General features: G+C 36.1%; 1 protein-coding gene across 1 annotated transcript; it reads right to left on the bottom strand.

Annotated features, from left to right (window-relative positions):
• Positions 1-290: 290 nt before the first annotated feature.
• PLEKHA5 (pleckstrin homology domain containing A5) lies at positions 291-65,842 on the bottom strand. Its single transcript, XM_084290808.1, has 26 exons — positions 65,722-65,842; positions 59,507-59,611; positions 55,959-56,031; positions 52,198-52,298; positions 51,186-51,301; positions 43,443-43,910; positions 38,922-39,390; positions 37,221-37,304; positions 34,318-34,437; positions 33,560-33,613; positions 27,833-27,913; positions 22,207-22,269; positions 20,973-21,053; positions 20,689-20,838; positions 19,235-19,336; positions 18,033-18,144; positions 17,734-17,780; positions 16,672-16,860; positions 15,961-16,078; positions 11,980-12,095; positions 10,553-10,762; positions 7,864-8,025; positions 6,409-6,536; positions 5,417-5,562; positions 4,082-4,186; positions 291-1,071 (listed from the first exon to the last, which is right to left on the bottom strand). The coding sequence occupies exons 1-25, from the start codon at positions 65,827-65,829 to the stop codon at positions 4,092-4,094; spliced, it is 3,498 nt and encodes a 1,165-aa protein (XP_084146934.1). The 5' UTR covers positions 65,830-65,842; the 3' UTR covers positions 291-1,071; positions 4,082-4,091.
• Between the last annotated feature and the right edge of the window lie 78,337 nt (positions 65,843-144,179).

Raw genomic sequence — 144,179 nt, forward strand, 5'->3', positions numbered from 1 at the left:
CAGTCTCATGTTGTCTTTTTGTTGTGTGTTGCAGCCTTTTTCTTTCCCATAGAGGAAGACTGGAATCTCTTAAGAGTCTGTCACTGCTACTCTGGTTGACAGGTGATGTCGCCAATGAGATAAGAATCGTTGCATTCCCCACATCAAAAGGTGGAACACACTGTATGACATCTGTTTGCTGGAAGAAATACTAACCATAGAAGTCCTTAAGAACATCAACATTTATTTAATATGATATAAAAGAAATGAGATATGAACAATCGTATCTGAACAGTAAGTGGTTTCTTATACTTACATCGTATGTGCTCATTGTATAGTATATACACAATGAACATAATTACATTTTTACACAAACTAAGCACTGGATTGAAAACCTGCTTATTGCTGTACACACCCTAACCCAAAGGAAAAGCCCAGTACCTCAAACTACCTACACTCCATTTTATTTAAGAAAAAGTAAGCACTAACATTAATGTATTTGTTGACAGAAGTGTGGCAGTAACTGCTGACTTTGCAACCTGACCAAGAAGTAATTACAGCAGAAACAGGACATATTTTACTAAGCAATAATAAAAATGGCACATTTTAAATATATCTATATGCATATATATATATAAAAATTTTACAAATAAAATGTTAAAACAATAAATTGTAGTGTTTAAAAAGTGTAAAACAGGTTTAGTGGTGATATGTAAAATTAACTTATGCATCTAAAAGAAGCAAAAAAGTAAACTTATATGATCCGTAATTAAAAGAATGTTAATTCTGGAAAACAAAGTTCTGACTGTAGGCTGCACATTAAAAAGAGCCTTTATTTTATGTGCACAGAAATCATAGCAGCAAGCTGGTATCAGGAGAACAATCTGAAGGTTGTTGAGTGTACATGTGGGCCATTAAAGCTCTCTTGGAATAAACATTTTCCAGGAAGTGATAAAATGATGCTCTGTGGCCAAAAGCATCAGTACTATGAATTTCATAGATTTAAAATATACTGTACAATATCTTCTCACATTTCCGTCGGTCAGGTCCATACATCTCAGGCATGAATTGTTTCAACAGAAGCCATTAGTGCTGGAAGACAGACATAGATCGAGTTACTCTATTTCAGCAACAACAGAATATTGTATAAAATAACTCCTGGGATTAAACACAGCATGGAATTTCTGACCTCATCCTAGCAGGAGTTATCAGTGATGTAGAACATCATGAAGTATTTTAGGTATAAGTTGTTTCCAACATCAGTTTTCCTGATCATTCTCTGACATCAAGAAGCAGAAGTAAGCTTTTTTTAAAATTTATGCAACTTTGTATGAAAACCCAGTCTGAGAGTTTTATCTTGTTTTACATAACTATCTCCCAACATTTTTAATATAAAAACAGTAATAGTATCCATGACCCTAACTGTTTTGACAAATGACAGGTACAATTTGAAAAGGGAAGCAACTTTATTTGAGTGCTAAACTGTGATGTTAGTGTAGCTGTGAAGTGCTCTGAAGTTCAAGTGCTCCACCCAGAGATTGCTGCATTTTGGCTATTGCTGAAATGACTTCTAAAAATAGCTTTTAACAGTTTGTTAGTAGAAGTGTTTGAGCTTTAGATACAGGTGCTGCTTAAAATTTCATTATCCCTCCATTACTCAGTGTAAATGTAATGCTTAAAAAACAACAGTGGAATGCACCCAGATTCTCTTCTGCAAAGTAAGAGCCGTAACAAAGAAAGTAGCTTTGTGTTAATGGGTTTTTCCTGAATCTTAGGATATCCTATGCCACCAATTTCCTATGCCAAATTCTCCTGGCATTGTGCCAAGAGTATCATTTTACTAATTGACCGTACAAGCTAAATATAGGTATTATTTCATTATTTTCTGAAATCTACCATACATTTTCCAGATGCTGTGTATGAACAGGACTGATCCCACAGCTCTGAATTTCCCTCCAGTGCATAGTGTTTCTTGCATTTGAGAGACACCAAATTCTTGTACATTAAAAGACCTATCTTTCAGCACTGCACAATACTGGAATGGCAGCCACAGAAGGCAAGGGGCAGTAAATGCTGCAGGCAAGCAGACTATGCCCCTTACATCTTCTGTGTATACTAGGCCCTGCTCGTGGATTGAATTTGTTTTGGAGCTCCAAGGAAACAACCAACAGAAGCATCAAGCGCACCAAAGAAATGGGGAATGCACATGCACATTGTTGAATAGTTTTTCTAACTCAATTCAAACACTGAACAGCCAAAAGGGATATATTTTAATTTCTGAAATCCTTGCTTCATTATAGCTGTGCATATATAAGCAGAGCATTAGTTTTACAACTACCATCCCAGATGCTCTGTTTTGCCATAAGCATAACAATACAATTATATTGTTGCAAAAAGTAATGTAGAATCATACTTAACATGGAAATGTTATACCTACAGCACTACCTGTGAGGCTACATCACACTGTGGGACGTCAAGGCTAAGGCATTTAATTACAAAGCAGATCACAATAGAAGTGATTCATTTTTGCTAATCTCACATTTAGCATAAATACTTTAAAATAAATTTGCTAATCTGATCACTGGAGCTGATGACAAAAGGTGAAAGCTACTTAATGCAACTGGTAAAAAAAAAAAAAAAGTTCTGGTGAAGGTACAGGTTGCTTTCCCTTTCAAGGCAGGTGTGCTGTAACTACAGAAAGAATTCAGCAGTGCAGTTTCAGTCACACTACTGACCTGAAACTAAGTTGACAGGGGAATATTTGTCCTAGTTAAAAATAATATGCATAAAAATGCATAAGCATATACAGTAGAATTAAAAAACTATTAACACAAATCAGTGTTTCCAGAAAAACTGAACAGTCCCACTTTTTTTTTTTAAATAGTTCCACAACAATGCTTTTGAATAAAAGTACAATAATACAAACTAAATTTAATTATGGCAGACTGCATCCAGTAGGAAGAAAGGAACATTGGTGTCAGTATTGAATGTAGTCTTTTCATGCAAAACAAGAAAAAAATGAAAATATCTCCCCCCCCCTTTTTTTTTTTTTTTTTTAAAGAATATTAATAGTTTCCCGCATGTAGTTCATGTAAATAAGACGTTTAAGATGACTAATAAGTCTAATTTTGCTAAGATGAAAACTTGGCAATGCAGGCTGGGCAGTAAATAAGAAAATGTATTTTCAGATCTCCCAATGGTAAGTGACTGGAAACATCTCAAATTTAAAGTTTTCTTAAGTTGCATTAGCTATGGCATTTAATGTTATCATTGAAACAAAGCTCATTCTTTTAGTAGAAAGCTTACCTAAACAGTTACTTCCTGACAACAAAATGTTGATTTAAATGCTGGCAAAGTGCTGAAGTGTCTCCATTGATATCATATTAATTCGTTTAAACACTTGTATAAACAAATATGCTTCCTTATATTACCACTTCCATTTATTGAGTAGGTAACACTACAGGTAGGAACATGTAAATCTAGCCAAACTCATGCTTTGTAACTTCCTAGAAAACACCTAAGATGAAGGGAGAGAAGCTGTGTAGAGCTATCTATACAGAAAGAAAAAAAATACAGTTTTGTAATTGTTACATTTTCATCCACCCTTAATTTTTTCCCCTTCCTGTTTGCTACACTTCATTCATCCATGCACTAAGCCATAAACTCTCTGGACTATTAGACCACTCCCTCTTATGCATCACTAAGAGATCCAGCTCTAGTTGCCCATTACCCAGACTGAAGTATCAAGATTCATTTGTATCTGAGCAATGATGTTCACAGCATAATTGGGTATCTGTTTTTTAGTAGCTTAGGTCTCTCATGTAATACAAATTCTCTTACCTTGCCAGTTGTGGAGAATGTGCTTGATAAGCCAATTAGTCCTTTCTTTTTGTATTTTAATATAGTATACATTACTTGCAAGCAAGTCAGTACATTTCTTTGTTTTGTTTTCTGGTTAATTTATATTCAACATTGTAGACACCTTTGTGTGTCTCTTGCCAAATACTGTCTACAGACATTTCTCAGAAGGATAACAACAATATAAACACTCAGAAAAAAAATATTAGAGAAATGGCAGGAGGGGTGGGGAAAAAAGACGTACTTCTCTGTAACTATACACACATGAAATGTGATCCTTCTGTGAGCTGTGGTTGTGTAGATGGAGCTGGTGACAATAACGATTCTGGTGAAGAAGGCAAACTTTTCACTGCGAGTCATACAGCAAGATAAATAAGAAAACAAGTTACAGAAGGCAAAAGCTAGCTGGCCTGAAATCATGATTTCAAGCCATAATAAATATAAGATTGACAATCATAATTTAAAACCATAATACGTATAAACAGAAATAAATGGAAGTTACACAAGTTAAGACTTCAGATCTGATCAACACAATGAGTACAACTTCAGGGGAGAAGACAGCTGTTCTCAACAAAGATAATTTCTTTCAAGAAAGAAAACATCCCAGGAAAGACTCAGGCCTTTACAAGACTAAAAGAACCTCTCAGGAACAAACAACAGACACATGAATGCTGATGTGTTATGTTACAAAGAGGAAAAAATATGTATAATTTAACTACCTGGGACACTTCCAGACCCACTTTTATATCCCAGCACAGATTAACTAAGCATTTGTTATTCTGCCTGGCACTATACAGTGCATTGTTAAATGGTTCTGGTTTTGATTATCAAGTCACAGAAAGGATTGCTGACTGCACTGCAAAGGTCCAGGTCACCTTTTATGCCCATATATTGAACCATTTGCTTTACTTAACCATTCCCATCACCAAATACCTTAATAACGTCTTAAATTCTATTATCTTCCTCCTCTCCTACCTGCTCCCCACTCATTTTTCTCTTTGCAAACAATTTTGCTTTACTCCAGCTTTTCATTCTAGCAAAATACACCACCAAATGTTTTACCAGTCAGATAGTATCTCCTGTTTCCTCATCTGTTCCTTCTTCTGAAAAGATGACCAACCTGATCTTTTACTTGCTAGTTGAAAATCTACAGAGTATATTGGAAACTTTCAGATTCCTCAATCTGTGCAAACCTGACGCCATCCCTGGCTAGGATGTAAAGGTAAATAGTCTACACATATCCAAGACTGAGGTGGTGTTCTACAAGATGAACAGGGAGGGATTTGCTCCAACCAAATCCAATAATAATATGACTCAATTTCTGGCAATAGTCAATTAATTCCCTGAATTAAATGCAACCACAAAATCTACATTAAAACCTCAGAAAAATGGAATTTCTGTAGTTATCTCGTGGGAATCTACTTTTCCCTGTGTTATAAAAACATATGCACAGCACCTAGACTAGCTCAGAACTTTCAATTCAGAACGGTTTCAGAGCATCAAAAGACATGTAAAACTTGATATCATTGTGATGATATGTAATGTATAATTTGTGCTTTAGTCAAATGTTTTTCCATACCTGCTGTTGCCTGATTTCCTTTTGAAGACTGTGCTGCTAATTCAAACGGAGAGATAATCCCTCCTTGCTCTTGAACACTAACTACTTCACTTTCTTCTGAACTGGTTTTGGGTTTGTGGTTTGTAACTGTGGTTACGCTCTGCAAGCTGATTGAAAAAAAGCACAGCATTTAGAACTCGCTCGAACTTAACTTCAGGTGTTAACCACTGATGAGTTAAAATTCAATTTTCTTCTGTTAACAGAAAAAAAGTTGCAGTAGGCAAATTTGTGTAAAATAAATTAAATATGTATTTTCAAACACATCTACCCTATAAGGTTAGACTTAAAAAAAAACACCCTAGAAACCAAATTCCCTTCTTTTACATAGCCATACTGTTTCCCACTGCATGATACCTATTTTGATGAAGCATGCTATGAGATAGTTATGATCTGATGTAAGAACCCACTTAGGGTCTGCAGTGTAACTGTAGAATCTGTACAGCTTAAAATAATGTTATGAAACATTAAAGAGTAACATTCAAAACACAAGATTTGTCTAGTTCTGTAATATTCCGAAACTGTGATGTAAAGGTTAAAGCAGGAGGTATAAACTAAACTGTTTAACCTGTTCATAAATGTGATGTTTTCCTAAATGTCAGTAATGAAAAGCTTATTATAGAAGCTCTGGATGAAGCTTTTATAATAAACTGATAAAGCTTGAACTGATGTTACCGAACACATTTTTTAAGGTAAAGCAAGATTATGAACATATTCTATAACTGAGACAATACCTGAAAATAAGCATCTCCCCTCCCACCAACTCATCACCTCTTACTGAATCTTGGCAGGGAGTTAGGTTTCTCACTAGATTTCTCTATAGGTGAACCACTCAAAAACATAAATATACCTTATAAGTATTTACAACAGTATTTCATTAGTTGCTTGGTATGTTCAACTAATAAATGCAATATGTAAGTTTAAAATAGCCTCTGAACATCTTGTTTTGTTTTTACCTTATATCACCATCATGTGTTTTATCCAATTTATTATTATTTTCCTTTTCTGCTTTCTCTTCATTATTCACGTCTTTTGAGTCAGATACAACATGTGTATCTGATAAAATATCACCAGTTTTTGTCAGCTATAAAAAAAAATTGAAATCATGAAACAGAAAGCTGTAACACACAGTGGTAGATAAGAAATACAGTATCAGGAAACAGTTTTATTAACAGACAAATTTTGCCATCATGTATACTTAGTAACTCAGAATTACATACCTTAAGAATTTTTTTTTTAATCAATACCATTCAGGTTAATAGAGTTATCCTGAAACTTATACCAGAGGCAATGGGCAGGGCTTGCCTTAATAACTTTCAGAACTTATCTGAACTCTTCAGATTGTAGCCTGCCTAAATTTTGTATGCTATATGCTATCCTGCTCTTCAGAATGCCAGAGATTCCAGCAACTGGAGTACATTGCAGAGGAGCTTGAATTGGATACCTGAGGTCTGATTAGATATAATTGGTATTAGTGTATTACATAATACTCCTTTAAGGGATTTGCATACTTAACATAAAACAGTAGACTCTCAAAAGAGAGTATTCTTGAAGAATAATAACGAATGCTAGGTATTTGATTTTTATCTGTAAGAAATGTTTTAAAATAGCTAAATATAAAATCGGAAAGCAAAAGGAAAAATAAGGGAAGAAAAATACAGATTGAAAAAGAAAAACTTACACACAAAGAGATTAAAAAAACATGACACTGCAAGTAGGATATAACTATGTGGAAATACTTTCTGTAATCTGTTCTTCACAGTCAGTTTGCTTTTGCTTAGTGTTCAGGGCACTTCACTACCAGAAACACCAACGTAACTCACTGTCAATTGAATCTGAGACTATTTCAAGACAGAAATAAATCTGATGACCAAACAGCATGAACTACAGTTACTGCCTAGTTCCATGTATAAATTGCTGTGTCAGCTTTATTCTGCTTCCTGTAAAGTATTTGGTGCACTAAAGCCGAGCAAACAAAAAAGTCATATGTATTAAATGATCATAAAAAAATACACACACAATGATTATTAAAGATGTATCAGTAGTGGGTTTGTTTCCGAAGATGTAAAGACCATAATTTTGTCATTTTCCAGTCAATCAAGATAGTAACAGATAATTTGAAATTAATTGAAGTTAATTTAAAATTCAATAAAATTAATTTGAAATTAAAGTTAATTTGATATTAAGATGAAATTTAGGAAGGCTATATATAAAATAGTTCAATTTCTAGGCTACAGACAGATATGAAACTGTTTTGCACTGCTCTATAGAACATTTGTTTATATAAAAGATATCTTAATCTTCCATGCAAAGGAATTTTGCTTGATCTCCCACACTGAGGTCTGTGTTTAAAAATATTTTTCTATTGAAAGACAGGCTGATGAACAGTTCAATTAAGGACAGTTTAGTACCTCTTTAGAAAAACCCAAATTATGTTCTTGTTCTCCATCATGCTTTAGTTGTGCTGCTTCTTCTCCAGGACTTCCATTATTTTTTTTCAAATTATTATCTTTACTGGTGCTCTCCAGTTCCTTTAGCATGTTACTAGATACATTATCATCCTTTTTCCGATTCTGTGGAACAAAATTGATATGCAAATGTGTACTCTTAAAAAGTTATTACCGTTTCAGTTCTGAGTCTTGTGCTGTGCTAAAAAAAACTACTTAAACATCTGATCTCAAAACAATCTTTTACATGACATTCCACTACAAAAGACACCACAATACAATATATTTTTTTTTAAACTTAGAATTTTCTAATTTTTATACTTCCTAAAGCAATCAACCTAACCATTTTTTTCTCTTCAACACTATTGCACTTTTTTCCCACCCATAAAAATCCCCAGCATTTCTATCTTCTGAAACTACGTTCATATTTAGCTTAGTAACACACAGGTTTAGCAGTATTCTTATTTGCGTTCATAGGCACTGATATTTTTTAAAAATACTTTTTCCTGGTTAAAAAAAAAAAAAAACAGATGGATAAAAATATGCTCCTAGTGCAAAATTCACAGTGCGCTCGTATGCTCATTCACCAACTGTCTTGGGTATCTTCCAAGCCTATGCTGTTAACTGATTTAACAGAGGACAATATAACATCTGATAACGGCAGAGTATGATCAAAAAAAATATTCTAACCAAGATATTATTCCTAAAAAAAACCAAAACAACACACAACAAAAAAAACCACCAACACACGCAAACACTACACATAGAATACAGAATACATGTGAACATTATGTACGTGTATATATATTACACTGTGTATAACTAAAGTTCATACAAGTCAAATCAAACTAAGTACTAGGATGAATACCAATAACAATTTCTTAGCAACTTGCTTTAGTATTTTGGTAATAATTAAAAAATTACATAATAGACCGTTTATAAAATGTGTTTTTCCTTTTATTCTTCAAAAAAAATCAGCTGAAAAAACTTCCAGCAGTTAAACGCCACTGCATTAATTTCCTGTATAAAAATGAATAGTCACAAAAATTATACTTTTAAAAATAAGAACTATTGCTACAGTATAATACCTCCTTTTGGGGCCTTCTGACAAATTCCCTTCTGGACGGACAGAAGTTGTCATAGGAAAATGGTTTTGTATCATGGACAAATAGCCAAATACTCAATTCAGACATGCTCCCATTTATTCTCTAAATTTTTCTTCTCAGCTCATCCACACAGCACTGATTTTGCACAGAAGATTGAAGAACATGCTGAGATGAACAACATCCTTTTGAATTCTGCATAGCACGTAGTGCTGCCACTAAGGATTTGACCACTTTCTCACTGTGCTTCCAATGTGCTGGCAAACCAGGTATGACACATACGACTAGTTTGCTCATATGGAGGTATGAAATAACTGAGGAAGGTGTTGAGGCTAGTGACACATGTGAAAACTACTAAAAGAAACATCTGCAAAGTTTTGTACTTCCTCTTCTTGAGAAAGGTAATGTTAATTACAAAAAAAATAAAATAATGGAGGAGCCACCCCCTTCCTATGTGGCATTCCTGATGTCATCCCAAATGCAGATGTTCTAATGTAAAAGGAAAACTTGAATTTTCAGTGTCTTCTGGGCATCCAGTATTATTGAATGAACTTTTGTATAGCTCTAATAGCAATTTAGCATGCTCAGAGGAAAAAATAAAACGCTAAGATTTATTTTATTGACCTCTAAATCGTGCATTACATTTAATGTCTAGGTGAAACAGATGTTAAAATATGTACAAAACATAAAAGATGGTATTCACATGTAACTGTAAAAAAAAGACAGCGTGATCTGAAGGAAAAAAAAAAGTATATCAGAGGATGAAAGAGGTAACTCCTTGAAGCTATTCAAAATGAGAACTAACTTCCTAACTCGACAGTTAAAAAGTAGCAGTAAAACCTACTACGCTGAACCTATTTTATTTTTGTTTTTGTCATGAGGTTTGTTGGTTGGTTTTTTTTTTTTTTGGTAACCTCTCCCTCTCTCCCCACCCTTATGCATTTAATGAACTCAATGCTTTGCCTTAAATGTTTAAGAATGAGTGAAAAACAAAAGTGAAAGTTTTATTTTTATGTATTTAAGGGTTCAAAAACCACAGCTAGAGTGCACCATTATAAATATGGTAATGCATAATAGCATAGTAAAGAGCTACCATTATAAATAAACATGCCTATCTAGAAATGTTTTATAAATCATTTTACTGATGTTTGAATATATTACATGACAGAAAATCTTCATAATTTACACATCAAATGAATCATAATCATCCCTGATATTACTTTTAGTCACAGAGATTGCAATTTGATGTTTTTTGCAAAATTTGACAACAAACATAACTTGTTAACAAACAGCACAATGCACAATCAAACGTGTAGATTTGAACTACTTATTTTCCAAAAAGAAAGGTGATTTCTATTATCATTAGGTATTAACATGAAGATTGTCATCTCCCTCTGTTGTGTCTGACAGAGAGTCGTGACTGTCATTTTATATGAACAATCGCGAATAGACAGGTACGTATCGTATCACGTGACTTTGGAACCAGAATTACTCCTTTTTTTTATTTTATTATTGAGCCTATTAAACGTTTTGAAGAACTTGGGACCAACCTGTGCTGATTTGAATGGATTATCTCTTACAAAAGACAGACTCTGTGAAGGTGACTGGTCTGAAACACCAATAATATTTAGTCCTTTTCTCTTTTCTCTCAGGCAAGCTTGTTGGTGTCTTTTTATTCTTTCCATCTGTTCCTCCACAGTCATTCGAGGACGTGTGCTTTCTGCAAGACACAACTGCTCCACTGCACTTCTTGGTCTTTCCTTAAATGGAAGGATATATAGATTTTTTTAAGAGCAAGCTTCTAAACTGTTTAGCGTATCAGAAAAGGTCACCTAATAATAATTAAAAAACAGAAGAATAGTGGGCAAGTAAAGATTTCCTATGTATGCAAAGAAAGCACAAGAACCAATGATTAATAAACACAAACATTCGAATGCACTTTTTTAAACAGTGACATTGTAACCAATGATAAACATCAAGAGAATAGGCAGATGCTTTCTCCAAGTCTTCCTTTGAAGCTGAAATAACTTACCAGACATTATACCAAAGCAACACAAGTTACTTGATTGAGACAGAAATGTAGCTGAAATTTAATGATCAAGGACATTTATCTAATATTTATCTAATATTCACTTCTACCTTTTAATTCCAAGAAAAAGTACAGCTGGACAATATTTAATGGCAAGTGCAGGCTGAAACAAACTAAATTTAGCACCACTTAGAATACATAGTTCTAAGAACTGCATTACTCTTGAAATAACAATGATTTTAGTTGTATTCCTGAAATTCACTGTTTTTCAAACGGCTGCATTCAGTACATTCATAACAACTGATTTCACTTCTGAAGTGAATTGTTTCTCCAGTTGACACCCTCTCTCCTCCACCATTTTTCCTACTTCTCCTCTTCTGTTCATGTTACAAAAGTTTTTCCCCCTTTTGCCTGAACTACATACGTCTGCCTTCTGCCCAGAGACAACAGAACTCTCTAACCTGAAATTCCATGCTTATTACTCACTTACCACTTCATTTTCTGTCTGCTTTAGTTTTAGCCCAGATCATTCTAGTAATAACAAACAAAAGGGCATTTATTATACAGAGGTTGATAAGTTTCTCCAGACCCCAAATTTGTCTTTCAAAAGTTTTAGTCTAAGACGCTTCTTGTCCTTTCAGCTCAAGGGTGAACTTCAGTTTTCAGTTGCTTAGTAGATTTATCACTACCATTTAGTTCTTTGCCAGCTTCAGTGTAACGAAATCTCTGTGCAGTTTAACATACATGACCTTTACAATTTTGTCATTCTTTCTACAGCTGTCTCCATTAACCTAGTATAACCTAGTATATTATATCTTACTTTACAACGCAGTGATTTTTATCTAAAGGAAATTAAAAAGGTAACTACAACTTTTAAAGTAACTACAGAAATTAAACTTAGAAATTAGCACATCACTATCCATCAACACTTAATTCATTTTAAAGTACCGTTCTTAGATCTATCTTCTTATTCTTCCTTAAAGTGACATAGGATGCTATTGTTGAAGACTCTGGAGTTGGTGATTTGGTTCTGGGTGGTACAACTCCCACAGGAAAATGTGAGCCTGTGAAATAGTAAAGCAATATGCTAAGCACTACACAAAACATCACCAAAACAGAACACTTTTCTAGAACACTGTTTGTCAGCCTTGGAAACTAAAACTTACGCCTAACTCTGATGCCATTTGAGGTACACAGGCAGATGACTAGCTCTAGGCATGAGGTTAGGCTGAGAAATCCATAGTTAACTACTGTGCATGGCATGAGAAATTGCTGGACACGAAAATAGCAGTGAAAAACTGACAAAAATTGGACAGCACTGTGTGTAGTGGCTGGATTTCACAGATGGTTAAGAGAGAATTGCGTGAAAGATGGCCAGACTTCAGAGATAACTGGAAGGCAGTATTTGGGACTATATGTGGAATACAATTTGCAAGGTCAGCAGTATCTAGGTAACCATGTCAGTACAACCATTTAAGGTGTTGAAATAGCATTGAAAATTTTAAAAGTATCAAAGTGGGACTAATGAAAAACAACCCACCCATAATAACTTTTTTTCATGTGGGAACAAACTAATGCTGAGAAAAGGAGAGTGCAAGGCAGATGGGAAAGAATAGGCACAGAATAATACAGAAGAGGGGCATATAGAAAGGGTTAGCATCACACAAGCAAGCTGTTTGTCAGTATGCTTATCTGACCAAGCCCTGTGCCTGATTATTACATCTGTCCTATCTCATATTAAACTTTATTCCTATGTATTTTCCATGTGAGTAGGCTTTCCCTTCTGTGTATGAGTGCCAAGAGATGCTAGTCACCTTCGAGCCAGGCTAGCTTTCCAGTAGGGTAAGAGGAGTGGGAGACAGCTATAGAGAGATCATAGGTCTGGGGCCAGAGATGGCAAAGACTGAAGGTCTGCAGGCTGGCTTCCAGAGAGGCCATAGGTCTGGACCTGCTATCCAGGAGGACTCTGTTGTCTATGTGAGATCCTGACAAACTTAAGGCAGTAAGCAGGATACAAGATGTGGGAGTCAGCTGTCAAGAGATTTTAGGTCTGAGATGTGGATACTGGAGAAACTCAGAGTCGACTGCTGGAGGGACTACAGGTCTGGCCACGTCCTGGAGAGGGACCCACTGTTGTGTGCACATGTGCTTATATCTATATGGGTATAAGGTCAGCTAACAAGCTTCGTGTCTCATCCGGGGGCAAGTGAGAACAGGGTCATGCTATATGTGGTGTTCCACTTTTTTTGAGTGCTGTTTTTGTTTATGCAGTGCTTGCAATGGCCCTGATCTCAAATCTGTTGTTCGGTTGTGGTTAGCTGTGTCTGTTCAGTTTGTGTGCTTTTGCATGGAGGGAGCATGTACTCTGCCTCGCAGCTCATTGTACGTAGGGACAGGGAGCTGTAGTACCCAGGCTGTGTCTGGCTGGGAGCTGAGAATATTTTGTTTCCTGATGTCCACCACACATTCAGCCTCTCCTAGTAATAACCTACTACTGGAGTTTTTCTACTTAGAGAACCCTTGCCAAAATGTAATTAAGCTAGTAGAAAACTGAAGTTAAGACCTACCAAAATATATATATACATATAATTAGATAACGCATGCTTCATTTTTCCTGCTTGATACATAAAGGAAATCAAATTAAAAAAAAATGTTTTCTTGCTGTTTTTGCCTAAAATAATAAATGTGTCTTCTCTGATAGCCAAATTATTTTTCCCAATTTTTCCTGAAGTCACAGAGATTTCAGGGGATTGACTGACTCAGTGAAGGCTCAACTGTGTCTCCAAACTGTTCAATAGGCTGACAAAGTAGTCTGCAGTTATTTGAATGCCAAACACATTATTCAAAACACAAACAACAGTACATTAAACAACAGTTTGTGTCTCCTTTACACATGAAAAGGATAAAACACAGCTTAAGTCCATTTTCCATTTGTGTCACCTTTATGTGCCACTCAGGTCATAAATATTCCTTTGCTTGCAGAGAGCTGCAAGGGTTACTTTACATAGCCCCATTAAAACTTTTCTCTTTGATTGTTGACACTTGAAAAGAGAGGGAAATGGCTGACAGAAGAAACATGAGGAGTGTCTAGTACAGTAACACGCACAACAAACTAGAAAAACATTTTAGAAGTTTCCTCTGAAATTTACTTAGTTTCCTATTTTGGATGCTTAGTTGTGTACTTTGGATACGCCATTTAAGCATGACTTCTTAACACAACAAGAACAGAAAATTTCAGATATGAACTCTGAGTTTGCTTCCTTTTCAGCTTACAAACTGTTAAAATAGAACGGCATAAAAATGTTTGTTGAAACAGCACATGGTTATAATGGCATATGCACTACAAAACACCACCACCACAGGAATGGTTTAATTTTTTCTACTGCATCATGTTGTTATAAGTGAATAAACAGAACGTGAAAATATCCACCAGAAAATTCACATGTTCAGAAGTGTGAACCAGATGATAAAATACTGCTATGATTAACCCACTTCACTCTGTTTTTTATGAAGATAAATAGCCTCCACTTACTTGCTACCAACTGCAGCTATTCTCTCCCCCAACCCCAGATATTATTTATATTAGAAGAATTTCTATTTTTGGTTCCCTTACTGACGGCTGTTTTACTGAAAAATAGAAAGCAGACTAGGTTGCTCAAGAATTGTCAGTTAGCTTTATATAGTCACCATAGGTTTTCTTGCAGTGTCTTTAAAATTAACTTCCCTTTTCTTGTAAATATCTATAAATAGATACACTGTAGGTCAATAAAACCTACACACATTGTCAGAAAGGCAACTACCTCAATTTAGGTGGCTGATGACTAGTAAATCTCAGACTAAACCTCGCATTTTTCACTACCAAGTTAAAAGAGATTTAATAACTGCTCCAAGTGAACATTGTACCTCAGCAAATACCATACTCAAACTAAATTGAGTAATAGTCTGGTAAACACAAGCTTAATTGTATCATCTGTCATAGGGTCATTCACATTGTTTTGCACCCAAAATGTACACTATCTTTAGTTTTAAAAGCCTGTGTAACTGATCTGATGAAAGTAATATCCTTAAATGATCATTGTTCTTGGGTCAAATTCTCAAACTGTTACACCAACCTGCTACAGATGCACTTTGCTCAACTAAGAGAAGCCATTGATCTTGCTGGCACTGGCAACATTGATCATTATGGAAAAAAAGGAGCAAGCTTAGGTATTCTGAAAGCTCTTAGTATGGTTTTTGGATAGTGCTCAAACTGCTTTTCCTGGAGTCACCTTTAACAAACTATTCTGTGTGTTTTAACAAACAGAATTGAGGAGCACTTCCTGGTAAAAGACTCTACCAAGCAATTAGTAGCTTTTATAGAAGCTAGATGAAGAGAAGAATCTAAAGTATTTAGCAACTGCAAAGACCTTTATTGTCTGTACACTCCAGGGTCATGATCATTATTCCTATTATATCAGAGGACAGAAGGCAATTCAACAATTACAAGATTAAAAAAAGAAAAAGACATTGTTTCCCTGCGTTATAAGAGTCTGAAAATTCTCTGGTGCTGCCTTTTTGGACGTTCCAGTGACATAACATTGGGAGCTTGATTCAAAAACTGAATAATTGTTCAAGGGCATGAACATAAAATGGGTAATTGTTCAGGGGAACGGTGTGTGGGGAATGTGAGTGATGTGATTAGACATGGTGTCAATAAGGATTTCAGGGTTGTTGGTGAGTATAATGTTTGATTTTTCTGTGGTGTAATTGACTGAAATCTTTCTCGTCATACAATTAAATGATTATTTTATTGTGGGAGTTGTTTCATCATATTAAGAAATGGACAGGCTACAAAAATAAAAAGGATGAAATAGCTTCTGTAGCAGTTAAAGCTTTGTATTCCTTGTGAAAAAGACAGAAAGGTCACAAACAACACTCCTGGGGACAAACCTTTAGCTGTAGATTCTGATTCTGACATTTGTTCTGTTTTTTCTTCACCATTAGATTCATCCACTTCAGCTACAGTAGTTAACTCTGGTTCACTCTTATAAAGCCTATAATCAGGACCCTGAAGAATGACAAGTTATGAGGTAAATAAACTGGTGTTTTTGTACAAGCATTTATGTCTTAAGACTCAAAACAGTTATTTTGCGATGAGACTGCTCACTTCAGGACAATAGCTCATTGTTCAACTACTATTGCAGTATTTCTTTGTAATTAATTTGAGTAACATTTGCAGACTTTCAGAAATTGCAGAAAAACTGCCATAAAAATATGAAGGGCCTTTTTTTTTTATTGAAATGATCTGGAAAAAACTGTACAAGACTTCAGCAAAACCTGATTCTGAGGCTAGAGTTTTCATAAAAGCTCATGAGTCGAAAAGTGTGATTTTCTGAAATTTACTCAGACACACAATGCACATATTTAAGTCTTAAGACTTTTTAAAAAATATACACAGAATATATGACAGGAAATGACAGGAAAATATGAAATGTAAATGACGGAGCTATAAGTAAAACCAAGTAGCAAAAAGTAAAAATGCAAAAAAAAAAAAAAAAAAGAAAAAAAAAAAAAAAGTAGCCAGATGGCAAAATGAAATTTGTGACTGTGCAAAGGAAGGGGAAATGCTTCAAGAACAACGTGGCAGTTTAAGCCACTTACACAGTGAGATCCATTTCTCTGATATCCTTGAACTTGGTGAATCTTCTTTTCTTCTGGCAGATGTACTGGGCCCCTGCTATAACAGAGCAAGGAGCTGCTATCACTGGGCAGAGGGGGGATTATGGGAGGATGCTCTGTAAAGTCATAGGACCGAGGGAGTGGAGGACGAGGTGGGACTACTTCCTCTTCCTAAAGATTGTAGAATAGTCACCTTATTTAGATGTGCACACCTGTTACAGTTATTTATAACTTAAAAATAAAAAAAAATTATATTACCATAGCTACACCAGCTATAGATTTTAGAATTAAAGGGACAATGTCACACTAAAATAGAAGCCAAGACAGGATTTTTTTATTTATTAATTACTACCATGTAGATTGAAATACATCAACAGCTTCAGTATTCAGCTTATGAAGGTATTCATTTCTGTTACCTACACTTTCTGTTGGACATGTATGAATGCTGAATCATCATTTGAAAAATTAAATTCTGTATCTTTTCAAGGATTTGTATATATATGAGTCTTTCAAAAAGTTCTAAAAACCATACATATATTTTCACATACTTTTAACAACCATGACAATGTCCCTTTAGAACTGTTACTTCTAGCCAGACTTTCAGAGGAACTAAACATTTGGGAGCTCCCACAGTTTCAGCTGCTCTTGTGGGTGCTCTGGCCATCTGAAAACCAGGTTCAATAGGTGAATAAACAAATAAAGCAATGTATTTATTCCCATGAAAAGTGTGGTGGGGACAAAAAGCAAGTCCGAAAATCAGGGTTTATATTTCTAGGATAAGAGCCTATGAGGCTCTTATGAGGAGAGGAAAAGGTGAAAAATGGAAAAGAGAAATACTGGCGAGAATATAAAGACAAATAACAAATGAAAGTGTTAGAATTACTAGCTATCATTCTTCAAAATTAATTCAAATTGCAATATTTTCAAAGAAACATACTGAATACATACTTCATACCTTATAAACAGTTCAAATAATGTTCATTTTTATCATATGTACATTAGAAATACAGTGATGCTGAAATTCTAAATATGATAAAACCATACCTCATTTTTATATTTAATAGCTGAAAATGTCCTTGATCCCATGATGCCTGTTTGGGGGGCAGAGAGTAGGAGGAAAGAGAAAAATTGTTTTCACTAAATAGATTATAAAACAGTATAAAAAGGTATAATCTGTTGCTATCAAATACACAAATCATCAACTTAAGACGTCTGATTACTTCATCATTCTCAGCAATTCTGCCATTATTCAAACATACAAAAGCAAATATGTTTATCTTACAAAAATGCATATAGAATACGATCCAATCTCACTTCCTAAGAGTTAAAAACAACTAGTTTACCTCCATCTGAAGAGCTTCTTTGCTGTTTATGTTTACTTAAACCTTCCATGACATCCTGAATTCTCCATAGCTCCTTCTGAATCTGAGCACGCTGTATCCCTGCTGACTCAGTCTGCCAGTAAAGAAAGAGCATATTTAAGTGACAAACCAGAATACACTGCAAGAGAAAAGAGGGAAAGGAAAGCTTTTATTTCTTTTGACTATACCGCATATCCTTTCCCAATGAACAAAAATAAAATGCAATAATGACACCCTCCCATTAAAACGTAATATTCAAATGTTGTCAGAAAAAAGCTGAATGATGAAATCATTTATATAACATGAGTCTTATTTTGATAGTAATTTGCCAGTTGAAACTCCATTTAACAGAATGGCATCTACTCTTTACAAAGAAAATCAAAGCCAACTTTGCATAGGAGACCTGCACACAAAAGAAGAGGAATCATCAGTTCCAATTCTGAAATAGTTGGAGATGAACATGGTGCTTGCAGGCTAGCATATAAAATGTAGGCCTATTTGCATTTGTGGTTACACGTGCATTGGGTTGCATAACCAAATTTCTCAGCTCTTTGAGTTTCCTTGTAATCTCTCTTTCATTACTGCATACAAAATCAATCCCTAAAGCAAATAGCCTTTAATACCTCACAGCATAAACCACACCCATCTGCCCATTTCTATACATACACACACACACGTTTGTGTCACAGAACAATTCCCTTAGAAATTCAGAACTTATACAAATTGGCCAATCCTCCAGCGTATAGCACAAGCAACAAATAAGATGCATATGAAGGGTTCTGATGTTTAACAACTGAATACCTAAAATATATTTATTTATTTATTTGGATAGAATGATTTAATTACATTTTAAAATATTCACTTAAAAGAAGGGATTTGTATAAACATTTAATATGACTGTCATAGCAATTAAGGTCTGAGAAAAATTCCCTGCTTGGGACACGATCACTCAAACAGAAAGAGGAAACATGGGAAAACTAACACCATAGCTTCAAAATATAGGAAAAGCTGAAGACGCCTGCAGAACTTATGAACTTCTAATTTCTCTTTATACTTTGCTAATGTACCACACATCCTCCTTCCTCCCCTCCCCCCCATTTGTGCACAGTTTTTAAACAAAACCACAGAAAATGAAAACTACTTAAATGCATCTTTTAAGACCTGAATTTCTTCAAATGCCACACCTGAATTTCTCCAAGACGATCAAGTTGCTCCTGCATATGGTTCCGTGTTACTGTTACATCATACTCCAGTTTATCATATTCTCTCCAAGCTCTTTCCAGTTCCTAAGTATGTAACAAAAGAAAAGTATTGGATATGTACTTTGAAGTTAACAAAAAAAAAAAAAAAAGACTTTTTTTTTTATTCATTCAATGTCATGAAACTTCAGGAATTAGCTCATAGATATTGGCAATAAGTATCGTGTAATTTTAGAGAATGTCATGTTTAAACAGCTTTTGCATTTTCTGATGATACTGAACAAAATACAAACTAACAGCGTTTTGTCTATTCACAAATTAAAAAATAGGCCAGGGTGAAATCTTCAGAATATGCTGTTACAGTTAGCAGGCATGCATGTCTCAAGTTGTCCTTCCACAGGGTCAGAAAACCCACAACAATGGATGCAAATTTCTCTATTTTATCACAAAGAATAATAAAAAGATAGTAGCGCAAGGCACGTGCATGTATATGCAATTTATTATGCAAGACTACTGTAAGTCATCCAACCCTGCCTGTAGGGTTACCAGTGAATACCCCAGGCTTGCTAATACGTCACTATATCTGTGAAACTGGTGTGAAACTGGTGTGAAACACCAGAAGGAAGAAAATGCAAAAAGAATCCTAGAGGCCAGGTTTACCACCCCCCTTACTAAGCCTGGATCAAGCAATTTACTCTATTTAGCATAAATTAAAAAGGTGATGAGGGGAGTATATTTTGAATATTTCCTTTAGAACGAAGATTTTCCCTCCTCTGCTTCCATTTTCCTCATCCAACCAATCCCTTTTACAACATAGTTCAGACAAAAAACAGTATTTCAGGGCCTACATCATATCAAGTTCACCACAACAAACCAATGTAACTTGATGCTGAAATGCTTTTTTGGATACACACAAGTAAGCAAACATGTTTCTTTGCCTCGTCTCAGTGTAGAAAGTATCATGAAGTAGAAAAGGACAGTAAATAGAAACTCCTTTCCTTTCTTGTAAGGTTTTCAAAAGTGCATGACTTGAATATCTTTGAAATACAATGGACCACTATAAAGACAGACCACAACATTATTATCTTTTCATTATGTAGTTATTTTTCACTTAAAATAAATTACGTATCTGATGGAATATCTGATAAAAATCTATGTTTTCCTTTACTTACTATCGCATGAAATAGCTTATTTGTTTTATTTACTTCTTTCGTAATCACATACACATTATAAAAATACTGCACCAACTGGAGTCAGTATGCACTCAATTCCTGGCAAAAGCAAAATTCAAGAAAGACTACTCGGTGAATAGAGTGAAAGTTCCAGCTTTGAGGTTTGTTGGAATGTAATGAAAAATAACTAGAGACAAACCAATTAAGAATACAAAGATAATTGTTTAATGGTCATTGAGTTTTAACTGGCAAGAATGTATTACTTACTGCAGTAGCTCGTGATACTTCTCGACAAGTGCCCAGTAGTCCATTCTGCAAGTCATCTCTCTGTAAGACTACATTTTGTATGGCTGCTGGATTATCTGCATTCATTTCTATTTCCTGACTTGCTGATAGCAAAGCTTGCTCAAGCGTGTACTATTATAATAAAAAGAATTATTTTTAATGTTCTGCATCATTGCGCTGATTTTCATTTTATTTCAGTTATCATTGTTCTGATAATAAGCATGTAAAATAACATCCACTTTAGGTAATAAATACAATTGTCCTACTTTCTCCTTGTGTAGCTGTTGAAGCTTCTCTTCCAGTGCTTGTACAACTTTATCTTGTTCACATAGACGGCTAAGTTTAGCCTAGTATATAACAGAAAACAATCACAGTTAGGATTGTTTTTAACATCTTTAGTAACCAATACGTAACTTCATCAAATCATTACGAGAAGCTATTTAAAATTTTATTACCACAAAACATGAATTCTCAAGTTCTGAAGGCATCAGTGTTGCATGTTCGAATTAACTTCAAGAAACCTTCTTAAGATAGTACAAAAGTGATATTGTAACTTGAAATAACACTGCTAAAAACATGACTTACGATTCTACAACTGGACCTTTACAATATAATAATACTGTTTTAATCAACATATTCTTCATTATTATAAAGAATATTGTATCATTCTTAATCCTTCCCATGGCTTACTTCAGGTGTTAGTTTTTGATAGTTACTTACTAATACCAGACATACTCTGCTCTGTGTTGGCTCCACTCTAGGCTTAGCTATGACTAAAACTGTTCCACTCCAGCTCCCGTTTGGAGTAACTGTTCAGTGGACTCTAATCAATCTGAAACTGTTTACTTTTCTATTTGAACAAATTTTTGGTTCAGTTTGTGCCACTCTGACTTTTTAAACTGTACGTTAACACTGAAAGCCTGCTTTCTTTTGTAGCCTTAAAATAACTTGCTTAAATGTGCTTAAATGTGCTTAAATCAGTAAGTCTACTCTTAGTTGCATTATGCAAATATGACTAGACATTCATATCTACGCATACACAGTATGACTATACATGTGCATTTTTCACAAGCAATCTCCAAACTGACCTTAATTACCAAGCCCCTTTTCTTCAGTAACTAGCAACTCAATACTTTGAAAGGTAACTTCCCATGCCAAATTTCAGTTTTGGAGCATCAGTCATATTTCCTGAGAAATTAGTTTTCTCATGCTTATAACTGAACTACATAGTTTTTTCTTTCTAAATAAATTCCTTTCTACAAGCATTTCTTCTCTGAACAGATAGAATGCTTAAAGTTTCGGTCTAAATTGTAACCATTCCTGCATGTTACAAACTTATTAAAAAAGTCCTACATCTTCCCTCAAGTTCATGGACCAATTTCTGATGGCAGTCACCTATAGGAAGTGCATTCCAAACCCCAAAATCAAGGGAGAGATTATCATCAAAATAAAAAGGCAAATAGCAATATTTCCAAGGAAGAAGAAATACAAAGTACTTACATCAATATCCAGCTCTTCAGCTCTATATTTGTATAGTGCACCCCTACATTCTTCTTGAGTTAACTATAAGGAAGAATAATATTGCCATAAAACAACTTAATTTGACTATGAAAATTAAACTAATGTTTAGCTTAGAAGTTCTAATACAGCAAAACATCTTTTGCTTGAATGCCAATGTCGCATTAAACAACACATATTTAGCCAGTATATATTACTTAAGGTAACTAAACGGAATGACAAGCAGGCTGTTGGTAGAAAGTTATATAAACAGAATATGCTATGTTTCTAATGCAAACTGGATATTTAGGAAGATACAACTCAATCAAACATGGATCACGTAGAAAGAGTAAACTGCCAGAGTACACCCAAACACAGTTACACATCATAACGTATGTTTCCATATCTGCATTCTAAATACAGGGACTCATTCTACTTGGAATGAGTCATTCTATAGATCCATTAAGATCAAGTACATTCACAAGGAGGATATTCTGATGCAAATCTGAAATCTGAATGATCTAAGTGTACAAAGTATCTGTAAAATATATCACATCACATACGTACACCCAGTAAGTGTTGCCAAATACTTTTCTGCCTACTTTTTCCTACGGATGTCCCCCAGGACGGAATTCATAGTATGAACACAAATGGCAGAAACAAAAATCCTTCTGTTTTTAATTTGGACCTATGCAAACTTGTCTTCTCACGCTAGTCAGCATGTAAGTTATCCTCCCCAACTACTTTTATACAGCCCCTCACATTAAGTTCTTACCTCTTTAAGTCTGTAAATTAACCAGTAACAAGATTTAAAAATATTCTACATGAAAAGAGGCATCTTTCCATTTTAGATAGACTGTCATATACTGTATCTATTTACTGTTCTATATAGTAAATACTTACATAACACTATCAGCCTTCATATTCTATTTAATTAAAAACGTGCACACTGAGTCTCAACATATATGTTTTCTTTTCATGTGTATAGCATAATTAGGTCATCATGGCTTAGTAGTGCAAGAAAGACTATAAAAACACAAGTCCATATTAAAGGACATTTACAAATAAAAGGACTAGGGAAGGGTTAATCAGACAAGCATTCCAAACACAATAAATCTTCAACACACTTAAGTGTTTCATTTCAAGACGTTATGTCCACATACCTCATGCAAATGCACCTGGTGACAATTTAGAAGTATGTATAGTGTATTAAAACCACAGAGTAACTTTCTTTGAAATGGACATTTTATGAAAATGAGAGTTGGAATATGAAAAAAGCCACAGCACTTTTGCACCTCATGAACGTCATAAACATTAGCATTTTAAGATATCTATTCAAGCCCACACCGTTGTAGAGTTGTGTTTTTTAACTGTTGATTTTATCTTAATGAGAGAAAAATGAGGAATGGAAATATTTAAAAAAAACTCATAAACATGGTCAATATAAATTTAAGGCCAAATGTCTTTAACTTACAGTGAAAACCTAGGTACATTTCACAACAGATTTTACATGAGAAAAATAAATACATCTTTGCAAGACACTGCTCAACATTCCATATGCCTTGCCTAGCATTTTCTTTTTCCAAGTCAGTATACGTATGTGTATTTCTTTTATTAAAGAGTCATTTCTTTTGCAACAGTTCAACCTTAGTTAGAGCAGAGTTGAAAAAAGCTTGCTGATTTAGAATCCCTGTCCCTGCCTTCCTCCTAGAAGGAATATGTTTTACATATTCAGAAAGTGAAACATTTTCAAAGAATACTATGCATGTGCTAATTCCTCTTATTAAAATTCCACCACACTTTCAAAATTGCTGCCAACTTCTTGCTTTTGTCTGTATTTCTTAGTTTGCCACAACAGACACTGCTGGAGAGCTACTTCCACTTTCTACACTTCTACTGCAACATTTTACATAGACTTAACACAAAAGACTCTGAAAATGGTATGAAACACTTAATCCATCTCTGACAAAACGGCGGCTTCTCTTTGCGCAGCACATCTATAAATCAGCTTAAGGCAAAATGCATAGAATGCTATCACACTCTACTGGAATTGTAAGAGGAACTGCAGTAGACAAAATGCAATTACACATTACAAGCAAGGCTAACAACGTCATAACCCTGGAAAATGCATTATAAGAGCTCCAACGATCAAGTTATTGAAATGTATTATATGTCACGTTCAACAAAAGCCTCCTTCACCAAATCGTCCATACAAACGCTTCACCAGAACAGTAATTACAGCGAAAGAGTGCCACCTACTGAACCACTGACACAGCTTGCTGCAAGCTTCTACAATTTTCCTCGACAATTTCCTACTCAAATACAAAAAAAGTCCATCTGTTAACGTGCTGAAGTACACTACACTGTGTGTTACCATTAAGTAGCAGCACCTTGAATTCTGAAATGCAAACTGCACAGCGTTCAGCCAAATGTGTAAATGCGAAAAAGTAAAGTGACCTTAATTGAATCTTGTATTCATGCTGGAAATAATTTCTGTTAATATGCCAGTCCCACTGGTTAAAATGGCCACATTCATATTCAACTGATCTTCATTGTGAACATGCATATACAACAGAATTTAATGATTTTATATTGTTAAATTAAACTTTCTAGAGAACGAGCTGTCATATACCATGTAGTCCCACCATTAGATACATCATCATGTATGTCAAAAGCCAATACCAGATGAATAATGAAAGTGGATAAACCCACCACGATGGACACTATACAAGACGTCTTCATTGGGAAATTTCTTCTCAAATAAATGTAAATTAGGCAAATCTCCCTCTTGAGACACGAGCAGTTAAACCTATCTAACCTGCCAATATAAAATACATTTATGTGAAGGTATGACTTCATTATCTTATAAGCTATTTTCAGATTCCAATAGCCATTTTGTCTCAATAGCTACATGGCAGCAAGTTTCACATCCTGAGAGGACACTAAGCATCTCTGCAAAATTACGTCACTCAGGAGATTAAAACAGGAGAAAATATAGGACATTTTGTGGGAAGCATAATACTGAAGTCAACCATGATTTATTTATTTTTTTTAATAATTCTAATAATAACAAAAGGGGTAGCATTTTAAAGTACTGAGAACAGATATCCAAGTTAAGAAATGGATGTCATCTTGCTGAACTCAGATTTTCATTTTCCCCCCTTTAGTAAACACATACACACGTAAAAGGAACTGAGGTTAATTCTCTCTCCCCCTTTCCCACTTTAGAGAATGAGATTAACACTCCTCACCCCTAGGAGTGTTAAAAAAAAAATATGTAGAAATGGGCCCAGGCTGCAAAAAGCCTGTATTTTTCTCATCTGTACATATGGAATCAATGCCCTGGCTTACACCTGCATACTTACAGTACAGTGTGTAGAACAGAGTGATGCAAGTCAAAGAACCACTGATTGTTGTAAACAAACAGGTCGCAAGACATTAATTTCTAATTAAATACAACTTTTTTGCTTTCTTTTACTTAATTCTGAATGAACTAAGTCATAAAACTGAACTGAATAGACTTAAGCAAAGGAAGGTCCTTTCTGTACCTGCAGGAATGCTTCTAGTCAACAAAAACTAGTTCAACTTGACAAGAAAATAGATTTATATCACTTAAACAGAGGGTTCTCCCAATTGTTGATACTTCTTTTAAATTTCAATGGCAGAGACAACTGGTGAAAACAATTTATGTTATTCGAATAAAAACTTATGTTACTTAATCTTTAAAATAGGCTACCAGAATTTTAATGTGTTAACTTTGCATTACAAAAATTTAGAAGACTATTTAAGCAGTGAAGTTTTAAGTATATTTTTATCCTTTCCAGGAAGTCAGTTTATGCAATATTTTGTAAAGGAAACTGTCTGCTTTGTCTGTAAAAGCAGGTCTTGGTGTTCTCCAACACATGGGTTCTTCTGCACAAGCCTGCCAACATATCGCTCGAACTCTTACCTGAAGAGACCACATCTCTAGTGACAAAAGGTTACTTAATCTTCGTGACCCATTAGATTCACAGTTTCTCTGATAAGAATCTCAAAAAAGATGCTTACTCAGTGTCAAATACGAAAGAGTGGCTAAGTCTTCAAGGTGAAGGCAGTACTTTGCGGTAATACTTTAGCAGCACAGCTTCATCAAGACAGCATTTTGAATTTTAGTGGTATGAATTTTAGCTGGGCAGACCAGACCAGACACAGCTGTACCTCCAATGCATCTTGAATAACATTTCAAGTTTTACCCTGACACATTCAAAGCACCTCTGATCATTTTAAGTATGCTGACTTATTTCTCTGACATACTCTAAAACAGAAACTTGATTTTCTTTTTTTTTTTTTTTAAAAAAAAAATTTTAAAATTTAAAAAAAAAAAAAAAAGTTTACAACAGTGAGGCTTCTTTAAAAAAAATAACAAAACTGCCTTCATTTAGGACTTGAGGGCACCTTACTTCACCTATTCCTCTCCAAATGGTTCCTTCAGGTTATGTATTAAAGCTTCTGTTTTGCACATGGGAGCACACGCTGGATGATTCTGAAATCAAAAGCACTCAAAGCATATTCCTTTACTCCTTTGGAAAGCTGAGAAGTCTCTAGCTTTTTTTTTTTTTTTTTAATCTCAAGCAAATCTACAATGGCGAGTGGACTTCCAAAAAAAGACCATCCATGAAATTAAACTCCAGCTGTTTTTTGTACCTTTATTTACCTTTTTTTTTTTTTTTTTTTTTTTTTTTAATTTTGGCTCATAAGGACAGAAATGTGAGCTTAAGAGAGCTGCTCAGGTGCTCCCTTCTGACTGGCAGCCAGAATTGCATACTTCATCTGCTGCAAAAGAGCACCAGCATTTAAGTAAGAACAATATCTTCATTGCAGTTGTGGCTAGAAACTTCTAAAACATTCTCTAATATGACAGGATCCATTGAGCTAAGCCCCAGTAAACCTAAGACACTGCAGTGCCAATGGATATGTATTGGCCATGCTCATAAGTTAATGCAGGTCTCAATTCTTGTACAATATTTCCATTCACATTTCTGATTCTTCTTCCATCTTACCATTTACAAACATCACTAGAAACTCTGTAAAAGTGCACTGTTAAGTCTGCTGTGACTTTATTAACAGACACTGCCTTTTGGATTTACAGTCCCCAGATCAAAGTAATTTTGATCCATCCTTTCTTTGGTAGCTAAAGGCTTGTAAGGTGCAAACAAAAACCTGTAAATCCACTTCCTAGAATGAAACAAAATTGCCAGAAATGACCAGGTAAACACCACTCACATGCTTTTGTAGTGGTCAAAATAAAGAAGCACCTTTGAACACTAATAGCATAGGATCATGCTAAGACAGATGTTGGAAGCTTATTGGAAGTTTTATGAACTTACTGGACACCTGCATAAGACACCAACTAATTAAATAGTCCAGACAGTTATTCAGAGGGGTACATTTAATACTTAACAACAAAAACGCAGCAAAAGCCATGCTAACGATATTGCAGCATTTTATAAAGCATGGATGACTTGTGGTTTTCCAAAGCAAATAAGAGAAACACCGATGTTATGAATAAATCTGAGGAACAACCAAAACTGTCACTAAGAAAAATTTTCGCAGATGATAAAGCAATTTCATTCACTATCCAAGACCTTACTTGCTGGTACAGTTGCGGTCTTAGCGCCGAGTTCTCAATCATAGTGTGAACCATGGTGATTAAAGGTTCATTCTCTTTCATCTATTTCAAATCAGGAGGAGCATACAGCAAACATCAGTTTACAGCATGGCTAGATTTGAAAGACGACACTGTAAAATATAGCCTCTACTTTAATTTTTTCTAATAATGCAATAGATTACATTTTACCCCATGCTTTTTATATATATTCCATCATTCAGTAATATCAAACATCTGACAAGTTCAATGACAGCAAACAAATGCAGCAAAACCACATAAAAATACTCAAACCAACGAAATGTTAATTGACCAAACCTCTCCTTTTTAAAAAATAAGTGCTTAAAATAAGCCTGGCTTTGCAAGATATAGAAATGAAAAGTATTATTGGATTATTCAATAAGAACATTCAAACCTTTATTAAAAATCCTTTAAATTATAGTTTTAATAACTCAATGTACATTAAAAAGATGTAAGCATCCTCTTGGAATACTGAAGAAAGGTTTAGCCTTACGTTCACGTATCACAAAATGCCTTTATATACTGCACTGTTTCATATACTTAGGAACTTTGAATCATTAGTCTTTGCATTTATCCACCCTCATATATAGTGTGCAACTACTTTGGGGCTTACATTTCTGAGCTGGTCAGACATAATTTCATATAATTTGTATTTATTTCCACGTGTGCAAATGAAAAAAACAGGTCCACTGGTTACTACAGTAAAAATTGCTTACATCTAGGATTTCAAAAGAGTATGCAAAATATACTAACACTGGATTTTTCATTTTAAAAATAGACCTTCCTAATACTAAGTGAAAAATTAAGAAAACTTAGCTTTCATCTCCAAAACTGCAAAGTAACTTAAAAAACACTATCCCCCTACTATTTTTGTTAGGCACTTTAGGACCTATTTAACAATAACTGCTTCATGTATGGTTATGCGGAAAGAAGAGTGTTGTATGTGTGTGTACGGATATTTATGACTGTTCACTCTGCTTTTGTGTGTGTATACACACACCATAAATTTGCTTTGCAATGTTTAGTTTCTCAGATTGAAAATGCTACAGAAAGCCAGAGTTTTTGATGCCTTTCAGAATTTCTTGCCTCTATCTAATGATTTTAATTATTAAAAAAAAACAACAAAACACCTAGGTTGTACATCTGGAGAAATATTTTTTTCTCCTTATAGGAAACATTTTTGTTGTGTCAGATACAGGACTTTTTGTTGTTGTTGTTGTTTTGCTTTGCCTTTTTTTTTTTTTTTTTTTTTTTTAACATAGTATGATCAGGTGGTAAGTTAATTGTTCAAAAAGGACAATTTTCTTAGGAAGGCAAGTTCACAATGCTCTGTTTGTGTAAGGCAGGGAAAAAAAAAAAGCAAACAACTGCTTCCATTTGCTTCATCTTCTACAGCACTACATAAACAAAACTAGAACTGATACAAGAAGTTGTTCTCCTTTACATTAAAATTTTGCCCAGAAAGTGGGTGCATTTGGTGATACCAAAAGATATATCAATAGTAAGGTCCAAAGCCAAGCTATCAAACTACAGACAACTGAAATATTTGTAAACATTAAAATTACTGGCTGAAATGGTTTATTAGCAGTATGCTGGTTTGCAAGGATTTTTATTAGGAGGATTTCAAGAGCTTAAGCCTATTCAACTTTTTTTTTTTTTTAAATATTTTTCTTTTGACTGATAACACAGTGCCAAAAATAATTTCTATGGAACTGTTAAGAGTTTTTTCATCCACCTGAGAAAAAAAAAGAAAAGCGTTTGCTCTAAAATTGTTCCGAAATAATGTTCTGTCCTCCAGCCAGCTCCAGCTTCATCTTATATGACCTTCTCCGGTATTTTTACTACCACTGGCTCTTAACCATGCTTACTTAACACTGTCTGAAAACACCAGTTACTTCCAGAAAAGTTCCAGTTACTTAAGAAAAGAGATCAAAAAGCAGATTGATATAGTAAAGCCGAAGTATCTTCATAGCAGTCAAAAATATCCAACCTTTTTTCCCCTTTAGGAAATCAATGCTTCAAAAAAAAAAGTCAGACATTTAACTATTGAGACATTCGTGAGAGAGTATGTACCTATCACATATTTGTTAACTAAAGCTAGCACACACAAGGCGATGTGCACTGCACAAAATTCAGTGCAGCTGGATACGGTGGCAATGCTCTCAGGTAAAGAGAACACCTCTTTAGTGCTCTTAAAGCATTACCAACAGGCTATTCTCAAACAGAAGCTGGACACTACTCACATTGAATAAACTTCTACGTAGGTCAAGGAAAAATGCTTGTTCATAACAGAAATCAGCCAATTTCCTCTCACTTAAAAAAAAATCGATTTTGTTTCTCAAACTTCTGTATAATAAAGGGGACCTCTTAAATCCTGTAATACGTTTGTTGTCTATAGATGTCACAAAAATCTCTACAAATTGGAATTAAGATTTTCTTTACACATAAGCAAACCGAAGCGTAAACTGCCTGATGCCACACAGCAACAAAACCAAATATAATCCAGCAGTCTTAGTTTTCTCAGTCAGCCATTCTAGTAAATACCTGTTTCTCCCCAGTCACTATCTTTGCTTTTCTCTTCACTGATGTAGGATAGAAAAGCCTCTCCCAGTTGGAAATACTGTAACACACCTCTTTGACATGTGATATACCTGAACAGCTCCATTACTGATGAGATAGGATCTGACTAGGTACTTTGTGTTTTAAACTGTAAACCCAAGCTATTGACAACTTTTTCTTCCTGCCTCTCCCTAAACTCTCTGCTGCACCTGATAATGCCCTAGGACTGACAACACTTCAGTCTGTACTGTTCTGGTGGCATCCATCAGCTGAAACAGCGGCTCCCTACCAGGGCAGCTGACCTCACTGACGAGATAACACTGTATGCTATAGGTGACAGACTGCACTCAGCTTGGCAGTTTTATCTGTTTCTTCTCAAGCTTCCTGAAGGTTAAAGTAGCTGTAACAGGACCAGCCCAAGCTTTTCTTCCTGCCTTGCCTCTGCTCTTTACTTCTCTGTGCAAAACAAAGAAAGAAAAAGCAGTCTTCCTTCCTGCCTTCTTTTCCAGCAATGCTGCTTCTGTGCAGTCTTTTTTCCACCCAGCACAGCCCCTGTCCTTGGGTCTGTCTTGTTCCTCTAGAAAAGAAAAAGGAAAAAAAAAGAAGCAACAGAAAGAACAAGAGTGGCAGCTGGGTCACCTCGCTACCCTTTCCAGGTAACTTGAAAAACACAATTAAGAGTAGTAGTAACACAAAGTGCTGCTAATATAGGACACAGAACTTGAGACTGAAACAAGAAACAGGTACAATACAAGATATGTGGCAACCCTATCCAAACATCTATTGCTCTGTTCTGTCCTTCTCTAATTTATGACCTTTTTCCAGAACCACCTTCATCATCCCACAAAGAGGGCAGTGAAGAGGAGGAAACAGGAGCAAAACATTGAGACAGTAGGGATGCTGGCTATTGGACCATCACTCCTTTATTTGACAACTTCTTGTTCAAGTTCTGTTTATTTTTTACACACCCCTTGGAAACCAAAAGAAAACAAAAAGTGAAGGTACCAGAAAAAGTGAAAGAAATATACAAACAATTTAACACCTAAACAATACACATAAATAGCCATTTCAACAAAGACTAAAAAAAAAATAATATGTAGCAGTGCTTGTTCATGAGACAAACCAGCCTGGGATAGGCTGAGGTCACTACAACAACATGCACAGAGAATTTGAGATAGCCTGAGTTCATTAGAAGAGGATTTTTTCAAAGAGCACCAAATGCTCTGAAAAAAGTATTTGGAAAAAAGAAAAGGAGTTTTTGATACTATTTATTTTCAGAGATTAAATAAGACTCAAGTGGAAATACCTCATTTAAATACATTGTGCATTTAAAAGTCAGAGGGTAAGTGATTATGCAATTTGGTTACAAATGTGGATAACTAGGAGGAAAGGCCTCAGACTAAGAGAAATTTAAGTCTTTTCTTTACAACATAAAGAAAAAATGATAAAGGACAAACTAGTAAAAAGATGTAAGTGAGACACTACCCCTAGAAGCAAGGGTACTCAAAAAGTCTCAGGAGACTTATTTAATACAAGTTGATGGCAGTATTATACTACAATAAGGGAAAGAAGAAAAACTGAGGAGAAACTAGGACAAATATTCCAACCTGCTCTTCCATGATTTTATGATTAATATATTTTAGACTTGATAATGATTTCTTACTGTAAGAAGTGCAGTAACTTCTTGCATCTTTTGTAGCGGCAATTATGATACGTTCATAAGATTTAGGCACTTCCCTAAATTAATTAAACTTATTAATTCAATTAATAAGTTTATCACATTACATTTAATCTGATGCAAGTTAAAAGGAAATCCTTTGCACCACTTTGCACATTATACAAAGGCCATTCTCCCCTCTTTATCCTGTCTATTACACTGACAAGCCTTGCTAATCAAGTAGCAGCATGGAAGAGTTTCACATTTCACATGGAGTCGTTGTTCCTTGGCAATTAATTACATTTTTGCATATGGAATTATTCCCTTATTCGAAAAAATCATGAACTGGAAATATTTGAGTTGAATTAAATATATCAGTCTAATTTAGCAATTAGGAAGGGCAGTTTTCCCTACTTTTAGGCTTCCTGCAGTCCTTTAAAGAAGATAAAATCCTTAGAAATGCATAGCTATCTAAGTGGATTGGTCACTGTTTATGCCTTGTTTCCAAGAGATCATAGGAAGATAAAGTCACTGGCAAATATGCACTTGCACGTACATGTGTGTTGAAATCCTACCACTGGAATATAGAGGACATAAAGCTAACTATTCTTAGAGCTTCTAAGTGCAATGCTGTGAATTATGCAATGCCGTTCTAAGTATTCTTAGAACTGTTAAGTGCAATTTCATTAGTAGAAAGAATATGAGAAAAAGCACTCAAGATTTCCATATTTTTTAACTAACAGACACATATATGCTTATATTTCCTTTAAGCTCTTATGATTGTCTTTTATACGTGCTGTTGAAAATTCACCATTTAAAAACTTCTCAAAGACAACTTGCAAACAAGTCCCATTTGATCATGCAATAAAGACGTAAAAAATGTGGTAACTGTTCCCTTGACAATAAAGTAAGTTGGCAAAGACAGACTTATATCCTCAGACCAAAAGTTAGCAGAATTTATAAAGAAGATCTTATATAAATCTTTAAGAAATAGCTGAGTAAAAGGAGAAAAAGCCATTAACCACACTAAGATTTATTTAAAAATTTTCTACATGTTTGACTTCCCTTTCATTTTATGTCCTGTGGAAACAGTTAATTATTCTCAATTTAGAAACTAAAATAATCAGAAGCACTTATTTTCTGCAAAATGTATGAGTATCATATGAGCTTGGAAATATAGTACCACTTTGGTTCACAGTTGTAAAATGCTACAATTAGTGTAATTAAAGGAAGGCTATGAAGAACAGAAAAATTAAGTGGAGTACTTGGAAAAGTTTAGTTTGAATTTATTTTTTCCATCACATGCCAAGTCTATAATAAATTAAGATACTTTGTGCTACCTAAAATCATCATGTATTAAATATCCAACTTCATAAAAAGCACTAAAAATCATTCTCCCCAAATATTTCCAGCTTGACAAGAGCAGGCAAAAAGCATTAAGAAAGGTAAACACACAAGAAAACTGCAAATCCCACCTGATGATCCAAATATATGGCATTCCTTTGAAGGTGATGCGAAAGAATCTCACTCTAGCAGGCAGCAGTCAGAGGGAAAAAGGAAGGGAAGGGACAGAAGGTGCAGAATGCATGAAAAGAGTTTTAAAAGATGTAAACTAGACAGTGATCTGTTTTATATAGAAATACAATGCCTTTTTTTTAAATGATCTATTAACAAGTTTTGACCCCAAAACAGAAGCAATGAAAGTTCACCATGAATCAGACTATGAACTAAATACTACGTCAGATTTTGGTTTTACACATAAAATATAGTATGCTCACATGAAATGCCTACTTAGACAACTATAGACAAATGCCTACACAGACAACTATAAACCCCTTTGATAAATCTGTTTTAAACATATCCTGATTTTTGTACAGAATTCATTAGGATTATATCTGATACAAGGCAATATAAACAATGAAATTAATATCACAATCTTTCACTGCTATTTTTGCTTATAACAGCAATCAGTTAGAAGCCCGTAACTTTAAACTAAACTACAATACATTTAAAATATTCCTATGTCATTTTAACTCAGCTAATATCAAAAAGCTATGAGCTAAAACCTCCAAGGGTTAATAGCAGAACATCACATACACAAAGAGACAACCGTAATCTATTCTACACCCACAGTAGTCTGAGAGTTTTGCACTCAGGGTACAGTGCAAACTGATTAATGAATAACTAACAGTTAGTGAGAATGGTACATGACACACATTGCTTTATAGCTGACCTTTGGGCTGCTGGCCTCAAGTTTTAGTTGCATGAGCTGTGCTAGTGTGTGTTCCCGGATACTACTCAGTTCAGCTTGCTGCCGTCTCAGCTTTATTAGCAGCAGCGTGAGCTCCTCTGGCTGAAGGAGTGCAGTGTGAGAAGCCAAAGAGTAGAAAAAAGGTTAATTGGTATCCTAAACAATACTTAACTAAAATAAGGGTTCTTAGAATCTTTCTCACAAAACTTTTTTATAGCGATACAACAAAAGATAACATTTTCCCAAATTGACCGCTTTCAAATATATAACAAAGAGTTAACTTTTAACTACTCAAAGCAATGAACACTGCAAATGCCATAAAAATCAGAGCATTCTGAATAAAGGACAAAATAAGTGGGGATTTTGCAGGAGAAAGTCTGTGTAGCCCTCAAACTTTTTCTGACATGCGTATCAAATTGAAGATACTGACTTAAATGAAGGGAATTAATTCCAACCCTTAGGATATCATTAACTGTACACAGACAACCATTTGAGCTTGGGGAAAGAATCAGAAAGTGCCCTCAGAAAATTTAGGTTTCTAAAACAGTTCTTCAAATTTCTGCATCAAGATTAAGAGTAAAAACAAAACAAAACAAAACAAACAAAAACAAAGATAACTGAATTATGTCAGAAACAAGCATCTTTAACAAAAAAAAATGAACTATCAGGGCAAAAAAAAAAAAATCAGTCCCTCCTTCCACAGGTCTGAGGCATTAACTTTTATGACTAAGAGGTACAATACAGCCTTAGGAAGGGATAAAGAACAGTATTTTAAACCCAAGATTATATGAATACACATATTCATATAATATGAATATGAATATAAATATATATAAATATATTCATATTCATATTATTTATTATATATTATTTACATATCACATGAATATATGAATATGAATATGAACACACATATTCATATTCATATAAAAGTTTGTGTTACACACACAAACTTTTCTTTTTTTTTTCCTAGGTAATTCTACAAAGCTTAGGTCAATTTGGAAAAATCTACCCGAATCATTCCTGGGAACCACTTCTATTAGCAACACTTCAAAGAAGATGAAACATTATTAACATCACAAGTATTTTTGTTATGTTCTTGTTTACTTCTGTTTCTTACACTTCTTCAGATCTAAATCTTAGGTTAAATATTAATCCAACATTTTGATTTACTTACAAGTTCTGTGAGCTTAAAACAAAAAACAAAAAACAGCTGCTTGTTCTCTGCCACAGTCACAGAATTTCCCTGAAGCAGAGAATAAAATGGCTCTAGAGAACAAGGTGTTAAATTACTGAAAACCAAATGCCAGGTTTTTAGAATAAAGAAGAAAAATGTCTTAGAATAATGCATGGCACTGTTGTGAGCGTGTACCTAAGTAGCCCACAAGAGGGAGCAAGGGATTTCCACGTAGCTTCAGTTGTCAAAACCATTTGCTTTTAAGGAAAACCAACACCAAAGCCAAATTGTCCAGTGGCCAATCTTGCTCTTATATTACCCTTTCAATACCTGGATTTTAAATATTTGATTTCAGAAACAATGCATAAAAATCTAGACTGCTATACAAGATACTTTCAAGTTCTCTCCAAAAATAAGTGCTTTCAGTCTGAAAATTTTTTTTCAAAGCCCAAGAAAACTTATATTTGGAAACAAGAGAACTGGAAGTAGCGTCTTTGAACAAAAGGAATAACGAATCATATTTTTTTCAAGATCAAAACTTTTTTTCATATGGCCAAATCCCAGTTTTAGCACATTAAGAATCAACTACTTGATGGTACTTAAATACAACGTTTGCAAGCTTTTTTTTTTTTTTTTTTTTTTCTCCTCAGAGGAGTCCGACCCTTCCCTTGACATTCACAGTATTGCAAACAATTTTTAACATATCTGTAAGTGCTGTAGTTTTGATATAACTCTTGGGACTCTTGCAACAAACATAACAGACTTTTGTTTAAAGAGCTACCTGCAGATTGTCCTCCTTCTGGCTCCTGTAATGCTTGTGTACTTCTGGTTTCTACGGGCAGAAGCTTGGACCTCCTTGCCCCCTACACCCTGCTCATCACCCCAATTCCAGTAGCACAGCCCAGGAGAGCTGATGGGGCCATGAACCCAAAGAAATGTCTGCGAAAAATAAGGTGCAGAGATAAGGCACCAGCTGCCAAAGGCTATCCCGTAAGTTGCTAAAGATGCCAGAGATTCATGCTGGGAAGTGCAAGAAACAGGGGGTTTAAGATGTGGAAGGATTAACCCAGGAGATGTTGCCCACGGTATGATTCACAGTCTGTAGTCTCTATTCATAACTGCCTCAAAGATTACAGAAAAAAGATAAACACAGTTAAAGAAATCAAATAAATTTAGGACAGTTTCTTTGCTTTTAGCCAAGAGTCCTGTTTCAGTTAGGGAGATGGACTGTATTCCCCAACATTATTTTGATGAAATACCTTCAATGAGAGCTCCAAGTCTATCACAGCAAAATGGGAGATGTTCAGAAGAGCATAATTTTAACAAATGCAGTTTTAGTATCCTTAAGATCTCCCCAAAAGAGTAAATGTTGTTTCTAGAATTTTCTTAGTAAGTATTGGAGAAGTAAGTATTCTGTGATACATCACTGAAATTCCTGAGAGGGTGGAATATATCAAAGATGATTACAGAAATCCTTATTTCTGAAAGAAAATCTGGACTTAGTGACTACAGAATATTAGAATTCAACTTAAACACAGAGAACTTCTTTACTTGTTTAAAAAAAAATCCACCAATTAAAATAAAGTTTTCATTTAATGTAAACTCTGAATAGACTAAGATTTCAGCGTTGCCTCTTCATACTTAAAGAATTATTCTTTAACTAAAGAAAGAAGATAAAAATGATGTACCAAATAAAAATACAACTCACTGTTTTGCCTTGGAGGCTCTGAGGAGTAACAGGCTGTAAACTCAGACCTGCTGGCATTGACCTTCTCTCAGGCACAAAGACATGCTGTACAAAAACAAAATCGCACAGTATGACCCATAGTTATCTAGAGACTGAGCAACTATTCAATGTGAAAAAAAAAATAAAAAAATTAAGCCATCTTCATGCTCATGACTTCATGCTCTCTCCTGACCTACCATCCATGACACTTCAGTAGGCTACCTCTATGTTTTAGAAATACCTGATTTCATTGTTCATATATTGTTAACAGCTATCTCATAGTTGTTGCCCTACTGACAAGCCCACATAAACAACAGCAATCTTAGTTTTTCACTTATCATTGAAAGATGTTTAAAAACCTAAGATCTTTACATAGGTGAGGTGGTTTAAATCTTAAGTTTATTCTACTGATTTTAAACCGTCTTCTAATCACCTACCTCTTAAAAACAAGTTAGCGTTTTTAAGTTAATGGGAAAGGCTAGTTATGTAACTAAAAAAATACAAACAACTGACGGGCATGAAAAAATGAAGAAAAACAGGAGTCTTGTGTAAAAGATGCTAAATATGAAATGAAATACTAATAGGAAGCATTACAGATGGTAAAAAATATCAGAAAGCAAAACATGGCTGAAACGACAAATAAGCACATACTCTGTATCACTGATCATAGTGATATTTCTCAGATTTGCGAGAAGAATTGATTGCTAAATTTCTAGTGCAGTTGAGACTTAAAGGATGCCAAAACAAAAAGACTCCTCTGTTTATTAGGGAACTAAATTTTTTTCAAAAAGAAGACTTAATAAATAACTGTACAATGTTTAAGCTGCTTTAAAATGAAGTTAAAGATTTTTTGCCTGCATCAGCAGACACTCCAAACTATAAGGATACCTGAGCTAAAGATTCAGGAAAAAGCTTCAGGAGCATTTTACACAGTCAACTCTAGGAAACCACATTCTAATTTTATATTCAACTTAAAGAACAATTCTTTTGTAATGAACTCCAGTCTCTTTAAAAACATGCATAACACAAGCATGACAGATAGAGTAGAGCCACAGACATTGGCACTCAGGTTTACAATTTTTAGTCTCTCTTCCACTGATGAGGACTAGCCAAGTTATGTTAGTCAGGGGGTAAGGTTTTATGCAAATGGTCTGATCTTCTTTAGTGATTTCCCTAACAACTCCAAGGCATCAAAAGAAACTCTGACACTCAGTTTTCCATTGGAACCCAAGGCAGCCGAAGTTGTGGCTGAAGAATAGACTAGTAATATATGGAAAGAAATGTGGGACTTTCAGTCCTCTTGGAGTTCCAATTAGAGAAGCTAGAAGGAAAAAAAAGATGTCTGTACATACAAAAAATGTATTATATTCAGAACAAACTATTCTGAATAATTCACCTACTGTCTCCTTTTCTTCCTTTTAGAGAAGTGTAATATCACAGACAGTAATCTTAGGACATGCTTTGCCCAGCATGTTGAAAAATCATTATTATTATTACTAGTTTCTTATAACCATTAGATTTTTAAGTGCTTTTTAAAATCACACCTTTCTCCATGAAAAAAGCAATACAATTTAATCTTCATTGCAATCAAATATGACAGTTCAACATGAGCTCTAGAGTAACTGTACACTTTCTAATAGAAATCCTTGTAAATATGTTTGACTATTTAAATAAGTATTTTACCTTAGTATGATGCACCCTATGTCTTCGATCAATAGTGACATCTCCTCTTTGCACCGGTGAAGACACTTCTGACCTGTAGGTGCGCTGTGGGGAATATCCTTGGAAACCAGCTATTGAACCATGGGAAGGTGAGGTGGGAATTGAATGCATTGTCTGATCAGAAATATTAATCATAGTTTTTGGGCTACTTAAAGTACTGTGTCTAGTAAGAGTTGTTTGCTTATTGTAAAACTGGCGTTGCTGCCACTCATAGAGCTGCCACATTGTGTCGTCACGCATCGACCTTCGTTTTTCCTCGGCTGTTACTGCTCCCATGGTTCTGTCGTAAGTTGAAGGTGTTACACTACAGATGCTTTCTGGCCTTGCTTTGCTGTTTCGTGGCAGTGTTCTGTAGCCTTCTGGGTACCGTGGTAAAACTTGAGGTCGATGGCTTGGCATATTCCTTGGTAATGTCTGATAGGAGATTATGCTGAAACACAAATTTTCTTTTTATTAGTGGACAGTGTTAATATTATGGCAATATCAAGTCATTCAATACAGATGAGGTTTATCTACCTATTACCTTTTTTGAGTACTGCAAGTGTCATTTTAAAAACATGCAAAAAATCAAGATGATTAAAGGATCACCTATCTTGATTGAATGCACTGTAGCAGCTGAAACTGGATCCCATCTCTGATGAAATACTTAACTAAATTCAAATGTCATCTTTTTACCAGTTTAATAGTCTAGTGATGACAATTATAGATCAAGTCTGTTCTATATGCTAGATAGGTCCATTTTTTTTACGCTTATAATTTCTGTACTGTTCCAAATATAAAGCCCTCTTAAATATTCATTTTCAAAAGTGAGAAATTTTCCTGTTGCTTATCTAATAAAGCCTAAAGCAATTACTATGGATATTAAATACGCATTTTTAACAGAGTAAGAGAAAATAGCTGTAATTGTCAGAGGACAGAATTGAGGTCATAAACACAAATAAGGATTCATTCAATCCTTATCTAAAATTCTGATAAGTACAACTTAAAGCCATTTTCTGCTGATTGCATCTGTGACAGATACTTGCCTAAAGACAACGAAATGATCTCAGATTGGACACGATGCAGCCATCAGAGGGCAGCAGCTTCCAGCTACACCCTGGCAAGCCTACTTCAAACTGAAATCCTGGTACCACAAGGCAATAGGATCTGAAGTCAGTTCTGTGTGACTTCTGTGCCACAAGCACATTAAAGAAATGATGTAGGGCAAAAGGCAAAATAAAACAACATTATGTATGTTAGGTACTTATGAAATAACTTAAGGAAATTGATGATGGTAAAAAAACACTTTTCATTGAAAATAGCTAAACTGAGTATTTATAATCACCTGTATCATTTTGTTGATGAAAGCTGATACAAAAAGCTTTACATGCAAAGTCTGCTACAGTTTCTGAAGCTTTCCAAGAATTACTGAAGTATTATCTCCATTCTGTAGGTTGGGCAGCTTTCTAATATCACGGAAAATTTACAAAAAACGGAAAACGGATTCTCAATCCTGCTCTTTTGTTGCAAAACCTAGCTAAATGCCTCTACATTTCTTCACACAATGTATTATTAATGATAAGGGTTTTTCTCCATCTCCATACTAGAAAAAAGCAACCAGGACACTTCTAAGTTCAATTTCAAACTTTCAAAAATACAATTTTAGCTGTTCACAAACGGGTGTGGGAAAGTCTGATATTTTCCTGCAGATGGCTAGTAGCTAGATATGCTTCAGTCAGTGAAGCTCCTCTTCTATTTTATTAAGGGCACAGTAATCCTGATGGATTCTTTAAATATCCGAGACAACCTGAAGAAAAGCTGCCCGAAGTTCTTAATACACAAAGACTGCAATTTAAAGTCTACATGCAATCAATTACGTGTATTCTGGAACATTTAGGAAGGTGACATATCCATCATTTATTACCAAATGAACAAAACTGTAAGAAGTCCGACCACCTCAATATTAAACCTTGGTTTACATTGTTTGATTAAAAAAACTACAATTGATTCACCAATGTCCTCTAGATACTTGCAGAAACAACCTTCCAGTCAAATCCAAAACTGGAGAGTATTGCAGCGTGCCTGGCATGCAAAATGACTTTCACAGTCAATCAGGCAGTCATGCAGACCATGATGTTGCAAAATATTTCTGCAAACACCATCATAAATAGCTCACCACTTAGGATGAGGTTTACATGGGCAAGGTGAGGAGATGGAGGTTAAACCCTGGATTAGCAACAACAAAACAACACATGTGATACCATGCAACCTCTCCTCTGTATTTTTCACTTTTCAGGAAGACTACTCACTTTTCACCAAAGGTGTGTTTTGTTTTGTTTTGGGTGGAGGAAAATTAACCCTATCCTAGCTGAAACCAGGATATTTACTCATGACTGGCTTGTTCAAAATTCATTCCATAAAATAATACTAAGTAGAATGATTCTGTCTTTAATAAAACATACTGGGTTTGTCCTCCTTAAAGCATCGGTTCTCTTTCAAAACTATGTCTAGATCCATGGAAGTGGCAGATAACTTCAAGAATTAAAACATGTTACCATCATTCCCATTAATTTCTGAGGCAGTCAAATTACGAAGTAGACAGCCTATTCTGAAAAATCAGTAGTTTTACAGTGAACCCTCTTCATTCCAGACTGAGGATAGCTATCAGCTCTTATTTTGTACATAATTATTTAATTGAACCTCTCTTTGCTAACACTTTAGTACTATTAAAGTCCTAATTTTTGTTTTTCCACAGATTCAGCTTGGTCCTTCATGATTTCTCTGAACATAGAGTTGTATTAGAAAGCATTTTTGTTACAAGTCAGCAACTTCATCCCATAAAGTCAAGACTACTTTTCTCAAAAAATGAAGTAATGAGTTTAACAGGTCTTACCACAGCCTAATTATTCCCTCACCCCGAACTTTAATATAAACTGGAGCTTCTTCCTACTCTCAGTCACCAGCTTCAGTTGTATTTAAATTTCTGTCTCCAGACAGAATCTGACAAAAACAAAACCAAAAAAAACCCACACATTTTGAACACACCACTACGCATTCCAGTAATTATTCAAGGCCACTTCCACACAAAAGTAAAGAAGACACCACAAGGTCAATTCTTTTTCAGCTGCTAGCTTTATGTAGAGTTACAGTTCAAAGTAGCTTGTGCTATCACTGCCAACCTTAAAGCAACAAGTGTTCTCTATAATCAAGAATAAAATATTGCTAATTAGTAGCATATTGTTAACAGTACTTCCTAGTACAATGAAATCAATTTTAGGGTTTTATGCTTGCTCACAACTGAAAAATGGCACAGCTATTCAAATCTCTATGGTTCAGATGCAAGTTTTAAAGTCCAATTTAAAAAAATTTAATTGCATCATAGAACTTTCTCAGTTCTAATTATATAAGCATGCATATGAAATATATGTTAGGTTGTGCAAGTCACTCTCTGTAGTGCAAATTTCAAACCTGATCAAACTATTTATGTTGAGTACTTCATGAAACAACGCATTAACAATCCCTAATTATATTTAATGAAGGAGTAAATGCAGTGGGGAAAGTTTGAACCAATTTTGGCAAGTGTAGGTCAAACTAATGTAAAATTTTTGCTGTTTTGCAAAAACTGAAAAAAAAACAACCCCCATATTTTGACATTTGAGGAAAATAGATTTTCTGAACTTGGTTCTATTTGAAGCTCTAGTTCCCAGATCTTCAAAATATCTTCTGTGATACCATCTCCATTATTTCTAATCTAATGTAGCATTATTATTTTTTAATACTTTATTTCTAGAGCTTCCTGTTTGTAAGGCAGCCACAAAGCAGCGTCCCTATACTTCTGTCAGAGAAAAATTGCCATCAGCACAAAATTCAACATTGTCAGTCACTCACATGCAATTTTAAATGTTCAAGAATAAGCATTGGAGCTCAATATTAAAACTGGAAGGTATTTAATTTCGCAAGGAACAAATTGCTAGGCATCAAGTTAGTCAGACTTCTATGACTTACTCCTACATAAAGCTTCTGTCTCTCTGACTAAAACCTGTTTAAAGTTTAAAAAATGCATGGAATATATTTAAGATTTTCAGATAAATATTAGTATAATAATTTGTAAATAAAAACACTGTAGACAGGGCACTTTCAAGAACAGACTTTAAGAAGGATTTTTTTTTTTTTTTTTTTTTTTTTTACAATTTCTCTCTGCTAGGACAGAGATATTTCTAACACCCCAAAGGAGTATCAGGCCATTTGTATTTATTATTAATAGTTTAATAGTTTATTATTAATAGTTTAATAGCTTAATAATTCAATGTTAATAAAAGACAAACAAGAAATCTGTTCTGAGTGGGCACCCTGGTCCTTCTTACAGAGCACAGCAAATTATTTACTTACATAATAGGGACTGAAACATAACATAACTAGCCAGGGTAGAAGTTTAAATATTATTTGGTAGAAAGACAACTTTAAAAAAACAAAAAACAAAAAACACAAACACATAGCACTTACCCTCTTGCTTCTTCCTCTTGCCCTTTTCCTCTTTGTATTTTAATCCACTGTTCCAACTGCAGCATTGAATTAGTTCTCTGCATAACTCGTTCAGACTCCATATGTGATTGAATTGCATTGTGCTGCCCTCCATCTGCAGCATCTGCCAGGACAACTCCAATGGCTTTATTCTCAGATCCATTTAAATGAACTGGTCTAAAGTGTCCAGCCTGAACTGTGCTTATGGGTAGAGTCCTGTATTCTGATCCCAAAGTATTTAGCTTTACACTGTTAATTTTCGTTAATGGTTTATCTTGCCCAACTTTCTGAAATCCATATTTTTCAGCTTCCAAAGCTTTCTTCTCTTCATTTTTGTTCGCTTCTTTGTTTTTCTGGTTATTCTGTGCCTCTGGCTTAATTAGCACCCGATGGTTTGAAACATTATTGGCCTCTCGAGGTGGTGTATTTTCAGTGGTTAACTTCTCAACTCTACAAAGGAGAATATATGACGTTATAATATCAACAAAACATTCATTAAAAATAATAATATTAATAATTAATAAGTGAATCCCTTTCCCTGTATACCAGGGTTTTTCTGGTGGTCACTATCCAGATATTTTAAACTAATATCTTGTCTTTGAGAAAAATGTCCAGGACATGTTTTCCCAATCATCACTGGTAACTTCCTTCCCTCCACCCCCCAGATTCTTTTTCTTTGCTGTTTTAAAAACATTTGTAACATAGTTTTGTTTGTTTGTTTTATAACCAGCTTTATATTAATTCCCCTTCACAAAACATGCACTAAAAAGAGGAAATAAAGGAAGAGTCTGAAAAGTGTATGTTCAATTCCCAGAGGGCTGGACATTTAAACAGTAAAAATATTCAGTAGTTATTCAAGAGCCAAAGCTTCCAGATGTCAACAGCCTTAAATTCAGACTATTTTTACATCCATCTTTAAAAATGGTAGCAGATTACACTGTTGACTAGCTTGTGATTCACAATACCACTGCATTTAACATATAACGATATCCTTTAAAGAAAACAAACAACTTTTCATGGTCACTCACATCAATTAGGTTTCTCTGGTATGCTATCACTTCAGCTGTCATATATTTTAAGGAAAATAACTGTGGCTTCCCTAATTTTAGGGGAGAAGACAGCTGCTGACTAAGGGAACTGCACCACAAAAACAATGGTATTTTTAAACAGCTACTGCTTTACAGTACTTACACAAGTAGTCAATGCACATAATTTTATTAACTAATGTTTCAAAAACGTCGAGAAACTGCATCTTTTTCAGCACAAAGACATGATCTTAACATCCAGCTCTGATAGCGACATTTTTTATTTCCACTTACCAGAAAAAACAAAACAAAACAAAAAAGCTGAAACATATTGATCAACATTTTTGGGTATGAGATGAAAGGCGAAGAAAAAAATGTTTTAAATGTATATCTCTTTATAAAATGAAACTAAGAACAAAGCTATTTTAAGACAGTGTCAGACCAATCTTTCAGACTGCATGTTTTGGCAACGTTATTCATCTTTACAGTTTTGTCCAGTTCAAGTGCCTCATCCATTCGCAGAGGCCATCACATATATTTAATTGACCAACAGCAAATGAATGACTACTCCACTGAAAAGTGCTCTAGTTCCAGATAAATACAATCATAACAGTAAGCATTTTTGCTTACCCAATCTTGAACATAAGGCGAAAACGTATAACAAGTCTATATAGCTTAAAAAATGTGTTGGGGAAGTGAACTGCAAACAAGCCAACTACTTGAGACAGAACTCTAGTATATGTATAAAGGAGTTAAGACTGTAAGGTCCTTATGTTATCTGCTGTTAATGAAGTTGGATACTTAATTTTAGATGCATCTCCCATTATCAGTGTACTCTTGCTATGAATTCTCAGTGATACAAAGGGAATCAAGAACTCATCTTGATAACTACACCATTTCAAACAAACAGCAAGACACCAATGTCTGTTGCATATGGTACGTGAGTTAGTGTGTGAAATGCACATGTACTTTGTGTGCATTTCATACTGTGATACTTCACATGTGTATATGAGATGTGATTTTCTGGGCATTTCTGACACAGCTGTGATGATCCCAATGTCTCCTAGGTATTTCACTATAGTATGAAAGTCCTATAAAATTAGTTCTATTAATGTAAGCAGCTCAAAACAGTCTTTTTAAAAAAAATATTATCTTCTTCCAGTGATTATTCCTGAGCTGCTGACACAAAAGTGTGTACACATCAAGTGTATTGCAAACAAAAATATTCACATCAATGACCTAAAACATATATCTCTGGCTACTTGTATCAGCATTATTTTTAAACACTATTTTTTTTTTCTTGAACAACATTATTGAATGAAAAGGCTAGACGCATCTGGTGCTTTTTCATAGCAGAAAGGGGAGGGTAAAATTTCAGCCAACAATAGCTTTTAGAGGAAAAAAAACCTTGATGTAGAACCAGTTTTTACACAGATGTATACCTAAACCATATTTTCTATAGTTTCCAAGTATCAGCAAAGAAATACTATGCTAATCTCCTGCTATGCTTTAAAAGTGATTTTTTTCCCCCAAAAAAACTTTAGAGAGTTGTCAAGACCCAAACATTTCTGACAAGGTTCCTCCTTAAGGATATATAAAGAACAGGATCACCTCCTTATTCGACCTCAAAACTGTACTACCTAGTGATGTAACATAAGATAAAGGAACTTCCCAAGAAAAAAAGTGAATTAAAAATGCCATTTCCTGCAATTATCAAGCCAAAAGGGATAATAAAATTTAATCTTTTAGCCAGCACTCAATAGTTTGCAAATAAATTCTAAGTAATACTTCGGGAATAATCCCAAATACAGGTAATATTATATGTAGCGTGCCTTAATCTACCCCCTTACATAACACTTTATATCAATCTGCCTCAGTGTGCTTTACTGTAGAGAAGCAGTAGACATTTTATGGATGGAGAAACTGTGGTGCAGACAGAGTATGGCATCCCTAAGGACATTCATCAGATAGGTGGCAAAGTCAAGGCTTAGCATAGTGTTCTATCCATGTTATCATACTTCTCACTGTAGATCTTAATTTAAAAAGCAATGAAAAAGAAAACCACATAATTGTTTTTCCATACTACCTATGTGCTTTATCACTTGTTACTATGGTTATATGCAGCAGAGCCAAGCATTTCTATTTGACATCCTTTCTGATGGTGCAGTGGCTGAACGACTGACGTTTGAATCGATAAAAATAGACTTTTGGGCTCACCTTCAACTTTGTGCATCAGATCAGTCAAATCAGTGTAAGCAAGAAATCTCTTTCAATAGCAAATTTTCCAAGAGGGAAAGAATTATCAGAAACTAGAATGTAAATCTAAGAAATATAAATCCATATTTATTTGTCTCCATTTTAGTATCCGCCTCTCAAAGACATTTAACAAGACTCATGGGGTATTCCAGAAGGATAACAGAGAAAAAGAGAGAATGATCATCAAATACATGTGTTTTGGCTTATAAATTGCATTCAGTATGGATTTCTACTAGAAAATAAGTATGGAACAGTAACACAGGAAAAGTACTAATTTTAGCTCTTACAAACAAATCTAAAAGAATAAAATGGATGGGAGGGCTATGTAATCAATTATCGGATGGACATGAGGACTGCAAATGTACCAAAGCCAGCTAGAGACACTTAAAAAGAAAAAGCCATGTTTTTCAAACAGAGCACTGTCAGTGAACCCCCACTGTGGATGCTGTTATGCTAACAAGTGCTTTTTTGGCAGCTTTGCTTATTCTGTTCAGGGAGAATAACTACTAGGAGAAAAAAAAAAAAAACAACAGTTCTTAGTACAGGCTGCATCATTCAGAAGAATGAATGAGGGCTCTAGCAGCTGACACAGTACAGGAAAATCATGCTCAAACCTAAGAGTGTAAAGAAATCAGCATTTAGAGTAAAATGATGGTTGATGGACATCAGCATCCACAAGCACAAGCAAACAATCAGTAATCAGACAACTTGACTGGGGTCTGCAGTGTTACAGCACTGAATGAAGAAAATGTTCTGCTAATCCAGAGAGGTTGTTTGAGGCTGTATTTTGAGTGATAAGCTTAAGTTGTTCCTCACTGATTACAGTATTTGTTGCTAATGATTTTGATAAGTTCCTCAGTACATTATTAAAATTGAATTTACTGCCTAAGTAAAAAAAAAAAAAAAAAGTGTAGTAAGGCAGAATTACAGTCAATAGGACCAATTTGTAATTGTCCTTTCCCACAGTTATATGTCATAAGGGAGTTTTTCTACTGCAAGTTTCAGTTTCAGATCAATTCTAAAAGAAATGGTTGTATTTTTGTCACCTCATTTCTATATTATGTTGCTCATTATATGTGGAAAGAAATAATTTTTTATGGCAAACCATGCAAAAGAAACCCACAAGTTATTTAAAATATTTGTTTTTTCTTTCTTTCCCCCTCTAAGAAAATCACAGGCTCAGAAAAAAATCAAGACAGATTCTAGCTCTGAAGTTATTTCAACCTGAAACATGCCATTTGACAAACTCTTGTGTTTAAATGGTCAGAGTACCATAAGCATGGAAGTCCTTTAACTTCTAGATTAAAAGAGCTATACCTATAACAATTCTGATTTATTACTGGGCAATTTATATTAAGCACAGAAGAGTTCCTCGATGTCAACTTGCATAAATATTTAAGAAAGTAAGCTCCTAACAACTCCAACAATTGTATCATAAGTAACTTGGTCTGTTAGAAAACTGTATTCAATATAATGACAGAACCTCTATGAAAGATAGAATTGAGAAACAAAGGCACTAGCTGATTTTTTCTTCAACACAAATCATTTATTCTTAAAGCTACTTGCATGCCAAACTCTATTTTACTTAAAGATGAGGTAATATGATACTTAATACTTAACAGAATTGTACAGTATTTCTTCTGGATAAGATCATATCCTGCTACACGGTTAATTTTAAGAATTGGATTGATAGCCAAAAGATGGATTCTTTAGAAACAGATGTCTGAGGGATTTTTTCCTTATTATAGCTAACAGACATGAAAGTGTTTAGAGACTTCAAATAGTTTTGAAATGTGTTCTCTCTCAAGTAATTATTTCAAGACTACTAGCAAATTTTTCAAATAGGTCAAATTTCTTCTGTTCATTTTTTTCCTTCCTGAATTAAAACAACAGGATAGTGTTACAGAGATGCTTTTTGTGTTTCTGTCACTTGTTTTGTCTGTCAGTAAGCCCATTCATCTTGATAACCAGGCAGGAAACTTCAGATTTCGCTGCTGAGTGCTTTTCTACTAGTTCCATGTACTACACTGATTCACCAGGGACTAAGATAAGCAGCTGAAGCAATGCAAGTCAGATAGCAGGAGCATGTAGCTGGATGAAAAGCATTAGATAAGTTCAGCTACACTGGGAATCCCCCCCATTTGCCTATACGCTATCAAACAGGCAGACATCAGTGCTGAATAGGCACTGCAGCTGAAAGAAGGAGATACGTGCGTGACCAAATGTTTGTGGAGGCTGGAATACCCTTAATTGCAATGGACTGCACATTGGTTATTATAAAGCAATCATGGAACCGCAGCCTAGGAAGAATGATGATCCCATAAAGCTGGACCAAAACCCCAGCACAAGATTACTATGCATCTTGATAGGCTCTACGGCAGGAAACATGACTGGACAGCTACATTACAAACCAATAAAAAAGTGAATGTTTACATCAACAAAACTTGTGATTGCTTATGTTCAAACAAATACCACAAGTAATACTGTAGCATTTTGTCCATATATTTGAATTCACTAAGCATGTTCTATACAACATACAGAACTATTACATAAGACTACAAAGACACTTATTAAAGAGGTTCTGTCAGAGATGTACCTTTTTCCAATTATTTTTTTCTACTATAGAGATGGGCTTTCACATGTTCAATCTTACATTACTGCATACCTCAAATGAAGGTTCTTTCATGGGTTTAGAAAGATTCAGAATGACCCACTTTAGTATTACTACCCCTACAGAGTGTTTATATAATCAAGACTTTTTTTTTTTTTAAAGTTCGGTGGGTCTGATTTGGGTTAATCATCTCTCTGTCTATAAGCTACCACAGCTATCTGCAAAACGTTTGCAATGAAAGCCAATCCAGAGTTTTAAATTAAATGTATTATTCACTAAGTGAAATAACATATTTTGTTAAGGTAATCTCATTGCTTCAAATGCAATCTCTTTTAAGAGCTCTAAATTGAGAAGTTAAAAGGTGAAAATGCTATTATCAAAAAAGTATCAACGTTTGTGCTCTTATCTCACTCTTGCTCATCCCTTCCCCACATCATCTATTGTTCCCAAACAAGAGGGCGGCTTACAAGAGACAAAGAATAAAACTTGTGTATATACAGTATGAAATCTTACATCAATTTTATAACAGTAATCAGACCTACCATTCCTCATTTCTAAAAGCTGAAATCTTTTATTTTCAGCAATTTGGGGACAATAAACAAGATAGCTGACAGACTGAAGCATGTGTTATTTTTTTCTGAACTATAGAGAACAATGTTATTCCTATTAATCTACTTCACTATGCTATCCAATGTTAAGAACAAAATACTTCATATGATCTCTACCTATTCAAAGAATATTACAGTAGACAGCTAAGATTTCAACCTTTTGTTTAAGATTTGTTACTAAAAGATTGCACAGGCACCAATTTGGAACTGTTACTTGTTTACTTTTATCTGTCTGAAAGTCCCACAAATTGATGTAAAGAAAAGTTTCATTATATTTGACTGAGAATCTCTCAAAACATGAAAACATCTAAGATTAAAACTATCTAATCATTCTGCATCCCATTTAATACTTCTGTCAGCACCATATCAGAACACAGGATACAGAAATGATGCAAATGAGTTAAATAAGTTTAATGTGCTCACTCAAACAAAAAAAAAGGTACCTTTTCTGTCTTTAGCATCTATGTCTATGGAATTTTATTTTATTTTTAAACTTAAGAGTTCTTAGCATTGCTGCCACTTATTTAACTCCAACATGGCAGGAACCAGCAGACTGCAGAAGTAGATCAACTGACAGCAGCTATCAGCAACAATTTCTATGCCATCAATAATGAGGAGCTTTTACATTTTGTATTGACGAGGTTTCCATTATAAATGCCATGGAGCTGACCCAAGGGACCACAATCAGGGAGACAATGATTTTTCTGGATAGCCAGCAGCAGGTAATATTCCATTTCTGAGAGCACAGGGCTTTCAGTGATGACTCACTTTTTATTGTCAACACTGGGGTACATAAAAGAAAAGGCTCCAGATCAGGTAAGTATAATTTTAATGTTTGCTTAACAACATAAAAGAATGTGCAGACTCACAGATGCAACTGTTTAATTTGGCCAGAACCTACAACTGTGAATTTGACACTTAACACAGGTTTTAGCCAAAGACTACCACCATTTGAGCTACTGTTGCTCTTCAGTCAGGAGGGCAGAGCACATCAAACACATCTGCGCATAGTACTTGCCATTGTACTCCTGATGCCCCCGGCTAAAGGAACTAGTCTTCACCCCCCTAGTCTAATATTGTTAAATTAGCAGGGAGTCTTCAATACAAGGAGGAATTATCTCAGACAATCGATGATCTATTTTAAGGTACACCCTTTCATTTAAATAAGTCAAAGTAAACACGTGAAAGAAGTACATTGTTCTACTGTTTTATCAGTCCACATTACCTTTTCACAGGCTCTGTCTGCACAAGTGCTGCATCTGTCATGGCTTTCATCCACAACTCCATTTCCTTTCCTGTATCTGTGCAGAAATAATACGTCCTCATGTTTGGATGAGCTGCCTGATTGGAAATGACATGGTCATTGCAATTAAAATATAAGATTCTGTAAAAGAAAAGAGGCAAATAATGTTACTATATATTTGCTGTAATTTCTTCTGTAATAAAATTTCTGAAAATAATATCAGAAAAAATACCAGAAGAAATACTTGTTATATTTCTTTTTCACTCCATTCATATCTCCAAAACAGCATCATACAATTTTCAATCATAGCCGTCTCTATATTAACATACCTGATAAAAGATCCTTAATTTTTCATTCTATTAAAAACAGCCTCAATTAATCATTAATGTAAGTTAATATAGTTAACATGAATAAGACTGGCATAGATTTTTGCCATCCTAATGATACTACAGTATGTTTTAATTTGGACTTACCACAGTAAATGATGTGCTGTTTAGCAGGTCAAATGAAGAACCAAAATGTGCTCATAAAACACAAAAGAGTGAAGAGAGAACATTTAGTGGAATGAGTTATATCATGATTATAAAGATTAACTATGAAACATCAGTCATAATAAAAAGTTTAAGTGATAATAAAACCTTATTTTTATGTAAAGTTACCTTGTACCTAAATAACTACAAAACTTTCATTAGTGGCTAAGTCTAGAGATGGTCGTAGTTTACAATTCTAAAACATAACACAGCATTTAAGAGCAATGAACTAAAAATAAAGGACTAGCTGTATGCGATACTTATCCATTTTCTTATTCTAGTAATAATGTCTGTATTTACATCAGACTAAATACTTGAATACTCTGCTACTGTATTATGCAAAAGTTAATCTCAGAAGCTGTTTGTCAATCCTATTTTGCATCATAACTCAGTAAAATGAGTTCTCAGCACTAGGTTATTGTGTTATCAGAGAAAATTAAACACCCCAAAAATCATTCCCTTACCTTAAAGGCATATTTGCGGTTAATATGGTCCTCAGGAGAAAGCACAGATATCTGAAAACTAGGTAGAAGTATGCTACCTAGTATTCCTTCTTCTTTCTCATCTGTGAATATACATATTTTTTGATTAGAGAAACAAAGTATTTTGATATACAATACTCATATTCAATCACCTAACTGAAACTCTGTATTTAACAGTACATGATCAGTAACAAGATTTTACCTTGGAGAAAAATACATTAAAGAATCACAAAGCCAGATCCATTTGTTACGTAGGTATCTGTGTAGTCTCATAAGTGTGTAGGCCCACAATAGTAATTGTGCATTCTGTCTCTGCCAACTCATGCCACATAATACATATCACACAAACATATACACTCCCCAAAACCTGCTCAGCACACCAAAATCTAGGCCATCAGAATATGACCACCTTTATGCTCTTCCATCTTGGAGGAAAAAGTCAAAAAAACACCTCCTGAAATTGCCAATTCTGTAAAAGCTAAAGTATCTCAGCTACTTTGTAGCAAGCAACATGAGTAGCATTAACTAGAGTTTTTCTGTGAATCACTGTTTACCTACAGAAGACTTCAAAACTGAAAAGCAGAAGGAAGTTAAGACTAATTCAGTGACAATATCTGCAATCTGTTGTTTGCTTAGTAAAAAATTTGCACATCCTTTTAACTGTTCACTTATATCAGGCATATGAAGACGGGAGATTGTTATAATTCTCAGGAACAGTTAACACTCAATTACATTTGATTTGTCAGAATAAATGTGTCAGACCACTTACAAAAAACAAGCAAAAAACCACCCTTTTCACTGAACCTTATTTTACATACAATTAAAAAAACTTATAAATAATAACTTGACATTTTAACTGGAAGCCACAACCAGCTGTCAAATCCAATTATGCTTTAATAGAAGAATAATTGGATACAATTCTCAAAGTCATTCTTAATTTTATTTCAGACACAGAACTTCTATTCACAACCAGAATCTTAAGATATGGCCATATAATGTTTGTCTTAGTTGAAGACACTGCCCACAATAAATGACTATATATCCATGAAATTAAGACCAAATTTAGATATTCCGAAGTTTCAAACATAGAAAATGAATACTGCTACAATTAAAAGAATTGTAGGAAAATACATGTAAGCAGAACAAAAGGACTACCTTATATGTGGATTTACAAATCTTCCTTGTTCTGATCTGATCTACGTACTAAATTCTGAAAAGCCATAGCTTTCTTCTGTTATCCAGAATTGTAAAGCTCTGCTCAGCTATACTAGCATCACGCAAGATGTTGGATGTAAAAATTAAGCTGTCTTGAATAGGTATTTAATTGAACTTAATATAAAAACATTTTGTACAAGATAAAGATACGAAGGGAGGACTTTCAGGTCTACTCAGAAGCATGCCTGAAACAATGATCCACCACTATTCCCTTATCCCCAAATATTTACTCCTTGCTAGACACACACAATGGAATATCACTGTTTTTTGCTGTGTCCCAGAATGAATGGCAAAGCTGGGGTTTTCTACTTCATTTGGACTGGTTTTGGGGGAAACTTTTTTTATTTTGCTGCTAGATTACACTTCAACTTGTTTATTGCACTCAGTAGTGCCATATAAAAGCATTAAGCATTTTTGTTCCACTAAACAGCTGTGTGTCTGGAGGTCTTTGGTCTTTGTTAAAGACATACTGCTACATTCCATTTCCAGATTTTTGAAATCTGTTTCCCATCAGAGTAGCTTTTATCTACACATTACACTGCCCCATACCCATCTTTACTTGTATGCCATATATGAATAATACAAGGGAAAAATAGCAGATCTTCTGTACAGCTCAAAGATCTTTTATTTGTTCCAACAATAACCTTTTGGTATGAAAGCAGGCAGTCTTTTATCCTCCAGTGAGAGAGAACAACATTCTCTAAGCTCTGAAAAAGTACAGTGAAATCATTCTTCATCTATAAATTAGATTTAAGTATTAGCTGCTAACATTGTAACAATATCATAAAAGTCCAGTAAGATTTAGTAACAAAATGAAAAAAACACACTAAAAACAAACCGCAACAAACCACCAACAAACCAGTAATCATAAACAGACAGACAGCTAGAAGCACTGTTTGCAGTCTAGCATTAAGTGCATTGCTCCCCTTTTCCATTTTTTCCAATAACTGAAACATAATTAATACAAAAATTTAAAAGCACGGGGTTTAGAGTGTGTATCTTTTCTTCTAATATTAGTAGTCATTTCTAATACTTTTAAGATTCACTAAACATCAGCTTACTTAAAGCTTATAAGCTTTAACTGCTTTCTCGTAAGAGAATGACAGCTAAAAGTGATGTTTATTATGTAAACAATTTAGACTACTTTGCTTGTATTTCAGCTTATTAGGTACACTAGAATGTATAACAAGAAAGATTATAGAGCTGCCTGGATTTATTTATTTTTTTTTTCAATCCATTTGCAGCACTTTAGGTCAATTTAACCTGTTCTTAATGAAACGACAAAGCAGCAATTTCTTTACAACCTTTCAAAGAGAAAGCCAGAAGACTTGTTTAAAATAAGAAAGTCCCATAAGAAAGCACAGAGTATGTAATGACCACCTAACTAACTGCAGTGTAATTGTAGAGCAATTGATGCCTGCATGACTGAAATGACAGATTAATTTTGACTCCACAGCTGTTTATCCACCAATGTATACTTTTCCGGGTAAAGAGACATAGCTAGATTATGTTTCAATAATTCAGAATCTGTTAACTAAAATTACAAAGACAGAGCTTCTGTGTTTTATGACCTGATTTTTCTTGATTAGCACAGAAATACGCTGCACTTTAACAGAAAAGCATTTTAATTTAATCAGTCACGGCTTTCAATGTCACCAGCATCAACACTTTTGCCAATTCCTAGTGTCTCTCGCAAACTGAAACCCTCTCTTACTCTTCACAAGGCTGTGGAGTTCTGTTCATTTTCCTCTATTTTGCCATGCTTTACACTCTTCTTTGCTCTTAGCCTCCTTTAAAACATTATTATTGTACACCTTATTTCAGGACTGAATACGTTTCCACAGGCACACGTCCTGTTTATCCTCTAAGGAGCACTACAGCCAATAATCCATAATGGTGAAGAAATCAGTTTTGCAACATACATATCACCAGACTAGAATTGCAAGCAGCTCATTTTTCCCCTGTAAAATACATGTGACGTAGCTACATAAAGGTACTAACAGATTTCTTCTATGTTTCAAATGCAGCAGAGACTTCTACTCATATGAAACTGGACATTTACATTACAAATATTCATGAGCACTGATTAGATTCCCAAAAGGAATATAATTTCTCTTTCTCTTTTTCTTTGTAAAGGCAGAGCTTCAGCCCCCCTTCACTATACCTTTCATATCCCCATTTCAGTTACTTCATTTGCATGAGAAATCAGATTTAACTTGACATATTTACTTTCTAGCAACAGAAGTAGTGAGAAAAGTACAATCTAGAATGCGAATGTATTAAAGAGGTGGTTGTGAATGGATTTGCCCTTTGAGCATACTTGACAGGAAGGAAGTAATTATATGAAATTGCTAATTAAGAAAGGAAAAGAAAAAAATAAAAGTAATAGGCCTGGATATTGGCAGCTACACAACTATTTCTTCCATTAAGTTACGTAGCAGCTTCTTTTTTCTTACATTGAGTAGTGAGTCAAAATTTATCTGCTTGCAGTGAAACTAGCAAACAAACCTTTCCTGAATGGAACTTACCTCTGTAATAGAAGAGGCACAGATCAGAGAGCACAAACCACCGCTTCTTCCACAACTTCATTCCGGTACTGTCCTGTATTAATAAAAGAAATCACATAAGTACTTTTACATCTGCAAACAATAAACAATTTACAAAGTAAACAGAGTACTACGAAACTGTGGTAATGTGCTAGTTTTCCTAGCTAAGTACTTATTTTAAGTACCTTTGACTTCTTTTTACAGACCTGATGCTGGAAACCCAGGAAGCCTGCCTTTAACATGGTTCAAGAAGAGATGCAGTGGGAGCCCATTATTTCAGCATACTAGAGACTACAATCTACACTAAACAGAAACAATCTACACTTTTTTGTTAAATGAGCAAGATAGTACTTAAAAAGCCATCCTTTGCTTTATGAAGAAACTGTCTACTAAAATTCTAATCTTCTACTACTGCTCAAGTATCTAGAGCAAATTCTTTCCCACAAAGTTTATTCCTAAAGCTATTTCGTTTTCTTTTATGTTTATAATCAATTTACACCGCACAACTCCGAATGAAGGACTGCCACTACACTGCAGCATAAATAAGCTGAAGCATTGCAGCATGCACATCCTAGCAGGATTAGATTTCATAAATATGATAATCTGCTCCAAGAAGAAAGGTACGTGTGAATTACCAATATTCTTTTCATGAATAGTTTTTCTGACAACCCAGAAGGATTCTATAATGAAATCCGAAATCTTGAACTATACTCAAGAAAAACTGTTGTTTTTAAAGAAATGTTTGCATCATTTTTAGCCTCTTATTTCAAACTCTGCTCTTTTTGGGGTGGGGGCAAGTTCTGAAGGACGAAAAAGGAGTAAGTCAAGAATTAGCTATGAAATATTATTCAGAAAAAGTTAAAATAATCATCTGCTACAAAAGTCTTCATAAATAGAATAAGTAAGCATTTCACAGCCCCTTTCTTCTAAGGACTTCAAAGTGATTTAACAAATACTAATGAAGTCTAGAAGCACTGTCTGTAGCAGTCAGCTCCTATTTCACAGCTGGCAAAGCAGACACAAAGGGGGCAGACTGGCTTCCTCCCCCTACTGACAAGGTCACTAACTCAGTAGTGGATTAGAATGCAGGACCCCTGGCCCAAAGGACACTGCTTATAAAAATCAACCTTATGATTTGAAAATTTCTAAACTTCTTCAGTACAAAGGATTAATTCAAACCTTCAGACAGGCTTGCTAAAGAAGCTGTTATGCAACATCACATTTCTCCCATCACTCAAAGACATCAACAGGTTTCTACATGGTCATGTACAAAAGTCTGTCAAAAATGAAACACTCCAGGAATGATCTTTCTGCTTTCCTTAGACATAGCAGAAAGGCACAAAAAATGACTATGTGGTTCTCATATTTTATTTTTTTCTTATTTGGAAGTAAACCCCTTCTGTATCGGTAATTCACAAACTATTTTTTCCTCATGATTCTGATTATAATAAATAGACAAATTAAAGAAAATTGGCATTACATGCAATGAGATACCACACCCTGGGTCAAACAAAACTTACTGTACTCTGTGATTATATGATTATGTTAAGTCATTTTATTATCAAAAAGAAACCTGCACATACTTTTACTGTATGTTCCTGAGGGATTCCTGTAGATTCCTGAAGATAATATCTATTGGTTAAACTCATGAGTAAATCAACTTTCATTTACTACTACAACATGAAAACATACAGCAATCATTCCTTACACAACACAATCAAACATCAAAGCATTTAAATCATTTTACACACAAAACCATTCCAATGGACAGTCCACCTCATTTGGACAATGAGATGGACTGAAAACTGGCTGAAATGCCAGGCCCAGATGGTGGTGATCAGTGGCACAAAGGTTGTGGTAAGTCTCCATCTGTGGGAATATTCAAAACCAGACTGGACACAGCCTGGGGCAACTGGCTCTAACTGACCCTGGTTAAGCAGAGGAGGTTACGCTAGATGATCAAGAGTTCCCTTCCAACCTTAACAAATTTGCAATCTTAAAATATAGTTACTGTTTCTTCATGAATTAAAGAACTGTACATTATAATGGACTTAGTTTTTGGGAAAGCAACATCTTTACACTACTTTGTATACTGAATATCCATTCTGAATATTTCACTATTGGATTGAAACAAAGAGGTAAGAATCAGAGGTAAGAGCATTCCACTAAGTTGATTTAGGTGCTTAACTTCACTTTCCATACATGTAAAACTCAATGCAAAGGACCTCAAAATGAAAAGCCAAACCATCAAAATGAGGAATTCAAAGGGCTCTAACTTATTCAGAAGTATGAAGCAAAGTATCAGCAAACTTCTGTTTCTACTGCAGGGGGAGATTTTTATACTTGCATATATACCAGAAAGACAGATTGTGTAACACTGATACTCATCCACACAAGTACCTGTGCTGTAATTTAGACTTTGTATTTCAGTCAACTTAGTTGATCGTCTCAGGATTAAAGTTGTTTTTTCTATGCCAAGAAGTGTAATATAAATAGCCCCATAAAGCAAAAAAAAAAACAACAACAAAAACAAACCAACAACCTGTTACCCTCATGAATTTTCTCTCTCAACACTAAATGAGAATAGAGGCCACAAGAGTATCTAAACATGGACAAATCTACAAATCTACTACTAAACAGATACTTACTACTGAAAGAATTGCTAAAAAAATCTGTTTAGTAGTGAATTTTCAAAACTGACTCAACAGAACCCAGAAAGCTACTTTATCAGAGTAAGGAGAATAAATGACAGTGGATATTAAAAATTATATACAGGCATTCACAGCTTGATGGAGTTTACATGACGAGTTCTTAGAGGGTTCTTGATGGACTTAAGAAGACATACTCCTAACATGACAATCAGTTTTGTTGTTTCTTGCAGAGTAAGAAAGTGCAAGTGGCCTGGTACTGCAGATTAGCAAATCTGCAGGTATACTGTCACTAAACAATAAAGATCAAATGCTTCAGATTAGTTTACGTTCAATAAGAAAACTAAACTGCCTTCTATGATCATCAAGATGATCATCTTCGATTTAAGAAAACTATAATGTATATTGTCATTCCCCCATCTTTTCATATGTGAGAAATTTGCTTGATTGACAGTTTGCATTGAAAATATTTACTTAATTAAAAAAAAAAAGTTAACAGATACATCCTAAAACAAGAAATTTCAGAATTTCAAAAACAATATAATGGATCATATATCCTTGTCCCATTATGTAAGTATGCCTCAAATTCATTTGTCTATTTACCACCAGCATCGGCCTAGACTTTTCAAGCCCATAAAGGCCTGGAAAAAAAAATGCATATTTCTCATTTATATCACAATGTTGCCTAATAGGTAGATACTTAATTGAAATATTACATCAGTTTCTCCTACTTTATACTTTCACTCTGGCGTCACAATTACATTTTCTACAAACATTTGTCTTCTGTATATTATACACCTTACCAAAAAGAAACCAACACCAAACAACCAAAAAAGCCAATAACCACAAAAAAGCAACCCAAGATTAAAGGGGAAAACATACCTGTTTGTAGAGCCATCCACGTCTGACAACTGGTGCATTAGGGTTCCTCTTTATTGAGTTTGATCTCTTTCCAAAATTATGAACCTTCTTTGAAGATCGTGATGTCTAAATTAAAATGAAAAGGTTGAAGAAAATGTGGTATCAATATCTGTCAAAAAATTATAATGAATTTTCTTTGAGATCTTTTTCTTATACACATCTATCAGGGGGATTACAGAATGCAAACTGTATTCCTTTTTAGGCGAAGAATCATGATAGTTATAATGGCTTCAAAATTTCTTCCTTATTTCTTTGCAAAAAATGTAGAGACAAATCCCAAAACAAAGATTTTTGTTGTTGTTGTTTAAATGATAAAGAACAAATACATATCTGACCTTCTTATCAGTCAGGTAGAAAATCTACCAAGCTGTAGGTCTAGTTCCATCCAACAGAACTGTTGTTAATTATGAAAAATTACATCACCTGGGTAAGAAAATTCTACTCTTTCCTGCTTTAAACATAGGCCTAATAAATGAAAACATGCTCAGATTTCAACAAGATATAATTCACAGAGTTCTTGATGAGTCTTCCACTTTCCTAACACATAGGGTAACTTTCTAAAATTCTTTCTTCCCCCTCAAAAACCTCCACACCATAAATCCCTTGGCTAGTTTGAATATTCAATATTTTACCTACTTGCACTAAGGCCTATTTTGAGTCTTTTGAGTCCTTAAACTCCAGAATTTACTTCTGCTGTCACTTATATCTTTTACATCCTTACAGCTATGCAACAATCACAGATGATTAAGAAAAGCAGGAAATATAAACCATTTCAGATTTCATTCTTCTTGTACTTGAGAAACACAAAGAAAGTGGAAAAGGCATAAAGAAATGCGCAGTGCTTTTCCAATTCACACTTCATTCTTTTCAGTCTACATTTAGAAAGTTTGTTGTGCAACTAAATCTGCTAAGTGTGTGTGTTTTAAATTCTGTAAGATTGGTGCCTCAGAAACCATGCAATGCAATACAGGAAAGCATCCCATTCTGCAGAAAAAGGAAAATAAGTTATCTAAGCTGTGTTCTTGGCTCTGCTCCAAATCTACTATTTGAGTTTAGACAATATAATCTTGTGCTTCAGCTTCCCCATCTCTACTACTGAGAATAACTGAAAAGTTATGCAAAGTTTCTAAATAAGATGCTCAAATTGGAAGGCTAAACACACACTCAATTTTTGTTGCAAATTAGGGTATGGGTTTCTCTAGGAAAACTCAACATACCTCACAGAATTGCATTATGATTTATACATGCTTTAGAGAGAATTCCACAGTAGGTTTAAAATCAAACTGAAAGCTGCAATTTAAAATGATGTGCAGCTTTTGTCAACAATGCCATTTACTGAGGAGTACAATATAGCTTACTCTAAAAAGAACAACATTACAAAAACTGCGTGTTTGTCTGAAGTCTACAACACAATGAAACAAGGACTTTCTCTTTTTTTAAGAATCGGAAGGGAATATAAAAACCATTTGAGTGCTTTTATTTCCCTTGGAGATACAGAAATTTAACTCAGATCCGTTTGGAAAGCAAGACAGATCAAGTGATTGAAGACCTAATTCAAACTGTAAATCAAAATCTTTCAGATCTTCATCTGGAAAATTCTACCAGTGTAAAATGGACATTTTTAAAGAAGCTAATAGAACTATGACATCTAGATGTAAAAAAGGAAAATACAAAGCACCTCTAACAATTCAAAGCACATTATAAAATTAATTCTACATCTATTCAATTAAACCAGTAAGGCTACTATATTGGCATGTTACACAAGAGCTGTGCCAAGATTTGGATCAGAAATAATTTATAACACTCATCCCTTCCCTAGCATTACATATTAAAGGGTCAAAAACTCATAAGATTTCTCCAGATGTCCATTACTTGTAACAGGGTTAACACATGACTTCTGAAAACACAACCAACCACAAGTACTGCTATTGTCACATCTACTAAGAGATTCAGGTAATTTAAATAGATTTCTCTTAGATAGGTCTGACTATAAACCATATTGACTCCAATTTCACTGAACTCTGAGCAAAGACTTAATGCATTAATTACACGTATTTGCAACTGTAAATACAAACATACATCAACTAAACAGAACATGAAGTGATTTCTAATTTTAGCTAATACAGAGAATGGCTTAGATGACTTTAGATTATTTTACCACAAGAGAGTATTTGTTCACAGTGATTTCTCAGCCTCCTTTGAGCCTCCCACCTACTGTGGGATTTAAATATTGTAGGTGTATATATATAATAATTATTATCCGGTCTCAAACTTTTTAGACCATCTCCTCCTCTTTTTATGTCTGTCATCCCAGACCATTCCACCACACGTCTAATATATCTCATACTGGGGAAACAGTATGAAAGGAAATAATTAAAAATGGAAAGGTTTGAATACTTCTCACTCCACAGCACTGTAAGTACTATTTTATGCATTCTGAGGAATGGTCCCAACAACTATGATGCTTCTGAAAACAGAAGCTACAGGACCGTGCACAGGCCCAGTACTGAGAAAGACGCCAGGAAATTCAGCCAGTGATAGTCACTCTTTCCCCAGCCTGAAGAAAAACACGAGCAAGGTTTTTGAACTCTGGACAAAACCAGAATAGCTGGAGCTGCACATTTAATCACTATATTAGCTGCTCTTCTCTCTATTCAGCTGCTAGGGGACACAGAATTTACGTAAAGCTTCTTTCCCATTTTCAGAACTGCTAAGTATACTTAAAAATGCTCTTCAACTACCAGAGAAGTGATCACTAAACTTACTGCTTCAGTATTTGAAAAATACAGGGCTCAAGAATCTTCTGCATGTAAAATCAAAACAGCAGGAATCTAAATTTTTGGAACTTTCAACTTCTGTTCAAAAACATGTTTCTAGTCTTTAAGGCTCAAATTTTTTTTCCAAACCACAAACCAAGATGATACTGCCTTCTAGATTTTGTAGGCAATTTAGGTGCCTTCCAATATTGCAGTTTTCCATGAACTGAGTGGGTTTCTGCCTCAGCATTTTATTTTGGATTAGGAGGTTGCTTTTGAAAAAAAATCTCCCAATCATTCCCTCTAACTGTGCTTTGGTATGCATAGTAGAGAAAACTGGATTTATTTTAGGTAAGACTAAAATGTAAAATGCACAAGGAACACTATTGGATTAACTTGAAGATACAACATGAAAATATCGTACAGGTGTTTGGTCCTGAGCACTAATAGTACCCTGCACATATAGCTCCTGTTTACTGTGCAATTTGCTAATGTAGATGTATCTCATGATTATTACTCTGAAATTTCTGGTTAACCTGAACCCCGATAAGATGTGCACGGCTATGCCTAAACTAGCCATTTAAGGCTGGACTGGCTTGAGTACTCTGTGAAATATCTATTGACAAACTGATGCACATTATTTGTAAATAATTTGACATATCTCCTGTAATGTAGACTCCATTCCACTTACTGTGAGAAAACTGTTAGCACTGTTTTGTTGATAATCAGGGCTGCGATGAAAGAGCAGGGGAGATGAACTGTGAAGGGGAACTGGCGACATGCCTCACTTTATCTACACATCAAAAAAAAATGATCTCCCAAATTCATTTCAGGATATGTAATCATATCAGTCTAGGTAGCACTTAAAAAAGAGGAAAAGAGCACAATAAAAATGAGGAAGACTTCTTCATTTTAAAAAGAAAGGTAGAAATGTATGTATCTGTAGCCATAAGCCTACGGAGATCTTCCTCAGAGGTCTATGCTAGTGGTTTTAAATCTAGAAATATACTCCAAGCCAATACAGGAGAAACAATACTTTATTTTAAAAAAAAGTACTCTGCCCAGGACTATGGTGTATTGATTGGTCACCATGCTTTATACAGTGAGGAAGAAGGAGTAGCAGTAAGACTTCTGTCTGGGAGAGAGTGATTTTTGTCTCACCTCATACGAACTTCTGAACAACAGTATCAGACCAACGAGTCTTTCTGCCACAAAACAAAAAATTCTTCAAGTGCCATGTCTATTCTGAATCAGATAACATTCATGAAAGGGAGAGTTTATTTCTACACCCCTCAACTGTCTTCAACTTAAATTCTACCATAAACTTTACCTCTATTCCTCATTATCTTCCAACATTAAGCACATTCATTAGCTCTCTCTGCAAATAGGAATAAAAAAATAGGTGTTGTCATTTTGCTACTCTATAACCTACTTTCCTCACCAATATTTTATCCCTCCTATTGCACTGTAATACACAGAGCCTCTACATACTATATTCAAATGTTGTTAAGACAGCTAAGAATATCCCAGCTGGGAGACAAACAATGAAAACGTAGATAAAAATTAGTTGTTGCATCCAAGTTCAACCAGTGGGCAACTTCTATATAGTTGTCTTTAAAAGCAATTTAAACCTTTAGCCTTGAACAGCCACCTAATAAGAGTCACCTAAGGCTGACTAATATTAGTTGTGGTTCTACTTAGCAATTACTCTCCTCCTAAAAACAAAACATTAAAAACAGGGCTGTAGAAATTGAGACAAGTTTACCTTTGAAAACTGATGTACAGTAATTGCATATACTGTCCAATGCAATTACAACATTAATGATTAATGTAAAAACTAGAATAAATAGACAAGAGGAACGAAGAGTAGCGCAAGAAGTCCTTCAAAAGACAGAAGTATGCACAAGAAGCTGAAGTGTCGCTAATCAAAGACTGTAAAGAAATTAAAATTGGCCTGTAGCAATCTCAACTTCCTTCTTGAACACTGTGAAACAGACAGACTACTCTGAACTACTCTTTCGAAGGGAGAGTATGAAAATGTTTGTAGAATGTGTGCTCCCTAGATTGGAATTAATTTCCTACATTTAATCTAAAAGCTCTTCCTAGACAGCACCATTGTAACTAATTTTCTGTGTAACTATTACTACAATCTGCACCACTATTACAACTCTTACTCCTTCATAAGCTGTCTGTCCTGCACAAATAGAAACATATAAAAATTGAGATTATGGATTTTATTACTGTTTATAATTAATTTGTGACTCCTTTTTTTCCCCCCAGCAACACTGATAGATGAAGACAGTGTTTGAAAGCTAGACATCTTTTCTTATTAAATAACATTTTTCTTATGTCTCGTTAGACAGGCAGAATCCTTAATTTATATTTAAAACAACAAAAAAAGGTGTTTCAAAAAAGCGCTTTAAGAAATCTTAGGACGTTTCTTTTCTACTACATGGAAAACAAATTATATCAGTTCTTTGAAATTAAGGAATCTGCTCAATTGAAAGACATTCCAAAATTTATTTTCTGTTGCAGGCTGGATTAATCTGCCAAAAAACACTTCTCGGGGCTAAGGTTTTCAATGGGTAGTAAAAATGTGTTTGTTTGTTTGTTTTTTTCCCCACTTGTTTAAATGATAACTGCTTGGTAGAAGATAGAGGGCTTGCATCTGTCAGCACCGATCACAGCGTTCATCTTGGTATTCTAACAAATTTAATGAAGGAAATTAATTTTGTTTCAGCTGCACTTTCTTTTTATGAAAGGTCTCCGAAATGGAAAAAATGCAAACAATAGCTTTGCCAACTTTATTCAAAAAACTTAAAGTAGATATAATTGAATCCATCACCTGGATAAACATCTGGGCATTCATCTTAGCTTTCTAAGAAGCTGGGTCAATGAAGGAAGAGGGATACAACGTAAGGTAGTCTTGGAATCTCCATTATTTTCCCTAGGAATTTTCTTAGGAAACCAGTATTTCTGGTTCAATGTCAGCAAATCATATCAGCCCTTTTGGTTTACCACAGGGTCACCTTACATCTCTCTCTCTTGTAACCACTTCTTATAGATAGTTACCTTACCAAAAGAAATTAGCCAATTGTGTATCCCTAACAATGCTTACACCCGCATGTCTGAGCAGTGACTCAAGATTTTGCTCATTTACACTTAAGTAATTATAAAGGTTATATTCTGTCAACAATTTAAGTACGTGCAAGTCATAAGATCTGAGATATCTGATAAAAATTACAGCTTCAGTGATAATTTCAAACACCTCAGTTTCCAAGTAAAACATGTAAAGAACTGAATGTCCTGAAAAGGTAACAAATACACTTTGTTTCGCTTTTAAAATGGAATACTAATAAAGTATTGTCTAGTATCTGGTGAAATAACTAAATAATTTTAACTTAATTTGGGCATACTTACTCTGCCCACAGGGCTCATTGGATGAGCAGCATAATCTGATGTCAGATTATAGTTAGTTGCTTCACATAACATGCTTACTGGCCGCTCCTTCTTTTCTTCAGACGTCATCGCTGCAGCAGTCCTGAAAATAGAGTATGTAATAGCACTAGAACATGCTGTGTATGCAGACTGCTATTAAAAAGCACCCCTAGATGTAGCCTAATACAGGCTGTGTCCTACTTTTTCAATTTGAAAGCAGTTCATACTTCACTGTAAAGTTACCTGCACTGTGTTTTCAACTTAAATGTCATAGATTAATTTTAAGATTTTGTTTTAAAGTAGGATTTCTGTATTAGTTTATGGTGTTGGTGGGAGGGAAAAACATGAGACAAACAGGAAGAAATACTCTCCAAAGGCTCCACATGGCTTTACCCTACTTCCGTGAGAATACGCACATTTGTGCAATTTCACATACTGCAGTTCTGGCAGTTTCCATTCTAGCTACAATACAAGAGATGTCACAGCAATGATGATGAATTGGACACCCAATATCCAGACACATATAGTATCTTGAAGTCAGGTCTTATATTCTCACTTTTACATTTCATTGTGTATGCTACAAAATTAATGTGAAGATAGCAAAGCCAAGTTATTACTCAATGGTTCAGAAACTGTCTCAGCTGGTCAAGAAAATAACCAATAAAGGAAAAACCATCAGATAAAACAAGGTAAATTACACTTGATTGTTGCTATAAGATTAAAAATGAATTGTTGGACGTTTGTTGGATTATTACATAGTATATGCATTGTTTGTTAACACTGTAGAATAACTGAATTGAAAAATAGAAATCTACTCAGTTAAACAAAGTGCATTTCTACCATATATAACCAATTTGGGTTATGGCTTTTGTCTTTTTAGATAAAATAATATTAAGCATTTAATATTGCTTTCAAACAATTTAAATAAATAAAACTTTATACATGCTAATCTGACATGGAAAAAATAAATTAAATATCACAATTAGCAATCACTGAAGCTTAGCTCAATACTATAAGATATACAGATTAAAATTTGATAGCTACTTACTGTTCATTCACAACGAAAATACAGTTGTCCTGTGAAGGCTGTCCTGTTACCGGATGCTTACAAGTTACTTTCCGTTCATTATGACTGTGGAGGAGAGATAAGAAACAAGTTGTAGGCAATTCATAGGCAAAATTATTTTTCAAATTTCCAGCTCAAGTATGTAAACCTAACACATCAAGTATATCAAACCAGTGAAAATCATTACCAATGTTTTGTTAAGACATAGCACACACATATAAACAAAAAAGGATGATAAAAAGATGATAGAATGACTCAAAAAATCTTCATGAATATTCTGAAAATAGAAGATATTTGTGTTAGGTTGGTATTGTTTTTGAATTTAAAAAATAGTATCATAAGAGTATGACTAGTTTATACATGATCACTAATAATTTACTTCAGTGAAATCTGTATATACTTTTAAATAAGACTTCAGCTATGCAAGGAGTAGGCAAACTTAAGGCATAACTGCTCTGTAAGGATAAAACAACAATACACTGAAGGCAATTGTCTTCTAGCCTAAAACACAAAATCACTCAGTTAAAATCTTCAGATAAAGCAGATAACTATCCCGTGACTGGAACAGAGCAGGGTGCCACAGGCACAGGTCTGTTTTGGCCGATGACAAGCTCATGTGCTGCTCCCCTGCGCCTCCCCTGGGAGTACCTTCAGGTGCCAGGCAGCCTGTCAGCCTATGGCTTCAATCTCAGCAACATGCACCACTCATTTCACGCAACCTTGTTCCTGAACCACAGCTGTTGCTGTATCACAGCAGCTCCCAGAACTTAAAAGAAATTGCCAAACTTCAACAACTACCAGTTACCGCCACTCAAGAAGGAAATATTTCGACTAGCACAATCCAGTCCAAGAGGGGATTGGAGGGATGGGGTCAAGATGAGTTGCATTTACTGCCCCCAGGATGTGCAAACCAGCTCATTCCTGCCGCAGACCAGGGCCTCTGTACCTGTGGTGTCCCTCCATGCTGCAGGGTCTCACAGCCCCAGTCATGCCACGTGCGAGCACGCCTGCAAGCGCAGAGCTGCCAACTGGCAGAGCAGCAAGCCTGTGACACAGTGAGGAGCAAGGAGGATGGACTGCAACACTCTCCCTGGAAACTCTCCCCTATGTCATGTAGGAAGAGAGCTGGAAAGGGGCACTGATGAAATTTAAACTTGGTTCGGTGATTTAAAAGCACACAGGCTGTATTCAGACTAAGGCTGGGCAATGAGCACAGACTGCAGGTGGATATATCACAGGTGTTTCACAATGAACTCACCTCATATTATTTAAAGTGTTAAAAGCATAAATGTCATCCAAATTATATAATGCAGAAAGCAAAACAACAGTAACTGAAAACAGCACTGTAAATGATGAAGAAACAATAATTCCATTTAAAATATTTACTTCTGCAAAGAATACTTTTTTAAAAGTTATTATTCATTGTAAGATTTTATATAACACTATGCCTTCTTTTATCACAAGTTCAGCACTAAAAATACTCCTGGGCAGAGAACCTGGAGGAAAAAAATGTGCTTCAGCTGTAAGGTGGCAGAAGAGGTGCAAAACACCAGGAGTCCTGAATGCCACGTTGTCCTTAGCAGATACTTCTTTTATTGCCTGTTTGCCTAACCTTTTCAGCTTTCAAAACTAAGAAGCACAACTCATCTTGAAAATGTTCTGCTCTCTACCGTTCTCACTTTATCAAACAACCTAGACTTTACAAGACTATCTTAACATTCCCCAGGTTCTTGAAAATCCCTTTGAATCATAATCACTTTGCAATTTTTGAGCATAACTTAATTACAAGTTACCTCCATATAAGAGCCTAATAAAATATTCACCCTACTTTCACGAACAATGGATAGTTGGACGAATCTGCATAAACCTGAAGTCCAAGATTAGAATTCTAACCCAGCTCATTGCACACTCTGCCTCCCCTTGCTGCAGTTTACAGACACCTAAATGGATAGACATGTTATGGAGCTTAGCTAATGAGATGAACTCCAGTAATTAATCTTTATCTTCTCACTAAATTCAGCAGAATCCTAAGGTCAGCTTCTAAAGAAGCTTCTGTTGGAGCAGCTCATCCATCCCAATGAGAGGACTGGAGACAGACCACTGCAAGAATGTTTGTACCATTCCAAACAGCCATGATCCCACAAACACCTTTCAAGTGAAAATGGTCCAGAAGTAAACTGAAATTAAATATTCCTGAAGAAGCATCCTGTGTTTGCTTTATTTATTTAATTATCCCTCTTCTTCACTTCCAAAAAAACTTTCTTTATTCACTCAAACATTTCAGAAACTCTCCTACCAAACAGAAAATAAAATGGAGATGAGCTAGCACTTCATAGGTTTTGACAAAATGATACTGTTCACGTTAAACCTTGACAGCTGGCTATCAGCTGATGTCCAGAAATGTTCAAAAAATGGACCAGGACTTCTGGTCAAGGAGCAGCAATAATCAGACTGCTACAGTGGTAGCGCATCTCAGGAACTGTGTGAGTGCACCTGGCCCACACTGACAAAGGAACAGGCAACACTCAAAGATCCTAGAGGGACAGTCATACAAAACCAGAAGGGAAAATGGAAATGGAGAGGAAAAGAGTAGAGAGAAGAGTGGGTGCAAGGACAGATCTGTTTAAGAATATTTTGTTTCAGTCTCAAACCATATAGTGAATCAGTACTCTGAAAGTATCAAAATGGTTTTGGACAAAACACATTTTTTTTTCCTTACTACTCTATTTGGCATTGAGATGTATCAAAGTGTAGCTGACATTATATACAAAAGGCAAGAAAAATCGTAGACATGAAGTGCTCTCCTGTGGGATATGAAATTCTTTCTAGCATTTTAGAAATCTTCCCAGTCACTTCTCTCTAAACAGGAGAGAAAATGGAAGAACAATCTTTTCTTTCTCTTCAGCTTAGGAGGAGATGAAATCTCATGAGTAAATGCTGGAAAATCAGCTTGTACAGAAGTGTGACTACTATAAATACTATAAAACTGGATGAATAGACTTCAAATAAATCAATTTGAAAACCTGTTCATTACTCATATGAAATACTGCATTTTTGGCACTCACTTAGCTGGTATTTTGACAAGACTCCTCAAAATACTTGTGTAAAATGTAGAGTATCTTGGTAATTATTGTCATAACTCTCCTACGTAACAGTAGGTAAAGGCATTTGTTTTAAACCAAATCTTACAGAAAGTTTCATTAAAAGCTACCACTCAACAGTCACAATCTTTTCCACATCCAACTTAGACAGTTGTTCAGTTATCTAAGAAACGTCACTTTGGGTCTACACACAAGCTTTATATCTCATCAATAAATCTTAGGGGAAATAAAGCAAAAATATGTTCTTTTACTGAAAACATAATTTTCAATTTTATACAAACTCCAGTCTGCAATTCAGAGTTTCAGCTCTGCATATTTTTGTGTCTGTACTTTTATTACATGCTAAAGACTGATTTACTTCGACAAAGGCAGCAAGAAGCCAGCATGCTAACTTTCCGGTTGTGCAGAGATAAAGCCTCCAAGACATATGGAAATAACACACTTATGGTTGAGGTTAGAAGGGGCCTCTGGAGGCCATCTGCTCAAGCAGGAACACCAAAAGCACGTTGCCCAGGACCACATCGAGGCAGCTTTTGAAGATCTCCAAGGAAAAAAATTCCACAGAAGTCTCTGATCAATTTTTGGTAACAATACTTTGATAGCACAGGGTAACTATACACATACATTGCTGTGCGTATACTAAAGGATGTAAACTGGCCTTTGGTATTTTAGCATCCATAGTGAGTTTGTATTAATGGCTTGCTACACACTAGAGCAAAGGTAGAAAAAAATTCCCCGTATATATCATCAGTATTCGTGAGGATACTTTCAAGACTCAGTATGTGGCACAAACTATTAATGTTTTCCACTGGGATGTGTTGGACTCCAGAAATGGACACAGCTGACTGAAATGACACGAGAGAGCAGCAGGATAAGTCATAGTTCTTGCATGTATCAAGTTAATTCTTGGTTCTTGATTCCCATAGTGGGCCTGGAAAGTCACCTGCTGTAAAAGGATTTAAACCAAATCAAACAACAGAAGAAAAAAAGCCACACTAAAATAGCTTGCTCAGGGATAAGTTCCATTTTTAGCTATCTCAGAGTAAGACAACTGAACAGGACAATTTAACCTATTTTCTCTGCATTTCTAAACTTCTTCCTGATCCATTCCTCTGAACACTGCAGGCTTTGGCATCATTTAGCAGGTAGCTCAGCTTTGGCACACGGACAAGCCCTCAGAGAAAAAGAATTTATCTTGTTCAAGTTAGAAGTTGACTACAACCTTGAATTTGACTCACATTATTTGCCTTCTTATCCACTCTTTCTCCTTTCCATTCCTTGAGAGTCTTTGTCTCTTTAAAAGGCAGTATTATTTTTCTTTTCATCAATGCTAGACATGTTTAAAAAATCTTGGTTTAATCTACTCCATAAAAGTATAGTAAACAGCAATCTTTTTGATAGCCAAATGTGATGCAAGGACTACTAAAAAAAAAACCCTCAAATACATTATTCAGATATATTATTCTATTTGTGAGTAACAACATAATGCACAACTCCAAGAGTGGCACTTGCTGTTTTAGTTTTACCTTGTGTTTTACAGGATTGCTGACCCCAAAATCCAGTGTATTCCCATGTTTTCTTCTAACCAGCAGCACTGTGAAATCATCAAATTGAAAATTCTGTCCAGTTTTGTCATTTTGAAATTGCTATGATCTTTATTAGTACCAGGATTTTTTGGATAGGAAATCAATTCAGATTATAGCACTAGAAATGGGAGAAAAAAAAAAAAAAAAAAAGAAAGATGTCTTATCCAGTTGGTAGAGGAGGATGCACACAAAATTGAAGGGTCACACTATATTTCTCTGGAACAGGGCAGTTCACTCCAAAGTGAAAGTGGTGAGAAAGATCTGAGTACAAGGGTGGGGATATCTAGTTTGGGGTCTCTCCACTGTATGATTTGCTTGAGTTTCCTGTACTCTCAAAAAAAACCAAAAAAAAACAGAGCTGAACCAGAACTCCCAGAGACGCATCTGGTTTTCTCCCACTGAAATTAAAGCTAGATGCCACTTCAAAGCTTCTCTCATGCCCTTTCTTTATATACGTTATTTATACGGCCGTAGATGCTAAGACCTTCTCATTTGCTCATTCTCATTGTGACCATCAAAGCAAAGGCTGAGTTCTACTTCACTGAAAGAATACAAACAAAATCATAAACCAAGACACAACTTTCAACAAAACTCTATCTGTAATTTAGAAAAACTGCTCCTTTTGGCAATGCTGAAGAATACATTTCAGAAGACTGGTATACCAGACATCTGCCTCCTAACGTTTATTCTAAGCCTTAGGTAAGACTTACAGTCTGACAATCGAGACTGTATTATGCAAGCATGCAAGCCTTTTATGTCACATAGTACATAGAGATACTTCAGATGAGAGGCAAATTTATACGTTTTTTATACATGCTTCATTACAAAATATTTTAAAATTACAGATAAGGCAAAAATTACATGACCAATGTAGTTCTCTTCTCCAGATTAATGCTTTTTTTTTTTTTTTTTTTTTTTTTTGCACTGACATTTGAAGGTAAGATTAAACTTGAAACACATATAAGGACAAGTCCAGTCCAGTTTCATTCAGCTTCTTTGAAGCATTTCATTCCTGAACTAGGGAAAAACAATAAAAAAATAATCACATCAGCAATTTTTTTACTGTGTATGCTTGCTTTCTAACATAAGAATGTCTCATTACTAGCTGAAATAAATGCAGTAACTTACAGTTATCTAATAAAAAGTTGTCTGAATTTGGAAAAAATTTAAGTAAATGCAGTCCCTACACAACTGTTAGAAAGGATGTGGTCTGTGGTTGTACAAAATCTTCTGCTTTACTAAATCTGTAATGCCACATTGTACAGTAAATAGCATATGCAAGCATTTTTTTTTTTTGTCAGTATTGTCATACTCTACAATTATGAGTCTTTTTTCAATTAAAGTTTTTAAACAACAACTTTGGAAACCACATTGCTTGGCTTCACTCAAAGACATACGAGTACAGTAATTTAACATCAGGGAGTCTCTACAAAAGAAGGTATGAAGAGACAGTAAGTTTCAAAGCACACAAAATGCTGACAGACCTGTATAACATCACATACACTGCTATAAGCAAAGCATTTAGGATCCTTTGGGCGTGCACATACTTGGGAAGGTGCTCGCAAAACTCTAATTTTTCTTGGCAGACAATGCAACAACTAATCTATAGGTGCTGCTGCCGCCACTTTCTTCATCTGCTTTAAGGTTTTTCAGACAACAAGTCTGTTCTCCAGATTCTTTCAGTTCAAAGGGAGGCTGTTACAGTCATGGGAGTTTGGGTATCATTGCTGCTGCTGTAGTAAAACAGCACCTGGACATCTCTATACAGCTATATACATCTCTACACAACATTTCAATCATTATTGATATTTATTTCTCAAAATAAACATATATTCATAAGATATTAATATTTATTCCCCCCAAAAAACAAACAAACAACAACAACAAAAAAACAAACAAAAAACCACAACACTATTGCCCTGAAAGCATAACCCTCTCCTACAGTGGGACCCTTCTAAAACCAGATTTATATTTTAATGAAAATAATTATATAAAAGCAAAGCCTTCTCATGATAGAATTAACATTGTTTTCCCAGAAGTTTAGGGGAATGTCTAATTCACTTTATAGATAACATTTGGGAAGTTGTAAGATACTAAGATTCAGTAAAGGCCACAAAAGTGTACCAATTTGTGAAATGTACTTGCTGTGTGTCACCAACGTACGTAAGATTTTGCTGTATACATGTTAAGCCCTGTGTACAGTGTATAACTTAGTTTGATAATAGCACTGCCGTTGAAGAGAATTGTCAGAGAATTATTCTACAGTAAAAATGGCTACAACATTGTTTGCTGCCTGAGATTGTTTGAGAAAATGGGAAGGTAGGTGTTTACAAGGTACAACTATCTGTAAATCTCAGATTAGATATTGGAAATCTTAGTGCTCCTTAATGGTTAACTACATAGAAAGCTTCCAGAAACTAGCGTAACATAACCCTTTTGTATTAAAAGACTACAATGTATTTTCTAAAGAAAAATAAGATTTGGAGTAATATGGTTCAGCAGGTGGCTTGTGGACCAGAAGTAACACTGGATGCTCCAATCCAGCTGCTACTGCCTCTCCCTGTTGAAGACTGACGGCAGATGTCCAACCAGCTAATGCTGCCCAAATACCCACCTCTCCCATCCAGCAAAGCTGCAGCCTCTCCTAAAGAGGCAGTGAGGGCAGAAGAAATAAAAGATGAATATTGGAGGACAAGAACTGACAGACAACAGCTGTCCTGATAAAACAAGCTAGCACTCTTTGCTGCTACAGCTAGATTGGTCATAACAGCAGACTACACAAAGCCACTGAGTTAACTTAGTTAAGAAGAGTTAACTAGAAAATATTAATTGGTATTTACTTATATGTTAAAGGTTTTCAGAACCAGAAATAACCCCGACTTGAACTTACATGGTCTATGTGCATTTGTCTCTTTTAACTGCAAGATCACAACTGTACCTCAACCTGGAGCAATTCATCACACCAGATACTATAATTTGGAAATTAGACAGGAGCCAGGCTTTCTTAGCCACCCCCCACAAATTGAAGCATAACTTTCAGTAAAAGTTTTTTAGTGAACATTTAGCTACTTGATAGCTGTATAACAGCTTTAAATGTTTTTATCAAAGCTCACTAGACGGAGTATCATCTCTAACACATATTATTGAGCTTAGTTCTGCAAGCCTGGGCTTCGTGATTTATTAGCGTTGGAAGTATAAGTGAAATGCAATATTGAGAAAATATTAGAGATGTACGAACTTAAAAATCAATATTGATTTATGCTTCCATTTTACTTCATTATAAATTCTAGGGCTATTTTGCAAGAGAAGCCTACTCTAATAGTTCCTTAAACTAATTTTCCATGTTTTCCAATAATTATGCTTTGAAAAAAAATATAACAAGGAGAATGAACGCAAACAAATTAAGCTGCTTTATATACACGTGTACACACATACACACACACTAACATTGATATCTGGCCCATGCCAACAACAATCTTGTTATCAAAAGTATTTTCAACTGAGAATACTCTGCAAGCTCACATGGTTTCAAGAACTAAATGTCTCCAATTCATGACACTAGATAAGGTCAAAGCCGTGGTGCAGTGTTTTAATTTCCATTTAGCTTGAAGAGACCATCACTTCTCTTCACCTCTCAAGCACTGACAACCATGACTATCCTGTAATTCAGTCCAGACTCCTCCCCACTTGTGGTTCAAAAAGGAGCTCAACAGAGCTCAGAGACAGAAAAAAGATAAAGAAAACTCTTCTGTTTCACTGATAAATAGTTGTGGATGTAGTAACAACAGATCTAATAACAGAAACAGTAAATCCTACATATACTTTGAAGCTCTCTGGTATAGAACAAATATTCCAGGACAGCAAGTGACTTATTTTCACAAAATCTAGGTATTTAGTAAATTGCTGTAATCCTGCTCTATTATTTACAGTTCTCTGAACTAATGATATTCCCCCCCAACATACATTATGAATGAAATTTCTTTTCATACTAATTTCCACCATATTGTGGGGCTGTTTCCCTTAAGCACAGAGAAAAGAGCACACTATGAATTTTCAGTTTATGATCTGCTGCTTGATTGCTATTTTGCTATTTTCAACATTTAGCACATAAACCAGCCTTATCTCTCTCTCCCTCACTCCCCCCTTATTTTTTTTTTTATTAGAACACCACAAAAATTCTTAACTGTGCATGCATTTCCCTCCTCAACTTTCCACTCTTGTGCAAATATTCCATACTTTCACTGTCATGTCTTCTTCCCCTCCCTACTTACTACTCTTGAATAGAAACATATAGATTACTGAAATAACCACCCTTTCTCTTTAAACTCTAATTCTCTCAGAGCTCGTATTTCACCTTGTTTCCATTTCTGGTTACCTTATATTTCAGCTGTTCTTTATCTTCACTCAAGACTGCTCGATTGTTTGTTAGAAGACACAACTTGCTCAGTACTTTTTTTTTTTAAGCTCATATCATATAACTCCAAATCTTGTTTGTCTCAAACTTACAGCAATGACATCCTTTACAAAACACTTTTGAAGTATAATTGTAGCATTTACAGCACCACTCAATTGTCCCATTAAACTCTTGCTGTAGAACTACAAAGAAGCAAAGCTGCTTAATTTTATTGAGTTATAAATGCAATATATACATACATATATTTTTATTTCAGTAAATTAGTACCTCAAGATCAATGGCAGACTTCAAAGAGACTTGGTGAAATTGCACTGCCTTGCCTCACAAATCAAGCTAAGCACATCAGCAATCAGTTTGCTATGTGTTAACAGAAATAGTTAAACTCCTTATTTCTCTTGAGAGCTTTCTCCTTTGGACAAGTTTCTATGAATATCTTCCCCTTATCCCATCTGCTATCATTAATGATCTATTTATTTCAAACATTAGGTGAATCATGCTGTCAGTGAAGCAAATCCCATTTTTATTTTAGCCAACATTTTATGCAGGAGTGTAACAACATAACATTGTTTTCAGCTACATGACTTCCATAATTTCTTGACGATTTTTCCAATGCCTTAGAAGTGGGCATACTTCCACAACCACATCCATTTTTATTAAATATCAACACTTTTCTGTTAACTACCTAGTAAGTCTTAGAAGAAAGCCATGCTTACTGAAATCTTTTATCAGAATATATTAGGTCACAACTAGACATTTCCCCAGTCTACTGAGCAAGGAAAATGGCCTGGCAAGCTTCTGCAAAGTAGATGTATTATCATCTGGGAAGTGCTTAGAAATATTTAACAATCTGACAAAAGAAAGCAGCTGAAATGATGGCATATCTACTGATTTTAATCATGGCACCGTGTTCAGATACATCCTATATTTCAGGCTTTCACTCACAATAGATCCTATTTCTTATGAAGTAAAGGCAGACATTGAGAATTTATAAAAAATAATTATTGTAAAAGTAAACAGCCATCATTAACACTTTAATTACAGGTCTTCTTAAAACCATTGCAAGGATTTAATTGAATTATCTTGGTGGTCCATTGGTACAGCATATGCAAATATGTGCACCAGACCCCAGAGGATAAGTAATTAAAGCTTACAACGTGTGTGGGCCTGCATTCATCTCAGACAAGAGTACAAATCCTATTAAAAATATCCATTGCTTATGACGTAGAGTTCAGGTCCATAGACACACAGGGTATAAACCGTGGCAATGAACTGGAACGCTGAACGTGCTGGCTGTCATCCGCAAAGTCTGAGGGCACAGCTCAACCTCACACAACTTTAGTGTTGTCTTCACCATTAGGAGAACAGGAGCAAGATGTTTCAGGAGACTCCAAATGACAGAAATGTTAGCAACAAATAAGCAGTTTTACATTTGCTTGAAATCACAAGAAATTATGTTAGATATTCTCTGCACACACACGCACACCTCAAAACACTACATTGTCTTCTTGAAATGGTCACATGTAATGTTCATATGTTTGCCTGCTCATCTTTCAGATGAAAGATCTTAGAGGAGATGGAACGTACTTTAGTCTAGAGGTATGGACACCAATCAGGCTTGTGGGAAACCTTAATACAAATCAGAACTGCTCTGTCAAGAGTGGATCTAGCTGCTGAGAGGCCACATTTCCTCTCTTTTCTCTGGTCATCATTCCCTGCTATTCTTCATCTTACTGCCTTCAAGTATTTCTAAAAAAATAGGCTGGCCTCAACAGTTTAGCAAATACTACTTTCCAGAAAAAAAGTAGCATTATAATATTAAACACAGAAATACTGAAGGGTTCCTAAATATCACACTTCAGTGTGGCGTTAATTACTCTTACACATCAGTACAGCTCATTAGCAGGGACAGAATGCAAACCCAGATGGACCTACAGTCTGATCTACGGGGATAACACCTATGTTCCTACAGCAAGTTTAACTTTGATTATCAGAGTTAAGTGTCTTACTGCTGCCTTATGCCTAATTGCTGGTGTTTAGAATACTCATCGGCAATTAGCAAAAACAGCTCTTTATGGAGCTGGATCTTCCATGATATTTAATGATATTGGTCTGCAGCACCAATTCCTTTGCTTTGATGCACATCATCAAAAAGCAATGAAGTTCAGAGTTTTATCCAACAAAGAAAGGTCTGAGAAACATGGCCCAGAAACAGGCAGAGAAATTATGACTGGGAGCCGGAGATCAGCATCCTCCCACTGCTACCAGACACAAAATGGAAAATTGGAGAGCACACAGAGGCGATGGTCTAATGGAAACTGTGCAAAACTAGGTAGCAAGTGATTAGTTAGATTCACATCCAAAATGCAAAAGATCAAGTCTTCCTTCAAATCTAGTTTTGGTATGCTTTCTCTTGACCAGTTACTCTATGCATCAGCAAAAGTGTCAGGAGTCCCAGACACCTTCTGTTAATTCAGAACGCAAGCAGAAAAAGATTGTTATCAATATCAAATATCTTCCTACGACACTTAAAAACATCTAGAATCTTTTACATCTCTCACAAACCTTCCCTTAAAGAACTCAAAAATGCGAACTTTTAATTAAAAAAGAGTACTAAGAAAGAAAAAGGAATACTCCCATATAGAGATTTTTCACATTATAATTAGTTATGATACAATGCAGTTATTTTAGAACTAGACTACTACAAATAGAGGGGGAGAGGGAGAGAAACAGAAGTCAACCTGAACACAAGATTGAGTACTGTTTTCCTTTCTGTGGTATTTTAGATGCTTTTACCCATCTTGGTGCTAAGTTTCTTATAAGGTAAGCCCATAATTTAGACAAATTTCTGAAGTAGCAACAATAATTTATGAAAACTTCAGCAGCACTTTTATTCATTTTTAGATAAGGAAATGGAATAGATGAAGGGAAACTATAAATATACATTCTTCTGTAGATGAAAACAATTCAGCTTTTTTTTTTAAAAAGAAATAAATGAAACAAAAAATGTTCTGAGATGACTGAAAGGAAATGAACTATTTAAGTTATTTTCTTCTAGGAAATGTCTGCATTACACGAAAAAATTGATCTACTGCTTAGAATTACTTCTGTGTTTCAATGCATCTAGTCAGGTACTTTAAAAGCTCAACTGGCCAAAGCAAATACAAAAAAAAGAGGGTCTTTCAGGTAATAGGTTACATCATTATTCAATTTATCAGATAAAGTTTCAGTACTCCCTCTGATTAAGAGTTTGCATCCACCACTCAGTGCTTAAATGCAGACTATCAACCCGTTTGATGCCAGTTGGTCTTAAATAAACTATTAGCTCTAAAATTTTGGAAAATTACACTCAAAAGTGTAATTACTTAGAGTACAATTACTCCAAGTGTAATTACACTTTTGAGTGTAATTTTCCAAAATTTTAGAGCTAATAGTTTAAATAATAAAAAAACATTTCTTGTCTCTCTCCCCTTGTATTTTCACATCTTCGGTTTCAACAGTGACACAGATTGTTCTGCATTATCCATTTCCTTTATAAATGCAAAGGAATAACTCTAGCTTATTTACAAAATGAACTGTCAGCAGTTTTGATGGCTATGTAAAAAACATACGTGGCAAAAGAATATTACAATTCAGTGTCTTAATTTTACATCCAGAACTTCACAACTGTGTCCTTATGCCACAACACAACAAGTGAAATAACATTTAGTTTTAATTAATAACTACTACTGCCCTAGGAACACAAACTCTTCATAGAATGGCACTCTATGAAGTCTTTCTATTATAATTATAGGCCCACTACAGCAACAGAAAAAACTGTGGGACGAATATTTCCTTCTCAACAGACACAATGCCACTAATGACCTTGCCAGCACTTTTTTTTTTTTTTTTTTTTTTTTTTTTTTTTATATATATATTAAGTTTCTACCACAGTGGGAGCTAGAAGCTGGAAGCTGTTTTCTTTCACAGATGGTTTCTTCAAGCTGTTGCGAGACTCCAAGCTTCTGGAATTGTGACATGCCATTCAAAGTCCACACACAAGCCATCTTTGGCCAACTCTGGTAGGATGCTCTCCCACATGCTGAGTAATAAAATGCTAAGCAGCATCAGTGATGACTTCTTGAGTCTTACGCCCAAGAGCTAAAACTTTCTGACATGAAGCGCACACACACACCTGCGACAGACCACTGAAATGAATATAATACAAGGGCAGCTCTAACAATGAAGTATTTGATATTACATAAAAATACACCCCACGACTTTTAACTGGGATAGAAGCAGCACAAGCTATCAAGCTCAGCCTCAGGGCTACATTAACATAGGTACGTAGCTGTTCATTGGGAGTCTGTGTGCCTGGCCAACCTAAACAACCGAGAGCTGTCACCTGTGCAGACACGCTCTGTACAGGTCCATGTCTTCCACTCAAAGACAGCTCTCAGGGCTATTCTCCACCGACTGCACTGAGAAAATGTCTGTTCCAAAATGACAAGCCCACTCCACCCTTTGCTCCTGTGGCAGCACCAGTGCTCACACAGTCACAGCGTGATCCAGCTCACACCACTGAAAATGAATCACTCACTGTTCACAGCACTAACCTTCCTGCAGCACCTGACATGGTGCAGTGAGGGAGATGGAAGTCTCCTTCTGACAACTGCTGATGATTGCATTGGCTCAGCTATATCCTCAGCATCAAGACAGCAAGAGTGATGTTTTTAATGTCAGAGTAGTTCATCTGTCCTGTTTTTAACAGTGTAACTACAACAATGGAAACCATTGTAGTGAAGCCCCTCCTTCCATGAATAAATACTTTACATGAAAAAGAAAAATCACTTTGTTCCAATGGTGAGCAAGATGTAAGGGAAAACGGAACACTTGGATAGCATAGGTCACACTCAACGTCAAAGTAATGTCAGTGGGATTTTTAAATGACAAAAGCCAGTACCACGCTCCATACTGGTGGGAACACCATCTTCTATTCACTTAAGAACTTATTTTACTTTTTTGTATGTTGAAGCTGGCTTTAGAATGGATTTTAAAGGACTAGTGTATCATATTCAAGAATATAAATTAACTGCGATTTACCATATGGAGTATTACTCATTTCTCCTTTTACCACTAGAAAACATGAACATAAGGAAGAGATTTGTGAGGCAGTGATTTTTCATGAGAAGCCCAGAAGTGAAAACTCCTTCCCTCAATTTTTTTCTTTCCAGATTACACAGACATTCTACCAGAAAAGCAGATTTTAGGCTACAGTTCAAGACTATAAAATATATAAGTATTTGTAAAGAATGATGTTTTTACAGTATCTCTCACCTTATAGAATGTTTCCAGAATCAGCGACCTTAGAGATATTACAGATCTATAACATAATTTATACTATGCAAAATTTTTTGCTGCATTTTTTTCCCAGATCTCCAGCTACTCCGTTTTACAGGTTACATGCCTTCTGACATAAAACTGTTTTGAAATGTTTTTCCTCCAGTATCGAAGTCCCAGCATTCTTCACTGGAATCTAGCCCCACTACTTGCTATGAAGTTTTTTGTTTTGTTTTGTTTTGTTTTAAGGTATATTTATAGGCTGTGGGCTTAAAGTCACACAATACCATCACAAAAAGAAAAGGGTATTGTTCACTTGTTTGTTTTAAACTCATATTGCTCCTGTGTCCAACAAAGATTTGGGCACAGTGAATAACTGGTATTGCAGACCAGCTCTAACTCCTGTATGGCTGCTCTCATCAACACAGCGATGAAATATCTAAAACAGGCTACTGCCTACAACTTTATGTACATTACTGTTACACCTTAACAGTGCACATCAAAATAAAAAGAATCTGAATGAAGACAGCCTTTGAGAATCCTTCTGTATCATGTTTAGAACTGGCCATTCAGTAAGCATCAGGAGATCACAAAATGACACCTAATTTAAAGACAGCAACTTCATAAGGTTGAGGTCTTCACTCAGACTTAACTACTATTTATGAGCATTACTAAGTCTCCTATCCTGTTTGAGTCTCATAAAGCAAGGGTCAGGAATTTTAACACTGTGAGGGGCATGGGAAGACAATTCACCAGCAATTTCTTATTTTGCATGAGAAATGGGCATAAGAGTACGTAAGTCCTGATGATGATGATGAAATGCCACTTGAATAACTCTTCCAACACTGGATGAATGTAGAGAGTTTGGCTGTACTACTGACTTTGGCTGGGAAGTTTCCAGAAGTGTGTTGACTGCTGGATATGATAACACTAAATTTGCTCATGTTCCCTAGCTACTCAGGGCAAGGAGTCTGGAAACACTCTGCCAAGCTAGCAAGAGTCAGCAAAAAGCTTGCTGTGGTCTCTGCTCTTCATATCCTTTCCCTCCTTGGTAGGCCCCTAGGGCTATGTGTGCCCTCCCCAAACATTACCTGAATAGCCCTGGAAAGGAAATAAAGAGACTAAAGCCAGATTTATTTCTGTACTATGTACTGAAGTATATTTTCAATTTCACCCAAATTTTATCTTAATAGCATTGTATGTAAGAAGAAGTACTTTCATTTTTCTTCTTCAATGTTATTCAAATAAATAAATCTTGGTAGGCTCCAGGACTTCTAAAATATTAGTAACTCAAAAAAACAGAAAAAAATGAAATTGACAAGGAAGGAACTTTTGTCAGATCACTCAACATGGCTTTGTTTTTATCATCTCCTAGCTTGAATAAAACAAAGATGCTATTTGTACAAAAGGTAAGAGCCAACAGCATCAAATCTTTAATGTAAAACAAATAAAAATCTTTTATTTCCTAGACCACCACCAAATCTTCTACTATAAACAGAGAGCTCTGACATTGGGGATAATTGAGGCAAAAACATCCAAATTAAAAAAAATTAACACACTTTATGCATTTTAAAGGGGCATAAAACACACAAGCCAAAATCAGCTATCAACTTCAGACAGAGCTTATTTTCTCTTTTACTTAGATAGTTCCAACCATGAAAATTATTGGTGTTGCCATATTTTTAATGATTTAAAGATAAGTTAAAAGTTAGGTCCCATTATGTGTATTTTATATAAACAAACATTTTCTTCAGAAAGTGGAAAGGCTGCAGATCAATGTATAAGAAAAATCAAGTAAGACGTTAACATCAAGAAATAAAATCATTAGCTTTAACAAGAACAAGTGTGAACAAGTGGTTATACTTGCCATGAATGCTGTTCGTACTTCTCCTCATTAGGCAGAAGGTATTTTGAGATAAAGAATTTGTTTAATGATCATTGCTCTAAACTATTTCACTGTTCAGATGAAATCAGAAATTTGTCTCTTCCTCTCTACACCCTCCCCCCTGCTCCAAATAAATGCCACACTTGTAAATTGTTGAAAACTTCTGGTAGTATGATAGCTTTCACTCTTTTCATGACTGAAGTTTGTTTCTAAAGCCAGTTAAAGGAAAAAGCACTTTGCAATGAATGCCCACAGTTTATGCTTATTTAGAGAACCTATTATTTAGATAAAATAGCAGTTTCAAATAGCAAACTAAGCTTAAGTGCCACTCCCCATTTCTTGGCACTAAAAACTAGAAACAAACAAAAAACAATAAAAAAAAAAAACACCACAGGAAAAAAAATAAGACCTATAAAACTGGCTCAGTTAGGAAGCTAAGCTAGACGTGTCTTTCCATCATTTGGCTAGGTGATGTATACTTTTGAAATACACCAATATATTCCTCTCTTTTAGCTCATTAGTTAGCTACTCATATTTAAACCGTGTTCTTCTCTCCTTTAAAAGAAAAGAAACAGAAACCTAATCCTTCACGAGGATGGGAAACTTGTGAACAAGACTATGACTCCTATAGGAAAGGAAAAGTAACTGGAAAACTCCCAGTATCACAGCAGTAAGTCAGACTCACTATGACGCTATTCAGACAACCAACAAAACCAGAGTTTTGTTCAGTATTAATACTCTGTTTTTTAAAACTGTTGAGTTGTTAACAACTATGTGATGAAACTAACCAATGTAATAAATATCCGTAGACCTACATTTAAGAAAGGCCTCTCATTCCATGTTCTTTACACCCCCAGAAAGGATTTAAGCACATTACACTACTGTATCATAAAAAATCTCCTGGAAAGGATTCGAGCAAGTGATCCTGATTCATTTAGAAGTACAGCTGCATGTTTTATTTTCGTAAAAGAGAAGCTGAAAATTAGAAGTTTACACACATTCTTATATTCCAGTCAACCAAACAAGAAAACAGCCATTTGTGTCATACAACTCATATGGCTCCTAACCTAGAAATCTACAAACAACTGATTTGTGTACAACTTCTCTACCCTTTTCCATTTGTTAATAGAACATTCAAGAGGATTCACATGTATCAAAAGCACACTTCAAATATTTTTGATGACAGTCAGAAGCTGACATAACTGCCTATAAAAGTCTGTTTCAACTAAGCCCAAATTACACTAAACAAATTGGCAATAAAAAAATCATTCAGCTTAAAAAAGAGCAAAGTAGGTATCCTAAACACCTAATTAAAAATAAACATTAAAATATTTTTGAATACTATAATGACATAATAAATAGGTATATTTGTAGAAATATATTTTAAAAGTATTTAAAAAGCATTTACCACTATTATCACTTTCACTTCTGTGTTGGAAGCCAACCATCTACATTAAGACTCAGCTACAAAGGAACTTTTATGCTAATAGTAATGTGCCAAGTATCATAAATCCTAAATATATCAATTCTGTATCTGCAATATAATATCATCACAATACTGTATCATAAAAATTGTCAGCTGATGCATTAAAGACATTATCTTGAGCACAGGCTAATGCATTATATCCACAGAGCTACCTAAAGCTCTTATTCAGCCCATCTAAACTCAATCTGGAAATGTTTTCCTGCTGGAAATCAATATCTAACTCCTATCAAGATGAGTTTCACTACTCCCAGAATCTCCAAACAGATGAAAAAGATGCTTTTGCATGTATTCATCCATCAAGACCTTAAAACAAAACAAAAATCACCAAAGCGACACAGCTAAACCCTGGCTTTCTCTTTTAAAATACCTCTGTGCAGATAGAGGTGCTGTAATTTTCTTACTCTAATATGGAAGATGTAATCCACATGTTGAAAGAAAAACCCTGTCAAAATTGGAATCTGCCAAGATTTCTAAATGTAGTAATACTGCAGCACTTTTATAACTAGGCTTTTAATTGCTAGGGAGGAGAAAAGAGGACATGTATTTTATATTTCTTCTGCAATGAGAAAACAGTTACCTTGAAGTGGAAGCTACAGTGTATTTCAGTTATTTAAAACTTAAGCTGTAAATGGATACTGTTCTTTGTTGTCGTCCTCCCATCCCCATCCCAGTTTTTAGGCTGACAGATTTTGCAGCTCAATATATGACATTCATAGAGAATGTAACATACATCCAGGCAGATGATATATACTCACTGGAAGTGCATCTGTTATTCCATTTGGTCCCCCCCTACACACATACACAACCCCCAGGATAACATTTGTAAGATAGTCAACTATTAAAATTACCTTATTTTAACATACGGCTTATAAGGCAACTTCAAGTTTCTATTTTGAGAGTATTTCCACTCAGTGTTGCAAGCTAATTAAAAAAGCTCAAATAATTCCTGCTACATTCAATGTCTTAAACATGAGCACATCTACTAGATCACATACGAATAAAGATCTTGGAAGTTATACACAGAAGGTAATAAATCAATGAACACAATTTCTACATAAAATTAGGCTTCTATTTAAAATCTTAACTTTGAATGTTATAAATACTGTGCTACTTTGCATATATTGTGAATTATTAAATACTGCATTTGAAAAATATGTTTTTCCAAAGAAGGAAAAAATGCCTTACGTCTAAAAAACCAACCAAACCACAGTTGTTAAAATGTACATCAAAGAATAAGAATTACTCACCAGTCTCCGAGGAAATTCATTTTTCACTAAAAGCTTGACATGCAAACAAGAAAATGCACACCAAGATGTGAGGTACAGCCTTTTCCTATCTGAAGCTGCTCCCCAATGAGTACTGCACAGCCCTGACCCAGAGAAAAAGCAACTTAACTGTCAGGATTGCTAGCCTCCAGAGAAAGCTGATACTGGAGTGATGTCACATCTTCTGAAATGTTGCTGCAGCCCCAAATTATCAACTCCCATCTACCAATAAAATCTCTGCTTCTAAATGATGGAAGACAACATATTTAACAACAGCATTAAATTCCAACAGGAGCTGACAGCAAAGATTTTTGGGAGCATGTCTTGGGTTAGACAAAATGCTACAGCCAGAAAAAGTGAAAAAGAACAGATGTTGGCAATGTTATCTGAATATGTTCTTCTCATTTACCTTCACCCTGAAAAGTCTGTCTGTTGTATATTCATAAAATAGAGGAATGACACTTTATGAGCTGGAGGAGGAAGATGAAAGACTAGTACAGGGACAACGTCCTAGAGCATAAGACATCTTTCCGCAGGGCTCCAGCTAATTTAGCTCAGAAGTTCTTGACCCTGCTTAGTAGCCCACAGCAGGGCCACCTTTCTCATTTTCTTCACCTCCTCCTTCCCCAGCTCTCGCCTCTCTATCTGCTGGTCAGAGCACCTCGGAGCACTCAAGATACTCAGAAAGCACTTACCTAATTCCACTAGGAAACAAAAGGCTAGTGAACTGGATGAAAAGATCAGTAGAAAGTAATCCTCCTATGCTAAGGTCAGAAACTTTGATACCAAAATGGATGCTTCCAAACTACTAATGCAGGCTGCGAGGCTATATACACCATGAGGAACACCACCGAAAGAAAAAGAACAACCAAAACCGAGGTGCCAAAGAAAATTTTTATAGAGGTAAGAAAAATATGGACTAACAATCTACTACAAAAATATAAATAAAAAAGGAGATGTATTCCATACCATGTAATTTATTCATGCCAAATGTACTTTCACAAAAATAATAACAGAAAGCAAGAACAAAACCCTAGAGTTTCAGCTGTATGGACAGCCGGGGTCCTCTACAAACCCCCAAATTTAGACTTGGATATGGACAGAGATCTTTCTTATTAAAATCTGAAGTACAAAGCATTATCTTCTTGAATAGCTTCAAATTCATGTAGAATTTTTTAAATATGGCAGCCCACAGATTTTAAGCAGCCCTGAAATAGCAATATCGTATTTAGGTTTGGTTAAGAATCAACAGTGTTATGCTGTTAAGCACTGTCTTCAGTCAGCTAAACTGAGGGCAGCACTCTCAGTACAGAAAAGACCAGAAATTATTTGACATGAGTGAAATTCTCTGCGATCTGTGAAGAAATGGACCTCCCAGAAAAAAAGATTCTAAATTCAGCAGGATAAATCACTCATTTAAAAATAAAATAATGCAACAGTGAGTAAGGTGAGAAATTCTAAGGAAAGGATAGAAGAACAAATCAAAAAGAAAACACAGACCTCTGAATTGAAGAAGTTGCAACTAGGTCTAGGTACTAAGAATACTTTGTGGACAGAAAAAAAAAAAAAAGAACTGGTATGCAGACGGAAAAGGGTTCAAAGGAGAGCTAGCCAAGACAGAGTCCAAGAACTGAGTAATATTCTGTCCCATTTTTCAAAGTGAGCAGTGTCAATCCCAGAAACTGGGAGGCAGAGTGAACTAAAGGAGATAATGCACACAAACAGATTGCCACTGAGGCAGGAATGAAACTGGTTCAAAACTGGTTCAAGAGAGGAAGCCAGGTGCAAAAACAGGAACCAACTGATGAACACTGGACTACTGCCAGAATGCAATCCTGTTCAGGAGGATAACTTAAAATTAGTATTTTCATTAGTAACTAAAGAAAAATATGAAGTCTGCTGGTGACATAAAGCCAGGGGGCATCATCAGACATATGAGCAGTATTTGATAAAATATGAGAAATAGATGAGTTTTACGTGAAAAGAAATGAATAACCCAGAAGAAGAAGAATGAAAATGGAACAAAATTCAGGAGCACAAATGTAAGGTCACACCCTGAACCAACTAAGTATCTGTTACAAAAGGAGACAAGAGGAGACAATTACTGAGAACAGCATCCAGTACGTCTGCAGTTGCTTCTAACCTGAAATCTCTATGCCTTTGTGGCCTGTGTCTACTTCTGTGGTAAAACACACAGAAATCTGCATTTACACTGATTTTTCCCCCCTTTCCTAAAGGATCCACAACTTGAAAAGTATGAAAGACAGCAAAATCAGAATATGATTAAGTAACACACCCATGCCAATTAATTCTAACTATTGGTTTAAACTGGAACAAAAATAAAAGTTTACCAGTGTAAGTATGCACTCTAGAGAGAAGACTGTAGGAATATGCCTCATCTGACCCAGTGGACCACCTGAGGTGGGACAGGGCTATATAAAAGGGATTCAGAGCTGTACATATAAACACTAGGAAAGGTAAAAAATGCATGGAGATAGAAAAAAAATAGATACAACTTCTCCAAGAAATGTTAGATTTTTTTTTTAATTAAGTTGGTCTCATTAATGAGATCGTTAGGATCGTTAACAAAGAGGTTAACTTCAAAATCTCGCCTTTAAGGCAAGTGACCTATTTTGAAACAATTTCTCCTATCTGTCACACTTGGAATGGCAAAATTTGGTAGTTCAAAACCTGAGCAAAAGTGTTTTGGGAAAGGTTTGGAATATGAGATTTAAAGCCAAAAAATAACATTCCAGAAATTCACCAGTTTTACCATCAGTCACAGGTTAAGTGGTCAATACTGCAGAGCCTATGTTTCCCTCTCTCACTTGCTAGTATGTTTCATGTATAAAATTAATCCTCTACTCGAAATTAAGTTGTCAATCTTTTCCTCCTTTTTTGTTAGCATATGATAAGATTCATAGAAATGATTAATCCTGTTAGTTCCAAGACATTAATGCCTCTCTTTGTAAGATCTGTGCTATTTCCGGAAAAAAAAATCTAACTTTAATTAATAGCCTCCAGCCCTGATTTCAGAGTACGATTTGATAAAGTATTAGCATATGATGTTTGGAGACACAGACAAGTAGGACTAAGGCAGCTGAAAGAGAGAACTACCGAGTTAGTTCCTACTAAGATATGGTACCTTACTGTGGTACCAGTAAGGGCTAATTTTGAATGAGAAAAACTTAGTATCGAATTACATCAGTTTTTCGCTATTTTTCAGTTTTCTGCTTCAGTAAAAAACAAACAAACCAACAAAAACTTCAAAGCAAAAAAACCTAGCTCTCCACTCCTGAACAGCCTGCAAACTGAGATAGCATCCAGTGCTGAATCATTTTAAATTTTAAACAACTAGCTTAATATCATAAAAATGCAAGTCCCTAAAAATCCAAACCAGAGGAGGGCAACTAGCCATAATTTCTCACTGTTGAACATACTACTCCAGAGGGTTATGGACTGTTCCAGTAAGCCTATCTTGATATTTTCAGCTGAAGAGAAAAAATATTTTATTCTCCAGTCAGGCCAAAATAAAGACAAAATAACATAACTGGGTCAAAGAAGCAGGGGGAAAACAAATTTGCTCTAGGCACTCATGTACAGATGACCTCATGGCAACCTTACCTATATTTTCCACTGGATTTAGGGTTGCATGTTCATGTTGTTATTAAGGTCTAGTCTGGTTTAAGGAATGTGCTTCTAATGACTTTAATGGACTATTCTGAGACAGTCCATAAGACAAGTGCTATGTTACATAAAAGCCTCAAGTCAAAAGGTATTCCATATAAATAAGACTTATAAAAACACAAGTTGGACAAGACCCCTGGAGGTCACCAAGTTCAATCTCACGCTCAGAGCTAAATTTAAATCAGATCAGGTTGCATAAGCCTGTGTTGAGTTTCAAAGATCTTCAAGAATGATGATTCTACAGCCTCTCTGTGCTCAACAGCTTTGTGATTTATTTTAACTGTTTAGCATGTACTTCATTTCTATTCATGACCACTGCCTCTTGCCCTCTCTTCATACACTTCTGAGGAGAATGCCTCTTTCACAAAGCTCCTTTAGGCAGCAAAGGACTTCAGTTACATCCCTGTTTCAGCCTCCTCTTCTGCTGAACAAGCCTTCAGCTGCTTCTTGTACATCACATACTCTGGACCCATAACCAGAGGCCTACTGCTCTTGTGCTGGGCTCACCCATCTTTCTCTCTCTGATACTGCTGGGACCCAAACTGCACACAGTACTCCAGAGACAGCTTTGAAAGTGATAAAGTGATGACCTGACAACAATCACCAGTCTGGCCAACAGAGCTCAGCACATGGTTAACCTTCACCATCCCAGCAGATGAGATCAAGGCACTGACTCACAGCTTGCTCACCCTCCAGTTTATTGAGGTGTCTCTGTGGCCACAGTGACCTCCAGCATGATCCCTTTTCCCAAGGCCAGGGTTATCCAGGAACTCACTGGCTATGAGGATACTACATGAGGATACATCACAAAGTTTTAAGTGACATTCACTGGTTTTCCGTCGCTTGAAGAGGGGTCATCACAGAAGGTAGTCTGGTTAGTCAAGCATGACTTTTCCTTGACAAATCCATGCTAGTTGTTTCTATTTAACTCCAGGTCCTTCACAAGCCTAGAAATAGTTTATATGAGAATTTGCTCCATAATATTCCTAGGGACAGAGGTGAACTTTACTGATCTTTAGTTCCCTGCATCCCCTTCCTTGCATTTCTTTTGAAAACAACAGTAATGCATGCCTATTCCCAGTCATCAGGTTTATCTACAAAAACCCAAGACATTTCATAGCTGATAAAAACCACTTACAATGACATCTGTCAGCTCACTGCGCACCCTCAGATGCATACAGCCTGGTTCCACGGACTTGCACATGTAACTCGCCTAAGTAGCAATGAGGTATTTATTTCCTTGCACAGGAAAAAAGTAAATCATAAGCTACTCATCTGCATTAGACCACAAGACTCTTTAAAGAGAAGGGATTGTAATGGTGCCCCCCAAAAGAAAACAGAAGTCTCTCTACTTAATGAAGAAATCTCTTAAAGGAACAGACTATCGCGATTTCTGAGAAACACAACATAATCTATATTGTCTGGATACTGATGAAGTGTAGACAATATGCATGAGAGTTACTAATTATTTTTAAATGACAGTTAAGCTCAGCTGAGCAAGCTGCTCCAAATGTCTGGTTATTCATAGCAACATGCACTATTTAAACCCTAGGCTTTAATAAAATGCAATACCTTTTTTTTTTTTTTTTTTATTACATGCGTGTAAAACAAACAAAAATATTGCTTAGGTTACAGGGTTCTAAGAATAAAAGGCTGCTGAACTGTTTTTGTCTGGTCAGTTGGTTTTTAATGGTTATGTTCTCAAATTAAGAATCCATAGCTGTTTCAAACACAATTCAGAAAATAATTTATAACAGAATGCAATATTAAAAAACAAAAAGAGCAAGGGGGAGAGACCTTGAGGGAGCTTATGTTCATCAAAATTAAAAAGAAGAGGAAGAACGATAAATAACTCCGTGGAAAAGATATCAGCAGTCCTGGTTGCAACCAAGCCCAACTAGCGGGTGTACTCCAGGACCTTCTGGCAGGCTTCTGCCATTCTGACTATATCCTCTAAACTACTGTAAATCTATCCCTGAAAGCACTGATGTGTTGTTCTAGCATTTTATCCTTGTCCTGCTTGGTTCATTTAAGTTCTGTACACCATGAACAACAAAATTAATGAATTTTGAAGCAGGAGTTTTGACTGTTGGCAGAACAGACAGAACAATTTTTCTCAAAGGCAAAGCCTAATCTGGGTTTGCAACTGGAACATCTAGCTCTGCCCTAAACATCAAACTGGTTAAAGATATGCAGTAGGATCTGCATGTAGCTTGACCATTAGTTCAGCAGTTTTAGCAGGGAAGGCAAGGCCCCAAAAGCCTGTGGGACACTTTCTGAAATATACTGATACACAAAACACTGACAGAAACTTAAAAAACTATCTGGGAATAAACAGAAGCAGCCCTTGTAGGTGTTAGTCTTTCTGAAGCAAGATGTTTATAGTACCCTAAAAGTACATAGCCCTTGATTCTACGCAAATAAAAAGAAAAAAGTAACAATGAAAAATCAAACTGTTTCCTCTCTTCCAGTGCTTTTAGAGAACGGAAGGAGTACTTTTAGGTTTACTACTGGAAGACCAGGATTAAAGCAAATGCCTGTTAAAACAACAGCCATGGGTACATTACTTAAAATAAAAAAAACTACATTGCTCAGCTGTAGCACCTTCTATTAAATCAAGCAAACTGCACGTCAATCTGAGCAATGTAGTTACTTACATTAGGTACAGCTATAATAAAATTTCAGAGTAGAATTTTAAGTTGTACTAAAGCTTACACCAGCCACAATCAATTCTTGATATCAGTAATATAAAGGATAATTTCTTCCTTTCCTTTCATAAAGCACACTTTGTGATACAATCCCAATTTGGAAAGCAACTATCTGAAAAAAAAAATAATAAAGAAAATATCAAGCAAGAATCTAGGGCTTTTTCAGTGTAGAGCAGATTTTCAAGCGTATGCCAGACATGAATGGTCCACAGTCACCCTCAAGCCAACACTAAGACCTGAATCTTATTCCATTCCCTGAAGCTTGTGAGAACCTTCTGCTCCCCCCAGTGGCAAAAGAAAAAAAAAAAAAAAAAGAAAAAAAAAAAAAAAAAAGAAAAAAAGAAGAGAAATAGGCAGCCATTAAGAAGTTTCACTTTTACATACAGTGCTGCTCTTCAATGTTCTTCAAAACCCAAAGTTCTGTACTTAAAAGAAAAAAAAGATTTTGACCTACAAAAACTATGTAGAAGAGTCTAAATCAACATTTACCCTGAACCCTTATTTATGGTATTTATGGAAAGAAAAAAAAAAAGCTTTAGGAGCTGATAAATACAAAGTAGCTAATAACGAAAGCAAGTTTAAAATTAATATAAATATAAACTTGACAAGAATTTCCTGAGTTCATGATAAAGAAAAAAGGCTAATTTTTATAAGGAAAAAAAAAACACACTCTTGATAGAAGTCTTTGCAGTAATCTTCTGTTAAAAAAATCACAAATGACTAGACACAGAAAGCTGCTGCCATACACAGATATCACTTGCTTACACTTATCAGCATCCTTATGTATCCCCTGTAGTAAATTTCACATTTTTTTTGTTAGTTTTTAAATGTGAGAGTAGTAAGAATAGTATTTCTGAAACCTGAGGTTAATGAAAAATTTAAAAAGGAATCCTGATATTTAGTCTATATATTATATACATTAACCATTTATGAAGTAGCTTTTCTATACTCAGAGCTTGGCTGCAAAATTACATAAGTTCAGATACTTTGGGCTTGTAACAGTGACAACTAATATGTAATTTAGCCTCATCTAACAACTACCTCAAATTTTACAACGTTTACAAAAAGTGACTTTTGATCTAACTCTTCAAAATCTGATTTCAATTTGATGAAGCTAAAGTCACTGAAAAACGTGATTGTTGAGACGTGTGTAGTACCTTCACTATCACCAGAAAATTCAGCAGTTTAACAGAGGAACACAACATCAGTATCCATAACATTAGCAAAGTTTCTGGCAGGCATACTGAAGTATTACTAAAAGGCTTGATGAACAGTGTCATGCCATTTTCTAACTAAGCAAATGTTTGCGTGTAGGCAGTTAATAATAAGCAATGTTGTGGCTGCTCTAACTAGAAAGAGCACGTTCTGTCAGTAAAATGAATGTAGCCTGTATGAAGCAATCATCTCGGTGTTGATGTGAGCATTACTATGAGCAGGACCAAAGATAGCAAGGCAAGGTTTGCACAAGGATCAGCATCTTTTATTGCACCTGGTCACAAAGCTGGAAATGAGTTGTAAGCTTACAAAGCAAAAGCTATTGTTTAAACTTGAAATAAAAGCAGCAGTGCTCACTGATTCATGCCAGCTGAAAACCATTATCTTGAGTTGAAATTAGGTAGGTTTATCAGATCACCTGAGAAGGAAAGGAGGTAGCACCCACTACAGGAGGGCAAGATTTATTCATCCTCCTTGCCCTCCCCCCAGCTTAAAGGAAAGGTGCAAAAATAAAATAAAATGGGGGAATTAGCTGAAGTGAACAGGAAAAGAGTTGATACTGGCACATAGTGTCTCTGTAGCCTCTCTGGCAGTTTGCAAAAGAGCATTCCATTGAGGTACATCAAGTATCAGTCATTTTGATGTGTTGAAAATATCAAATATTCAATATCCAAGACTGAAAAGACATTTTTTTCCCAATAATTATATAAAGATGCACATGCAGAACAGTTCAGATCTTCACAGAATAAATTCTGGTGATACACATAATTACCTACATAAGTGAATACTGCCTATCAGAAAATCTCATTTTAATATTTTGACAAAAATTGAATTATTGGTAATCATCTGTATTTTTATAAGGGATTTGCCAAATAAATCATAATTTCTGCCTCCAAAATAAGGACTCTGATGCAAACAGAATCTACAAAAAAAATCAGCAGAGAAATCTTTTGTATTCCACCTAATTTACTTTCTAGATCAAGAGCAGCAGGGTCTTACTGATTATTTTTATTACGTGATACTGTAATTCCTTGATTAAATTTCTATGTTTGTTCCACAAGAGAAAGCTGTAGAGAACTGGAAGTACATTCACCAGTCACAACATCCAGATTTTTAACAGTAAGAATGCTACTGATGTGTGCAAGAGGCCCAATTTTTTATTTATTTATTTATTTATTTTTTTAAAGGAGTACACTGTTTGTAGATAGACTGAGAAGTTTTTCTCTGAAAAAGGGGTCAATCTTCTAAATCACAAGCTTTCCCTCAACACCACAGAGTTACCAAAACTTCACAGAGAACCAGCTGGAAACATTTTACATCTATTAGTAACATTTTTCTCCTAATGTCTTCCTGGGAAATGGCTCTACTATTTTCATTGAACTTTTAAAATAAAACTATGAAGATGAAAAACAGTCTGGGAAGCCAAATTTATTTCTAGACCTGAAAGTCTAGAATCTAAGTGTTACAGATACTACAAAATGGTGAATACTGTTAAATACTGTCTAGTACGTATGTTACATATGCAGATAAATATACACACCCCTCCTATCCATTCACACTGCAGCGACTCCTTAGTTTGTATTTCCTTGATTTTTGTGTTGCTGCTTTTTCACAATGTTGTCTTTTTTTTTTTTCTTTCCCAGCATTACATAGGCACAGAAGTTTTCAGAAATGTTTTTGAAAACGAGGAAGAGGAGTGCAGTCACAATGTCTCAACATCAACATAACTGTCAGATGACACAGTGCTAGTCTAATAGCTGTGTCACCGTACCAGCAAAATGAAGAAATTAAATATCTTTATCTGTGGGACTTCAACATTGGTTAATAGACCAGTTGAAACAAAGAAACAAAACCCTAAACTGTGCTTGCTTGATTTCAACACTAAGTAGTATTAAAGAAATTAAAAACAATATCTAATAGACCAAATTATCAATCTGAATATATGCTGCAAACAAGAATCGCTACAGAACAGAACCAGGAGGAGGATACCTTAGAGGTCAGGATCCCAAGTTGATGAATCAAGGACCTAGAGTGAGCAACATGTAAAGATACCAGAACCAGCTCCAAGTCGTCTGTAACTTCTACATGGTGTAACGCAAAGCCAGTAGCCGAAGTACAAAAACACTACAGCCTGAAGTTTCTCTGGGGCTATTTGGCTTTTTTTCTCGTTGGGCCAGGTGCAGCTTTGTACTGACATGCATTTCAGTTCCTGAGATATTTCTCTGACAGTCGCTCAGGGATCACATCAGGCTAATTACATCAGGGATATGCTTTGGCTTTACTTTCTGCTTCATTAGACTTTGTATGCGACTGTGGTTAAGTAAACCTCTGTTTCCATTCCCGATTTGTAATACCAGGATACCAAATATTCCCCACCTTTAAAGCAACTAAATGCAACAGACACTGCGAGATACAAATGCTGCAATGGAAAACCATGGGAATAACATCAACTATTCTGATTGTTAAAGCAGCCAGAAACTAAATTCAGCCTAAATCTATCGCGTACCAATTTCAAAACTCAAATCATTGGGCCTAAAAAACAATCAAGAAAAGTCTCAACTGCTTAGTGCCGGAGTACTCCAAAGGGTAAGCCATTCAGTAGCTGGTTTTGCTTTTCCTCTTGCCCAATTACCAGTTTACAGCTGTTTCTTGATTCTTTAAGTTGCGCTTTAGGATATAATTTTAGTGATCTGGCAAAATTCCACTACTCTGTTTCCTGTGACTGTCACCACCTTCTCTTTCCCTCATCCTCTGGGCAAATCCTGCCTAACGCTGGCGGTGCTGTCACCTACTGAGCAACAGCCAGACTCTACCAGAAAGGTATCAGAAGTTACCTCTGCAGGGAGTGTGTAAGGGCTGTAACCATACAGCACTTTGAAGTACTTTCAAAGGCAGCCCTAATGCGCTTGTTTTGACAGTTTCAATGTGAGGGCTAGTAAAAGATGTCTTTTTTTAAAAAAATTATTTATTTCTCATACAGAAAACAAACGTACTGGGTGATGTGGTATAAAACAGGATTACAGAAAATGCCACTGTTCAAGTTGTGTCTTTCCCATTGTTGCTACAATGCAAAAACCTTGATGCGTCAGACTATTTTCTTTCTTTTTTTTTTTTTTTAAGAAAAAAGATCATACTATTTCTCAAAAAAAGTGAAAAACAAAGAAAGAAAACTATTCTAGATCTCCAAATGAAGATACAATGTCTTATTTTAGTGATATTTCTGGAAACCTTTTCACATTCCTTGATTCTCAAAACACTTTTTCCCATCAAAATGCTTCATCATATACTGAATACAGCTTCATATATCACAGCTTGTCAGAAAGTATTGGCAGGGTTTAAAACAGCATGATGCAGGCACTTTGTTTCTTTGTTTTTCAAATAATAATGGTTCTCATTTAATTTGGCCAAGAGAAGACCTCTAAAGACTGCACAGCAAATATTATTCTATTCAATGTAAGCTTCAGGGTCATTCCAGCAGTTCCTTAGTTTTGTCACCAAACACCAGGTTTTCACTGATTAAAATGTCTTCATTCAATTGCCCATATGTTAACTTTCATGCAAATGAGGGATCCTCTGCCAGCATGGTTACAGGATGATGCCAATGTAATTCCCTGGAAAAAATCTGCACACTTTATATATAAATGCACAAGATAGAAAGGGAGTATCTGAAATATAAATACAGAAGGAAAGATTGCTGAATGAACTTTAAATACTGAAATACTAATTAATCATTTCCATATAAATAGGAGACTATAGAACATTGAAACCTTTCTGGATTAAGGTTTTTGGATAAGAATGTATCACCCATAATATATATTAAATTAATTCCCCTTTCAAATAGCCTGAAGCAACTCTCCCTTCCTTTTGATTATAATGGTTTGAAAGAACATATTTGTGACTGGCTTAGACACAATTAAATTGCTATATGGCATATGCTTTCGTTAAATTCAGATGAACACCCAATGCCATTCTAGTATCCTTAAGGCCACTGAGATATTTAAATACTAAGCCAGTGTTTCCTCTACCACAGTACTGAAACACGCATTAGACTGAATATTAAAAATATTTCAAACATTGATGCTCTCTGGAGCATAAACTAGCATTCCACATTCCCTTAAAAATACTGATGCATGCACATACATAAGGTGAAAGATGTTTCCATTATTTTTGTTGCACTGCCTGAAAACACATTGAAACAGTTAAAATTTATGTAGTATTTTGAGAAACATTGCCATACATCTCCCTCCCCCCCCACACTTTTCCCTTCCCTCTGCGTTTTTTGGCTGATTGAAGAACTTCTGACCTATCAAATAGAATGTTTTAATCTTGGTCTTCTTTCAGAAAATGTAAAGCTTCTGTATAAAATAATTTTCTAATGTTTTATTGATGGAAATCCCCCACCAAATACCTATTCACTACTGAATAGCAACAATCTAGTAAATTCATGGATGAAATCTGCCAAAATTCACAGGGCTGTATCTAAACCCAACTTTAAACCTCAATGTACTGAAAAGGCAGAGACAATTCTCAACTCGTTCCGACAAGAATTAGCTACTCCTTTCTTGTACTCTCTTGTTACAGGCCAGCCAAGGAATACAGAAAATAAATAATGAAAAGAATAAGCAACTTGTGAGAGACATGAAGCATTTTAGATTTGCATTTTAATAAAACTGTTTCTCAAATTATACTACATACATATAGGAAGAACTAATAAAGCCTTTACTATTTTTCCATAAAAATCTCCCACTCAATACAGACATAGCCAATTAGTTTAAATGAATACTGACTGGCGTGCAGCTCTTTTCATTTTGAAAAGTAAATTTAGATCATGCTTGTGAAACAGCTCAACTCCTTCCTTCACTCTATAAAGAAAAGTAACTAAAAAATGGCCTTCTCTTGAAAGTATCAGATTGTAGCATACCGTCTAAAATGGGTCAAAGACTTGGTGCAGAATGCTGACAAGGACTTTAGACACAACCTTCAGTCTAAAATTGTCACAGCTCTCCATCTGGTACATGAACAGACTACGCTCAAATGTCAGCTGTAGTAAAATCTTTCACTTAGAAGACAACCTGAACAAAAAAAGACAAAGCCTTCACTGGCCAGAAGATTTAACCACTCAAAAAATAGCTGGAAGGCAACTTGACTGCAAGAGATCCCCCTTCACCCCACATCCCTAACTTCCACATCCTTTGCTAATGTTTTTCCTTAGTTGTGTACCAACATCGATATTCAAAAAAATTCAAGTGGTACAAAGTTTATTTAAACATTATCTCGACAGCGGTCCTACCTATAAATGCTTCAAAGTGACTCTACTACATTCTTAAGACTACACAGCCCTCCTAATGAAAAAGCGCCCATTTTTTTTTTTTAATCCTCTTCCAAAAACAATAAAACAAACAAACGAAAAAGTTGAATTATATGTCCTACATTTCCAGTCACATGAATAGACACCTTGAAGATGCTTCCAGAAACCTATAATTCCTGAAAATTTGAAGGGCAGCAGAGCTATACTTAAACTTTGCACTCTTGTATTTTACTGCAAGTTAAAATACACTGAACTACAATGAAGTAAAATAAAATCCTACTGACGACTGGCTTGTGTTAAACAACTAAATCACAACATGATTTGAAACTGAATAAATCTGACTGCTGTTTTAGTTTTCAATTCAGAATTTAGTTACATTCTAAATAAAGGTATACAATCAGCAGCCCTTGTACTCAATTCACCCTCTCAAATACAACCTTTTTAACTATAGGAAATCCTCTTTTTGGAAAACTTACTAGAGTCAGTATTTATTTCAAAGGAAAAGATAAACATTATTTTGAAGAGTAAAGCAGGCAAGACACAGGTTATAAAGATAACTTGGGATATTGAACACTTAAAAATTTCTGCTTTCCTTGAGACTACTGCTGTTCCCTTACAATCTATAAAACACAACTTTTTATAGCTTAACATTAGCTGTTATTTCAAAGGGATGCCTCAGGAGAATCACACCAAGTTCAAACTCCTTCAGCAGAAGTCTCCCAGCCTGCCATGCTGGCACTGACAAACGAGCACTGCCAGGGCAGCTGACTGCTACTGTCTCAGCACGTGCTTATGTTTCACACCTCTGTTGCTCTTACACTGCCATTCCCATTGCCTACTCTGCAGCCACAAGCACAAGTCTTCAGCTTTCTCATCTCTTTATTCCCTTCCTAGAAGGTCTTAAGTTTCCTAGGTCGGCTGCTCCTCTGGAAACTCTCCTGTGGTGAACCTGTATGGATTCTTCACATTTTCTACATCTCCAAGACTCACAGCTAACGGAACCTGAAGGTATCGACACTATGAAGTTGTCTAGTCTAGCTACAAAAGCAAAAACTTAGAAATACATTACATGCTTTGAAAATAACAAGTTAGCACAGTAATATTTGTACAACACAGGTTCACAGTTAGCCCTTACTGTCCTTCTTCTATCATTTGTCAAACAACTGCACCCTAGCATCCTGTTTTAGCAGCCAAAGTGCAGGTTTTCTGATGGGTTCTGACAACCTTTTGACACAGCAAGGCCTCAATTAAATGCATTATCCTCAGGCTTTCACAAAAATCTTCTTTTCTATCCATTTAGACCATTTCCTGTGGAACTCTGTATCAGAGGGTCAAGTGACCTGACCTCCAGCACCTCCAGATCCAGACACACCAGGCTCTGGCCTGCCTCTTCCAGCCACGAGTGTCGGGATGACCACGAAATGTACAGGTTTAGGGATCTTCCACTTGTGAATCCAGTCAGTCTGAACCATAACGGGGTAATGTTTAGCAGCAAGTTCTTCTGTGAGGCTCAAGGAGCCCACTGACAAGCAGTTTTTCCCCGTTGTATTCCAGCCCTTCTATCCAGAGCAATGTTTTAGGTCTATATGCACCACCACCACATGATAAAGTGCATTTTTTTTGCATAAAACAAGCAACCCTCTCCAACCCCAAAATGTGTTTGCTTTTTAAATAATTAAGACCTCCAATTCCAATCCAGTGATAAGCTGTATTTTAGGCAGTAATTTCACAACTGAAACCTCAGAACACTCATGAAGCTTAATTAAAAGGTGGATCTTAAATCATCTTTATTCACTGGGGGAAAAGTGCAATTAGGAACTGACTTGGGTGGGGCAGACATTTTGCAGATGCTCTTGGAGGGAAGTAAGTTTTTAAATCAATTGCAAGAACTAAGCTTTGACAATGCTTTGAATCATAAATACTACCTTTCTCCAGTTAATTAAAACCTAATTGAATGTTGAGCTCTATAACACACATACATCAGCTACTATGAAGGCTAAAAAAATTTGTTCAGAAATTCCTGTTATTACCTACCAAAATGCAAATTGTCAGTCACAACACAGACCTAAAAGATGTTTTTTCTATTTCTTAGCCAATTAAAAAAGAAATACGTGCGTATCTATCAGCAAAATTAACAGATGACAACAGTTATTTTCTGCTGTTTAGTGATTTGTGCTGAAACTGAGTACTGTATCTTTCAATACTGTCTTACATAAATACAATTCTTTTACAAGTCTATTGAAACTCCCTTTAAAATGTTAGATACACAAAATAGCCTAGATTTAAACCAAATTACAAAGGACATAAAGAGCATGAAAAATGACTGAGAAGTGGCGGTTCCTTAACAAGAACTGTTGTTATATTTGGAACAGTTAGCTAATTTGAAGTCAGAAGAAAAAAAGACATACCCATTTTTTGGACTTCTGAGTTAAACAGCCTAACATTCTTGTTAAAAAAGCAATTCTTCACAAAATTAATACATATATGCCAGAATTATCTTACTGAAGCAGCAGAGACATTTCAAATAGATGCCATTATTAGAGAATAGAGACAAGTATGAAGCTGAGCTTTATCTGAGGTATCTAAAGGCAGTAGAAAGGAAGAGATTAATCTCAACTCACCGACACCACTGACATTCTAACAGCAAGGCTGAGCTCACATCTCAAGTTTCCAGTTTCCAGAGAAATCATATGTGCACTGATAGAAAGACGACAAAAGGGCATACTGTGCTCTCCCCTACTTCAATTGAATGACAGCTCTACTAACAGGGAACCGAGACACACGCTGCAATATCTGAAAGAGTGGGTACTCGGTATGAGCATGCTCGGTATCTCATTTAAAATGGCCTGATGTTTCAGCTCAGCATGAGATGGCCTACTTCCAAATAATTTCAGAACTTTAAGTCAAATCTAAAATCATTAATTGGAATACACAAAACTCAGCCAATGAGCAGTACAGATTTTGCCTGATTTCCCCCCCCAGTCCCCTCACCCCATTTATTTTTATTATTTTTTTTTTAATCTGAATTGATGCACAGATAATTGTTCACATTATTTCCCTGCAAGACATCCTAAGGCTTAAATACTATCATCATGTACTTCAATGTAATTGCATGATGCCACTGTAATAAACTGAAACCTTTTTCAGGATAGCATATGATCTGAACACTGAGCAGCACGACTCATAAATCAGACAAAGGGAACAAATCTCCTAAATATTCTCTGAATCAATTTAAAAATTATCCTACCTAGTGATTTCTGGGCAGCTTTTTTTTGGGTGTAGGAGAGGCAGCAAGGGAGACTAAATGATTGTCTAGCAAGTGGTTTATGTTCAGAAGCAAATTATCTTCACTTTAAATCTTTTTATGTATAAAGAAACCATCTAGATTCCTAATGTAACTATTCATGTTGGTATCAAAAGGCAGGTTTATTCACAGATAAAAATTCTATGCCAAAGAAAACAGATATTTAAAACCATCCCTTCAGAGATTAACATCTTTTAATTCACACAAACACAGATACAAGTGGTATAGGAGGTCTTCTATTTTTTTTCCCTCCCTATCTCACAGGCTTCTTTCCATGTTTATTGTATATTCATTTTTAAAAATGAATACGCTACATCTTCCTCCTCTTGTGGGAAGACAAAAGCTATGCCCCAGGCAGTAGATACTTTATTTGTTTATTTTTCCTTAAATGCTTTCATGTTTATCATTCAAGCTCAAAGCAAAGCCAAGCAGGCTACTTTGTCAATCCTATATTTTAAAAGCTGCCTTATAAGCACTACACAGCTCACCTCATAGCCACCACAGCTGGGCACTGAATTACTTCGCTGAATATGAAATAAATACTACCACTTGGAATGCATATGTCAAATCCTCTTTAAGTATAGAAAACAAAGATTAATAGAATGATATGCAGGGAAGCAAGACATTCTTAAGCTTCACTAATATCTTGGACTTAAAAATGAGGTTTTCATATCAGTACAAAAAAGTGGTTGCCTTTAGTATGTGCATCTGCAGCTTCAGCTATCGTGATCTGAAGTCTAAGGCTCACACAGCGCACTCCTGTGCTTTGAAAACCCTCTTGGCATGAAAACAAAATATTTATTAAGGTAAATAACTTAAAATTCATCCTTACCCTTTGACTGTGAACTTGCACAAAATGAATGGAAATCTTTCTACTTCAGAAATTCCTTCCAGGCATCAACCCGGATATCAGGATGCACAATGGAGCTATGCCACCATTAAACCCACTTTGCATGAACAAACTGAAACATCCTATTTCATACTCCAGAGATAATATTACGTGACTATAAAAAAAGATCAATCATAAGCATGTAACACTAACTGCGTTCATTTGATTTTTATCACATAATACCTCGGTATTTCATTTTCTTACATCAATACATAAGAAAACCCAACTCTTGGTACAGGGTCTGTCCAGGATGCAAAATTCAAATGAATTCTACCATCTAGTGCCAGGCTAGGAAAAGCCTGCACCATGATAAGCATTTCAGTATTTCCTTGCCAGCTAATGAACTCTTTAAAGAAACAAGAAATGAGTATTAAATTATATTCCACATTTTTATTTAAGCTCTTCTTCCTGTATCACCTAACTTTCAATTATTTACTCCTTTGCTGTTCTTAGAACTTTCTCAGAGATTCAGATTAGTGAAATACAGCACAAAAAGAGATGTCAGGAGGCAAGAGTTGTCTCCTGAATGAGAAATATTGTCATCCAGGTAGGTTTGATTTCTTTTTCTAAAAAAGAAAAGAAACAACAACAACAACAAAATGCCATTGAGGGAAGATTAACTCTACAAATCTCTATCTAATAGTTTCTATTTGCCACAGATGCATGTGGAAGTGTGGGGGGGGTGGGATGGAACAGAAGCTAATATAATCCACTACAATTGAAGCTAACATCTCTTCTTTCAGGTATATTCCCATTTTATTTCAGTTAAATAGTTTCCAAGTTTAAAAGCTCTGCTCTGAAGTGAAATTTCTTTATGGATACAATCTGCCATAAAAGACAGTTCTTCATGAAAGAACTCTCTGCATTTCTTGGACATCTGCTCAACTTTGCAGAAAAGTTTACAGAAGCTTCAGAACAGTTCTCGTGTGTTTTTTTTTTTTTTTTAATGTATCTGCATTCTATTCTCTTAATGACCTACCAAATCTAGCTACAATGACAAAATTTTTAACAGCTACAAATAGCATGCAAAAGCAAAACACTTGGTTCCACAATCAATGCAAAACGTTACTTACAAAAGAGAAGCGTCTCTCTGAATCTGAAACTACTACTTTGCAATGACATACATTTGAATATCAAGATCTGCACATTTGATAAGAAACTTACTGTAAATGAGTAGAAATTTGTCAACTTGATAAACATTTCTTGAAAGAAAAAAAAAAAGGACACAAATATGTAAGTAGGGAAATATACCCTGTATGTATGATTTACAAAAACATTCTTCTGATTTGTACTCTAGCTTTCCCCTGACAAAGCTAGTGTTATATTAAAATCGGAATTGGAAGCTGAAATATTTTTCTAAAGTTTCTGCATTGGTTTCCAAAACAAAGCCTTGTTATCACACAATACCCTAACACTATACCAGACTTGTCTCTATGTTGCTATAAAGATAGAATTCAATGAGCCCTAGAAGAATATTACAGGCAGAAGATTAATTTCACTGATCTCAGCACACAATTAGAAGACACGACAGAAAACATTTAATCACTTATGTGTTGCTCCCCTCCTTTAATGTATTTGTCAAGAAATCAGATGGTGAATACTTAAAACACCTTTGCTCTTTTCTAAAAGCTTCTTGGCAACACACACAAACACTTTTGATCATCTGTTCTGACAGAAGAGCAGCTCATTTTAATAAGATTGCTGTTCTGCATTATGCTTAGGTCCATTTTAGTCTCAATATCAAACTCACCACTATTTCAGAATGAAACATGATTCACTTTTAAGCTTATAACCGGGCATTGTATGGATTTTATTAAAGGTTTGACTTATGCAACTGATATTTTTAAAGGAACATGGTAAATTCTTCAGTAAATTATATACAGCTGCATTTCGCAAGAGCTTAAATATGTTTCTGGCATCCTAAAAAGATTTCCACAATCATATCTTTTACACACGTCTGTTATACACGAGGTCTTTCAGCTCTCTTCTTGGTTTTGGCATGGTCACACAGGCAGCTTTCTTGAATTTGGTCTACTAAAAGCAATACCTCAAAATGCCTTCTCAAATACTACATCACAGAAATCTGAAGTTTCTTCCTTTTCTATACAGTTGAAAGCTATATTCTCCAGAGATTTTCACAAATTTAAAATCACACTTCCCATTTAGTTTTTCCAGCTTAATTATCAACTGACTCTTTTATGATGGGTCACCTATTCAAGTGGATAAATATTTTTCAAACAAACCAGGACTGTATCTGGGTCTAGAGAACCAAAGGAGAAAAAACATTTATCATGCACAGAATACTACATATACAAAGTTCAAATAGTAGTCATTTTCAATTATTTAAGTAATATAATTTCCACTTTTGTTTCCATTCACTGTTTTGCCTGTGCTAGATATTTCCAAGTGTGCTAATATTGTAATATTTAAGTCTTCCCACACTGAAAAGTATATTTTTCTGGATCCTTCTTTTGCAATTATTTTTTCAGCTCATTCGAAAACATTGCCTCACTTCACAACTTTCCTTTCCATTCCATATATGCCACTTGCTTTTATTTTTCCCCTGCTATTAAAGAAGATTCAAACGTCCTCAATACTGAAAGCAAATTAAATAGCTGGTTACTATTACTCAAAGACAGTAACTTCAAACAATCAAGAACAAAAACACTTCAGAAAAAGGAATGCACATCTTCTCCCATTTTATTAATGCACATATCATATGGCTACCAACATCAAAAGCTGACTAACACCTAAATCTGGACAAGGACAGATAAACATTGTAGAAAGAAGGCATTCATTTTTCTGTGTTTGTTTTTCTTCTGTTACTATCTCCATTTTCATAACTTATAGGAATGGTTAACTCCATGCATTCAGAGCCAGACATTCAGAAGTTTAGCACCTACAAACTTAAAATGAACAGATAATCTTCAACTATCTTACAGTGCTTGCACAAACTGCAAGAGGACATAACATTACCCAATGCTAAACACCTTCTCCAAAAGATATCCTCCCTCACCTCATCTCTTCATTTGAAGGTTTAATAACTTGCAAGTTACAGGACATGGCATGAAGGGGCAAATAAGGTATACAGCACCCACAAAGACATTTAGTAAATCACATGAGAAGAGACCTGTATACTATTCTTCATTAAGTTAGTGCAAGCCTCATTTAAGTCTGTCTTTTTATAGTCTTTCACTCTTCATATGACCACAATTATTTTGAATAGTCAACTACGCTCTACCATTTATATTGTCATTTCATTTCCAAATATAGGTATACTAAATGTTTTAGATAAAACAGTTTGTGCTCCTGCTCTTGTAGAATTACAATAGAAAAATAAGGTTTGTATCTGTTGTTTGCAGCTTATAAAAATACATTGGCCTTTAATATATCACCATAGATGATTCAGCTGGAAAATTATACCAGCCTCTGCCAGAGAATATAAAACTGTCACTACTGCTCTGATTGTTAATGTTGTTTTCTAAGTTTATATATATTTATATTGCAGGGTCTCTGAGACTAAGACCAGGCCTGAACCAACCAAATACAAGCCACATTCCTACCTACACTTCTGAGAAGCTCTAGCCACAGAGACAGACAACCCACTTATCCTCAATGTAGAGAGAATCCCCCCAAACCCACTACTGTCTTCAAATTGCTTTTCTTTTAAATTTAGCAATTAGCTTTAGAAATACATTCAAGGTGAGTGAAAGAACAATAGCCTGACAAAGGATCCCTATTTGGTAAGGCAAATTCTTGACCATTTCTTAAACTCAATCTGTTTGTGCTATTCCTTTTAATTTTATGACTATTCCTAGAATTGCCATTGCAAATCTAGGAAGTGATTCCATACACAAATATGTTTATGTTTGGATTCCAGAAATACTGTTTAAAACAATTTAAATAGTTATTCCCAATGTCCAAATGAATTTTCTGCAAATCTCCTATCTTACAAAAATGGTACTTTTTTTTTTAGGGCAACTTCACTACGGATCTGGCCTGCTGATGACACATCCTTCAGTTTTACTTATGAACAAAAGCAACAAAGTATTTTCCAGTTTTGGATGCAGCACAACACAAGGAAAATGATCTGTCAAATACAAGTTTCTGTGCAGGAAACATTGAAACTCAGCAGCACTTTAGTGCTGCAAGACCTACAGTTATTTTCCAGTCCTCTTTTAATAACCACGACACAGCACAATCCCTTTTATTAACTAATAAAGTCCAAGTTAAAACTGCTGAGATCCCATTTGGAAGGTATCTGAATTCTCTAACTTAATAGCTAGCGGAAGCTCTCTGCAAGGTTCTTAAACTTACTCAGAATGACAGTTATACAGGCATCCATTAAGCTTATTCTTTATACTAATGGAAGTAATTCTAAAAGTAAAAGCATCCTTTTGTAAATTTATAGCTTAGTATTTATAAAACAAATGAAAACATTTGCTGCATTTACAATTAACTATTTAAAAAAGCTATGCTACTCTGACAACTCACTATGTTGTACAGAATACAGAATTACTGACAGCAATTAAGTCGATGAGATACCTGTAGTGAAAGACAGGAAGGCAAAGTTCCATATGACAGAAAATGTAATGCATTGCAAAGAGAGTATTATTTATTTCAAAATGATTTAAAACTAAAATCATCACAGAATTCGTAAGTAGAGAAGTTTACTGAAAAAAAGGAAAAATTCTGAAAGTGTTCAAATTGAAAAAAAGAGCACTTGTAGGTTCAATGAAATCTCGCAAATGGGCAAATCAAAAAAATATATTGCAGGCTCTGGGGAACCATTTGCAAATGTGTGAAGGGTAGAAAGAGGAGAGATAGACCCTGTATCTCAAGCCTAGCATAGCTCCTCAATCAAACTTCAGAATCAGGAAGCCTCCAACCAATAAATAAGTAAATACATATACAAAACCCAAGGGGACTGATGGAAGATAAGCTCACTGCAGAAAGCTCAAATACCTGATTTTCTACATTTGTTTTCATAGTTGGAGAAGCCTTTAAGGAACACATCTACACCTAACTGATTCAAGAGTCAGGAATTGTCCAGTGAATGCAAGTACCTGTAAGAAAGGGTTAAGCAATCAGTCCATGTTTCCCTTCTGTAAAGAAAGGAGCTTATCTGTTGTTCAAGGTGTCCAAATTGCCTCAGCCCCACAGAATTGGAAGATGCCTGACTTTACATCTGGTTTTATGGAGCTACTAGTATCAGCTAGAGAACCAGGTGCACCTAGAGGATGCACGCAGTAAAGTAGAAAATGACATTGTTTAATAACAATGATGTAAAACGTTGCAAATGGAAAAATCTGCTATATTTTACATATTCAATAACAGGTTTTTAGATGACCATTTCTACTAGGGAATAAAACCTTAATCTTACAACAAACACCTTTTACAAAGAACTCACAGACAGTACTGTGTGCAGGTTAATCATTGCACGTATTAACATACACAAAACAAAACAAAAAAAGGCAACAAGGATGAATAAAGGGCGTATTTCCACAAATAAACAAAAACAGATTAATAAACGGGCTATGGTGGTTTCAGCCTGATGGGCAACTAAATTCCACCAAATCACTCCCCCCTCTCCTTATAAAGGGAGGGAGGGAAAATACAATGAAAGATGGCTAGAGGCTTAAGATAAGGACAGGGAGATCACTCACAAACTACCATCACAGCCAAAACAAACTGAATGTAGGGAGATTAATATAATTTATTGCCTACCACTAGAAGACTAGAGCAGTGAGAAACTAAAAACAAACTAAAAACACCTTCCCCATCATCCACCTTCTTCTACCTCTTCCCCAAAAGGGGCACAGTGAATGGGGGCTGTGGTCAGTCTATAGCACTTCGTCTCCACTGCTCCTTCTGGTCACTCTCTGCCCCTGCTCCCCATGGGGTCCCTCCCTCGGGATGCCGTCCTTCCCAAACTGAGCCTGAGGGGGCTGCCCACAGGCAGCAGCTCCTCAGGAACTGCTCCCACATGATTCCATACCACAGGGTCCATCCCCCAGGAGCAAACTGCTCCAGCACAGGTCCCCCACAGGCAGCAGCTCCTCCCAGCCCCCCTGCTCCTGCGTGGGCTCCTTTCCACGGGCTGCAGCTCCAGCACGGGGCCTGCTCCTGTGGGGGCTCTCCATGGGCTGCAGCCTCCTCCAGGCCACATAAACCTGCTCCCACCGGGGGCTCCTCCACGGGCTGCAGCATGGAGATCTGCTCTATGTGGGACCCATGGGCTGCAGGGGGACAGCCTGCTCCACCAGGGTCCTCTGCACAGGCTGCAGGGGAGCTGCTGCTGCCTGCCTGGAGCACGTCCTGCCCTCCTGCTGCACCGGCCTTGGGGTCTGCAGAGTTGGTTCTCACTCCTCTCTCCCAGCTCTGTTACCCAGCAGTTGTTTGTTTGTTTGTTTGTTTGTTTTTCCCTCCTTTCTTCAATCTACTCTCCCAGAGGCCCAACCAGTGTTACTCACTGAATCAGCTCTGGCTAGCACTGAGTCCCTTTTGGAGCCAGCTGGAGCTGGCCCTGGTCTGACATGGGGCAGCTGCTGGGTTCTGCTCACAGAGGCCACCCCTGCAGCCCCCTGCTACCAAAACCTTGTCATGTAAACCAAATACACTGTCATGACAAGAGATATGATAATGATCCTGTTATCACTGGGTAAAAAATGCACTCTGTCTCTTATACTAGAAGTAGGATGCTAGGTGGTAGCGATTAAATACAAAAAAGGTGGTAGCCTTCCATACATTTAGCTGCACCTTTGAACTGTGTTCAGCCTCCAAACCAACTTGAGGAGAGCTGCTGTAGGCTTAGGAATGGGTACAACAACCCATCATGTGCAGCTATATACAGAAAGTAGTACCTCAGCCTCTGGAGGTCACTGAACCACACATAGCTATTGGCTGGGAATTCACATGTAGGCTATAAAACCAAGCCAAAACAATAACAACACCACCACACAGAGCAAATCCTCATCTTCCACCATTTCAGTTTCTGGCGATCGATGAGAAAACCTTAAATACACTTTGTCAGAAACCTTGAAGACAGCATGGATCCAGCTACTAGACATCATTTCTCATATTTGGCTGCTTACCTCAACTACTTGTTGTAGAGCTCAGTAGGACTAGCATTAGTATCAACGTATAAAAAACGGAGTTTCTTCAACTTTACAAATTTCTTCAGTTTTTACTATTTCCCTGGTTTCTCCAAAATCCTTTTCAATAGAATAGGGAATGATCCACCAAGTTGTGGCATGGGGTTGACTTTTGCTTCCAATTCCACTAGCTTGTCAAAAATACTTCTTCCTCCAGCAGGCCAGAACTTACAGACCATTTTCCTGAAAATTTACACAAATTTTCCTGATAATTTACATAAAGGTAGCAGTTTTGGTTGTGGAAGGGAAAGGTGAGTAATTCTCAAAGCAGAGACATTGAAAGATTGAAAGATTATTGATCCAGAAGGGGAATTGAACTCTGAATGATCAACAGTTAATTTACAGTCCAACTTTACTAACACTGATGTGTAATGATATTTTCAATCGTACAGTTGATATAAGAATCCTTGTTAGGGGGTTCCCACTGATATATGCCTAATACAAAGTTACTGTATACTAGTATATTTGGACAACAGATTCACAAACTAGCATAACTGTTTAATTCTATTCTCAGCTGAACCGCCAGATCCAGCACAGTGCCAGATTAGCTGCTAATACCACAGGCTTTTCTTTAATACAAGCTAAGACTAATTCAGCCAAGCCATTCTTAACAAGAACTCCCACTGTCAGACACCAGCCACTTCAACCTGCTGAAAGCAGATCTCATCAGAGGGACAGTTAAAATAAAACTAGCACAAATCAAAATCTTCATATTATGGATTTCCCTTTTGTTGAAGTCAATTTAACTGATCTAACGAGCTTCATATTCTTCAATATGAAAAAGTCTATATGATTCATAAAAACTAGAGGGAGCTACACATTAAATGCTTTTTTTAATTGACTTTTGTTTTCAGGCCAACCGCCCGGGGATAAAGTTTTATTATTACTCCAGTATTTCACATCCTTCAAAAAAAGTATACAATTTGCACTCGGCATACCGTTCAAACCAGGAAATAAGCTAAAAAAAACAAACAACACAAAATCCACATTAAATTGGACTTACTTGACTAGTAAACATCTCTTTAATTTTGAATCCTACAGTCAGGTTTTTGTTAAGATAGTAAACTCCAAGGATACTTTGCAAGATACTGATATTTTCTTAAGATACCCATCTTTAAAGTTAAGATGTATACTCACAGTGGAAGTGGAATAATGCATATGTACAGTATCTTTAAGAACGAGAAGGTAAACACCGAAGATCTGACTTCCTATAAATACGTAAGAGACTTATTCTCATCCAAAGCCATTAATCACAGGAAATTAAGTTTCTCATGAAAAATAAGCATGTGATGTATTACATGCTGAAACCAAAATCCACAACCTAATTAGTCCAGGAAGGAAAGACGACAAATTCATGAGAAAGACAGCCAACGCCTGTAACTTCAACACAAGTAAGAGGAATTCCACAGAATCTTATCAAGACACAGAATGGTTGAGATTAGCAGGGACCTCTGGAGGCCATGTGGTCCAAACCCCTGCTCAAGCAGGACCATGTCCTGGTGGCTTTTGAAGAGCTCCTGTGCCAGTGCTCTGTCAACCACACAGCACAGAAGTACTGCCTGATGTTTAGACGGAACCTCCTGTACTCCAGTTTGTGCCCATTGTCTCTTGTCACGGCACATGGAACCACTGAAAAGAGCCTCATTCTGTCTTCTTTACCCCCTCACTTCAGGTATTGATATACACTGTTAAGATTCCCCTGAAAACTCTCTTCTCCAGGCTGAGCAGTCCCAGCTCTCTCAGTCTCTCCACACTGAGGATTGCTTAGTCCCCTTGATGATCTTGGCAGCCCTCTGTTGGGCTCTCTCCAGTATGTCTAGGTCTCTGCTACCGGTGGACCCAGAACTGGACACAATACTCCAGGTACAGCCTCACCAACACTGAGTGGAAGGACCACCTCTCTTGACTTGGTGATAACGTTACCTAATGCAGCCCAAAATACCATTAGCTTTCTCAGCAGCAAGGGCATGTTGCAGACTCATGTTCAACTGGTGTCCACCAGGACCCCTAGCTCCTTTTCTGCCAAGCTTCTTTCCAGCTGGGGTGCCCCAAGCACGTCCTGGTGCCTGGGCTTGTTCCTCCCCAGGCGCAGGACTTCGCATTTCTTATTGAATTTCATGAGATTCTTGTAAACTGAATTCTTCAAGCTGTCAAGATCACTTAGAGGGCTGCATAGCCCTCTGGAGAGTCAGCCACCCTCCTCAGTTTTGTGACATCTGAGGAATTGTGTGTTCACTCTTCCATATGAATGGGCTATTGTTAGAGCAATTATCAAATTAGTTATGGATTAATATTCTTAATTGGTAAATCCTTAGAGATGCTGCCACTGTACAACTCAGATAATTAATAGTATTACAAAAATGCAATACCATGCTCTCACTAACACACAAACACCAGTCACACTAAGTAGGTTGCAAGTATGTCAGTAGTGAAAAAAAAGTTTTGGGTACATTTCTTGTTTAGCTTGGAGAAGGAAAGGCTCCAGGGAGACCTCATTGCAGCCTTCCAGTACTTGAAGGGAGCGTATAAGCAGGAGGGGGAACGCCTGTTTATGTGTGTTGGTAGTGATAGGACAATGGGGAACGGTTTTAAACTTAAGACAGGGGAGATTTACGTTAGATATTAGGAGGAATTTTTTCACTCAGAGGGCGGTGAGACACTGGAACAGGTTGCCTGAAGAGGTTGTGGATGCCCGATCCCTGGAGGCATTAAAGGCCAGGCTGGATGTGGCTCTGGGCAGCCTGCTCCAGTGGCTGGCAACCCTGCCCAGAGCAGGGAGGTTGAAACTAGGTGATCTTTAAGGTCCTTTTCAACCCAGGCCATTCTATGATTCTGTGATATGCTTCCTCAGAAAAGGGTGCATTACAAGTGTTTGCTTCTGGCAATATTAGAACTGGAAGTTGGATAAAGGAAAAAAACAGTAACAGTACTTCTTAAAAAGTTTCAATTTAAGTACTAAACACTAAGACCCTAACCTTTACTAGCAATCCTGCCACACTGCCAGCAAAGGTTTGGGTTTTTACAAACATAATGAAAGATGTGTTCGGACTTACGGGTTGTTTCTATCTATATTAGCCTAGGGTTCTTACCAGACTGAAACATCAAAACACTGCATGAATAGAATTTTAAAAGTTAATTCTGCCATGAGTGTTTTTTTTGTTTGTTTGTTTGTTTGTTTGTTTTTTAAAGTAAAACACACATACTACCACTTCTTGGAAGTTATTATTAAATACTTGCTGTTAACAGCAGGAGTTGCAGCTTTTTTTTTTTTTTTTTTAATAATTTGCTATAATTCTTAACACTCAAAATCTTCACCCACCTGCCCTCATATTTTAGAATTACTATTTCCTTTAGGTTTTATAATAGGAAGTAAAAACTTCCCTAAGCAATAGCGTAGTGCTCCACTGCCGATCAATGTAATTAAGAATCTTCCAGAAAGAACACAAAGAAACAGACATGTTACCTAAAAAATATTACAAATACAAATATATGAGTTACATGCAGACAGACATTTTAGTGCCATCACTGTACCTTCATTCAAAATTATTACCACTTCACGTTTCAAATACTAAAGAACATCAAGCCAAACTTCTCATATATATGTAAAATATGTATGGGTGTTTTGATTCTTTACCACTACTTCATGGCATACTATTATGCTTCTTTTAAAGAAAAATCTGTTTTGATAAATGGTTTCAGACATCTGGGTGACTTGTTTAAGTTGACAGTCATTTGAATTTCTTGTTGGGTCTGAAGATAGAAGTAATCTTTGATAATTATTCAATTTATTCCTTCTGGATGAGAACACTGAAATGTACATGGTCTGTTCTAAAAGTAGTAGGACTGGCTTTTTCCTGGGCGAACGGGCAGACGAGAGGCGGTCTGCGCATGCAGGATCGGTGGAGGGGGATATTGGTAACGCTGGGAAAAATTGGCAGTTGGCTGTTGAAGAGAGCAGGTCGCTTGTACTGTGAACACCTGTCGAAACGCCTCGTCACAGAGAATCATGGAGCGTTTACTGGAGCAGTGATACGCAATCAAGTTTTGTGTAAAGCTTGGTAAAACAGGCAAAGAGACTCACGACATGATTAAGGAGGCCTACGGTGATGCTGCCAGTAAGTGGCAGAGCACAGGATGGCACACCCCTGCTTCCCCATGCCCCAAGAAAGAATGAATGAGCAAATCCAAGCAAAAGTCCATGCTCATTTGCTTTTTTGATCAACATGGAGTCATCCACAAAGAGTTTGTACCACCCGGACAAACAGTTAATGCAGTTTTTTATGTGGAAGTCCTCACAAGACTGCAGAAACACATTGCTCGTGTTCGCCCAGCCATCGTCAACAATTGGCGGCTGCACCATGACAATGCGCCAAGCCACACAGCGTTCTGCGTAGTGGAGTATCTTGCCCAGCACAAGGTGGCAACACTGCCTCAGCCCCCCTACAGCCCCAACTTGGCCGCGCCAGACTTTTTTCTATTCCTGAGAATAAAATTGACGCTCAAGGGGAAGCATCACGCATCGTTAGAGGCGCTTCAAGAGGCCATGACGGGGGAGCTAAACAACATTCTGGTCCAGGCGTTCCTGGAGGCGTACAAAAACTGGAAAACTCGTTGGCAGCAGTGTGTAGATGTGGAAGGGTGCTACTTTGAAAAATTCTAATCATTTGTTTTATGAATAAATTCTCAAATTTTTTTAAAAATATGTATATATATATTTTTAAAATGAGTCCTACTACTTTCAGAACAGACCATGTAGATATTTATTTTAAAGACAAGATTTAACATTTCTGCTATTTTAGAGTATCTCTTACCAGGGTATAAAGTGTCAGCATTTACATTTGTCTGTAATGTGCAGTTACCCCGAGGCTCTCAATTGCATTAACACAGAAGCAGTATTAACCCTCAAATATTCTAGACAAGTTTTAAAGTTTAGGAGCAACATTAGAAAGCTGAACTACACTGCAACCAACTATTCCAGCCAACTTTCCACTTCCAAATAATCTACACATGATTTGGGCCTCTTGTATGAACGCACAAGACATTTGGCTACAGGTCTCATTAACATTCTCAAGTCATCTCTTCCACTCCTCTTCCTTTTTGAAAACTTCAAGGATTTATACTGTGAACTTCCTTTCCCAGAATCCTTACTAGTATCCCAGAATAATCTGTATTTAATTAATTCATATTAGCATAACTTAAAGAGTTGGAAAAACAGAAATTTACAAGTTTATTCATGATGGTAAGTGTGATGCAGTAACTAATTGTAGGGAGTACATCTGCAAACAATTACACATGCTAATCTTTCTTTGGCACTTCAGTACTTGGCACCATTTTTACAAACTAAGGTCACTTTACCTGGAAAAACATATTCCTATGCCAAGGAGTCAAGTATCTTCTCTATTAATATTTTAATGTGGAACATACATAACTTATTCACTTGAAGTATTTGAAAGAAGTTGACCTGCAGTGTAACTATTATATAAATGCAATATAAAAATGGAGACAAAACTACTAAATCGCATCTAAACATTCAGCTTGTACCAAAGTGAAAAAAAACAAAACAAAACAAAACCCACTTGTAAAGAGAAAGAAACCCCTGTAATAGAAAAAGGTCTGCATTTATTAAGGTGAGCCTTATATGTGGTTTTGTTCTTGGTTTGAATAGCAAGAGTAGCAAGGTCGTCACAGAGTGTAACCACACATATCTCAAGTAGTGGAATGGACACAGTGAATTTATTCAAGAAAAAAAAAAAACAACACTCGTTTGTCTAGAACTTCACCTAAGACTTCAAAGATACTGAAAAAATGACCTACCTAAGTTTTTTATACAAAGAACAGAATTTGCTTTCAAAGCATGGAAAAAAAAAAGAATAAATGTATTTCTTCTGGGCTATACACTCAAGGCTGGAACAGGGAGGAAAGCAAAGGAGAAAGAGAGATAGGACAAGAATGGTTTAAACCAGGTCACAAGTTTGTATGCTTAACAATAACTTTACATATACAGTCATTATCATTACAAAAGTATTTCCTCTTCTGAATTAATGATTTGGTTTATTCATGTTAAGATACTCCTAAAACACCAGCTAACTTTACCTTGAAGACAAAGATTTGCTCCGTTTCAGTAAATTATTGGCACGAAAAACATGCTACGTGTTAGAGAGATTCATTAGCTAACTGACATATGATTTAACATTTATGTCCCAGGTATTACAAAGTTCTTCCAGAAAGGCTAATGCTTTTACCAGCCAGTGAATTGTAAGTTCTTCAGGAAATTTTAGTGAAAAGTTGCTAAGCTTAAAACTACCTTTCTTGCTGCCTACCCTGCCCTGCCCCTCATTTAGTATTACTTCAGTCCCAGTTTACACACCCAGTAGACTTAGTTTTAGACTTAGACTTAATTTTTTAGTTAATTAAAATAAGGACATGAAAAATTCTGTTATGTGGTAAGACTGCAATACACATTTCCACATACTTAAAAAGGTTGCAACCACACAACACACCTACATGCATTAATGAAGTTGTACATACTAGAGAAAATAGCATGCAATGTTAATATAAACCCACTGAGATCAACTTTCCAGATAAAGAATTAAATTGTGTTACAAAAAAACAACCCCCAACAACCCAGTCACTAAGCATTTAGTCATTCCTATATTCTGAGTTCCTCAAATCCCAACATATGGGATACACTGCTGTAAGTAGTCAAACAGTGCTGTAACAAATAAAAGCAGCTTTCTAAAAAGCTCAACAAACCAGGGGGATGCATGTGTCAGGAAATAACACACTTTTGCCAAGAAGGGGCTTATTTAATTCAACTATTTAGCAGTAGTGTCTAATCATGCATGTCACATTTATTAAAAAAAAAAAAAAATCAATACCCATTTCACTTAATTCAGCTAAATTGCTTTTGAAAATTAATTAAAAGCCAGGAATGTTTTCCATATGTCATTTAGGAGTTATGTAAGAAATATTGCTGCTGTCACTGTCAATTTGAAGCAAGTTCCATCATTAGTCATTAATCATAAAATAGATTCCGGATTTCTTCTTCACAAATTCTGCTTTACAACAGGAATGGGTTATGTTACTTGGATTTAAACCATTATATCATGATTTGTCCAGACTAACAGAAGTTTTAATCAGTTTTCATATTACTGCGTGCTTTCTGCTGGTCTTACTATCTTGCCTTCCTAAAGAGAAAGGATTATCTCTGAATGTTTTACTGTGTCTAGGAAATGATGTCTAGAGCCAAAATAAACTAACCCAGTCTTTCAGGTGATAGTTCAAATCAGACAACACACCACTTTTCTTTGTCCCTCTAGCACATTCTGTTTATTTTCTTTGGCAATTTTTAGGTATGCAATAAGGGAATATACTCTATGCAGGCCATTCTGTTGAGACCAATTTCAAAAACATTACAAAGGATTAACAAGCACTGTGCACTTTTGTGTCACCAAAATTCAACACAGAATGATTTATCCAGAAATAATAATAGAGAGGTAACATAACAGAGATGATTTGCTGGTAATAACCAATCATCAAACTGAATGACAGGTCATCAATATAACAAGTTCACAACACCTGAAGTAATAAATCACTGCAAATTACAATGGTAGTTTTAAGTAGCCAACTCAACATTTGATTTCCCATACATGCCCCAGTAGTTTTAAAGTACTTTCGATATGATTGGCAGAAGACATTCAGTGCTTTTATTAACTGGAACTACATAATGAAAAATAGTTAAAACTTAAAATATTTGTTCGTTATGTTCCCTGAATTGATTTGGAGTCAAAAAAAATCAACATTCCTATACTGCAATGAGCTATTTTTGCTCCCTCCCCCACATTCAATCATGTCAAGGATATGCAAAGCAACAGTCGATCATTTTTGCTATTCCCTTTTTCCTCTATATACACCACCTGGTTTAAAGCATAGCCATCCAATGAAGCCAAGCACATTTGTGTTTAAAGTAAGGACAAAAAAGCTGGATACAGCAATTTTCTTCACCTGACGTAGCTATTATTCACATTCATCGTAATTTGAGTCCCATGAAATTTTACTCCACATCCTACTCCCACATTACTTTTTTGTCCTCATAGTTTAATTTTAGGCTCATGACAAAATAAAAATATTAATCTGGACACTGACTGTTTTCATAGCAGGTTTACAAGAGGGGAAGAAAGATACTGAGATACTTAAATAAAGAATGAAAATATCATCTGCTTTTAACGGTCTGGATAATCTTTCCTGCTAAAATAAGACAGTCCTAATGGCAGATTTCTTACTAGAAGAAAAATCTCAGTTTTCTTGTTCAGATACAGAGCCTCAGCTGAGCTTAACTATATAGTATCTGTGTTTAAGATATATGTAGACTGCATAAAGCATTTAGCATTCGCAACAGACTAGCCTCCTACGCAGGCACTGAGCTAATCAGGTATGTCTGAGAGCTACCATAAAAACTAGAATATGAAAAAGGAAAAACACTCATCAATTGAGGGGCTTACAGCAAGCCATGCTAACGCTTCAGAAAAGGGAACAGCACATCCTAGAATTTGGTATCACTGCCTTGGCCATGCTCGCTCCAAGTTCAACAGAAGATGACGAAATTTTTCCCCCTCTCCTCCCTTGTTTTAACACGCTACTTCTACGTGAGCACATATTAACTAGTCATCAGCTCCTCCAGCAAAGCACTGGAACAGGAAAATACTCAGTATATGCTGCCATCTATCAGAAAGTCAAGAATTTTCCATTTCAACTGAGGTAAGCAAGTGGGGAGGTTCTGGAGAAGGCAGGGAGGCTGCTGTACAAATAGCAGCCTGTTTTCTGGTTATAAATGCAAAAACACAAAAGCCACTATATAAAACCACACACAAAAAAGAGCTTTCAAAAGTGGGACTCATGTCCAAGCACAGACGACAAAAACATGAAGCTGTGATTTGGCAGTCCATGAAAATTGCCTCTGGCACGTGCCACGAAACAGAAACTTTCTCCAAGCAATCAGACAAGAACCTTCCAGAATGTAAAGTAGTAATAAAGCAAGATGAGAAAGGTGCACTTAAGACTGACAAAACCATGGCAGAAGAGCTAGTGTTCCATATAGGAGAAACTAAGTTCCCCCCAAGACTGCCAATAGTCTTACTTCGTAGCGAAGAATGTTTTAAAAACTGCTTTATAAAATGTTTATAAAATGTTTTATAAACCACATCAGTACAAGGGATTTATTTTGCTGAGCTGACACAAATAAATTTCAATAAAACCACCAGGTCATATTAGTATTTATTCAGTAATTCCAAGGAAATTAGAAAAAAAATTAGTAGTATGACATGATGGCTTACCTCTCAAACTGACTTTTGTATCAGGGGAATGACACCTGACAAATTGTGATCCTATACTTTAAAACGTGCTCTACTGTTCTTTTTTGTTGTTGTAAGAGCAGAGCAGTAAGTTTAAATTCTGTATTGGATAAGTTATCAGTTGTGATAATGAAGAACAGAATTAAGAGATATGAGTATATATGATACATTGCAAAAGAGTCAGCATCACCTCTGTAGAGGAACGCCTCACCTTGCAAGTCTACTGCAATCAAATCATCAAATCATATTAATCAGATCTATGACAAAACAGAGTCCTCTGTATGTATTACTAACAGGTAGGAAGGTGCAAAATACAAGAATGGATTATATATTCATACCAACTTATTCATAAGCTATCTGAAAATGCAAGTGAATAGCACAGGAATAATTTGCAATTGATACAAAATTATTTAGGACAGGCAAAATTAGATTGAAGAAAGTTGCTGAGAAAACCCATAATACATGTAGTCTGTGCCTGAGATACAAGGTAAGAACTGAAACCAAGAGCAGTAACTGCCAAGTAATTCTTGCAGGAAAAAGCAGCACAAAGATCAGGTTTAAATTAGGTGTTACCTCACAGGAAGAGGCTAGAGATCCACCCAGTAGTTTCAAGGAGTCAGCTCAGTGGCAGACACATCCATATATGCAGAATAAAGCGCTAACAAATACAATGACATGCTCTGGTGTGGTTTTTAGCTCAGAACTCCAAAAACTGAAGGGCAAAGGGTGTGGAGGAACAGAACACTGCACTCTTCATAGTTACCCTATTTTTATTATGCTTTTACATAAAGGTCTTCGCATTCATTAAACAGATGTCTTTGCTCTGCATAAGACAGCCATTTTGAAGTTATAATCTAGATGACCACTGATTAAAAAAAATAATTTTAAAAATCTCCATTTATTGTTCAATTAAGATTGAGCTATAAACTACCACTACTTGGTCTAGACATCCCCAGGGCAGTCTTAATGTTATTTCTACCACAGGAATGTGGATATCACTGTAATAAAATAGAACATTTAAGATCGCAATAGAAATCTTATCCCCGAATATGCATTTAGGGAGCACGCTAGAATTGTTTTGAAACTAGCATATAATTCTTCATGAAAGCAAGCTGATGTTTATGAGTCTTTTTTCCCCTCAAACTATTAAAAAAAAAAAAAAGTTAAATCAACATTCATATCATAGCACAGAACCTACGCTCTCAATTCACTAGTTCATTAACAAACAAAAAAAAAGAAACCTATTATTCCCAACAAGAACATTTCTGCACCCTAGAGCATACTTTAATAACTAATGGCACTTTAAACTTCAACCCAAACTTCCAATAAAAGCCAAGTTGTGGAGCATCCTATGACATATGCTTTAAAACTGCATGGTCTTGCATCCTACCTTATGCCACAGCAAGTTTAATATTGTAAATTAGGTGAATTAATTGGGCTTTCCAAAATGAAGCTTCCCAACAACAGTCACAGAAAAGCAACATTTTGGCAGGGAACAGAATTAAAAGACCATTTGTTTCACAAGCAGTCATCTCAGCCATTGCTACACATGTATACACAAGAAAAATATCTTCAACTCCCTAAAGACAAAAATTAATTTCCCTGCAGAAAGAGCATTTGCATATAAAAACTATCTAGCCAGACAAACAAGGAAAAATCAGAAATTCAGCTCCCCAAAGAATGTGAAAACACTTGCTTCAGCATGCAATGCTAAGTTGATTCTTAAGTATGCCAGACAGTAAGTTACAGTACACTACTTCCAGTCTTTAATAATGCACTGAATAGACACTGTGTAAGCCAGCTACTTTGATGCACTGATATCATTCATTATAGATGTATGCAGGAGACCAACTCTATCACAGTTTCTACTTCGAAGACCTCTCTCCTGTCCAAAAAACTAAGTAGCATTTTGAGTTGTACATGACACATGATACAGGAAGACAAAGGATCTTTGTCAAGGACTTCTTACCTTTCTTACCTTTCATAGAAGAACAGAAGGAAAACCCTCTCCACTTCAAGTAGGTTATATTCAGATACAGAGACAAACTCAAAAAATGCAGACAATACACAACACAACAAAATACACAACAGCAAGACCATAGCAGTCAGCACACAGTTTCACTGATGAAAACAACAACAAAAAAACACCTGAAAGTGATATGCATTTATAGAGTCATACAAAATGCAAAGAGCAACATAAAAATAATAACAAAACAGCTCACACACAATGGTTTAGAAAGTTTAACGCGTCTAAAGTGACATGTTAATTTGACAGTTGGAGCAACAACCTTCATGTGCAGTGTATTCTTAGCCAATAAATCCAGGCTGTACATAGATATTTTAATGATTTCATCACATTAAAAACAAAAAACAACAACAAAAAACACACAACAAAACAAAAACAAGCAAACAAAGAACATGCAACAAAACCAATGATTTGCAGGTACGGTAGCATCATGAATGCATGGAAACACAAGTCAACACTGCAGCCTGCCCTATCAAGGCTTACTAAACTACCAGGGACATTCTTCCTTTCAGACCATTTTCCCCCAGATCCAATTTAAGGCCATTATTTCTTGTCTAACTACTAGAGACACATAAAACCAATTATTCCATTCACTTTGCTGTAACCATTAATGTATTTCTAGAGTTACTTTCCCTTTCAGCTATCTCTTCTGTATGCTACATAATCTCTCTTTATAGGCTGTCTCCTTACCCACCTCTCCATTTGGCTTGCATTATTTTTTGATGTCTCAGAAGTTTTCACTCCCTTGATGTAATTTCACATGTGCAGTTGATTATTCTTACTTATAGTCCACATATGAGCTTAGTCATTTTACTAATTCCTACAATACATTTTAGGTAACTTGTGGAAAAAAAAAACAAAACACAGCAATTTGCATATTCTGAAATCCACTACTGTCTTTCAACAAGGGTCTAATTAAACTCTGAACAAGTTATGAAAGCTCCTGCTCTAAGGAAGTAGACTGGGGACAACTGTCTTCCACAATCCAAAATCTGCAGCACTGATGAAATCACCGAGACATCTCATTCTCAGTAGGCAAACTTCATGTTTCTAGTACTGGTTATTTTCCATCTTTCCACAGTTAAAACTATACTTAGAAAATAAGTCTTAAATGATTTTATAACAGCCGAGACTTAAACAGTAACAACCTCCAGATACTAAACAATGGATATCTAATCACAGATACACTTATAAACACAGGTAACTAATAAATGATGGAAAGAGAAGCTGACTAGCCCTCAGGATTAGCTATGTACCCACTACATACTAGCGCCAACAATCTTACAATGGAAACTTCCACCACACATTACTAAATGCAAAGGAATTCTGCTCTATTTTTAGAGCACCTCCAACAAAAGGTTCTGCAGCTGAGGATGGATCTATGCACTGCTCTCACAATAAGACAAATCAATAGTACAGCAACCGCTGAGACTCAGTTTCAAGTCCTATCCAGCATGATCAATTTGTGCAAGAAAGAATACTAACAAGATTGTCCTCCAGCAAGGACATAAGAATTAGCAAATTATTATTATAAACCACTACACTGCTGACAAGGAAATCAAGATGCTTTTGAAAGTCAATTAATTACAGATAGGCTTGAAAGGGATCTTATGTGGAAAGCTTATTGGACGATATACAGCAGGATAACCTCCTATTGCTCTTAGGATAACACCCACACTTTCTTTTAAATGGAGAAAATGCATCACTAGAATATGTCCATCCCATCAATAAATTTCCCTTTTGTGGAGGAATGTTTAGGCTATTTTACAAGCGCACAAAACTGCTTTAGTTTTTCTAAAGCAACATTACTGGTATGAACATTCAAAATACTTTATTGATCTGCATGACTTGTGTAAATGTTTTATTTTTTTTTCTTGAAAAAGGCAAACAGGTTTTTTGAGGTTCCTTCCTTGCTGCTTCCTGGGGATGAAGAAAACAGAAGCTACAGGAGGACTGCAAAATGCACACAAACCCTGGTGATGATAGTGGACATTGTGGTTTGGGAGTGGTGCAAACACTGACAAATATCCTCAACTTCTAGACAGAAGTATAACTTCATAACGACAGGTATCAGAAAATATCACCGTATCAAATATCTAACTATACATCTCTTTACTCATCATCTCTATTTTTTTTTAATACGAACTTGTTTTGATTAGCAACTCCAAAGATTTACACTTTAAGTACATCAGTTGTCTAATGGAGTAATAGTGGTACCAATCCAACCTGTTAATTTTATTAATACATCAGTGCTGCACCAAAAAAAAAAATGGACTGCCATTTCCTTAAACAGAGAGAGTTATTTACTACCTATTCTATTCTAGAAGTTACCTATGTATAGTTTTATTTTTATGTGGGTGCTCACTCATTCCAGAAAATAGGGCAAAAGTAGATAAAGGAATCTCATTGTCAATGTAACCCCCTGAAGCATTCAGAGAGCTTTTGCTCCTAAAACTACTGCAGAGGTGATTGGTTTTAATGGGACTTCAGCGCCAGATGTCTACGTATCAACTTCTACAGTAACTGAGGCTGACCAAAGAGGTCAATCTCCAGGACACTCCTGAGATAGAAGTGGATTCAGCAAGGAAACAGACTCAAAAGTTTCCCAAAAGGATAACAACCTAGCAGCACTACCAAAACATAAGCAATACATTGCATTCGCAGTCTTTGCATGCAACAAGATGAATCAGAGAAAAATGAGTTGAGTGCAAGACTACACTAGTGGCAAGCCTGGCTTTGCTATTAATTCCATAGATACATACTGAGGGATTAAATTTCATAAGAATACAGAGATCAAAGAAGGAAATCATTAAGTATGAGGTCACATAAGAAGGGATACAGCATTTATAAAGGAATAGACTGGTCATAATCTGGAGAAAACACAACAAGCCATGTAGGCACAAAAGAAAGTTTGGCCAAACCCAGTCCCTCCTCTCAAGTCACTGTAGTCGATCATTTAACTCAAGGTTAAAAAGCTACACAGGAATTCTGAAACAGAAATCAAGCTCATAAGCTACCAATTAGTTCAGCCTACTGTTGAAGCACTTCAGGGCTACTCTAGCCCAACTAATTATTTTATTCTTCAAAGACCTTTCCCAGACTTAGAGACCGTTTTTCCCCTTCCAATATGTTTCGCTGCTGGAAGGAGGGCCAGGTGTCATGGAAAGAATACAGGGATGCTGTTTGTGTTTGTAGGGAGAAAATTCGTGTGGCCAAAGCACACCTAGAGTTGAAGCTGGCTGTCTCTGTGAGAGAAAATAAAAAGGGTTTTTTCAGATATGTGAACGGAAAAAGGAGAACTAAAGAATACATAGGGCCGCTCCTTGATAGGGAAGGTCTCCTCACAGACAATGACATAGGCAAAGCAGAGACGCTTAACGCCTTCTTTGCCTCTGTCTTCAATGCCGAAGATGGGCTTCGGGACCCAGGGTGCCCTGAGCTGGAGGACCGGGACGGTGGGGATGACAAACTCCCAACCGACCCTGAACGTGTGCGGGATTTGCTACTCCACCTGGATCCCTACAAGTCCATGGGTCCGGATGGGATTCATCCCCGGGTGCTGAAAGAGCTGGCGGACGTCATCGCGGAACCTCTCTCCATTATTTTTCAACGATCCTGGGAATTTGGAGAGGTCCCGGTAGACTGGAAGCTGGCAAATGTTGTGCCGATTTTCAAGAAGGGTCAGAAAGAAGACCCTAGCAATTACAGGCCTGTCAGTCTCACGTCAGTGCCTGGTAAAATCATGGAGAAGATGGTTCTCGAACTTATTGAGGCGCACCTGGGGGACAAAGCAGTCATTGGTCCCAGCCAGCATGGGTTTGTGAAGGGTAGGTCCTGCCTAATTAACCTGATTTCCTTTTATGATAAGATCACCCGTATGGTGGACCAAGGGAAACCAGCTGATGTGATTTTTTTGGACTTCAGCAAGGCTTTTGACACGGTTTCCCATAGGATCCTACCGGACAAAATGTCCACCATACAGCTAAATAAAAACATCATACGATGGGTGAGCAATTGGCTAACGGGCAGGGCCCAAAGGGTTATGGTAAATGGGGCTGCGTCAGGCTGGCGGGCGGTCACCAGTGGGGTCCCTCAAGGCTCCATTTTAGGGCCAGTACTTTTCAATATTTTTATAAACGATCTGGATGTAGGAATAGAAGGTATTTTGAGCAAGTTTGCTGGTGACACCAAACTTGGAGGAGTTGTGGACTCGAATGAGGGTGGAAAGGCCTTGCAGAGGGATCTGGATAGGTTGGAGAGCTGGGCGATCACCAACCGCATGAAGTTCAATAAGAGCAAGTGCCGGGTCCTGCACCTGGGATGGGGAAACCCTGGCTGCACATACAGACTGGGCGATGAGACGCTGGAGAGCGGCCTAGAAGAGAGGGATCTGGGGGTTGTGGTAGACAGCAAGTTGAATATGAGCCAGCAGTGTGCCCTGGCAGCCAGGAGGGCCAACCGTGTCCTGGGGTGCATCAAGCACGGCATCGCTAGTAGGTCAAGGGAGGTGATTGTCCCGCTCTACTCTGCGCTGGTGCGGCCTCACCTCGAGTACTGTGTGCAGTTCTGGGCACCACAGTATAAAAAGGACATGAAACTGTTGGAGAGTGTCCAGAGGAGGGCTACGAAGATGGTGAAAGGCCTGCCTGGAGGGGAAGACGTACGAAGAACGGCTGAGGTCACTGGGCCTGTTCAGCCTGGAGAAGAGGAGGCTGAGGGGAGACCTCATCACAGTCTACAACTTCCTCGTAAGGGGGTGTCGAGAGGCAGGAGACCTTTTCTCCATTAACACTAGTGACAGGACCCGCGGGAACAGGGTTAAGCTGAGGCAGGGGAAATTTAGGCTTGACATCAGGAGGGGGTTCTTCACAGAGAGGGTGGTTGCACACTGGAACAGGCTCCCCAGGGAAGTGGTCACTGCACCGAGCCTGTCTGAATTTAAGAAGAGATTGGACTGTGTACTTAGTCACATGGTCTGAACTTTTGGGTAGACCTGTGCGGTGTCAAGAGTTGGACTTGATGATCCTTAAGGGTCCCTTCCAACTCAGGATATTCTATAATTCTATGAATATTCTATTAAATGTATTATACCCTTCAAGAGCCACCACAACAAAAATGTTTATTCCTATTTCCCTTCTGTTTTGTTCCACTCTTTTCCGCTATATTGCCTTCTCACTTTACTCCGTTTCGCATATCTACAACCATCTTAACTTCTCCAAGTCAAGAAATCCCTTTGTGTCAGACTCACCTCTTGCATCAATTCGTCTCCTCTCATTTTACTTCTTCTTATAGTAGATTCAGTTTCCATCATACCACCCATATATTAAAAATGAACAAGTCTAACAAAATCCCTAAAAGGTTCTCACTAGGAAAACAAAGATTAGAATGAAAAATTGCATTTTAAAGGTGGTATGTCTCTCAGAGTACATCCTAAATTGCCTCTCATTTCACACAGATTAAGAATATTATTCCTCATACATCAGTTTAGTAATAAACATGATCTTTAATTTCCTTTATAAAACCATCCAATTTCATTGATATTATGGCAGCTTTTGCATTTTTGTGGGATCTCAAAAAACAAAACAACACAAAACCTGACACCCAACCTTAGGTCAGTTACAGTCCTTCTTCATGTGGAGTGACTCCAGGGTGATAGCCTAAAGACACTAGTAGCAACTTCCTCAAGGCATCATTTTTATTTCAAAAGACAGTTCGAACACATTTAGGCAATGTGGCAACAAGCTTTTGTTTATACAGAGTCACACATGAGGACCACAGGGATCCAAAGAACAGATGCAAACAGCAGCCTGAAGGTGATGGTGGTGATTCTGATGCTGATGTGATGAGATTCTTCACCTCCTGAACTGAAGGGTTCAGTGTATTTTCAAAGCAGCAACACAGTCTCACATTGCACTTAACACTGAAAATCAGTTTAGTAAGGAACAGTCAATTTAATGAGGATATTATACTCTCAGCTGCTATGACACCAAGATCTACAGTTTCCGGACAGCTGGTATAGTGAACTCAAGGGACTTAAAGAAATGTCATGTAGGATGTTAAGCAACTCTACTGCCTACGGTGGTTTCACTCTGGCAGTAGCTGAAAGCCCTAGTTTTAGATTGCACTTCTCATCATTGATACCTGGCTGATGAGCAGGAGCAAGAGAAACAAATACTCATCACAAGAAGCTCTTTGAGTAACAACTCCTCTTGGAAATATGTAGTATTACGCTACATGAACGAGGTGATTTAATTTGAAGTTCTATTTTGCAAAACACAGGGCAATCTTGTTAAAAAATACAAAAACATTTAAAATTCAGCAGGAAGCAATACACAATTACAGATGGGTAACAAAGGAATGGAGAAGCTGTCAAATGTGCTTGAAATGATGAACTTCACCTAGACAGCAGCAGAAGAGCCTTGTATGCCCTAAAAGCTGTCACAATAGAAAGCAGATGAAGTAACAGGTGAAAATATGAAAACAAAGGAACCACTAGTGAGGATTTTCAGAGTGGGTTTTAAGATGAAAGAAGAACTAAAGCATCAAGAAGACACCTTCAAACACATGTCAAGTTCTGTCTTGTGCCATGGTTAAACCAATTTCTTTATATAAGTGAAGTCTTTATAAGTCAGCCCAGGAATCTCTACAGTGCAAGTGTCAGCACAGCCATCACTTTTGAAATAACCTCATAGCTTTGGCTACCTAAAAAATTAATTCCCTTCAGAATTCTAACTCAAGACACTATCCTATCTGCAATAATAACTTGACCATCGTTGATTTGGAGGTTCCAGCAGACTTTTTCTGGCATGCTAACCTTCTCAAGCTCAATTTACTGTTCAGCTACATCCAACATACCACTCAGTTAGGTCACTTCGATTGAATAAAAAGCAAAGACTAATCCGTGGGTGCTTTTCAGAAACTCACCAACTGTCTGAAGAGATGTGATTTATTCTTGGCTTTGAAATCAGGACAGAGCAATAGGCTGAGAACCAGAGCATAAACATTCTGCTTCTATTCATAACAGACTGCAGCAACACAGCAAGGTCAGAAAAACATTCTTCAGAAGTCAATTTTTGCTGCTGTTTTCCAAATCATCTTCCAGCTAAACAACACTAAATGTAGATGATAATTATTAAAAGTTTTATCATCATATTTCTGCCTAATAAAAATAATTCACCTAGACAGTGCTATATAAGTCCACAGCATTCCAGCTACTCAAGTGTTCTGGAGTTTGAGAGGAAAACATGGGGAAACTTTGCTGGAATGCATTGAGCTTTCTAGCAACAGTAAATAACCACCTCTGCTGTACATGGAAGAAGGGATAAAACTACAACTTCATTTCCATGTTGCCCATTAGGTAATTCTGAACAGTTGCAGGACACTGCTATGGTGAGGCCATCCTTTAGGGTTAGGAAGATCACTCTGCTATTATGCCTTAGCCTGAAGCAGCGGCATTCAAAACATCTAGATGCTATATTCAGTAGTAGACGATTGTTGTATTTTCAGTGACTAAGCAGAAGTGAAAGATGATCTTTGCTTCCAAGACAAAAAACAAAAGCACCCAAGGCAATGTTTTTTCCTTCTAGAAATATTAGTAATTTCACTTCTCCAATGATAGTTCACTAACAAGCAGAGTGAGCACTAACCCTGACTTGACACAGGAATAACACAGTACACACAGTACTTCAATCTCACAAGCTGCGGTATTTTTCCTGTAAACATACCATGTAGTTGCTGGAACTCCTAAAAGGCAAATTTTGGAGGTACAAATCAACCTTAAAACCGGTCATTTTGAGTTAATTGTCATGTTCATTTCACACAATATTGATCATTTCAATAAGCATGATGCAAGCTCTTTAAGGAAGATGGTGCTGCAATCTGAAGCTTATATTATGCAACTTGTCTTAATTAGCCACTTCATTGTACAGCATGACTCCATTAGCTGCAATCCGTGTGTGGCTACAGTAAAGGGGTAGCCTTTAAGTAGACTAAGTTTTTCCATAACTAAATGTTATGGTTTTAAAACTGGAAGTATTTTATTAGAAAACCAACTTCTTGAAGTTTACTAAGATGTTTGTGGGTTTTTTTTTTTTCTTTTTTTTGACAATTTTAATATGCTGTGCAGCTGAGATGTCAGATAGAAATGCTCAGTATTAAAAAGCTTTAAATGAAATTCAGTATAAATTCATTTACAGACAGCTTCTAGACTACTATTTCTTGGTTATTACTATTTATGTATCAAAGCCTTGCATCCCTCAAGAGGCTTTTCCAAGCCCCTGCAATTTACAAGAATAATATGTAATAGTTGCTGACAGAATTATTATTATTATTTAAGGTAAAAGGTCTTATTCAAGAAGAACATATTAAGACAACCCATTTGAAACAAAGTGAATAAATAAAACAATAAGGAAACCCAGTAAATAACAACAGTTCGGTTGGGAAAGCAGAAAGCCGTAGTGCAGCTCAATTCCACATGGGGGACCCAAACATAACACTTAACAGCTCTGACACAGAAAATTATTGAGGCCAGATATCTAAGTTCTGGAAAGAGTTTCAAGTCTTTCTAAAGGTGCATGTCCAATCAGACGATGAATCTTTTGGATTATCATGTACATTAAGCGTTACAGGTACATTAACGTTTCTGATTTCAAGACTGGGGAGAAGAGACAACACACATGAATTAAGAAGTAGTTGATGGTCACACAGGTAAAGGATAAAGGATGAATCCAGTCTACTGGCTCAGTGTCTTGACAAACTTAACTTCGTATTTGCTTCTTGAAAAACTCACCCATTAAACAGGGCTGAGAGGGTTTTAGAGACCCACCATTCCTTAGCGTTTGGAAGTTGTGTCATAAAAACAGATATCTATATTGCTTAAATAAACACTCCAAATAGATTCCTGAATACTAAGATTTTTTTCTTGACACTTCTTTGGTTGTTACATTAGATATTCCAAAATAGTTTCTCATTACTTCTCCCCGGAGCCATTCCCTTCTTAACAGTGACTACTTAAAAAGCAAAGATGACACCCAAGAAGCATTTTAATATTGAAGAAAATTACTTCAAGTTGAAGCACCATGGCAACTAGAAGTTGCTATGCATTTTTAAGTTTATCACTTCTGAATTTCCATTTATAACAAACCAGTGTTATTTCTCTAACACCTAAACACATTGATAGTCCAGCCCTTCAAACAATGACATTTATGAATGGGACTTTCTCATTAATCGAGAATCAAAACAAGAAAAAAGTTCACAAATGTCAATTTTCTGTTTTTTATTGGGAAGAATAAGTGTTGAAATACAGAGGAGAAAAACCCTCATGAATTGCTTATTGCTATAAAACCTATTAACATTCTTGACAGCCCTCTCATGTGGCAAAAACATAGGCCTCACAGAAGATCTAGTGCACACATAAGTAAAGGATATGTCAGAAAAGCTTAGAACACGAGTGGACATCATGGTATGGTAAGTGAGGATACCCAGTAGAAATGAACACCTAGCAGAAATATACAAACACAGAAAAAAAACTCAAGTGGTTACAGAAAGTCTTTACACCTTCATTTACAAATATTATCCAAGTACAAAATGTTAAAAACTGTACAAGTACGGTGCACACTGAAAGTATAACGAGAGGATACGTAGAAGCTTTTTTTTTTTTAAAGAATGATTTTTTTCAGGAAAACAGGAAGTTCACAGAATTTATAGAATCCATAGCGATACATTTTCAAAGTACTTTGCATGTTTTAGGTAACAAAGTATTATATAGGATATCTGCATGATTGAATGTACCTATACCAACAAAGTCTTCATATTTATGCTGTTTAATACCTGTTCTAATTACTGCACAGAAAAAAAAATGCACAAAATATCCCCAGTTAACAATACAGTTTAGACCAAGTTCTTGTGACTAGGTACCTTAAGTGCCTGCATATTCAGCAAAATATTTATTTTTTTTAAATAAGCCTGTTTATTTTTAAGTTTTCATATTTCACGTTCATCAGAATTCTGAAATGTATATTTTGTTCTTTTATCTGAACAGTTACTGAACCCAAATTTTTAAAGGGAATATTTAAACACCAAATAATTTTTAAGCACACAGTAGAACAGTAACTAAAGTAGAAAGGCACTATTTGTGCCATAATATAGAAGCTTACCTTTTGGATTTATTCCAGTCCAATTTCTGTGTTGAGAAAAATTGCAATCAGAACTACTTGCTCATTTAAAAAGGGAAAAACTCAAATGAATAAGCAAGTCTACTGTTCTACTCCAAAACAGACATTTTGTGTATTTGCTGCACCGTGCAATTGGGTATTCCTCTTGCATATAACAGTATCCCAGCAATATATAGCCATCAAAGGAGACTGCATCAAGGGCCCAAAACACGTTTCAGTTCAGTGATTCGACTTATTCTAGCTTAAAGAACTCATAAGAAAATACTGTAGACTCTTATCAACTACCTGCATGACAGCTGTAATATGCCAAAAAAAATAATAAATAAATAAAAATATTTCATACCACTTTGTGATAATTCTGCTATCGACTCTTTCTAGGATGTAGCACTTTGGGGCTCAGATTATAATCTTTTAAGACACTCAACTGCCAGGATTTGTGTTTACATCTCTGCTTAAAAAGTCAATTTGTTTTGTGAGAACAGTGCATATTTAAAACATATTTCAGCAGTTTACTCTCTAATGGCATAAGGAAAAATACTGCATATTTGCTATTTTTGTTCTGTGTTTTTACAGCTGAGTGTGCCACAACAGTTACTTTTGATAAAAAAAAGCTATAGTTAGAACTAGCGCTGGCAATCTTTACTCACTTAAATATATCTAAGATAATGGATGTTTTTTCCATTAGTACAACAAGTATTCAAACAAAGCACATACATCCAGTTGCAGGCTGCACAAAACTTACAGATTTTGGATAGTTAAGTGTATATATCGTATTTGTGTAACTATTTTCTTTGCAGGTATCTTTGCTGAAAGCATACAACAACCAGAACAAGGGAAGAAAAAACATAGGCCTTGATGAAATTTCTTACTAGCCAACAAGCTAAACAAGAAGATAAAATGTTTAACAAATTAAGAATTATTACTTTGCTGCCCTACTTGTCATTGACATTTCAAAACTAGGAAGTTTCTGAAGCATCAGCAAAGGATCAGAAAAAGGGCATAGCTGGAGGCTCTCTAAACCTTACAAGAAGTAAGATTATTTGATTTCTGTAAAAGGACAGATGTCCAAATTAGCTCAAAGGTACACTGAATTAGAAAGATTCAATAGTCAAAAAGGCATATACCTTCATGAAATATAAATCCTGAACAGTCACAATCCAAGAAGACTTTTTCATAGTGAGGAAGTTAAGCAGGGAAAAAAACAGATATTTGTTATTTTATTTTGACCATTGTATATTTCCTACCAATATATAGCAAACAAAAACCTTGTATAAAATATACAGAGCATAACATGCACATTTAACTGTGATTATGTTAGCAAGTGAAAGATACAAATAGGAGCAGACCTTTAAAGCAAAGCCTTTGGTGACAACAACCTGATGTAAACATGACACATTTTGGTTTGGTAATGATTCAGACTAGCTACAGATTAGTTCCACAGACTGAACACCTGATACAGAACAGCAGGAGAAGGAAACTTTAAGCTACTGACTACTTCCTTCAGTGGCCCATACTAACTGGCAAAGCACACAATAGAAGAATTGATGGGTTGCATTTCCTAGGGGTAACAATCTGTGTAGGAAACACTTCACAGAAAGCGTGCCTCAGCTTATGCAGACTCCCAGCCTATGACGACACAGAGATGTTACGAATTCCCAACAGAGGGAGCTGGCAAAACTTGCATGGTAGCTTCACTCTTCTCAGAAGAAAATTAAGAAATAAACCAACCACACAGAAGAATCTATTCACACTTCTATAGGAAGCTGAATTTAAATGTGTCAGCAGCCAAGATATTTATAAATTGGGAAACGTCATATTACTTTACAAAAAGATTTGAAGGCAAGCAACTGGCAGGATAATTCATTCTATTTTGGATATTTTAATCGAATGTGATGATTAGCTTGAAAGGAGTTCTTTTTTGTCTGCATCTCTCTTCCTGTTTTTTGCCTACAAACCAGAAAAGCATGCTCCAGGAACATCTTAAATAGCTTCACATAAAGTTGTGTTTTGTTCCAGCAAACAAAGGGTATCTTAGCAGGCGAAAGTTTTAAAAGGTCTAAAATTAAGTTCCAGTTCCATAATCTTTTCTGATTACTGGGTCTGCTTACAGGCCAATAAAGGACCGTCAGGTATGGCAGATATCATCCAGTGGAGAGGGAATGAGACACTGCAAATTAAAGGCATGCTCCCAATGACCTGGTTTTTTTTTGTTTGTTTGTTTGTTTTTAATCTAAAGAGACTCTCAAGGTGCAGACAGGATTGCAAGACAAAAAAACAACCAACCAACCAACACAACCTAACTTCGTAAGATTTTGTTGTTGTAAAAGCCACAAAAATTCCAAAAGGAGGACATGTAGAGAAATATAAGAATTAGAAGTCATCCATTACAGAAACCTTCATAACAATTACTTATTTGTGTAACTGAATGTCAGTCGTTGGCTGTTCTGACTTTTCAATTACAAGGGCTCTTCCACTTGTCCCCATCACACAGCACAACTCAGATGCCAAATTCAGTGTCTCAGTCTCATTTATAAGCTACTTTTTGACTGACAGAGGACTAAGACATTTTCTTTAACGTAGTTTGGAAGATAAGAAGTTGGCAGTCTTAAGACTAGACAGCCTTAAAACTACCAGGATTTTAAACACATTTTCAGTACTTTAAATTACTACAGAAGCAAAATCATATCCTTAATATTATCCAGAAGAAAGAGTTTGATACTTCAGTACTTTCACACGTAAGAGCTGCCAGCATAAAAAGCTGATAAGGATCTATAACTAATTAGTTAATATGGCAGTTGATATCTACTAAAGATAAAATACAAATGAGCAAAACCCCTATACCCAACTGAAGGCTTTTTTTTTTTTTAAGTAGTACTTGGGGAAAAATGGAAATATTAGTTCCTTCAGGTTATTTGAGGTTATGAGAAGACTTCCAACATTCCTATGCTTCTATACACACACACAGTTTCCCCTGAAGAGTATCTAGAAACATATAAGCTGACAGACAGCTCAGAGATGTGTTCTGGCAATCCAAGATCTAAAACAGGTTACAAGAAAGCTAACTGCCTGCCCCATCTTAGTCCTAGGCAATTCTGTTCCTGCAGCATCCTAGGTCAAAGAACAATTTTAACTGGAATGGACTTCTAGGAATCATTTAGTCCTGTTCCCCACTGCACACAGGGCCAACTTGGATCAAGTCACTCAGGGTCTTGTCATGTCATGTCCCACATGGAGATTCAATGATCTCTCTAGAAAATATGTCCTAATTTGTGACTACCATCACAGTAATTTTTCTTCTTAATACCTGATTAATTTTCCCCCTGTTGCAGCTTGTGTGTGTTGACTTTCATCCTATCGCTATGCACCTCCAAGACGACTATGCTTACCGTCAACTCAGCCATCAGTACACATGCTGAATTGTGAACTGAAAGCCATGGTGTTACTTTATGATGAGCTGAAAGTCAACTCATTAAGCAATCAACCCAACTTGGGAGCTCATTCACCAATTACCGTCACAGGCAAAACAGATTCAGTGTAAGGGAGATTAACATGATTTATTGCCTATTCTTAACAGACTAGGGCAGTGAGAACTAAAAGCAAACTAAAACCACCTTTGCACTCCATCCACCTTCTTCCTCCTCCTACCCTTAAGCAATACACAGGATTGGGGGTTGCAATCAGTTCATAACATTGCATATCTCTGGTGCTCCTTCATCTTCACTCTTCCTCAGCTCCAGCTTGGGGTCCTCCCACAGGATGCAGTCTGCTCTGCTGCGGGACCCATGGGCTGCAGGGGGGCAGCCTGCTCCACCAGGGGCCTCTCCACAGGCCGCAGGGGAACTGCTGCTGCGTGTCTGGAGCACCTCCTGCCGCACTCACCTTGGCGCCTCTGAGGCTGTTTCTCAGTCCTCTCTCCCAGCTCTGTTGCACAGCAGTTTCTCTTCCTTAAATCTTCTCTCCCAGAGGCCCACCCAGCATCACTCCCTGGCTTGGCTCTGGACAGCAGTGGGTCCCTTTAGAGCTGTGTGGAGCTGGCTCTGATCTGATATTGGGTAGCTGCTGGGCTCTGCACACAGAGGCCACCCCTGCAGACCCCCTGCTAGTAAAATCTTGTCAAAAATCCCTCTACAGATAGCTAGTCAACTGTATTATTTCAGAAGCTAAAATGTTATTTCACTGATTGCTAACCACTTAAAGTAAAATAAGTTAAATGAGGACAACAGAATACACACAGGAGGACTGTCCAATGAGGCCAAATATTAAAAAAATCTTGAAAAGTTGTACCAGTTTCACAAATATCGTATTCGTGGTATGTACTAGAAGTGTTGCACCACTAACCTTATTACTAACATAAGCATCCAGCTACGAAGTGCAAACCACAAAACTTTTCTTTTAAATGCAAAATATATGTCTTCCAAGAGTCATATGTGTGAAACATGCTTCCCCATGAAGAATCCAAAATCTTGAAAGCTAAATAGCTTTTATAAGCACTATTTCAGGTCAAACCTTCCTTCTGCACTTGCACTTTGTTTCTTTCTGTGGGTTTATTTAACTTATGAATTCTTATATTACACATCCTATTTATCCCCATTCTTCTGGTAAACACTGTGATATACCATTTTCCATACTAAGTATCAGAAGACACTTAGGTTTATGAAAATACTTGAGAAATCTTTCCCAGTTGTATCTTCTTCCAAAAAAGATACAATTTTAATCCCATTAAACAAAATTCACTAAAATATTTTCATTTGAAAAGTTATAAAACCATATTAGACAAAGTCACATTTACAAAATAATGTAATTTCCAGTCATTCCTTCTTTCACACCACCATAATGCATTATTTCTCAAGAAAGCAGAAAAGTTAACATTAAAATTTGCATAAGCCTAAATGGTTGGAAAAAAAAAAACACTAACACAAGAGCTTCACAACAGTGATCATGTACTTGCCCAGAGGCCTAAAACAAGTCTTTCCTGTTGACCACACCAACCATAAAGTTCATACTTTAGCAAGGAAGAACACACTCCAATTAAGTAGTGGTATACAAAAAGGATGTTTACTTCTTCTTTCTGTGCTAGTCCTTGTCCATTTATAGATTGAGGTAAGATAATTCACTGCCAAGAGTCCTCCGCCCCAGCATTACTCATGTGTTTTAAGTGAGAAGTGAAACAAAACAGCGAGAAGACGCTGTACCTAAAGCAACGCAAAGCGCGAAGCTGGCGTTTTACTACTACTACCTATTTAACTGCACACGGCTATACGCACTTGAAAGACAAGGTCCTAAACTGGTTGCTGTAAACTGCTGCAACTCAAAGTTCATCACCTGCGCCACCACCCAAGTTATGATCACATGAACATGGAGTTGTGCAACATGCTAATAATCTTAAGACAGATCTTGCTAAACTTTTATGTTCAACACAGCTTCATTGCGTAATTCACAACAGCTACAATATTGTTTAACTTGAAGCAATAAATCTAACTTTGCTGAAGAACATTCCCCATTGTCTGAGTTCAAAGCAAATGAATCACAGAAAAGCAACTGACTGTTATGATTGCTTCCAAAGACAGGGTTTCGTATTTGACTGAATACTCATCAAAAGGGAAACTAAGCACCTATGCAAGAAGTTTCACAGTCAATGCTATTTCAGAATGTCAAATCAGAAAAATACAAAAGTTTTGAACTGAGAATAGCTAACACTTGATAGGTGTTTAAGCAAAATATTGAAGGGATTTCTTCATTTGGAAAACAGATTAAACATCCAGACACACCTTTTAAGCCATAAAGTGTTAAAATCAAACTAAAGAGAGGAAAATATTACGCAATAGTTCTCTGAAGCCCTCCCCCCCAAATACCTATACAACAGATGTAATAACAGGATTCTATGTCTCCCAAAGATGAAAAGAAACAAGTGTTGCTTTATTCTTTCAAGTACATTTTTAATCTGAAATCCAGGTGTTTGCTCCATTTTCTCTTAACTTATGTCATGCCTTTTGAAAGAAAAGGCAAGGGCTACAGATTAATGTTTGGCTCATTTCAACAGGAAACTTACATTCCAATTCTCTTGCTTCCAATAGTCAAAATCCAACCTCCCTCAGAAGATGGTCTGTCTTAAATTCTCAAATTAATCTTCCTCATATTTCTGATCTAACGTCTTGACAATCACTATCTTCTCAAGCAATCAAGTTGCAAAAAGTTGCATAAACGCACCCAAACCAATACCTTCAGAACTGGAAGGTCCCTGTGGAACAGGGGCAGCCCTCCGACCAGCACAGGTACACACAGGAGTAATGGCCTGAGCTGATTCAGCCTCTTCACCAGCCACTTACCATTTGAGCCTGTAAGTACTTGAGCTTCCTTGTCCTCTGCTACACCACCTCCTGCAATATACCTAAACAGTAACATTTCTCATAAAATGCTATTTCAATGCAAAAAAAAAAAAAAAAAGCCTCCACACCACAACACACGCACACTGAATTTACTTTAAAACACTCTGTCCAAGAAATTATCATGAGTTGGATAAAAGATCAAAGCCTTTCAGAGAAGGTGATAGTACTGCAGTCATGACTCATGCTTCATTCAGTTTCTGAAAGAAATGGGTTTGATCAAGTGAAAAAGCTGCAGGCTTGACAAGTCAGGGATTCCATTATTCTATTCCATAAATGAACTGCCCTACTATTTTTAATATTCTTACAAATAGTTTGCCATGTCCATATGAAACAGATTACATTCAAAAAGAATCATCTCAACTTTTTTTCCATGGAGGTCCGGGGGTAGCTCACTTATTCCCCCCTTTCCCTTCCCCATTCAGAACAGCTACTGCTACCACAGCATAGGCATCTGGGGTTGCTTGCACCAAAATAACAAACTTTGATTTATGCACCCCATACGAATTACTTAGGACTTCCTCCTGTCTACTCTTCATTGCAGCACTTTTTCATCTACACTTCCAAGTTTTCTTTAGAAGCCTGAAATAAAATCAGCTGCTGTGGATGCCTTCCACTCTTTGGAAGGCATCTACTAGACAGCCCTCTCTCTACTCTACTCACATGTGGTAAGCCCTTTAGGACATGTTAAAAATGCAAAAGCACAATGGAAATCTGTAACAGCAATCAAACTGGAAATACTAGCACACAGCACAGAGCTATTGCAGTATTGCAGCTTTGGTCTGGGACTGATACAGAAGTATGCCAGAGATTAAAAACCAAAACAACCCCAAAACAAATAAATATGCTCTCTTTAGGCTCCAGAAAACACACTGAGGAAGGACTTCTTGAGTGAGTAGTGGACTCATCTAACACAGCAAGGGATTTTAGGCATTCTGTAATATTCTTCCCACACAGAATAGATCCCTCTACCTGGTCCCTGTTTTCACAGAATTTTGTAGGAATTAATCGTCTGTGTGCTGTAATCGACATCAGGCATGCCTGAAATTAATTTCTTATTCAATGCTCATTAGATGAGAATTGAAGATGCATATCAGTGCCTCTCTCCATAGTCACATTTGCCCTCTATTAATAATAATATTATTATTATTGCTTTCCTTTGGCTGATTATCAGGAGAGAAGGAAACACCAAGCAAGTCAATAGTCCTTTAGTAACAGTCTCAAAGAGCACTTCAGCTAAAAAAGACAGCCATCTCCAGGTCCCAACAGCTATAGGACAACATACAGGGAAAAGGGAGATAGGCATGTGAGGAATTAATCTATTGGATAGCAAGGCAGTAATTACAAAAAGATATTCAAAGGGGAAAAAAAATGCATCAAAAAAATAGGAATGAATCCATCAGTACATATATTTCACACAGAAGTCCATGTTCCGAGGTGCTCAAGTGAGTCCAGAGAAGGGCAACGAAGCTGGTGAGGGGTCTAGAGAACAAGTCTTACAAGGAGCGGCTGAGGGAGCTGGGTTTGTTCAGTCTGGAGAAGAGTAAGGTCACTCAGGGACAGCCTTATCTCACTCTACAGGTACCTTAAAGGAGACTGTAGTGAGGTGGAGGTTGGTCTATTCTTCCACGTGCCTGGTGACAGGATGAAGGGGAATGGGCTAATGTTGCACCAGCGGAGGTTTAGATTGGTTATTAGGAATAACTTCTTTACCAAAATGGTTGTTCGGCATTGGAATGGGCTGCCCAGGGAAGTGGTTGAGTCACCTTCTCTGGAGGTCTTTAAAAGGTGTTTAGATGTAGAGCTCAGTGATATGGTTTAGTGGAGGACTTGTTAGTGTTAGGTCAGAGGTTGGACTTGGTGATCTTGGAGGTCTCTTCCAACCTAGATGATTCTGTCATTCTGTGAAATGGAACTGCTTAACTTTTAAATAATACTGTAAATACAAATTTAACTACATTTACTTGTGATGTGCACTGCAACAGACTCCAGACCAAATAAGTTAACAAAGTACAGGTTGTAATAACAAAATCTGCAAATTTAAAGAAGCTCTGACTTGTTACCATATTTGCAGGTAATAATTACAGCTACAATAGAAAAATAAAAGCTGTAAGAAACAGAAGATAAGATTGCACTATTTTCTAGCCTACTTAAAGGTGAGTACAAATGTCTGAAAAACTGTTTCTAAAGAGCAAAAATAGAAAAGCACCTCTATCACGTCACAATAATATTACAGAAAGATGTTTAATAACTAAAAACCTATATACACGTAAGACTTCACAACATGCAGTTTGCTTGAATGGATTGTATCAATGAATAAATCAACTCAAATGATAAATACATAATGGTAGCTTATATTTGCACTGTTACCATATAATAGGAGCACTACTCTTCTTTAGCAATGTTTAATGCAACTTATTTTGTGCATATTATATTATTGAGATTCCTCATGAGTAGCAATCCCATTAACCCAGCTGAATTATTAGCTACCTAGGTTAAAAAAAAAAAAAAAAAAAAGAGGAAATGTATCATTCCTTAGTTCTGCCTTCTGTGTTTATATAACAGAAAAACAATATTTTAGACAACACAGCATGTAGCAAGCCACAAGAAGTCTATACTTGCAACTGTAAGCAAATAATCAGCTACCACTGAATTAAAAAATATTAAATTCTCATTTTGTCTGGTAACACCAATGTGTTTTTATAACAACCAGAAAAGCTGTCACACTAAATCCTCCTCCAGTTCCTTTTAAAATGTTTTAATAGCAAATGCTTCATGAACAGACATGTACATATAAGAGCAGGAAAACAGATGAAAACCTATAACAATCCTGAATAAAATCTCAAATTTCAACATCTGATTCCTTCTTCTGTCCATTCACACAAAAATAAATCAACAATATATACCAAACTGAGAAGTATTACATCATCATCATCCATATTACTGAAAATGTTCATAAAAATACATGAAAGATTTTCCTGCCCATGTAGCTCTCTTTTATCAACTCACTGTCTGCAGCACCTAGCAAGAAAGGAGGCAACTCTGTATGGCTCTGCAGCTTTGCTGTATGTTTCTACTTTGAAGCATACCACAAAGCTTTCTGAAGAAGGTAACATATTGGTTTCTTTGGGGTTTTGCTGTTGTTTTTAAAACATGCATTTGAAGATGCTGATACTAACAACCAGGAAAAATATCTTGTCCTGGACAGGTCTGGGTCCTGAAAAAAATGCAGGTATTCTTGATTTTTAGGATTCTTTGCAACAAGTTTTTTTTGTTTGTTTGTGTGTTTGCTTTTTTAAGTTGAAAAGTTGTAAGTTCTGAATTCAATATAGCCTGGAGAGATTTATTAGTAACTATTAATAGTTACAGTAGCATTTAAGACTTCGAACAACTCTACGTAAAATATTACTCAGCAGAAGTTCTTCCTCGACTTCAAAAAATATAAAAATAAGTCTATGAACACACCAGAAATATTGAACATCTGATACAAACTAAAAATCACCATAAGTTTATCTTCCTCAGCTCACCACATTCAAGACAAGATGGTGCTTTAACTCATCTTTTTTTTTTTTTAAAAAAAAAAAGCAACTTTTTATATGTATTTCAACTATTATTTGTCAATCTTTCATCATATCCACTCATATATGAAAGGTTTTCTCCCCCAAAACACATTTCAAATATTCTCTTAACATCATGCAATGATCCAGAACTGCAAAAACAACTGCAGCTTTTTACCAGAAGCCTGGGGATGGGGCTTGCTCCCTGTCTTGCCCTGTTTCAGACTGCATCACATGGATCTGCTCTGAAGGAAGCATCATCTCAGCTTCAGTTCCCTCCCAAATACACCAAGAGAAAAATTCAATTTCTACATTTAAAGTCTTTGGTTTTTAGTTACAGAGACCCAAATTGAAAATTCACCTCTCATCAGCACTGGGATCTATGAAAAACCAGTTCTGCAGTCAAGTTTTGGAAACATCCAGAGACAGAGACCCCACAGCCTCTTTGAGCAACAACTGAGATGCAGTGACTCACAGATCGTGCACTTCAACCATATTTACATTTTCTTATCATCAAGAGCTGACAAAAGCCCCCACCGTTTCTGACAGAACGATAGTGCTATGTCAGGTATCAGTGAAAAAGGCAGTCGCACCAACTATCTATTCCATATAATAGTTTCTGAAAAAAAAAAAAAAAAAAAAAAAAAAAAGCTTCTTCCTGACAATATTTTTCATGGCAGAACCATTTCCTGAAGTTGTTTTGCCAGAACTGACAAGACTCGTAGTATTCAGTTAGACACCCTTGGCAGGCACATAAGTCTGGGTTTTTAATAGTATCCTATAGTAAGAGGTGGGGTAAATATGACACACACTCTCTTCCTTTAAAGCTAATACAGACATCCATCACGTGAGGAGATAAATGTATTTACAAACAAATCAAATCCAGGAAGAGTCCTTTCATTTATCAATGTGATAAATGACTCCTGAAGAGAAGAGTTGTTTTTTTTATTTTTTTTTTATTCCTTCTTTTTAAAATTAGCTTTAGTAACGAACATGAAGACAACCTAAGGATATAAATTCCTTTGTAGCCAAGGTAAACATTCCTTCTGCAATTACTTTTTTGGTGCTTCCCCCCCACACCTTCCAGTTCTACCTTCACTGCTTGTTTTACCACAGAAACATTAGCGATGTTAAGTCAATTCCATACCGGTTTTGCTGGAACATTAAAGATCACAAACATGAATCACTTTATTTAAATATACACCTTCACCTTTTCTCCTAGTTATTCATTAGGAATTGATGTTTAAAATAAAATTACTAGCACAGAGACTGAAAAATCTTTACCTGTTCAGGGTTTCATTTTCTAATGAAAATATCAATAGTCCTCTAGCTGTCGTCTAGAAGTTTAAGAGAGGACCTGAATTTTTAACACAAAAACTAGCAGAAAGCCATAGAAATCAAATATTTTTCATATGTGGACACACGCATATAAATGATAGTTTAGAAAAAAAACACGAAGGGAAGTAGCCTTCCTCCCATCCCCCAAATCACTTTTATAAGAAATTCTTTAAAAAGTTAGACTTGTACCAATGAGTTTAAAACCTTTCATTACACTGAACTCAAATAGTTACAATTCCTAAAGATCAAGGCACATTGCTAGACCAGAACAGTTAATTCTACCATTTTAATCAATTCCTGTTAGCAAAATTAAGTTTTTGATGCTCATCTATAGTTTCAGCTGTATATTACTGCAGTCTTCAGATTTCTGTGAACAGATATGTAAGCTGCTTAATTCAATAAACACTATTATCAATTCTGTTGGATTCTAAAACTTCTGATTATTTTAGAGGCAGCCATAAAAGCAGACTTGAAAGAATATTTTTTTTATCTCTATTTCTAGAAGCAGCACCTACTTACTGTTTAAGCTAACCAAAGAAAACAGTAAAAATAAATAGAAATAGGAATGAGTTACAGGGAAATACTTAGTTGGCATTACTTAAGTACACACATAAGAACACAGTATAAAAATTACAAGCAATCTATATAGCCAATTTTTTCCCATACAGCAGTACTATGCAGAATGCTATTTAGTAAGCAAAATTTAAGTATTAAAAAACCCTCTTATGACAGATGGAGCTATACTAAAATAAAAGGCTTCTGTCTGAATAGCTTATGCTGCCTGATGAACTGGTATTTGCAGAAGCACTCCTTGGAAGTGGTACACATTCCATTAGCTCACAGATCTAACTGAAAAATATTCCTATAATAGACAAATTTTCAGCTTGATTTGACTTGCCACATGACTACATGATTGCTAAGGCATCACGAGAGACAGCACAGAATGACATGATTGAGGGAAGAAGACTCTGTGGGACACGACTGAGGGACCAATCAGGTAGTTTCAAATCAAGATAAGCTCTCTAAGATGCACCTCTCCCAGGAAAAGTGTTCCAAAGGGTCACTAAAAACAAAAGCCTTTCTCCTTGGAGGGAGTCTTTACCTTCGGACTTGGTAAACCTACGCCTGTACTATACATTTTTTCAATCCCACTTATGAAAGAGTAACTGGTTTCATTGCTGCTTCAGGTACAATGAACAAAGTAAAGTGATTTTTTTCCACACAGCACTC

The sequence above is a fragment of the Netta rufina genome, assembly GCF_964035555.1.
Source record: "Netta rufina genome assembly, chromosome: 1".
Taxonomy (NCBI): Eukaryota; Metazoa; Chordata; class Aves; order Anseriformes; family Anatidae; genus Netta; species Netta rufina.

What these genes read in the sequence shown, in the direction of transcription:
- PLEKHA5 (XM_084290808.1), bottom strand. Translation starts at nt 65,829, where the DNA reads ATGACGTCTGAAGAAAAGAAGGAGCGGCCAGTAAGCATGTTATGTGAA. An exon ending in CTGAAGAGCTGGATATTGAT is followed by an intron (nt 21,054 to 22,206) that starts GTAAGTACTTTG and finishes GTTATATACTAG; the next exon opens with GCTAAACTTAGCCGTCTATG. An exon ending in AGAGAAATGGATCTCACTGT is followed by an intron (nt 16,079 to 16,671) that starts GTAAGTGGCTTA and finishes GTCATTCTTCAG; the next exon opens with GGTCCTGATTATAGGCTTTA.